The sequence below is a fragment of the Rhea pennata genome, chromosome 16, assembly GCF_028389875.1.
Source record: "Rhea pennata isolate bPtePen1 chromosome 16, bPtePen1.pri, whole genome shotgun sequence".
NCBI classification, from domain to species: Eukaryota; Metazoa; Chordata; class Aves; order Rheiformes; family Rheidae; genus Rhea; species Rhea pennata.
The window spans coordinates 11,005,602-11,149,780 of NC_084678.1; the positions used below are offsets into that span (position 1 = coordinate 11,005,602).

At 38.3% G+C, this 144,179-nt stretch overlaps 2 protein-coding genes across 2 annotated transcripts in view; both read right to left on the minus strand.

Annotated features, from left to right (window-relative positions):
- Positions 1 to 42,899: 42,899 nt before the first annotated feature.
- On the minus strand, positions 42,900 to 95,492 carry BCAS1 (brain enriched myelin associated protein 1). The gene is made up of 12 exons (XM_062589220.1): positions 95,416 to 95,492; positions 95,225 to 95,303; positions 84,401 to 84,984; positions 78,856 to 79,017; positions 78,206 to 78,250; positions 73,303 to 73,443; positions 69,677 to 69,712; positions 69,104 to 69,313; positions 60,608 to 60,775; positions 53,149 to 53,214; positions 49,547 to 49,813; positions 42,900 to 43,957 (listed from the first exon to the last, which is right to left on the minus strand). Exons 1-12 carry the CDS (start codon positions 95,482 to 95,484, stop codon positions 43,883 to 43,885), a joined length of 1,902 nt encoding a protein of 633 aa, XP_062445204.1. The 5' UTR covers positions 95,485 to 95,492; the 3' UTR covers positions 42,900 to 43,882.
- A 41,995-nt stretch (positions 95,493 to 137,487) lies between these two features.
- The window catches only part of LOC134147837 (1,25-dihydroxyvitamin D(3) 24-hydroxylase, mitochondrial), a 7,560-nt gene continuing 868 nt past the window's right edge, over positions 137,488 to 144,179 (minus strand). Inside the window, exons 4-12 of the mRNA XM_062589354.1 lie at positions 143,426 to 143,522; positions 142,457 to 142,548; positions 141,562 to 141,673; positions 140,210 to 140,355; positions 139,696 to 139,862; positions 139,437 to 139,515; positions 138,625 to 138,819; positions 138,404 to 138,515; positions 137,488 to 137,558 (exon numbers count right to left, since the gene is read on the minus strand). Coding sequence (XP_062445338.1) covers positions 138,405 to 138,515; positions 138,625 to 138,819; positions 139,437 to 139,515; positions 139,696 to 139,862; positions 140,210 to 140,355; positions 141,562 to 141,673; positions 142,457 to 142,548; positions 143,426 to 143,522 — 999 coding nt within the window. The 3' untranslated portion in view covers positions 137,488 to 137,558; position 138,404. The remainder of the gene's footprint in view (positions 137,559 to 138,403; positions 138,516 to 138,624; positions 138,820 to 139,436; positions 139,516 to 139,695; positions 139,863 to 140,209; positions 140,356 to 141,561; positions 141,674 to 142,456; positions 142,549 to 143,425; positions 143,523 to 144,179) is intronic.

Genomic DNA, 144,179 nt, shown 5'->3' on the forward strand with positions numbered 1-144,179 from the left:
CACATAACTGCTTTCTAATTATGCACCCTATTTGTAGTTGACATATAAAACCCAAATTCTCTTTGGTTGGTTTCAAACTTAGATATAAGCATTCTGTTTGCTGAATGGTAATTTTTTATATATTAATATTTTAAAATGATGAGGGTTATAGTGAAAATAAAGATTTATTCCTTGATTTATATTACATCTACTTTAACTGTAAAGCTAGTAAGAATGGCAACAGAAAATAGCAACATGAGCATCATAGCTATAAATAGTATATCGCTTAGCTTAAAAATATGTTATTTCTTATTATCTGAAAACTCCATACATTAAAATATTTCTTAGCCCAACTGTCCCTACAGAAACATTTACAGAAAAAGCTGTGTTTCTAACCAAGAATGATACGTTACTTTTGTTTCATGCACGTACTGTATCTAATACTGTGGCTGTTAAGATCTTAGGTCATAGAAACAAGAGAAAAAAGATATTAACATATCAATGAAACATTCTCCTCAGGAGCCATGGAGTGGGAACAATATTTGCATCTACAGTTTGTTAACAGCACAGGCAAGGCTGCTAGTGAAAATTCTTAAATTAGGATTTAATGTGATGGTCTCTGTTTTCAAAAGAGAAACAAAGAGAGCCACCACAAAACCCACGTGTTCAGAAGTAGCTTGTTCTGTGTAAATATCACAGTAAATCACCAGCAAAAACCTGAGCCCCTTTTGGTTAGGTAAAGAATAAACTCCTGTAATAACAAATGAACCCAGAACTGCTTTGCAGTTGTCTTCTTTGGCTTCCAGCTAGAAAAAATACGTAGCTAATCATAAGTAGAATTGCTCAAGGTATAATAAATTCATTTTCTTATTTATTTGAAGACATTACCACTTCACAAAAGCAGAGAAATCAGCGTATGGAACAAGACCTGTGGCTCACAAGAGAAGCATCTTCTCCCTAATTTTGATCAATCTTGTTTGCTATAATCCAAGACCTTGCACTAGAAGATCCTGCCCATAGCAGATTTGCTTTCTAACCCACATCTGTTAATAGTGACTCATGTCTTGAAGCTCGAGAAGCTATAATTTCTTTTCTTGCCCCATCTAATGTACCTACGGCTATTTCTGATACACATTGAAGCTTTGAGGCTGCAAGAACATCTTGTGATAATGAATTCCATGGAATATTTCTGTTGCACTGCAACAAATATTTTCTTTACTGATTTTAAACATGTCAGTCATCTCTTAGACACCTTTTTTTATGAAGTATTTCTTCCTGAAATAAGATTGAACACAGTATTCCAGATGACATCACACCATTTATATATGTGTATATATATTTTTTTTTCTATCACATTCCTTATATGGTCTAATATATTAAAAAAACAATTGAAATCTTGACTGACTGCTGAATATAGATCACATTAAACTATCCCCAATAATGCTCAGGTACTTGAATAACTCTTTGAAAACATAAATCTTTTTTTTTTATATATATTTATTTTTTATTACATGTCAATGGAATTGGCAGCATATTCACTCTCTTAAGCTATATTTAAAGATGTTATATCAAAATATCAGAGTTTTTCACAAGAGAAAACTGTTTACCAGAAAGCTCTATCAGCTTGCCTAGGTCTTCCAAGAAATTATACTTTCCTTAGGACTGAAAATCAGCTGAACCTGATGAACGCTCAGTATTTCTGAAATAATGGCCACTTATTCTGGAAAATAAATATGGAATTATGCACTGCCCATATTCAGTCCTTTCTGAAAACCATTAACTAGGCGATTTTATTTAGTGCTAAGAACTTAGCGTAAATTTTAACTTCCAAACTATGAGTTAAAGGGCCCAGTTTTCAGAGTGACAAGCACCTATAGGTTCTACAAAAGCCACTGTGGACTTTAGCACTTCATAAAAATCAGGCTCCATGTTGTTTATTTAATATATTTTTAAAAGATTTTCTTTGCTTTAGTCCACTAACAACTAATTAAGCTGCCTCCAGATTAAGAGACTGAGCCAAGAATTGCAGGATATACCACATGCTTTCTCAAGGCAAATATTTACAGTTGTTTGTAGGGCTGATGTCTTTGACATCTATCTGCTACACATAGGCCATTAAAAAATGCAACATCACAAAAATCACCACATGACATTATGTGAAAGATTTGCTTTTTGAAAAACAAGATGTATTCAACGCCAGCTTGCAAATTGTTTTGCAGATGCTATTTCTATAATGCTGGCATGGCTCCTTTTAGCTGGGGGGGGCTGAGAGGGGGGAGAGAAACATAAAAGACTTAGATCAAAGATTCTTTTTTGGTAGGCAAAGGCTTCTGGCTTCTTTTTCCTAATAGAAAAAGTTTGTGATATCAGAGGAGACCGCACATCAAGCAGGGTTATGCAGCCCAGCTTTAGCATTCCCTTTATTCGTGCTTTGTGCTTGCTGCAGCTCCCTTGTCACTGTGTTGGGATTTCATGGGAGCCTCTGTGGGATTTAGACAACACAGGCAGAAAATGTTGTAGAAATAAAGATGCTAGTAATGTGTTTATGATTCCTGTTAAAGTAGCCTTATGACTGACTGTCCTGAGTAAGTTTAATCCACTGAAGAGCTCCAATGGCTTCTCAATGTTTTTAGTAAGCGTAGAATGCCTTTGTGCCTAATGGTGGCATGGCTGTGTGGGAGAGAACAAGATCCTCTGAGCAAAGACAGTAAGGCATTGCCTGTCTTTTCTGAAATCACATGCCCCGCTGGTTCCAACAGGAGTAGATAAAAGCTTGCTCCCTTGGAAGAAGCAGACAGTTATGCAAATAGAAATTTAAGAAAAAAATAAGAGTATATATAGTATGAGGCTGTCCAAAGCACTCACCATTGCCTTAGTTCTGCAGCCATTCAAAGCTAGGACAAAGCTCTGATTTTCTTAATGAGGTAAGCCCAGTGTCCATGTGTCTGACTGGGTGGTGAATGGTCAGAAGGCCTTCCTAGCAGGTTGCAGACATGCAGCACTGGCAGCTCAGGCAGCTTCCAGGGTCCCTGCACTCACCCTTACTGCTGGCCTGCAAACTAGCTGAATGTGGGTAGTGTGGGTAACACAGCAGTATGAGCCTCTTCCAGCCAACTCAGCAAATGGAGTTTGTCAAGTTACTAAATATATTATAGACTTCAAAAGCCCCTGATCAGAAGATGGAGACAATGAAGGGCACCATGCAAACAAATCATCTAGCATTGTAGACCTGTTTAAGAGCTGGAAGAAGCGTAGAGAAGATTTTTCTCTCCCTCACCCCCATGGTTTTCAGGAAAAGGTCTTTGAACTTCTTTATCTGAGCACTTATATTTTTATTACAGGAAATTAAGAGGCTGAATGATGTGTGATTCAACTGTAGATCCATGGACATGAAATGAAGTTATTAAAACCATAAGCTTGACTCTCTCCTACTCCGACCTCTGCTCTATGCAGAGGCAACTACATAGTGGGAGCCGACAATTGCTCCTTCATTGTATTTCACCAATAGCTGTTTAGGCAAGTTGTGTGCTGCTTTAAATTATAATGCTGGCCATGGAGTTCCTAAGAGCAGATCTCTGTTGCATAACAGAAGGCATCCCAGAGATGCCTGACTAGTGCATGCACATGGCAAGGTTGGGTGCTAGTCTGGTTTTACACTAGCATGGTACTGCATATGTGCTCATTCTGCATAGGACAGGTGTTGTCATGCTTGTGAGTCCCAGCCCATTAATTTATTCTGCCTCCTCCTAAAAGTCTGTGGAAAAGCAATACAGTAAGATGTGACATTGAGAAGGTCTGAGATAGAAAGTTGTGGGGGGGTTGTTTGTTCGTTTGTTTCTTTTGTGTCTGAATTTTTTTTTTTTTTTTGCTTTGAATATTGCCATATAAAATGCAGAGGATGTCATAGTGCTGCTAGCTGAGCTTGCAAAGGAAAACCATGTGAAAATTGTAAGCATTAGTCAAGAAATCAAGCTAATGCTCTAATCAAGGGCAGTTATAATTGGTACTGCCCAATAAAAGACAATCCAGGGTAACTGGCAGAGTGCCAAACAACTGAACAATACAAATTTAGTTTTCCAGGGAGGGCCTCTCACACTAAACTCAAAAAATCAACAGAAACTGGAGTCTGCAGCGCAGCATTACAGTAAAACCAGTCCAATGGTTTTACCTTACCCCACTCCTTTCTCCTCCCTTGTGCCAGACCGACACTCCTCTGACCACAGAGATCTGGTTCCAGGGAGCTACACCAGCCAAATACTAACAGCTCTTTTCTGACACAGAAGCTCTGTGAAATGGCCAGTGCGAGCCCAAGGAAAGTAGCAAGAATATGTATCTGTGCACAGAAGAGGAAAACCCTATCAGCTAGTCATTAGCTCAAGTGTACTGTGGTGTTACTGGTAAGAAGGTAAACAGATGAACTTGAATATCCTGCCTGTTTCTGTATGAGAACTAGAACTAGGATTTGCAATGGAAAAGGCCACAGTTTGATAGCATGTGTGTGTTAGTTCAACAGATTTACACCAACTATTTTGAATTTATAATGGAATTGCATGTTTAAATCTGAATAACTAATGGCAGAAACAAAATCTCATGCCTAGGCTTCCAGAACAGTTCTCCAGTGGGTCATTTAGTTCTGGCTTACTGGGCTACCTGACCTCCAAGGGAATATTTTGAGTCATGCTAATCTTTAAATAGCTATCTGCTTTCAATAACCAAATACAACATTCTTCTCGATCTTTGGAAGCCATTCAGAGAATTTTCCAGCAAAAACTGATATAAATCAAGTGCATATCTGCAAACTGGGTCCCATTTATTCATTAATTAAGACTGTAATGGAAACGCAGGGGAACTCACATGATGAGAGGGTGGACTAGATGTCCTCCTCAGTTCCCTTCCACTATAAATTATCACACAATCCTGTAATCCTGTGAGAGTGATTTTCCCTTGTTCAGGATGGCTACTTTGGATAGAAACTTCGCCTGCAGTCCTGGAGTAAACAGCTCTTCCACCCTTCTCATGCAAGTCAATGAGGCATACAGTGGTCAGTCTGGGGAAAACATGTTGACTGTTTCTTCAAGATGTTTTTCACCAGGCATGGTTTGCTAAATGGCATACCTTGCTGCCACTCTTTACCCTTCATAGGGCATTGCTCATTCTGCCTTTCATATCAAATTTCTACTTAGAGAGCTGGGCAGGCCTTTCCTTATCTCTTTGCTAAAATGGAAACAAGGGTAGACAGGAAAACAATGTTAAGCCAGTTTTATGTCACCTATACCAAAGACTCAAATAACAGTTCAAAATACCCAGGAGAAGAGTCACAGTCTGGTCTACTAAAATAAAATAGACACATGGGCACATTATTCCAGGAATGTAAATATAGGCTGGGGTGTGATGACTCAGGCTGGGACAACTATCCCTCATGCACAACTCAATACCTCAGCTCACTTTTTATCTAAAGAAAGTGTACTTTGCCAATGCCAAGATCCTTGCTTACCCAGAGAAGCAATGCCAGCAGACTTTTCAAGCCTGGGTGACTTATGCAGGGTAGGCGCTCATGCTCTGCACAGGAGGGAAGTCAGGATGTGATGAAGCTGAGAGCGATGAGGACTGAAAAGTAGTACCACAGAGGACGGAAACGAGGTGTAGAGAAGTGAAGTGATACAGGAACAAAGACCTGGAAATAAACAGAGGAGAATCAAAACACAAAGCTTGTATTTTCTGTTACCCAAATCTGAAATTAAAGATTTGTCCCTGTTCCACTCAATCTTTGCCTTTTTTACACTCTTAACTATCACACATACTGTACAGAGTGCTCAAGTTCACAGTTAAAAGTTGAGAGGATGAAGAAGACACTAGGAGAGAGACCATCCCTTTTGGTGCAGAACCTAGGTGAAACCAGGTGTTCCTGGTTTGTGAGAGGAGATTATACTCCCAATACACAATAATAATGATGATATGGTTGGTGTTAAAGCAAGTATTTGTCCTACTAACAATTAAAAAAAATATAAAAGGCATCTATTGAAATAGCTGCTATTGCAGCATCTTTGTTACTGCTTCAGAATCAATTCTTCCACCTGTAGTATTTGGCTTCCCATTTATATTTAAAAGGCTGTAAAATATACAGTAACAAAACAGTCTTAGAACAAATAAGCCCAAGGAGACAAGTAAAAAAAGGAAGTGAAATGCTTAAAAAATAAAAATAAGAGTGAGACATAACTTGCTGATATGTCAAAATTGAAATGTCACGTGGAAATGATGCAAGTTTTGCTTTAGATAAAAGTTCATTTGTCTGTCAGATGCTTTGCTCTTACCCTTGGTAGCCCACGTACGAAACCAAGGACTTCCAAGGTGTGCAGCCTTAGGTCAGCCTTCCAGGCATAATGCCATGAAGCCATTGACATAAATAAAAACCTTCTGTGAGGACCTCCAGATGTGTAAGCAAAACTTATAGAACAGAACTACAAGGATGATGCCAGTTATAATACATAAAGCCTTCTTTAATTTTCCTGGATACATGTAGAAATATTTCTAAGAAAAAATATAACCATTTTTTAGGTTATAAGAGCCAGTGTTCAAAAGAGAATTTTAAAAGGACTTTGTGTTGGATCAGTATGTAAAATCCCCTTTGAATTCAATGGGCCCACAGCTAAGTGCGTTGGAAAGCCCTAACCTTGATGACTATGATACAGATTACTCGAGAATGAACACAGAACTACACAGAGCTCTAAAAGATGACCAACACAGGGCAAAAATACGATAAATCTTTTTTGGCCATTTTTTAATTAAAGAACATATTATAAAAAGATAACTGAAAGAAGACTTCTCCCTCTTGTCTTTTAGAAATTAGAAATGCAGTTCCTAAACCTGACCACCTTCTGACAGATACAGACTTAAAGAAGTAACAGTAGCACAATAGCCAAGAAGACAAAAGTGTAGCACTCAAGAGGGGAGGAGATTTTTATCTAGTGTATCACAAATGCTATTTGGTTAAACACTTTCTAAAAGTTATTGGCTTGCCTGTTAATGAAAGAACACTAGGGCAATCTTGGTCCAAGCTGTCCTGCCTTTCCAAGCCATGCAAAAAATTACAATAAATATTTTCACACCTTCAGAGAGAACAAAAGTTGTGTTGCTATTGTTTAAAAAAACACATATACTGACAGGAAGAAATGTAAAATTTTTTTTCTAGTTCTTCTCAAAATAAACAAACTAAAGCACAACAATCTCCATCTTGCCAAACGCCTCCTTGTAGGCCCTCTTTATAATTAGAAAGAATAATTTAAAAAGCCATTAAAAAGTCATTTGCCAATCTTTTCAGACTCTTTTCCGTTAAACTGTATAATTCTCATGAATAGATCACCCCCATTTCACAGCATCTTCATTTAGGAAGCTTTTCTGAGGTTATTTCTAGGAAAAAGAAACTGGGAAATTATAATACTTGCAGTTGTTTCAGAAAACTGGGGTTTTCTTTCTTCTTCTAATGTGGTCATCCATAAACAACTGGAATGTACAGGAGCAACCCAGTACTCACAAGAATAAAGTTGAAAAATAATTCTGTCACAGACCTGAAAAAATGCAAGCCTAGTAATTTTTCCTAATTCCTTCTGCCAAGAAACAGAAATGCTTTCTGGTTCATCGAGCAAATTGGTGGGTTTGAGTTCCAGAAATCCCGATACCCTCACAAAGGCGGCCATTCTGAGGGACCAGGTTACGTGGCGAGAATTCTGGCCCGGCGCCACTGTGTTAATAAATACAAGTGTTGAATTCAGCTGGATTTAAAGATTGCGTTCTTTGCTTGAGCAAGTCTGAAAGTGCCAAAGTTGTAAAATTATCGCTTTGACTTGTGCTTTGAAACTTGGAGACACCGTTGCAGATAAAACACATCTCTGATTCTGCAAAGAGAATCAGATGGGCAGGTCTCGCGCAGAGCCCAGCTGGCTGCCGTGACCTAAAACAGTGGTTTGCTGCATGGAACTATAAAAAGATTTCACAACCTGCAGCAAATCAAACACGCAGATAAATCTGCGTGTTTGCCTGTGTGTGAAAGCCTCTAATCGGGCTTTCAATTTTGTTTTTAGAATAGGAATTCTGAAAGAGAAGAGAAACCAGTTAAAGACATGAATGTAAGATCAGAGTTAAAATTGTTTCTTTCTGGGCTTTGTGTGCTCTATTTCATAAAAAAAAAATCATTTTCTCGAATAAAATGGATTATATTGCATCATCAGTAACAACAATCAAATAGAACAACAGTAAAACCCTCTCAACAGTTTTTTTTTAAGTTAAAATACAGCTGACTGATTTTTTAAAAAACTCTACTGTGTCTTTATTACACAGAATATTTGTGTTTTATATTATACAAAGGCAGTTATCAGAGCTGAACAATTCCAGGCAAATGATTTATTTTCCTGTCTGTTCCAGTTCATCAAAAAATCCAAATTATTCAAAATATATTTGTTATTCAGTAAGAATCCAGTAAGAATTTGTTATTCAGTAAGTCAGTCAGTAAGTACTATCTCCCATTAGAGAGGTTAATAACTAGACAGATTTTTTTTTGTGCAGAACTACCAGATCCATTTTACAGATTAAAACCTGAGGCAAAAGGGGCATCTAATACTACATAAAACCAGCAGCACATATTGCCTTCCTGTTTAAGCACTGGACCACACAGGCTGAGACTGATCAGATCCTTCCAGTTAACTACCTGCTCACATCTGCTTAAGGAGAGCCATCCTCTGATTGTAGGCATGCAATGCATACATACATACCTATGCCAATACTCAGAGTTTTATCAATACCAGTTTCTACATATGCAAGACTGTTAACAACCTGAGATTTGTGTTTTTTTTTTTTTTTTTTTTTTTGTTGTTGTTGTTGTTGTTGTTTTTAGTGTTACTGTTTTTAAGTAAGTTTAAGTGCCAAGGAACTGTCATCACTTAAGTAGCCTAGAGGCAACTCCTCCTTCATTTTACATCTTAGTTCTTCTAATTGCTTTATATTCCCTTTTGCTCTTCCTGAAAATTTGAAACTGTACTGGTATTAGCAAGAAAGAAAAAATTTTGGCCTCTTCCCCCAACTCCCCCAAGTACAGATATAGGCTCAGACTTGACTGAAAGCCTTGTTTCATGAGCAAAACTTAATTGATTTGAAATGACTCAAATAAAGATTCTGCTCCGAATGGCTTCAGGGAAAACAGTTCATAAAATCCTTTTGTTATTAGCAAAGATATTTTGTTATTGGCATACAGTAATAAAGAAATACATCTGGACTGTCACTGTCTGCACAAGAGATACGGTTTATCCCTCTAGATGCCAAATGCTCCGGCTTCTGGATTAAAGCATGTTCAACACAACACAGCTATCCATAGAAAGCTGCATCCAGTTCTTTGTAGCCTGTAGTAGCAAAAGATACAGACACGACTTAGTTGAAATTCAGAGGATTCCTTCTTTTCCTTACCCTTGAAATGCCCAAGGAAGAAATATTGGCTCTCTCCTTGTAAGAACTCTGGTGCTGATTTCCGTATCAGTAGGAACGGGCCTCAGTGGTATGGAAGCCAGTTCAATCTTATTTTTTGCTTTAAATTAGCTCTTTCATTTACCAGTGCCCAGATTCCTAAGGAGCCTAAAACAGCTACCCACCAGCACCATCCTGAAGCAGGAAGAGTTTGTCAGAGAATAGGAATGAAGGTTTTTTCCTGTGCTGGAACTGGGTGTAGAGCAGGAGTGAAAGCACAGAGTCTATTTGAATTCTCTGTTTTACAGGGACAGCTCAAGCTATTATTAACATCTCAGAGGTTCCTCTTGGCCACTGAAGGATTTAATTGCTTTAGCCTAATGAAACTCTGCAATGCCCCCTTGGTTATTCCTACAATGGGGACACATGGGGCTGGGGGAGGGGAAGAGAAGAAGAAAGAAGGAAGAAAACAAAACTTTTGGTAAACTTGCTAGGTGCTTTTAACTACATTACAGTAGCTAATTGGCCGAAATAGTCCAATGACTCTAATCTTATGAAACCGATCATTATTTGCATGACGAAACCTCGTAAGACATTTGCCATTTTTTCAGACACTGACCACATACATGTTGAAGACTTCCCCACTTTTTCCCTAGTTTAGGATCTTCGAATGACAGATGCTTCAGCTGTACCTCATCATTTACATTGCTTCATGAGATCAACACATTCTTTGTAAATGAAGTGCATGTAAATATACATATGCATATACTTACACACCAAATGAAATACATATATTTGCAGAAGTGCATGCATATATACTAAGCTGTATGCTTTACTTCTGTATTTGCATAGCTCAAAAAAAATAGTGTAGATTTAACTCTGTAATATTTACGATTGTAATTCAAATACTTGGGAGATATGTATAGTGCAACATCTCATCCCAGACATGTTGTACTGTACTAAGAGCAGTTGGGAAGCATTTTTATCCAAAAAAATGTTACTCATGAAGGCTGCTTCACTGAAATGATTTGTGCTCCTCAAGTAAAGATCAGTCACAAGTAATAACTGGCTTAATATTTAAAATCAATGCTGAAAAGTTGCTGAAAGTTAGTGTCTGTCCACATCAGGATCAAACTGATCTGTCTCCACATTAAAAATACAGTGAGAAACTTCTCTTACTGTAAGCTAGAACAAGAAGGTTCTAATTGTTTTGTAAAGAAGTTGAAGGTGTATACCACATCAGTCAGTGGAAAAAAAAAAAAATAAAACGGGTGAGCGTGTGATGACAGTTCAGTGTCTATTTTTGTTCCAAGATATACTTGTGTCTATAGGACAAATTTATCAGATCTTACTTTTACCTTCCCTTCATTTTCTGCCACTTGGCCGTTGCAGAAGACAGTGGGACCTGAAAGGGAAATCAGACATTCCATGCAGCTTGGATGGAAGAATTTTGCTGTGATATGCCTTTAGATGGGGCTCTTATGGTTAACCTTCAAAAATCTCTCACTTTCTCCCCACTTCTTATTCCTTAACAACATTTTCAGTATGAGCAGCCATATATTTAATTGTTGTAGTCAGAACAGAACCAAAAGATCTTAACATAGAATCAGAAGCATCGTTCCTCATCCTCTAATCTTGTCATCATGTTAGAAAGTAGTGAAATATCCTCAGACTTGTCAAAGGTAATTTTCAGGAATAGAAAAATGTTCTGATGTAAAAATAACTTTTCCTTTCATTTGACTTTATTAGGATCAGGTCCATTTGATTTCATTCACTTTGATAAATAAGATTTTGCAATTATTTCACATATTGCAAATCTAAATATCTTTTTCCAAAATACTTCCTTAACATCAGACAGTCTTCCAGCTGTAGTCTGCTTGCCTGACAATGTTAGATTTATTTTTTGATCTTTTCCTCCACTTTTTCCCTGAAGCGTGGCCCACTAAATCCAGACAAAAGGAATGAATGAATGGAGTTATTTAACTTTGAGAGATTCAACAAATATAATGAGAGATTAACCTAACAAATATTAAGCCCCTTAGCCAGCTGAGCACTGAGCTTACGGTTTCAGCTGTTCTGCTGTTTTTTCTTCAGTAAGTGCAGATTTTAAAAGGTTGGCAGATAATAATACAGAGACCCAGGTATTTTTTTTTTTTTTAAACAAATGATACAAAGGAAGTGGTTTTGTTGCTAACAGGCACGTTGCTTGGGATATTAAGATAATGAAAGTTCATCACCACAGACAAATTGTGACTGCACCCCATGCAATCTGAGCTCAAGCCTGAGTTCCTGAAAGATACAATCCTTTCTAATCCCCCAACAAAGCAAATTCACTCCCCCAAGCCATTAGAAGAAATTTAACTTCTATATGCATAGGTTTAAAGGAAGAAAAGGAAAAAAATAAAACCAAAACAAACCAAATCTGTAATAGTAGAAGAGGGAGAGTGAGGGAGGGGGAGAGAAAAACAGCTGCAACAATAGATGAGTTTTGTAACATGTACATAGGACAAGCACATCCCAGTGCTTTTGTGAATATCTGGCAAAAGGACCAATCTTTGAAGCAAATGTATTAATTAGATAGCAAACCAACATCAAGTATAGTGCCTTCGAACAAAGAAAACTAAGGGATGACATGTCCCTGTGCAAGTTTGCAAATTAAGGGTCCACCTTAGGAAACAGTAGCAATGAAGTCACTATCTGATCCACTGTACTTAGGAAATTCTTAATGCTGCTACAGGGAAGGTCACATAAAATATTCAATCTACCATTGATGCATGACTGATCACAGTAGAAAGTTAGCACTGATATAGCAGCTCCCACATTAGTTAATTATAGTTAATTATTAGTTAATTATTAGTTAGTTATATCTGGTGTTTACATAAAACCTCAGACAAGATGAAGGTATGACATTATGTCTACTTTGATGCCAAAGAGGAAAATATAGTCAATTTAATATTTTTTTCAGTCACTTTTCTAACACATTTTATTTTTTTCTTCTAGATCAAGTTTATAAAGTGTTACTATCCCCGCTCAGCAAGTGTCATAATTATTTCCCATGTGGTCAAGAAAGGCCCCATAGAAGACTGACAAATTTCATTTACATGGAAAGATGCAAAAGGCTATAAAATAAAAGTTTATTTAGAGTAGGTTTTAAAAACAAAGCAGCCTTTTTTATTTGAAGCTTAACAATACATATCAATCCCTGACCAACATATTAATTCAAAGGAACCAGGTTTCCTTATATAAGATCAATAAAGATAGAAGGTGTCAATGGTGCTGCATATAGCTAGTTCAAACTGTAATCAAATCTAGTTTTTCCTTCTCCCAGGAATTGCCCTGTTAATTATAACAATAATGTTTCAAAAAATGATGCTTAGAGAGAGGTGTCAGGAGGTATCTAACTGAAAAAAAAAAAAAAAAAAAAAAAAGAAATACTTTGCTTTAAGAGATACAAAACATTACAAATTCACCCCCCTTTCTGCAAGGCCAGTCTTGCACTATAAAGAGTAGCTGTTCTGCAGCAATCTAAGCAATAGATTCCAAAATAGTACAGGGAACTACATAAAGATCTGCATATATGTGTTAATCTCAGCAACTGAATAACTGGACTGAATAAATACCAATCAAGCCACTCCTGGATTTTTGCAGGCACGCCTATAACACTGTTCTACTCAGTCACTATTATTAATTTTTTTTAACACTGAGTTTAGTGACTCGCTAGAATGGGTATGGTAAGCACATTATAACGTAGCAGGATAACTTGGTAACCTTGTTAAAGGCTCTTTCCTTCTAATTCAAAATGTTCACTTTTCCTGATTAAAATGGGGAAAAAATAATTTATGTTAGTGGTTACAGTTTAAATAGTCTTGTACACTTCAAAAGCCTGTTTACCTGTGATTTAAAACCTTGATCAAAGAGATAAGCTGTCTCCACGCTGTCTGTGATCACTGCTTTCATAAGGCTTTTTCCATGTTTAGTTAACTTCTTTTAGTTCTACTGGAGTATGAATGGATGTAAGTTTTCAGTTTGTCAATATAAGTTTACATACAAATTTGCCAGAGTCTGTAATGCTGCATCTGAGGTAATGTTTCTGCAATTTAAGATTTAACAGCTGCTGCAAAGAATTGCAATTGGATAATCACAGTACTGCAATTACTTTGAAGTTGCCATCTCACAATAAAACCCCCAGCTTCTTGTGAATGCTGCATTTGGGGTGATTACTAGTTAATTGGAACTGTTTTGAGTGTATAGAGGAAGAAAAGAGATCACTAAAATACATTAGTTATTTCTGCTAATTTCATCTTGAAACCTGCAGCAAAACGATTCAAAACTTTATTCTTCTTAATGGCAGTTTGGAGTACAAAGAAAGAGATTAAAGTTTGACCTGACTTCCTTTTGTGCTTGTTTATATCATTGGAGCAGAAAGAATCTCAGTGCTTGGCAGCCCACTTCCTGAAGTCAGAAAAAAAAAAAAGCCCCAACCCTACATTTACTGCAAATTGCATTGATATTGTGAAGCTCTGATATCACAAGTCATTGATCTGGTCAAATGTTAAAGACAGAAGTGAGACTTCTCCTTTTCAGTTACAAATTCCAACACAGAAGACAAGAAACCAGCTCTTTACCTTTGCATCTGCTTGTAAGTTAACTGCTAAGGAAGGGAAAGGAGACAACATTTTCCCTCCTTGAGAGAAAAAGCCACTTGATTTTCCTGATTGTAACAAACAATTTGTTAAATATGAAATGACTTAACTGAGCCGCTCCTTGCTGAAGGGGCATCAACATTTATAAATATTTACTTGAAAATATCGTCAGAGTTGAAACTTAATTGAAATGCTAAAGCTTTGTTTGCTTCCCCTGGTTCAGCACAGCTGAAACAACAAAACCAGTTGGACGACTTTTTTTTTTTTCTTTTTTTTCTTTCTTTTTTTCTTTTTTTTTTTTGGTCAGGTATGTGCTGAATTACTGACAAAAAGCTTTGGGGTTCTTAAAAGAACTGCAGCAGTGCAGCAGCCAGGGATTTCTTCTAGCTCCAGACAGAATGACTTCATTTAGCTATCTTTGTTGCTCCTTTTCTGATTGCCTTTTACTGGCTTGTACTGAATGTGTACCTATTTTGCGGTCAGACACAGGATTTAGTATGAAAACACTACTGGAACATCCTTTTCCAACACATTAATGGGGTTACAAATGAGAGTTTAAGGTTTCCACACAGGCAATTTGTGAGTGTAAAGGGACCAGGTTTTGGTTTTGCTGTAAACCTTCCTCTCCAAATAAACAAGGACTGTGGGAATAAAAACTGTATTCTTCATATTCCACTCCACTACATTTTGTTTGTTTTCTGCATAAAATTAAATTTTGCAAACTCCACAGGGAGGTTGTAACATTTTGTACAATTTTTAAGTTTAGTAGATTAGGGTTTTAAAAAGAGGGCTAGAGTAGGTGTAATTACACAAGTGCAGACTTTCATAAAGTACACTTACACCTCCTCTGCGCTAGTGTGTTAATGTCATATAAATACTACTGTCTCCATTTTACAGACAGAAGACGTAGGCACAGATCCTCACAATCTACCTAGACATGTATGTGCTGATCCACTTGCCAGGCTGTATGCTGTGAGCGGCTGGCAGGCCTCCACCCCGCTCACGTGGGCAGATGCCCTGGTTCGGCTCTTAGCACCCAGCAGTCCTTACCCGGGAAGCCTGGTTCTCTTTTCTAGAGACTCATAGACACAGACAGGGGAGAAGATTTTAGTGTGTAAAGGAGAAGGAACAATCCCTTGGAATATCCTGAATACAATTAATACACTTTTTCTTCCTGATGATTCTTCACAGCGCTATTGTTTACCTGTGCTACCTGATTTAAAACCATCAACAATTTATATATACCATAATACTATTATTATTTCACTCTAGTGTAAACATAACCTTAGTTTATTTTGCTCTAATGCCTAAGAGACTTAGCTATCTTAACCTAAAGTAGCTCAAACTGGAGAAGGCTTATAGGTCAGGATTCTTGAAAATAAAGAATCTAAATAAAGGTGCTAGTCTCCGTATTCCCAGGCAAACTGACACTTGAAAAAACCCATAGCTGAACAAGTTACAGAGTATGGGAAAAATATACCACACTCTAAGACTATTTTATATCCTAGTTTCATGTTTTCAAGTTTTTCTCTTGGCTCTGCAATATTCAAAACACATAAACAAAACAAGACAAAGTCATCAAGATACAAAATAGATGCTTCTCAGCCTCAGCAGGCATGCTTTAAATTAAAGAAATTCAGGAAATGGCACAAAAGTCATGAAGACCATGACAGCTGGAAAGATGGCAATCATTTATAACACTAGCTAGGGGGACAGATGGACTACACCATGACAGAGGTTGTTTTCCCAGCGAAGACAAAGATATCTTAAGATGACTTCTACAGCAGTTACAGGAGGTGACAAAAGGAAGAACTTGAAGAAATACATATTTTTCAAAAGGAGAACAAGCATCATATCTGGACAGCACACAAATTAAATAGGCTAGTGAAGAGCATATCAGTATCTACTCCATAGACAACGCCTTTGCAAAAAAGTCTCAGTCTAAGAATTTTCCTATATAGGTCTCTTACCCCTGTTTTCACAAGGAAAGAGGTGAAAAACAGAATTTATCACTGTGTATGTGTGTCATAATACACAAAGATTCTCTTCTGTTTCATAAGAAAAATGTGGTGATGCATACCAGGATGTGGGTGACTGAAAGGTTAGCATTAATATTATGCAAAAAACACACGTAAGAAATGGAGAAATAAAATCTACAGAAAAGACATATATGGAAAAAATCTCTGGAACTCCCATTAGAAACACTCCCCCACACAAAGCCAGACAAATATTCATGTTTTAGCCTATTTTTCTATGTGCTTTTTCTCTGTAAAGAGCTTTTTAAAAGGCTGACAGCATAATAACCACCATCATCACACTGTGTCTCTCTGATTGTTCTTCCATGAGTTCTCAGGTATGGGTTTCAAATAAAGCACCACATACACATTTGGAGCTTCACAAGGCCATATACCAGTTGCTGAGTTGTGCTGAGACTGACTTCAACTGGTTATGGTCTGGTTATGGTCTGCATGGTGCAAGACAGACAGTAGACTGTACTAGCACTACAGTATGAAATTATACATCCAGATCCTTTAGGGACAAATGCAGCATCTTACTCCACATTTATTGCCATCAACTGCAGTGAAGTAACTCAACAAAATTATTAATGGGAGGGATAAAGGACTTCAGCTGTGAAGTGTTGACCTATCAGTAGAAGTGCTAGGCAGTGTCTAAAGAAAATGACAGCGAGACGTCAGCAAAGGCAAGGGAGGAGTCTTATGCCTTTGGACAAACCTTTGTTGTATTAGGAACACTTACTATCCTGAAAAAATTGACTTATTTTCCCGTATGATCCTTCCTCTTGACACCTGTTTCTGTAGTTTTATCATCTTTGGTGTTTCAGAATTAAACTACAAAATTATTACTATTTCTGTGGCAGTTTTCCAGGAACTAACAAGTTGTGCTGGTCACAGCAGAAATCTAATAGCAAACTTGTAGAGCTCTTTCAGTTTCTAAAGAGAGGAGAGTTTGAGACATTTAGAAAGTGGAATAGGTGCCTTGCCATTTTGGAGACTGGCCCTAGAAACCTAATGCTATTTTGAGAAGAGTCACCAATGTAAATACCAGACTCCAGAGCAAGATAGTCCATCTTGTTAAGAAAAGGCAAATCAAAAAGCAGAAGATGTGTCTCAGAGGGCTAAACTTTGCAATTTCAAGATAAACCAGCAATGCGGTCACACTCACTGAACACTGGCCCCAGAACAGGGAATTCTGTACCATCTACCTACGTCCTCCTCACTGCTCTCTCTCACAAAGTATTTCATATGCTGTTCTTGCAGGGCGAAAATGAACCTCTGTAGAGCGACTGCAAGTCGATCCCCAGTTAAATACCACTAGCAGCCTTAGGCAGCCTGTAGCACAGAGGAGGATTTCGCTCCTGTTTGTTGCTCGGCTAATCAGGTAGTGTGATGCAACTGGAGACTGAACAAAAAGGGTAGAGCTCCGTCATGACATATCATTTGTCTCCATGGTTTCACATGCTTTTGATGCCGCAAAGACACAGCTAACAGAGGAGGAGAAGGAGGGTAGCTCTGGGCTTAATGATTTATTTTCCATAATTTGGGACTGTCAGTTGTACCTTCTCTTCGCATGCTAGGAATCCATTATTAATATTTACAAGCAATTCTTTAGCAAGCCAAAGGTTCATAACTAGAATCAAATTACTGCACACATGATGATACTTTGAGAGATGAGCACTTTATTAGGAAATAAAAGCTTCCAGAGAGACTATTTAGTGATGAATACATCAGTTTCTTTAATACTCTAATGTTAATTGCTAGTGAGACAATTATTTTTCTTGCTGGATGATTTTTCTCCACAAGTGAAATTGTTGCACTCAATGCTTAGAGCATAATATAATTATTCAGAGTTCAGTAATAGGCAATGTTGCTTTTCCTTTCATTAAACTAGATTTGTGCATATATTTGAATAAGGATATATAAGTCATCAACCATGCAACACATAAGTTTTAATTTTCTTAAACTGCTTAGGAAGGAACAATGTGAACCTGGTACTTACTACTCAAATGAGTTCAAGAAACGTGACTCCTAGTTACAGATGGTGGCATGAGCAAGTCTATCTCTCAGCACATCTGCCCTGCTTCCTTTTCCCACATATCAGACCTGAACAATTGTTCCCCAGGTTTGTAGGAAGCTTTGGGAATTTAGAGATGAATAACAGTGGGTGATTGGCACTATTTTTCAGCTGTTATCAGGTAGCATGGAAGACAACGAGCAGTGATTAAGGCCTGATAATATAGCCAGAACGATGGAAGAGGACAGAGACTGGTGGCTCTGTCATCTCACAGGCCTTTCGGTGCCAGAAGAGCTATGGCAGTGAGCATCATTTTGGAGTGCCATTGGCCAATGACATTCCTTTCCACCACAGGATTTCCTTACATAGTCTTCCTCAGCTTTAAGCCCCTTTTACAAATGAAGTGATGAGACAGACTCCTGTGTTGGATTTAGGTGGACGGGAAGGAAGTAACTGTCAAATCTTTTTTCCATGGCGCGCACAGTCCCTGTCAGCCACACTCATGTTGGGTGATACTAACTAGAAGCAAGAGCTTAGCAAAGCTGTGTGCAAAAAGGCAATAGGTGAATCAAGATGATGCTCTCGTGAATAATACTAGCACAGTGCACCTCTCACTGGAGGAAGAGCAGAAAGAAATATTAGATATGTAGGTAGTTTAAGACAGCTGCTTCTCCTTGAAAGATTGAAACAGAGCACTCCCCTTGTTCGAGCTTTCCGTATGGCACTGCAGATTAGCATTAACTCCATTATATGATTAAAATAGTCTGTATGAATTTCTCTAAAATCTTTAAACCATTTAAAAAAAAAAAAACTGCATTCAATCTGAAGGTTTTAGACTCTATTTCGACTGTTTGCCTTATAAAATCCTAGTCTTCCTAAAACCTAAGTTTCCTCATGAAGCAGAGAAAACATTTTTTTTCTGTTTTTTTCTATTTGCATCTGCAGATAAAGTAAATGTGCAGACTCCTCTAACAACAACATCATGAATGAGCAAGAAACAGGCAGGGGCTTGGTGTGATAGCAGTAAATGGTGGGAAAGCTCAAGGCCTAAAAGGAGAACCAGTATAACAGACAATTGTGGAATATGATGCAGCAGAGAATTAAACCCAGCTCTCTCACAGATACCATTTTAAGCAAATAGAGTAATGGAAAAAGAAGTTCTGATGCTGAGCAAGTGGACTATAGGCAAGCGCCTCTACGCAATTCGTGCTTCTACTTCAATGTAGTGCCAGTAATTATTGCCAGTAATGAAGGAGGAGAAGTAACACATCCATCTGCAGTCATATCACAGTACCACAGTGCATAATACCAAGTTTCCCCTCTGTATGTTTTTACATGCTAGGTGCTGATAAAGATCTTTTCCTCTAGTTTCATGTTCGCATGGTATTCTTGTGTAATGGCCAAACCTGTCTGGTTACACACTCCTCTCTCTGTCCTGATTAACGTCTTTCTTTTTGGACCCCATGAGGGAATCTAGGAAACCTTTGGTATTTTTGGCCATTCGTTGCATTATCTGGCCTGTCATTCCCTATTTCAGCTGTGGACTGCTCAAAACCCAGCAGTCTACTTTGTGCATTACTTGAAGTCTTACTTAGCTTCTCTGTTCTCCAGAGCAACTCTTCTTTTAATTGGTACTGAAATCAACTTTAGTAGTAATCAGTCAGTGCTACAGGTATACAATGCAGATGTCCTGATGTCTCTTCAAATAAGAATCAAGTCCAGTGTTCAAAGGGAGCCCATAAAGCTATTACAAATGGCATATGATTCTGGGCTTGTAAATTTACTATCAGTTGGGGTAGTGAACAAGAAATCCTGGATGCTTGACAGTTTTTTTAAATGAAGAGATAACATGTAGTGAAAGGTACTGACTGCAATGGAAAGAACATAATGTACAGGCATTCCAGTCCCAATGTGCAGCAAGGCAGTGTTAGCAATGTCCCCTCCTGGGGGACAAACTGACTACCACACCAGTGAGATATTCATTCATTCCTATGAACCTTTAAAAAATAAGCTTGCAGCAAAATGAATTAACACTTGTCCTGTAGAATACTTTAGCCTAAAAGACCTGGCTGTATGGGAAGATAAGACACTAAAAGGTGAATTAAGTAAAAATTACTCTGATGGGACATCCCCATAGAAACTGCTGTTACAGCAATGAGACCTTTAGTTCCTCAAGTCACTTAAAAATAAATAATATTAGTAAAAAGACACTTTGCTTCCCAAGCCATTAAGAAGTTTTTCAAAAAGAAAATTTCACCTGAGAAGAGCTTAGTGTTAGTGTTATTATACTAGCTGTTAACATATCCAGCCGGTGTACAGTACTGCAGTACTACAGTCACAACTTTTTTCCTAATTCTTGAGTTCATCACCCTTTTAATTAATCGATTGTAGCATTTAATACATCCCTCCCCAAAATACAAGAGAAAAAGAAAACAATGCATTTGGGTACAATGTATTGTATGAATGGCTAATAGAGAAATGGAGGAGAGTATGTGTGTGAAAAATGAAAAGTATATCTATTACTGATGCTCGCTATTAAATTTGACAGATAGCATTTGCCTCCAACCTTTAAAGCCAGAAGTGGAACAGATGTTCATGAAAAGCCAGTTAATTTCCTGCCATTTGTGAACTGATTAGAAACTGAAACATTAGCACACTGACACTTCTTTATTTTTAATCTTGCTCATGTTTTGAAAGGAAAAGAAAAGAACCACCAGGCGCTAAGCTCTGGTTTTCAGATAGGAATGGCTGCACATTCTTGTTTCCTCTTTTAACCCAAACCCTTTCTGTTAAGGAAATAGAAAAGAGCAAACCTAATACCCCACAGCCAGTAGCAAAATGAGTGTTGCAAACCATCTTATGCATAGCTGATACAGTGCTGCCAGCACAGTGAGTGAATGAGGAAGAGAGAGCGTAGCTGCCGTTTTCTCACACACCTATCTATTGTTGCAGTTGCACAGCGTATGAACAAAGGGTCTGAAGCCGGGTTCAAGCACTGATACTAAACTGGCAGTTATGCTTGTATGGGTCATTGTCAAAAACCAAGTGTTCTGCCCTGTAATGAGGAACAAGGAATGAGGAACTTTTCCAGTTTTAGTTTTCAAAAGTGGTGTTACTGAGTTACATTCATAAGAGGCCAAACAGTCTCTGCTTTAATAGTTCCCAGAACAGAAATTCAGGGCCAAATACAAATCTGGTATAAGCAGGCTCAATTCCATTCAAAACTGAATGGTGTCTCCCGATCTTTTTCAAGGACAACTCACTTTTGTCATAAATATTTATGTACTATTATTAATCCCAGTGGGAGAACTTTGGGCATGCATTATCAGTTATTTATATACTCCCTGCCCCCAGAAAGCTGAAGCTTTTACTCTCTTAAGTTAGATGTGGGAAGTTACTCAAAAGTAAAGCTGGTCAGAAATTTTCTGACAAAACCAGGTTTTGTTGGATAATCACAATTTGTTAAGCCTGAAACATGTTATTTAAAGCATCTTGCGGTTTGATGAACTGCCACTGAGGCTGAGGCGAGGTCCAATGAAGTTCGTCCCAGAAAGTGCCAAGTTCCCAGCCCCGGGGCAGCTGCTCAGTGAATTTGACTTTCTTGTCAGTTTCACCGCTGTTCATGTCAATTTCACTGAAGCGCCGCAGACTCCAGGGAGTTCCCAATCTGCAGGGAATTTAGAAAAATCATCCCCTCAGTAGGGAAAGCAAGTTCAGAACAAGCAAGTGAACAAAAAAGCAAGGAACTCCCTGCAAACTAGAAACCCTGCTTTTCAAGCCAGCTCTGCTCATTAGTAATGAGAACACAAGTTCTCTGTATCTGAAACCAAGATTTAAAAGATGAGACTCTGTCAGGAAAGATTCTCCATGAGGTCACCACATTAGTCCATGTTCTGTATCTTTTGGCCATGTTGGGCATACATCTACAACTGAAAAAGCATAAGCCTGCAAGCACGTAATATATACTTTGCTTATCTTTGCTTACATACAGTCTGAACAGTGCAATCGTGACCAAATATAAGACTCAGTGAGCAGATCTTCTCTTCCTCTTTCTGTGCGTATGTGTGTACACATGTGTGCGTGTGCATGTGTATGTGAAGTTACAGTACAATTGCAAAAATGACAAGCTGGCATACAGTGAGAGCTGCTGGAAGTGCATCGTGTTGAGAGAGAACAGCTGATACACTTCCTTCCTATGAAAATGTTCTTGGTTCTAACGATTATTTCACCTAAGATGCACCTTTTTGTTATGCATCTGGAAAGGTATGCAACTGTTTTTTGACTGAGTTTCATGTTTTAGTAACAGGTGGTTGGAGTAATCCTCAGAAATCAGCACGCAACTCATAAAGCATAACTCGTTTTGAATACTGCTTTTACCATACTGAATCAGTACACACCCAGCTTAAATGTTATGAAACCTCTTGAGTGAAACTATCCAAGTTACCTCTCCCCTAATATAAGAACAGTGAGGATGTTACACAAATATTTGCTTTTGTATTTTATCCTCAACCTTTAAGCCAGATCTTCAGTTGGAATAAATTAGAATAACTAAACTGATGTCAGCAGGACAATGTATATGCTTAAAATTAAAGCAAATGGCTTCCTGAATCCAGAGTTTTCACTGTCTCACAGAATTTAGCCTTCTTTCCAAAGGTTTGCTAAAAGGTGTACAGTTCCCCTTTAAATTCCTTTTCTTACTCCACTTTCAAGTTTTCTTTACTTTTAAACTCCTTTCTTCTTCCTACTTCTGCTACCACTCCTCTGCTTCCTCCCCCTGCGGGGGGAGGGGAGAGGGAAGAATAAGTGCTTTGTTGTTACTCCCCGCCCCCAACTTGTAAAGTTTTCTTCTTCTCATTTCCCTACTGGAAAGTAGCATTTCGCCTATCTTTTGAAAAAATGCTACAATTTTTAATTGTTAAATTCATGTTGAAAAAGAAAAGAAAAAAAAAAAAAGAAAGGCTTTGTGGGGAGAAAGAATACATCAAGTCTTTCACATGTGAAGCGTTAACACTGCAGAACGGGCTCTGCAGTATGATGTCTACATTAGTGATTGTATCACTCCTATTAGAGAGAGTCAGGCAAACTGAGCTAATTGAAAAGTGAGAAAGGCCGCTCCCCCTAGCTGCTGCGATTCCATCTCCCTCTCTTTTAAGGCCTTTTAGAGTTTCACTTCTCTATTTTCTATTCTTCAGGAATTTCCTATTCCCACCTATTTCAGTCCCTCTCCCTGTCCTTCCACTATAAACTGATCAGCTGTTAAACAATTCACAGGAAGCATCATTACTACACTTGAACACCTAATGTTCCAGAGAGGGAGGAAATTCAAGGCAATATGTAATTCTCAGCCTGTTCCAGGTTCTCTGCCTACTCACACACATGAAACACACTTTTATTTGCAGCTCTCCGGCCTAGAAACTTCCTTTTAAGATGGAAATAGATTTGTAATTGCAGCTCCTTAACTGAGATGGATCAGATATGTATAGCACTAATTTTGACATCTCTGCTTTAGATTGAGGAGACTAGGTAGATTATAGGCTTATTCCGTTTTCAGCCTTAACTTTAATCCAAAAGCCAGGGGAACAAATTGTTTGAAAGAAGCAATTTATTGTCTCACATAGGTCAACTGCATAATGATTAATTTCACATAAATCGTAAATGTGCTAAATTAAATTGCCATTGAAGACTCTGGCAAAAAATACAATAAATGATTAATTTTAAAATCATACAAATCTAACCAGTGAAAGGAGCTCAGAACAGACAGGAAAGGGATCACAGAAAAACTGAGACTTAATTTGTACAAATGTTGCAATCTTTACACAGAGTCTTCACATCTAAGCAAAACTTAATCCTTTCCAATAATAAAAAACTCCCATTTATTGGTTTATTACATTGCTTAGGATATTCTGATATTTCTGTATAAACTCATCTGGACTTAAAAAGCTCCCCCTCTCCCTCCAAGAATGCTTATCTGCTTACAGGGTCTTATTGTTAGCTCAAGGAATAACAAAGTAACAAGGCTTCTGGATAAATTAATTTATTAAAAAGGGTTGAAGGAATGAATATATGTAACTTGGTAAAATTATGACTAAGGGAGGATATGATAACAGCCTAAATTATTTGAAGTGTGTAAACATGACAGACTGGCATGAAATGGTGTGGGCTGAAAATGAAATCAGACAGAATAGCAATGCACTCTCCTAGACTATGGAATATTTTGCTCACAGGAGTGGTGTTTGAATCATTTAAAAACTAGACTGGACAAGGAATTGGAGAACACACTACATGGCTGGAGACTCAGCTACATCAAAGGGTGATTTTCAGTCTATGAGTCACCGTGACAGCTGTGCCCCTCTGGGAAAATGCAGATCACAAAGCTCAGGATGAAGCACATGAGAGCTAGGGACAAAGCATTCCCTGTCAGGGGATCTGGCTACTCAGCAGTCTTCAACGAAGAAATCGGTTAAATCTAGAGACTGAGCATCTTTAGGACACGCTGCCAAACAGTCTTCCTTAAAAAAAGGCTCTGCGGTGCGAGACTAGCACAATATTGCTAGTCCCTTCTACTCTGAAAAGGCAACCAGTCAACTAAAATGGGGAAAAACCAAAACCAAAAACAGACGACACCTCTTGGTAAACCAAGATCTTCTCCCAGAAGAAGTCTGATCCTGGAATGGAGAAATGACCTACAATGGCTCTGTGAAGTCCACAACACACTTTCCTTCTGCCGATGAAGAGCCCATATACTGGCCTCTGGAGTAAAACGCTGTAATTAGAGTGGACGATCTCAGACAGTGGTACCCTTAGTCCAGAATGGCATTCAAAAGAAGAGTTATTCTAGATTAAGCACCTTGAAATACATATTCTCTAATAGTTGATTTTCTCATATAACTAACCAGGTCCACAGCGCACAAGAATCCAGATCAATAGGGAAACAGGTGCCCAAACATCTTTCATTTTTTATTTTAAACTCATGATTTAAGAGATGATTGTTCTAAAAATCTTCTCAGTAGAAATTGTTATTTAAATCAGTTTATTGAACGAACACAAACTGAGAAACTGATATATTTCACAAATTTGAAGTTCGCCAGCACTTTTTGTTAACTAAAACTTAATCCAGCCTAGTCATCAAAATACTCTTGAAACTCTCACATTACCAGTACAGTTATGCCGCAGTGATGATTTGCAATTGTTTATATACTTCAGGTAATATTTTTTCTGTGTAAATAACCAAAATGAAAGGAATTGCTCTGAACAGGGTCCACAAAACTAGAAACTGTAACAACAGAAATCCCCTTTCCTCGTCCAAAATAACTGCAACTGGAAATTACCAAAGACCAATTTCATAAACAAGATATTCACTTTCATCTGAAAGTAAACAGGAATTTGGAAGTATACAGTGGTCACTCTCATTGTCTGTGTACCTCCAGCAAAGATTTCACGCAGGTATCACAGTAACAACATAGTCCTCTAATACACACGAATTGTGTGCATAAAATTGTTATTGTGGACCAGTAAATTCACCTAAAGGTTAGAAATATTTACTTCATCCACTATACTTTCAAATGGTGATATTCTGCTCTTTCCTATTATACCAAATTTATTTAGTCTCCCTGCCCCTAGTACACCTAAAACCAGAAAATAAAACTACAGTCCTATAGGAAGTTTGACTTTACAGGGGGTTGAGAGATATTGAATTACTGGATTTAGTCCAGTTTAGAAATCTCATTTTTAGAATTGAAAGTTTATTTTTTAAAAATATACTGCACTGTAGTCTGAAATGTAATGCAAACAGTCATAAAAGTCCCACTTTTCTCCTAAAAATTACATGAAATGTGACTTTGTCAAGCCCTTCCAAGCTTCTCCCTGAACAGAGTTCTAGTTATACTGATGTGACTCATAAAGCACTTCATTTCTAACAGTCCTGCATGTAGTTGCCCTTGATTTCCTATGGGTGAATCATCCAGTTCGCAGACTATCACAGACTGCCATTTCAAGGAACACCCCTTGCTGCAGAGTAAGTGACACAGAGTGCAAGCTACTCCGCCTAGCCTTATTTAGATCTGTTGGATTATTTATAAGTGTCTTAAACTGGAATAAAATATATATTCTTCTTATATTCTTACATTCTTATAGCCTGACATCTGCGGTGTATAATGTGTTCTGCTTTACATGAATTTCTCCTCCTTACCCCTTCAACATTCTTAATTACTAAAAATAACTGGAAGTGAACTACATTCCAACAGCGCGTGAGTTTGTCAAAGGACACTGGGTTTGCTGACAGACACTGTTTGAACTTTTTTCTTAAGTATCTTCTTAATAAAGGTACCCCCAAAATGGGTCTTATTAGGAGACATACAATTAGTACAGTGACCTTTGCTTTGGTGTTATCTGATCTTGTGCTCTTTCGTTTTCATTTAAACTGATGTTAAACGATGCAGTTGAGATTGTTAAAAGAATTGTTATTTAGGCTACAGAAAATGAATGCAGAATAGTATTAAATCTATAAACATCATTTGCTTGTATTACTTATTCTTTTATATTTCTTTAATATTTTTACTCAGTTACAAATAGACAATAATATTGGGGACATAACAGTATGCTACTGCAACTGAAAGATATTATTTGTGTATAGTATGGGTAGAGGCCCACAATGTTTCTGTGGCACTTGTACGTACAGTTTCATGTCTAATTTAAAAAATACTTGTGTGTGCACCAGTCAGGCAACATGTAGCCACTTGTAAATGTAGTTTAACAATCTTCATATGAAATCCTAGAACTACCTTTCTACAGGGAGATGAAGAAAGTGACCTACAGTGGTACATCCAGTCAATACCTCACCAGCCTCAAAGTTTTGATGTAGGTTTTTAAGCCAAAGACGCATATAGCATTAGCAAAAAAAATAAAGCCAAGCATATATTTTCAGAGAGATTTGTGCGTCTTTGTCCTCAAGAATATTGAAGAAAAACAGCTACATCATTCGCATTCATGCAAAATATATACGAGATAGAACAGTTAACAAGAAAAAAAAATGTTTTGGGGACAATTTCAAAAGCTGTTCTTTTATTTGCATAATAGATCAGATAATTTGTAAGACCTGCCATCTCTTATTTCAGTCATCAAACAGGAAACAGAAATAACAGAATGTGACTTGTGACTGATCATGTGACAAGAAAAACGAACAAGGCAGAATCTCTTCCTGGCCTGTCTATGGAAAAACCACAGGATAGAATTTGTTTGCACAAGCTATTTGATGAATCATAGTGAATAAACAGACTCAAATCAGGTGATTTAAAACCAGAAAGGGGCTACATTAGATTATTCATGATGATTGCAATCAAATCTTGAAATGGCTTATCTCATTCTATAAAATATTTCTTTTTATCTAATCAGATTACTCAATGCCTAATAAATTTAAGTGCCTCATGATAGTGAGCCACGCTAAGTAGTTTTTGTGTGAAGGAGAAGAAAGTTTTGAGCCTCTTGTTGTTCAGATTTGGGTCACTTGCTTTACTCAGTCTAGTCTGCTTGTTCCAAACCCAAACTTGTCTTTCACTAACATTATAAATGTTTGCCCTACTCCAGACATCATGAGACTTCTTTCTTACTGTTAAGCACACAAGTATTCAAACATCATGCGTGCGGAAACAAGACCTGCAGTTTCTCTTTCTATAACTGTCTGTACCTTTATGTATAAACAGCTTTTGGCTGGGTCATCAGTAACCCCACAAAGTCTGAGTATCTCAAAATCATCCCAGAAGTAGCAGATTCCAGAATTAGGATATTTGGCTTGCTTCTATTTTGACTTGGCAGGCTTTGAAGAAGCAACTGCTATTGCTGCTTCACAGTGAAATAACTCATCCTTCAAAATATTGATCACTCAGTCCTAATAAACCACTCTGTACCTTGCAAACTATATTTTTCACTGTACTTGATAGATCATTCTTCTTTCAGTATGCTTTCTCTCCAGAGTTTTATCGACAAGCCTAAAATGAGTGATTTCTCAGAGCAGAGACGTGCTCTTTCTAAGAACACAGATATCTGTTAAGAAAATCTGCACTAAGATGTTCTAAAAGCACTGGTGCACGTGGGAAGTTGCATTTCACAAGCCTCTCACGACACTGCTTCTGTTGTGCATGCCAATAAAACCAGGGCACAGGCCCTGAGAGGCAAGTGCTGCCTTTATTTGGTCTTTAAGCTTTGATAGAGTATTAGCTGCTGTGTGATCTTTATTAGAAGCAAGAAAGCACTGTGTAGTCTGTCAGGCAGAGGCAGATGTGAAGCACCCTGGGCTTTTTTCTTTTTTTTTTCTTTCTTTCTTTCTTTCTTTTTTCTTTCTTTTTTTTTTTCCCTTTTTTTTTTTTTTGGTGTTTGTTTTCACTCCTAGCAAGTTCTGACAGCCCTGCAAACAAACATTTGACCCTATATGTATCTGTATACATTTATTTATGCCTTTTAAAATTTTTATTCACTGTACTGAGGTTATGGTCAGAAAAGCACTGCTGAAAAGATGCCCAACCTTCCCCACTATTCTTCTGACTGTCTTATTAACAACAACTTTTATTCTATCTGCTTGTACTACACAGGTACATGGAACATTGAAGGGAAAGCATACAAACTAGATTTATGCCGGTTGCCTTCATCCACCCTGGTGACTTTTCCCATGTTATATAATAAATTAATATTTTCCTGTGCAGAGGCTGGAAGTAGCTTATCACTGTATCTTAAACCAGAGACGGTCTCTGTCCCCACTCAGCTGCTCATTGCTGCCATCTCAGAATTTGCTGGCAAGCTGCTTTTACGACTGCCTCTGGCTCATTTAGCCTGAAATCAATGAACTTAAACACTGTAAGTAAAATAAGATTCCTGCCAGCCTGGCTTATCTTGACTATAGTGGGCTAGGAAACAATCACATAAGCAACCTGGCCCACAGATAAGGCATGAGCAGAAACTCTTCAGCCTCAGCTAGGCGAAGATGTGCATGTGTGGCCTTAGTCCTAGCACACATGCACACATCACCCTGCAGTGCAAGCCTGAGTTCATACTCGGCAGTGCTCCATACGCACTCTGAAAGCCAGTGCTCTCCTTTCTGGACTGTCTGGTGTGGACGCTTAATTTCTGCTTGCAGAGTAACTTGAGCTTTGCACTGTGCTCCGGAGTGCTCCTTGCCACCTCTTTACTTCCAAGAGCGTGACTACGTTACAAGGGTGGCACTAAGGAAAACATTCGCTTTACAAAAGTGCAGTAAGACTACCTGAATAGCTTATCCTGCCTCACTTAGACCAAGCAAAGTTACAGGGAAATGTAATATTCTTTACTAAGCCAACTGACAAATTATTTTTCTCCCTTTCCTTACAGACAAACTTTTAAAGTAAAAAACACTTCTTCACAACTAGACTAAGGCAGCAGCCTTCAAACTGAGTAAAGACTGAAAACAACTGCTCCAGGTTTAACTTGATAACCCTGATGATTATGTTTGAGAGAACAGAGGGTTGCTACTGGAATAGGAAGGTTTGCTCGTAAGGACAGAATATAAAAGCTTATTGTCTCTCAGGAAAAATAAACTATTAATTACCACATGTATGTAGAGACTAGCTAGGTCAGGAGTGGGGAGAAAAGAAAGCATGCCTCAAGAGCAACAGCATCTCCAAGTCTTTGATTCCAACATCCAGTAGAGCCATGAGTTTGAGAACTAACATTTCTTTTTAGCAGTCCTTTGCAGGTTTCCCTTGAAGATCAAAGTGATATAAGACAGAGAAGTGGTGGGTGTGAATTAAGGAAAAAAAAAAAAAAAGTAAAAATGTCTCTCATAACTAGGCCTTTTGTCCACTGTAGGGTCCAAATAGGTGGAGAGTCAGAAATATACACCAAACTTTCCAACGATGAAAATACAGCAAACTGTGAGCACAAGGTCCTCAAACCATTTTTTATTTTCATTTTATCTAAGCATGTCCCCCTTCCAATAACTTCTCTTTTAACCTTGTAAAATGCTAACTGCTTCAGCCAACAGGCTTATAAACCTTTTCTTATCACTAAAGAAATCTCGATGTAATGATATGCCTGTCAGAACCAACTGAAGAACCTGAACATTTGTGTTGTTTGCACAAAAATTTTATCTGGATCCATGACTCATATCTGCCTGAACTAGAATGCTAACACCAAATACCAGGAACTACAGACACCAAGTTGAGTAGGAACCATCCTTTATCTTTAAAGAGAGAGTTCAGAATATACTTTTTCCATAAACTGAAGTATGTATTAGTCAGTTTTTAGAAGAGGTCACCATTTTCAGTCTCAGGAACTACAGTAGTTCCCATACGAGCTTCAGCCACAAACTAGTACCCTGTTGTGTGAGCTACTGCACAAAAAGACTAAAATACTTTATAAAGACAGAACCTCCTCAAATTTATAATTACAGTAGGAAATTAAAATTTTTCCTTTGTGACAAGAGGACATAACTGATAATGCATGCTCTATTCTGGTCCTGCTGAGTGGGCTGCTTAAACACAGCTGAATTTGCACTGGAAATAATACAGGAAATGTTGGCAAATTCTTTCTGAGCTTCAGTTAAGAGCAGGGAACAGGAATACTTTTGACTGGTGCTGATGGCAGGATAAGAACACTTCCTCCCCTTTTCAGGCAATTGATTTGCTGTGGCTATTCTGCTGAGGTTACACTAACAATACGTTAAGGATCCTAGTTGTTCCAGTATATGCAAGGCTTTCTTATTGATAACTCACCTGTTCATCTAAGCTCAACCTATTCTGAAAGGTATGATTGCACTACTATTTTACTCATGCAGTTATGATTTCATGTGGAATTTAATTAATTATGTACATAACTTGACAATTATGTATCTCACTAGGCAGTTAAACAGTTAGCTGATTTATATGTGAACTGAAAGCACAGAACTAGCCGTGCAACAGTATACACATTTATGACAGAGTCTAAAGTCACAAATCAGTTGTCTTTGCTTAACTGTGTACAATTGTCAGCCACCAACCCTATTTATTTCATACCTGACATGGTTCAGTAATTTCTATTATGTAACAGCTTTCTCAACTGGATGGCGGTGTTAGGTGGGAAAGGTTTGCAATAAAAGATTTCACAGGTTTCATGCAGAAAATTGCAAGCCATTTTCTGAGAAGGATATGGTGAGAGTAAACAGTATCTTTTTTTTCAAAGCAGTGTGGTGAAGTACCACAGGTAAGCATGTTTCCTCTCAAGCTGCCATCTGTCCCAGCACAGTCTTTTTCCCTCACTCATTATTAGAATTTCTTTCATTTCATTTTTAACATGAACAAGGCAGTAAGAAAAGAACAGTAACATATCCATAATAGCACACAAAGTACTTCCCTGTTATGGTGCAGACCAAATCTGTCTTGGCCTTTTTGTTTCTTCTGTACTTGGAAGACAAAGAGAGAAAGCAGTGGGGAATATGGTTTTTCACATACAAATTTATTTTCATTTAATTTATAAGCACTTCCGTAGTGCTTGATTAATGTCCATGTCACACTACACATACATAAATAAATTTTTAGTCAAGTTACACTTTTTTTCCCTGTCCTAGATATATTAGTTTTTGAAAAGCAACAGATGAAGAAGCCAGAGGTCTCTCATTTCCCCTTTAGCTCATCATTACCCCCCTATTCAATGTCACTCTTTCACCTTCCTCTACCGCCCCTTACATTCACACATGCCTATTTAGGGCTGCCTGTGAGCACACAGAGCATATCGCTTTTTAATCAGTGGCATCCTAGAACACGTACCAAATAGAGCTCAACCTTTAGTGATGTCCTAACAGTGCAGAGCAGGAGCGCTCCTAAGCCAAATATTAAAAATTAACCAATATGGTAACATGGCTTTATTTGGGGGGAAGGAAGGTAGGACCAACAGGCACCCTGAAGAGACTGCTAGGCACAACATCCAGGCTGAGCTCTAAATTCTAACAGAAAACAAAAACAAAAAACAAAGAGGAAACAGAGGAGGAAACACAGAGGTTTGAGGATGTGTGCTATTACTCTGTACTCAGCACAAGGTCTATAGTTAAGAGAAGCCACCATTTTGCTGAGGCTGAAGTGCTAGGTACTCTGAGAACCCCTGGGAAATGGTAGAGTACTCTTCACGGCGAACAGCTGAGCTCCAAGAACAGTCCCTTTCATTACCCTCTTTCCATGATCAGAAAGATGCTCCTCAAGGAAAGAGATGTCTTGGGAGTTCACCAAAGTGGTCCCCCCAGCGTGTTCCCCTGCAGGGCCACCCCTGGCCCGCGGTCTCCACCCTGCACCTGCAGGCACCTCTGTCCTCCCTTCCTGATGCCTGTGTAACTGTGGATGAGGCAGGGATGGGGACTGAGCCTCCAGGTTTCTATGAATGGGACACCAGGAAAAAAACCTGCAACTGTTCAAATAGTTCCAGCGACTGAAACGTCCAAGAAACTACATCCAAGTGCCCTCTACTGGCATTGGAGAGAAAAATGTGGAAGGATAACGTGGGTGGGGAGAAAAGAGGGTGGCAGAAGGAGGGGGGAAGTGACACTAAGCAACAGTAAAAAGAAACTGTCAGTAAAGTGGGTATGGCCTGAAAACTATTAATCACGTAGCAAACTACTTAGTTGTTGGCAGGCTGTGTTGTTAGTGTAATCTACAGCACACGCCAAGAAGCATATTGCTGGTATGAAACCAGTAACAAGCCAGGATATTGAAACAACTTCTGGTTTGGGGGTGGGGAAGGAAGGGGGAGATATTGAAATTTGTTTTAAAGTAAAGTGTTCTCTGTACTTCTGATACAGCCGCTCACTTATTTTCTTATTTCACATTGGAAAAATCAGTGGGCGACGTAAGGAAGAAAAATTTTGATTCTTCAGTACTTAATGTCTTTATTTGAAAGCTGAGGAAAGCAGTTGTGCAACAATGACATTACCACATGAATCTAGTCCTGGAAGAAATTATATCATTCATGTGTGCTTATGGGAACTTAATCCATGAGGTCCCAGGAATGCTGGGATCGTATGTGTGTACATGCACGCACACACACACACTGACAGAACAGTTCATGGAAAATCTGTTTCAGACAGTCATTTTTGGATAGAGCAACTCATTCTTGCCCTGTTAGAAGATCAGTTTGTACAACTGTACTGGTATAACCATGCTGACATTTAGCAAATTTGCAAGATTAAGAAATATTGTGTAACATACAGTTGTAACAGTAATGCATAGGATTTTATCAACTGCCTCAGTAACAATTAAAACAAACCTAAAAATATTAAAGACAAAGTGACAAACTGCAATAGAAGTGCAGGGCTACGTAACAAAAGAGAGTTTAAAGGAAATTCAGACAGCAAACCTAGGTCTATTGGGGGTTAAAATATATATAATTCTGGGAAAATGCTTCTGAATTCCTGTAATAACAGCAGCACTTTTATTCAGATTTATTTAGAGATCCTGTCAAAAATGGAAGAGTCACAAGGCATTTATATGGCCCAAAGACACTGGGGAAGTGAAGATGAGAACAGGAGAATGGGACTGCGAAGGAGTTTAGCTGCAGCGTAAGAAAGCAACTTGAAGAAGTGACAATTTTGTCTGCTTTTCTACTAGGAAGGCAGCGAAGGAGACTGCTCTGTACAACCTGAATAGGACTAGATGGGATTGCACTTTCTCACTGCAAGACGATGTGACGATGACAAATCTGTGTACTATCTCATTTTTTCCCTGCTATATCCAAAATCAGTTTCAGAAATACCACATGCTAAGTAGCTAGGTAAGTAGCTACAATATTTATCATACTCTGAGAGGACAAATGATTTGCTTCATTGCATCCACTCTACTCTGTGATTCTAATAAATTAAATTAGGTTTAGGTAATCCTGATCTATACCCATTTAATTACAGTAAAGACCAAAAAAAAAAAAAGTCAATTTCTGACATCTAAATTATCTTAACACATGTTGAAGCCTACTAGAATGGTGACAAGACCTTGTGTGAAATCAGGTTGCTGTGTTTTTATACACAAACACACACATACTTATTAGATATTTGAGTGAAACTTGACGTGAGGATTGAGTTCTCAGAAACTACCAAAAACAAATCAGCCACAGAGAACTACTGCCCTAAGAGCTTAAAATCTCAGTCACCTTTCTGATAAAAAAAATCTCCTGGTAGCCAGGTAGCTTAGGGTGTCTTTCTGAACAAAACACATGTTGATATTTGATTTCTCCCTTTAATAGTGTCCGTCTGTGGAAACAGCTGCTAATACACATGCATGAAAGTAATAATCTTATTTTCAATACCAAGGATTCTTTTATCTGCTTTAATATCTCACTGCTGGGAATAGGTTGTGCACATGTTTCTACAGCAGCTTCTTTGCAGTCTATTTTACTGTGAACACCTCCTTTTAGCACCGTCCTTTTTCTGTCTGAGCTGATTCTTTATACAGAGTTCAGCAATATTAGTTTTAGGTAATGTTCATCATCTGGCCCAAGCCTAAACCTCCTCATGGGCCAGATACTAAATCATAAATATCGCAAGATTAGTTCTGATAATGAAAATTGAGTATCTTATCAAATGCAACAGGAAAATTCTATTTTGCCTAAGCTTGGATACATCTCATTTGAACACTGACTGCATTTGAATTAGGGCTATGGTGAGGCTGGAAATGTTGTCCCTGGAGGCAGCTATTAAACTTGTCCTCTGGGGATACATCTCACGTGTGACACACACTGAGAAAAGTCAAATTAAACACTCACATAAATGTAGCTATCTTTCTTTGCATGTTCCATGTGTATTATTCCGAGAAGAATCCAGCTTGTTCCTGCAGGGTGCAGACAGTTTTTCACTTGGCATGGAAGTCACAGGTTTTGAGAGCTCCCATGAGCAGCCTGCAGAGGATAAGCAAGTCTACAGTCCCATTTTGGCTCTCTTACAAAAGATGATGTATAAGGCCTCCCATCTGCCCAATATTTCACTAAGAAGAGGCTATGAGAAAAACAGACATCAGTGCACTAAGCATGCTTCATTTTCCACCCCTTCCAGTGGGATGGCAGAAATCTAGAAAGGGCTGGTTCACAGCAGATGATGTTCAGGGCACTGCAGTAGCCATTAGGTTAGTTCTCAGAATCACAGGCTCCCTGGTACCTAGCAATACGAAAAGGCCTTCAGGATGACCTAATGTTGCCATGATCCTCCTTGCACAACAAATTCATGCTAGGAATAGCAGTACAGGATCTCCTCTCACTAATGCACATCACACTTTCACTGCACCTCAAATTCCCCTCCCCCGTTGGGCAATGATATTTCAGCACCTTCTTAATCTTCAGCTTTAATGTAAGGAAGCCCTATTACATCTATCATGTACAAAGAAGTATGAGAACAATAATACATTATCGTACTGGAGGTGTCTATTTTGAAGATAGACATTACATTAACTTACAAAAGATGATCTTTACAGCCAGAGAAGATTTATTCTTTTGGTTGAGCAAATTGTTAACAGCAGGATGCAAATTCAGACTAGCAACCTGAATGAAGATCTCATTTTAAGTATCTAAGACGTTTCTTAGTGATAATGAGTGTATTACTCTCATTGGTTATAATTCTCATCTTGGATTGCAAACTGAGATCTTTCTTACTCGTTGTTAGGGCAGAGCTCAACTAGATGTATTAAGAGTATTAAGAGGAAGTCAGGCGAAAAAAAAAAAGAAAAACCCCACAACAGAAAAAAACACGTCAGAAGCAGATTATACTAAAATGTCCCTGGAGCTATAAGTCCAATACAAAACGAACTTACCATATTTTTCAACTTTTATATAAATCAATACTACGGATTCATGTAGAGTCAAATAGGGGAAAAAATTCAAAAGAAGCAAGAAGTTTGAAAACATGCCAATAATGTCAGTAATGACCTTTAAAATATCTCACTGGCAAAGAATCAGCATTTATGAAAGGTTAAGTTCTTTGAAAAGTTACAAGCTGAGTACCCCAAAATTGAAGCATCCATAATCATTAGTTGCTTAGGAAATTCTTGGCAAATGTGTGTGCACAAGAACAAAGATACATCTGTGAACAAAAAGGAATACTTTCTGCAAAACCCTAAATGCTATTTCCATCCTAGAATATAGACATTTATAAGTAATTCTGCCAGTAACCAGCAGTAATTTTAGTACAATGTTTGTTTCCAAGTAGTTGAAAGCACCTTGTTGAAAGACTTACTCTTGTGTCATTGACTAGGAATAGTAACTGCCATCTTTTACCCTGTCCACAGCAATTACAATTTTTTTTCCCCTAAAACTAGAAAAATAAGGCATAGATTTAATGGAAAGAGAGTAAATTTTTCTAAATTCTTCTCCTTTCAGCATATGGATCACTTTCAGATTTCTCCAAGCTAGAACAATATGCTGTATAGGAGACAAGATGACAAATGCTTAATTTTGGGTTCAGTTAAAACAAACAACTTCTCTAAATGCACATGCTTTGTTTCAAAGTGACATTTGTTAAAAGCCTCAGTGTCCATATGATATTACATCACCGCAGGTCAGCTATCATGACTGGCACTGTGACATGGAAAAATGAAAGAATGCAGATTTGCCTTAACCCTTGTTGTTCCACACCTACTGTGAGCTCTGGACACACTATATAATTTAGGTTCCTTTTTCACTGCTTCTAAACCTCTTCACAGCAGACTATGCACTTACGGCAGACTATGAATTTAAAATCTGTAGAGATTTTTGCTTACTGAAAAAGAATAACATAAAATATAAGATTAATCCAGTAACCACTTAAAAGTAGACTAAACTACTGACTACACAGTGCACACAAGAAAACGGTATTTCATCCCGTCTGGCACTTTCTGATGCAAACTTTCCAAAATCCAGCGTCATTCTCTGACATCAAGATGTTCAATGCAAACATTGTTTAGTTCTGTCAGTAAAGCTTCACAGTGACATATTCTCTATGCAAAAAACACCAGAGTTTTTTAGAGAGAAAGGCAACTTAAAAAGTAAGCTTGTTATTCCTGTAATGAATGTTCCTATGTACTTTGGGGCTTCAGTAAATTTACATTTTAGTATTGCTATTCACCTTTAAATAAATATTGATTGAGGTTAAAGTTGTTTATGTTTTCAGAGTTGAAGCTAGGCTGCCAAGTTCACGTTTAGGCTTCTAACAAAAAGGAATGAGAGCATATTACTTTACTGGGTTACAGGTGCACAACACTTCTGAAAATGTCATTTTTTTTTTAATGAGCCCATGAACAAAGGCATTGCCACAGCATATCCAGACAAATTACACCACAAACTCCAGAAGAGGCTAAACTTAGAGAAGTTTATCAAGGACTGATATTCTCCTTTGGAGGCCATAAACAGATCCCACGTGAAAGAGTGAACACACATTCCACATGGAAAAGCCAACAAAACAATCCCATGCTTGCCTGGTTCATGAGGGAAGGTTCAGTAAACTGCAGTCCCTAGCTAGTCCTGACTGAACCAGGCCTTTCCTCTGGCAGCTAATGTTCTAGCTCTGCTCGCCTTCCCAATCCCTTCCTAAGGAGCTTAATCCTTCTCAGCCATGCGTATATGAACACCCACTAGACTAACTGAGCCCACTGCAGTAATTAACCCTTGCGAGCTCACTGTGGGACATCTGCAACAGCAGATTGAGAGAAGACTAAGACCTAGTTAGTTTTTATCTGAAAGTTTTACTGGCAGGATTGCATGGAGGTGAGAGGGTGGGAGAAAGGAGCAGAGAATTTTGATTGTGAACTACAGTAAATTACTGACAATAGCCCTAGTGAGGTTTTAGTCGTACTGGTATTAAATTGATGTAGTCCACATCTCTGGTAGGGATGCTTTCCTGCAGTAGTAGCAGTACAATTACTTAAATCACCAAAATGTTCGTGGTATGCACTGCTAGCATATTTTTCGGATACAGGGTATATCTGCTTCTCTTCTGTTTCCATAACACCTAAGACCAGGCACTGCTCCATGAGGGAGACATTCAGAGTCAATAAGCGATATTGTAGTTATCCAGCCTTGATTACTGAATTTGACTAAAGATGCCTACTAATTCGTGCTGCAGACATTTAAGAGGTTACCTTTTCAGCTGCTTATTCTATTCTGTAGGCAAGTGGCAGATCTGACATCCTTTCAGTCATCTTAGGTCACACCCAGGGATTTTAGCTTGAACAGAGATAAAAACACAAGCTTGTGAAATGCTTTAGCTGAGGAAACAGCATTGGTTTACTTCTGCAAGACTCCTACAGGGCTTCCAGAAAACATCACTAGACTTTAGAGACTCTCCAGGTACCTATCTAGATATTTATATAACCCTGATCTCCACAGCAACCAAGCATGATGCACATTCATACATAACTTAGTATCACCTCCAGAGTGGTGACAACAAGCACTTCTCTACTTATGATCATATATTTACTAGAAATAGTGTAAACTATGTGGAGATTGGAATTTATGGTCTTATGTACAGAGGTGGAGTGAGAAGGCTTGAAAAGGAACAGATACAGCATCAGAAGCAGGCAGCAGGACAACTGCAACATGAGCTGTAGCAGTTCCTAGGCTTCTTACTGTGATAGCGATTACAGTGCAGTGCGCTGCCCTGTTAACCCACACTCCCTCCAAACCCATACAGACGGAGTCTGAAGCCAGCTCCTTGCAAAACCCAAAACACTATTCCAAACTCTTTCTTCACTCCCTTGAAGGGGGATCTTGCAGCGATGCCTGAATGCAGCACTTTATGGCAACATGCCTGCAGAGGAATCATGACAGCAGTGTTTTGACTTGGGCCTTCTAAAGTGAATGAGTGATAGGAAGATTTTTAGATCTAGCAGACAGACATATGTTCTTATTTCTATCAGTCTTTTGCTTATCAAGGATTATATAATCTACTTGTGTAGGAACAGGTCATTTGATAATTACATGTTTTTCCAATAGTGTAAACCAGGGTTTAAAAAAAATCTTCAGAGACCACTTGCAAATTTTTGCACAAGCAGTTCTTTTTTTCCTCCACATCAGCACACCCCCTGTCACTTATCAAATGCTGCAAAGGGAAAGATTCCTATGATGTCAGTGCCTCAACATATCAAGATGTTTCTCTCATTTACTTGAGTAATACAATTTCAGTTTATACCAACTAAGACTGTATTTCCCCAGTTGACTAGAAACTGCTGACAGAAAAAAAAAGTGAAAACTCTGCAAATTAATCCTCGCTTCCCTTGTATTTTCCAAACAGCTCTAATGAAGAGCTCACAAACATCCTTAAAATTTGCATAGTACTGCAGCAGAGATGAGTTTGCAAATTCTAATCATGTTTCGAGTGTCCTCGAAGACTGAGTCTGATTGTATCCAGGGCCTGTTTTTATCACTCTCCATGTATTGCAAGAAACACAAAGGACCTTACTCTTACTCTGTGCAAAGGTAACTGAGGGGGTAGTGTCAAATGCTGCATCACCTGCTTACAGTGGGATGTGATAAAAAAGGAATTTGGACTTTGTACCTTTCCGGTTTAAAAGCAAATCGTCAATGTTTCCTGTGCAGCAGGCTGTTTTCCTATACAGTTTAGTAGGTGACAAATTTAATAGGAAATGATTAAGTAAAAGCAAAGCATGTTGATAAGAGATATATTCTTCTTCAAGGCTTCTGATAATTTGTTTTCAACAAATAATACAATCTTTAAGGAATTTATACACATCTTCAGCCTCTGTCAAGGCTGGTGCAGAATTTCCTGTTTTTGTGTTCCCAGAACTGCTAAGCTGCTGAAGCTGCCAGTAAAGACCTGGGGTGTTTTATCCAGAAGAGGTGGAGTCGATGGTATATCCACGCTCTTGACTGATACTCCCAAACAAGTGTACAGAAATCAGAGCTATTCCATCCGCAGCCGCAAAAACGGGGTCAGTTCCCACAGCCTGTGGGAACCTGTGCTGCGAACCCTTCCTGTCCATCTTTTGTCACGCTGCCCCTTTCGTGCACGACGCGGCGGCCGTTGCTGCCGACGCCATCTCAAAGCCCGCTGTAAGCGCTCCCGGGTAGGAAGGCGCTCGGCGGCCTTCAAGCACGCTCCAAGCCCCGGGGGCGGAGGTAGCGGGGTGAAACGCAGACGCGCCGGCCGCCAGCCCTGCTACTCGCCCGCACGCTTTGGTTCTGCCTCGGCGCCAGCAAACCCCAACCCAAAACCTTGGCCTCCTGCCGTGCTCCGAGGCGCTCTTCAGGCTCCTGACGGAGGCGGCGCCGGGCCGAGGGCGGGCAGCGGCCCGGCTGGGTCAGCGCGCCGAAGCCGCAGATGGCGGGCCGGCTTGGGGCATCCCCGCCGGAGCACCGGCACGCTGCGGCGGACCGAGAAAGGCCACGGAGACGCCTCCGGGCTGCTCCCGAGCGGCGCCCGCTGCTCTGGCGTCCACGCGAGAAGCAGCAGTCGTGCGCGCCGGCCACGCGCCTGGCGCCCTCCCCTCACGCCCCGCCGCCATTTTGCGGCCCCCAGCAAGGCCCTCCTCCGCAGACCTCCCGCAGAAGGCAGCCGGGTGCCGGGGCGCCGGCCGCAGCCCCCCCGAAGCCTACCTGAGCGCACGCCGCTCCGCTGCCTCGGTTTCCCCCCCACCGTGGGGCAGCGCCCCCGCGGCCCCCAGCGTCACGGGACACGGCGGCGTGGCAGCCCCACGGAGACGCGGCCTGGGCCAGGCCCGGGCCAGCGTGGCCGTCTGCGCACAGGCCCCAGCCTGCGGAGAACCGCCGCGCTCTTCCTCGCTTGTTTGGTCTGGTAAGAGTCTGTAGGCAGTGCTTGTAACAAATAAATAAATAACAGCAGCTAAAGTTATTTTGCGTGCAGTGGTAATTAGCGGCTGGTTATACACACAATTAATGGGTGGACTGTTTAATACCGGAAATTGCATTGTTCCATTGAGGCTGTATACACAACAGTCAGCTTAGGGCAGTTTTGCCAGGAATTATCTATAAAAACCCTCTTGAAGTTTAATGAAGTTAAACATCTGGACAGCCTCCAGAGCAGAACAATTGAGCTCGAATATACTTTCATGGTGGATAATTTGCTTTCAGGTTAGGGAAACCTGCAACACTGAACTCGGTGCAAGATTTGATTGTTTTTTTGCGCTTGGCTTGTGGAGTTTGGTGCACAGATAACTCATCCTTTGAAGAGCAGTGCTTGTGACAGCAGAGGGAGGCCTTCCTTATGCAAAAGGTAAAAATTTTAACTCATTCCATGGGATATTTCTATATTTGACATTGCATTTGGTTCTTAAATATTCTTTAAAAAACGCTAGCAGGAAACACACCTTAAGATCACGGAAGCAATCAGACTTGCTTCAATTCCAATCAAAAGGTCCTGTGTAAAAAGACAGAGCTTATTTGTTGACAACAGAACCTTAATGCAGTGTAGTGGTTTGACTACTTTTTAATTTGTCTTGGATTGCAGCCTTTTCCAAAGCTTTGATTTTCAAATGACTTGTTAAGCTTTACCAAGCCTGAACGTAAAAGCTATACTTGTATGTTTCTTACATGACATGTGGAATGCGGAAGCTCAACTTAACTGTGGATGCATCTCCTAAGACCTTTCTTCCTCTTGGGGCTTCATCTGCTGCTGCTTTATGAGAAGGCTGACTCTGCTTCTTCAAAGCTTTTGTTCCTGTTGCCAGAGAGGAATCAAACGAAACGGGGAGTTTCTACGTGGGAGGCAGTGCCAACACTAACCGTTATTTCATCTGCAATAATAGCTCAGTGGCATAAGAACATCCACAGCCAAACTTACTGATTTTCTTGTTTTTCTGCCAAGAGGGTTTCCTGATTCCTGAAATTAGCCCCATTGCCAAGTGATATTGTCAGATCACATGGCCACTAGTCCTAATTGTCTCTAGAGCTACAGACTTGCAATCAGTATAGACCTTAAAGTGCAGACCAGGAAGTGTTCTCCAGTTGTTTTCATCCACAGAAGGCCTGGTCTATCTATAATAATAATATGTATAATAAATTACCCAGAGCATATTTTTAGATGAAAATTACTTAAATGCTATCCTAATATAGAGGAAATTGCACCAGTATGAAGACACTGTATAACATATTCCTTTTTTCTGATAACAATCACTGTGCTGGTATCTGGCATTTTCATACCAGAATGTAACATTGGTGGATACCTCGCTGAATATAACTTTACATGCATTGATCTAATTAAAGCTGTATGCTTTTATAGCAGAGACAAAGTCTAAGGCTTTTCTTTTGCTGCGAAGATGGATATAATACGCCCTATTCGTCTCTTTTGCTACCATGAATGAGGATCCACAGAAGTCACTGGTCCTAACTGATGTAGAAATAGGTCATTATGAATCAGGTCTAAAATCTGTAAGCACTCACTCTTGATTAATATTACTTTCTCTGGCATCAAAGGCCCATTGTGCTAGGGAGAAGAACAGAAAGTACTGTTGTAACTAAAAGATGAAGGCAGGCTTTTGTGTTCTGTGTGCAGAGAACCAGTAACAAGTTTTGGTTCTTCACTACTAGTCTACAGGTTAGCAGAGGCCACTGCAAAAATATCATCTGCCTACAACGTTACTCCTATGGAGCAACATATTTCTTTTACCTCTGTTTTCTATAACTAGTAAGAAATGTAAATCTGCAGATTATGTCAAATTTATGCAGTTTTTATGTGATTGATTTAGTGTTGCATCAATTACCAGAAAACAGGGACATAAATAACAAACTTAGTTTTAGGATTAAAGAGGCAAATGAATTTTTTGAAAGGATAAGTATTAGTTTATTTTATCATAAGAAAATCAAAATATACAGTACAGTATCATTCAGATGCTAGTGTGAATTAAAGAGTAAGGCCCATGGTTCCCTGTCTGAGCTAGTCCAGGGTTGAACAAACCACAGAAATCTTAATTTTCTGTAAAATTTATTAACTAGTTATTACAAGAGTCTTGTAAAGCAGGGAGAGGCCCGATCAGCCTTGATTTTGGTTTCTACTAGGATTAATTACAAGTATGGATATAAACAAGTATTTGATGAAACAACTAAGTTTTTTCCTATCATCTGAAAAACATTAATAACAAGATTGTAGGCAAGGCCTTGGAGTTAGGACTGCAGTGGGGATGTGGGTGCCCCCTTGTGTTCCTATTAGAACTTTAAATAGTTTTTAATTTGTTATCACACCTCGCCAAGACAAGAGAGAAGTTGTCTCAATCATGTAAAGCCTTTGCATTTTAGCTTTTTATTTTACATTAATAACCAATATGAAGCATAACCTTATAATCACTGATTCTATTATAATGTAGACTTTGCTAATTTAAGCACTGTTGAAAACCATAGAAGGTGGCTTGGTTGTTTTTACTTTTAAGTATAAAGTTTATCAAAAGAGCTTCCTCTCCCCCCCCTGCCCTGGGCTGTTTTAAAGCTCGCTAGCTGAGGATTTGTTTCTCATGCCTTGCTGCACAAACTGCATTCCTTTGTCACATGCACTTTTTCTGCCATTTATTTAATTCACTACCACTTTCTTACCTTACATACCCTACCCTCCATAGACTTAAAATCATCCACATAACCTCCTTTTAAGTGTAATACTACACATTGCTTCTTGTCAGAGTTTTGGTTTAATCTTTACAGCTACTTTCTAGCATCTAATCAACAAATCCTGTAAATGATATACCTTAAATGATACAACAGTGTTTGCTTTAGCCTCAGATATTTGATGACAGCCATATAAAGGAAAATAATGAGTCATCTTTACTGCATGGGAGCTCATAGACAGCTGCTGCTCCTTCAGCAGCCAAGTGTATTCATTACTTGGATTTCCCAGCAGGTAGGATAGACACGGGATCTGTTTGCACTTCGGCATCAGACATCCTTTTAGGACCCTGTGGAATAAGATATAGAAATTTATAAATAGTGTTGAACATTTCATAACAGTTAAGTTTGGAATTACATGTTAGAACTTTGCTAGCAGGCATTTTCTACTCATATCACCTCACTGCTTTTTTTTTTTTTCATTTGCCCTTTTGAAAATACACTTAAGTATATGAGAACCATCTGTATCATGACAATCCTAGAATGCTACTGCCTATAATTTTCCCTAAAAGTGTTGATTGCTTATATTAATACAATTTTCTCAGTCAGCATAGGAAGAAATTGTACTCAGAAACTGCACTAACCAAATCAGAGACATGCTGCTGTGTATCTGTAGTATTGTAGTTCTGGCATTATTCTCACTAAAATATCCCTGGTCCAGATGGTTCACTGAAACCATCATCTCTGATTTAAGAGTCCTTCAAGCATGATTAATAGTTATATTATAGCCAGCCTTGATCTGCTCTAAGTTAAAGGAACATTAAATACTGTTATGCATGACAGGTATTTGACAATGTTAGAGTGATACAGCTTTTTTACACTACAAATACAATTTTGGTTTTGGAATCAGTTCAAGACAGTAATCTGGCTTAGGTGGAGGAAATGCACTGGTCTAGATATACCAACCAAATTTTTGACCAGTAATTGACAAAAATTTGGCTTTAGTTTAAGATGCTTTGACCCAATTTTATTGGCCTTGAGACTATTAAACATTTCAGAACAGCAAAATGGATCCACAAATACTCTTTTAGAGGGTACAGTTAAATCTGTGTGCAGTTGCAAATCTTGTTTTGTAGCCAGATGCCTATATCATTGTGGGCTTAGCAGAAAAGTATAGTGACAAAGTTATAGCTGACTGCTAAATGTTTTCCTTACAATAAGAACTGTGAAGAATCATACGCTAATTGTCCTTTCACACAATATATTACACACGGGAAACCTGACTCATGCGTTAGGTCACCATAGGACTGTTCTGTAGCAAACTGGGAGAGTGAAAGATCTTGACTTCCTCATTCCTCTAAGGAGCTAGCAGCATTTTTTTTTATATATATATATTGATTATTAGGCTTGAATTCATTGGTATCCTTTTAATTTTTGCCTTTGAAAATCTTAGCATATATAAAAAAGCAGCTAACGATCACAATGGACTAAGAGAATCCTCTGCCTTTTGCTAACTGTAATCCTGTGTTGATGTGGGCAGTTACAGCTCCACGGACAGCAATGAATTTGCTTCTACTTTTATTGATGTTGAATTTGGAACAGACACTAGAACAGAGTGATTTTTTGGGGGCTACTTATATCCAACAGCAACAGAAGACACTTAAAAATATATAATGTAACAGGTTCTAATGTCTATCAAACAATACCAAACGAGCTAGTCACTCCAAATTTGTCCAGTAATCCTAACAGTCTAGACATCTGTTAAATGATTTCCTGCATTACAAGATTAACTTGGGGTCTGTCAGCTGACTGTTCTTGTGCGTGGTTTAATAAATGATATTAAACAATTTCTAGGATGACCTAAGAAATAAGATGATACCATTTGCTGCACCTCCTATAAATGATGCAGACTGTGTGCTCCTTTCAGATAATCCCCATTTTGACTCATTTAGCACATTTGCAGATAGGTTAATGTTTGCCTATGTTACAGTCTCCCTGCTGCGCCCATTTTCAAGGTGGCTTGCTGATTGAAACAGGAAGCTTTGAAAGAAACTCACCAATGATTCTTGTTAAATTGGAATTTCCGAGCCTTAAGTTAAATATAGAACTTTGTTCCTGTGCTTTTAATGGACAAATTCTGGCTCTGCTGTCAGGTTCAGAAGCACATGTGCCATAGATTCACAGATTGCTCTCAGTTACTTTGCGTAGCCCTCGTAAGCACAGTGGAAGTTGTCCCCCTTTGTGGTGGTTAGGCTGGAACATACTTAATTTGGGCAGAACACTTCAAACTGCCTGCACAGGAATGTAATAGAGTTGGGGTAGTTTATTCTTCAGGTTGTGTGCCTGGGAAGCTTTTGTCAGTATACCTGATATTCTGATCTGAAATAGGCCAGCAGGATAGTTTCTGCATGCTTAGAGCTCCTACCTCCAACAACTTCAGTATGAGTTATTTTAGCTCAGAAAATAATGCCTTTTTTTCTTTCTTTCTTTTCTTTTTCTTTTTTTCTTTTCTTTTTTTTTTCTTTTTTTTTTTTTTTTTTTTGGAAATACCAATCTTTCTAAATTATCTAGGTTACAAATTCATCTTCTTTGCTCTAAGGACAGTCATGGGACCTTACTGTCTGTGCCAAAACTGTACAAGCTAGGCCATGCCACTTTTTGCTTGCCTAAGTGGCTCTGTTTGTATCAAAAGTTTCAGCATTTGTTAGCCCAACTGGGAGCAGTTGCCTGAACTGAAGTATTCTCGTCAGCTGCATTCCTGCACTATGACATCCTTTAACACTGTGTGCTTTCCCAGAGGAATCAACAAGTTCAGGAGTGAACGTTGTTAAAATAGCTGCTTTTGAAATAGCTGACCAGAATTTAGGGGGAGTTCAGTGGGCATGGATTATGTGAGCAAGTAAGGCCTACTGAATCTCCTGTTAAAAGTCTTCCATTTTCTCAGTACAGAGCTGAATATTTTGTCTGGGAAGTTGTTACCAGATACCAGAGCTGTTATCTTGAATGGAAATTTTGGTTTCTTTCTGATGTAATACTTTTAGATTAATGATTACACCTTCCTGAGACTTAATTTGATCATGTAGAAAATGTGGAGATTATTTTTTGGACCCATTGCAATGGGGGTCTTCTTGTCAGTGTGGGTAATCTTGTCAGTGAAATGGAAAGAGAGGTGGTCATTCTCTGTGAAAATTTTTCCATATCTTTTTGATTTTAAATTTAATTCTTCTTGTATAAAGAAGCCAGAATGTCCAGTGCAATGGAAATATATACTTAATCACTTCAGGAGCAGGTTGTTTTTCCCAGTTCAAAAGCACAATAAACTGGCCAAATCAACTATATTGTTATCAAAACTGTTTTTTTAACACCATCTCCTATTAATGGGAGATGGAAGATGTAGGGATCCCATCGGCCTCTATAAATACAGCAGAAGATGAGGGACTACACAGTCAAATTGTCTAGTTTACTCTTTGAACATGCAAAACTATCTCACAGAACATCTCTTCCTTCTTTGTCTTTTTTCTCCTTTTTTTTTTCGTCTTTTTACCTCTGATCAAAAGCTTTCTCATCCCCTTTGAATCAGAGATACCTTTCCTGCATCTCTGAGTCTTCTAAGAACTTGCACTTGAAAGGATGTTTCCTTGCTTGCTTACACTTCCTAATCTCTGGAATAATTCTAAATTTGTATCTATTGTTAAACTCTACAAAAGATTTTTTGGATACAGTTTGTGTGAATGACATTATACAAAATAAAGGGCAGCTGTCAACAAGCAGAGAAGCTCTTTCTCATACACTGGCTTCAGTGAGCATTTTGACAGAGGAAAGCTCTCAGTACTTAATTTCAGCAAATCTCCAGATCAGGAAAACAAATCTCAATTATCTCTAGAAATAATAGAGGTAGTTAACATTTACCCATTTCTAGATAACCTATGCCAGAAAAATGTGTCTCTTTCCCCTTTCCTCCAGTTGACATAAGAGATCTGTTACCATTTTCTAAGTGGTTGAAGTAACAGAACTCCTGATTTCACTTCTGGGAGCGGGGAGGAGCAGTTTCAAACACACATTGCAGAATACTACAGCTACACACTGCAGTTGTGAGTGTGACTCATACATTATGCAGTCACACCAACATTGTGCACAAGGGCAATTTCATATAGAAATTTGGAGGCAAAGGGTGAGGAAAGAAAAGTACATGTGCACAAACACACACGTTTGATAATTTCAGTTAGCTAATATACCTTATAGATAACTATTAAGCAACAGACCTGTTTTTTTTTTTTTTTTTTTCACATTATAATAAGCAAGAAGATTTCTCCTCTTGATTTCAGTGGGTGCCACAGATTAATGGAAGTCAATGGAAGTTGTTGGTTACTACAGTGAGCTCCATGACTTCCTTGTTCCAGTGAAATCTACAGGAAAATCCCACTGATTCTTAATGGACTAGGATTTTACCACAGAACAGTGGAGTGAAACACAAAAAGCAGAAGTAAGTGGCTGGATTGTTATTAATAAATCCCACAGAAAGAGTTTGTTCTTTTGTTCTTAATCGTCCTGCTTACCCATAATTATTTTGGTAATGCAAATAGCTCTCTGTAGGATATAGAGTAATTCTGTGAAATGTGTGTAAATTAAACACTTCTTATGATGTGGAAAAACATCTGCCTCAAAATGAGTCATAGTGGTCTGTATAGCTGTGTAACTTTATAACAGAGTGTTCTAACAGGGCTAATTTTCAAATCAGGGTTATCATTTCAACATGTATTACTTTACTTTTCTTCTTTTAGGCCCAGAGGGCTGCCTGTTTTTTTTTTCTTTCATGACAGCCTTAGAAGCAGAGTACGGAAGAAAGTAAAAAGCTCTGTGTGTCTCAGAGAAACCAGATTCACTACGAAGCATTACAGGTAATGTAGTCAAATCAGTGCTTTGAATTTGTGATGAAGCTCAGTTTGCAAATGAGCTTTCTAAAAGATGCTAAAAATGACCCCATAACTCTGTGGATTCAATGCTGTTGTGGCAGATTGCGAGGAAAAAGAAGTAAACTACTTCCTTTCAACTGATTTATAAAAAGCAATGGAAATCTGTCCTCTTGCACTGAGGCTTGAAAGGCAATCCCAGGTCTAACCTGTGTTTTTGTTTATGCATTGACCTCTGAATGTGTTCAAGGAGGGGAAAAAAGAAAAAGAAGAGAAAAAAAGAAAGAGGAATTCCCATCTACTGAGCGCTATGAGGAAGCTCTAGTTGCATCAGTAATACCAAGCCTTGTAGAAATGTATCCTAAATTCTTTTGTATCTACGTTTCAGGTTTTGGTGAAGGGAACATGGCAAGCTGAAAGTGAGATTTTACAAAATAAGGTAGGAAATAAAAATACACCTGTATTTTTTTGTGCACTAACTAGTCTATTACTGGTTGATAATGCAAGGAGCTTATCTAGTGACAGCTCTGTTACCTCCCATGCACCAAGAGGTCTACCCTGATTTGCTCCTGGAGAAAGTCTCTCCTTGCAAGGGATGCCCATGCTGCTTTGAAGCAGCATCGCTGCAGACAGATGTACTCTTTCGCTTTTCCTTAATATACATACCATAATTTATGGGTGGTTCAGTACCTGCTACAGGAAGAGTTGAGTCATCTGTGTAGCCAGGGCATGAACCTCTAAATAGGGGCATGGGAACAAGTATAGCTGTCCCATAGCAGATTGTACTTGCCTAAGACTTACCCTGAGGTCCAAGTGGTTTTTTTTTTTTTTGCCTTTGACTAAAAACTTGCTCTTGTTTTGCCTTAGTCCTGCAAGCTGCTTGTAAAGTTGCACTTCTTTGTTGTAACCCTCAGTGCCAGCTGGAGCACTATGCACCACAGCACAAATCTCACATGGCAAGCAACTTGCAGGTCTGATGTTTAAATCAGTTGAATAATGACTTAAAAAGATAGGATGAAATTAACGTACGAGGCCCTTTAAGAACCCTCCAAAGGACTGCCTCTTCTCTGTCTTCTTGAAGGAGGGTTCCTTTGAAGTGTCTCCTCCATTCTGGATGGAATCAGTCTCAGTTGTTTGCTGCTCTCTGGAGTCTAGCTGTTCTCTGGTTTCCTGTTTGTTGCCTTTTTGCTTGCTCAGCTCCACTGTCGACTTCTTGTCTTTTGAACTCTCTTTGCTCTTTTGGCCCACAGGTTCACTTTCAGCTGGGGCAACTGGCCTCTCTGTGGAGTTTGATGTCTAAAGCAGTTTCAAACAATGGTTATTTTTAATGGGAGATGTAAACATTTTGGCAGGTGATCCATAAATACATTAAAAAATGAAAGGCAACCTGTCAGGAAGAAATCCTGCTATCCAACAGGTTTTTATTTACAGAGTTTGAGACTGGCTCCTATAGCCTTGACTTTAGGAAGTACTCCTAGGGAGATTTCATAGGATTACTTAAGAGCAAAGACTGCAAGATAAAAGCCATTACTGCATAGACTTACTTTATTTTTGTATATGTCTATGCTGAAGCTGCTTTAGGAGGCAGAGAACATGCATGGGAAGATGCAAAGAGTCACAGGCATGCACTTTAAACTGTGACTCCCTCAACTTCTGCATCTGAGGCTGTGAAAGCAGCTGAAAAGTGCAGGGGTAGGGTTTGAGAGAGAAAGGAAGTAACTGGTATCAAAGTAAAGGATAAAAAGAGTCCACTATAAAACTGCAACACTCCACCAAAAATTAATTAATTAATTAATCCAACATACTGATTTGGCTATGGAAAGCCAGTGTTACACAAATTCCTTGTACAAGTGCAAAAGAAGAGAGAGTGAATATTCCAAAGATAAATGTAATGACAGAGTACCTATTTATAGTAAGGGGCAAAGATTATGAAACTCAGAAAAGAAAGGGAGATGATTGAAGTTCACAGAAAAAAAATTCAGATCTGTCAAGGAAGATAAGACAATGAAACTGTTACCACAGTAGCAAATGACTAGATATGTTCTTGCTAGGAAATCTGCTTGCAAATAGGATTTTCTTTTTCCTTATGCCAAAAATCATATTACCTTATTTATTTATTTGTCATATTTAACTGCTGGAAATATGACATTTGCACTCAGGTGATAGCTCAGAGCTAAATGATGTACAGTTTTCCCAACTTCTGGAATATTACCATTACTCTTGAAAAGTTTAGTGTTCTTCTAAAAGCTTAGAGTTACTGTTATCCGCTTACATGACTAGCTTAACTTTCATTAAAAACAAGGAAATTTGTAGATATCATGATTTCACATAAAAATCTGAAAGCAGAAACTCTAGAGAAATAGTACGTAAATAAACCTATTAGATATATATTTAAAAAAAAAAAAACTTCTCAACCCAATCTCTAGGATTGTTTTAGGAAATCAAGAAAGAGGTGGGGTGACATTTTATCTTGATTCTTCTTTTTTCCCCACTTAAATTTTTTAAAAAAGCTGAATAGTCAAAACTGAATGCATTAAGTCCTCAACAAAATACATGTTTATATTTAACTATTTCTTTAAGGGCAGACATTTATAAGGGTGTGCATATTTGCTTATATCTGGATTTGTCTGCTTTTATATACAAAATACACGGTCATGAAGTTAGTCTCTTTTTCCTTCTCTTTGTTCACGTTCTGCAGCAGAGACATGAGGACAATGTGTGAAATCTGGAGGTGCAATCCTATGATCAGTAGCCCCATGCACCACAGGCAGGCAATCTGAGAGCCAGTAGTTTATTAAAGCAAATTCAATAATCTCAAAATACAAGAGGACTGCTTGCTCTAACTACACAGCCAGTGCACACTGTCTGCATCTTGTTCACTTCACTTGAGGAAAGAGACCTGCTTAGATGCACTTTTGAGTGCCCAAGTGATGCAAGATCTCTCCCAGAACAACAAATGGAGCTTCATAAACCCAAATTTAATTCTGCTTGGTTTTTATTCTCATTTCAGAATGAGAAGGGGAAGCACTCAGTTTGCTGGCCCCATCAGTTAGCTTGACAGGATCCTTATAACTCTTATTTGCCCTGGTTTTCTTTTGAAATGTTTCTCTCTGGTGCAGTAGCAGATGTGGACATTCAATTCAAAAATAACCACGTCACCCCAAATACACTTGTGAGGCTGAGTATGTCTGTGTTCAAAGATGCTAGAATGACTTAACACTCTGTGAAATCTGTGGGTTTACTTTGTGGGTGAAAAATTAGAATAGACTCTTCCTTACCACACATATTTGATTATCTAAGTGCCCAGTAGTTATGGTACTGCAGCAAAATTCAAGCTGGATGCAACAGGACTATTTCTATAAGCAGATTTGGGCCTTTGATGTTATTCCAACTAAACACTTTAAAAATATTCATAATACATTTTCCAGGCAAAATATATATATATATGTAAAAGTCAGATAATCTCTTTGAGGTGTTTCATATTAACTTTGAAAGGCAGGAAATTGGCATATTTTATATTGATGAGAGCAGCTCAGGAAATACAAAGTGAAAGCTATGAATAATGAAACATGTTAATGTTTCTTATTCTAAAGGTTGATCTGCACTTGACAGATTGCTTTAGTTCTCTTGGCATTAACAGTGCCACAGGGGGACAAAAAAAGAAAAAAAAAAAAGATTAGCAGGATAGTATTTTTCCCTGTAATGTTACAAGAGGCCTTAATCCAGAGCTCCATTCTAAATGCAAAAGAAAGACTTCATAAATTTCACTGGACTTTGGATCAATGATCTGATGCATTTCTGTAGCATGCAGAATGGCAGTAATGAAAAGTGAACAAGAATCACAGCATTCCAGAAACAGTACAGGATAATTTAAGGAGATTGCTTCATGCAAACTCTAAAAAAGGAAAAAGTCACAAAAGCAGATACGTTCTTTTCCTGAGCTGTTTTATATAGCAAAATTGTGCTAATTTATACCAGTGTAAGTGAGATAATAAGGAAGACTTAGAAGTTAAAAAAATGGAAGGAAACTGATTGCTACTTAGTAAGAAATGGATGCAAGACTGTAACTTTTAGTCACCTGATCAGATTGTCTAACCTCCCCCCAAACTATTGTATGAAATAAGGATTTTTTCTTGCTCTTCCTTAAATTTCAGTGAAAAGTTTTAATTTTCACTCTCACTTTTCTTCCATATAGTTTCCATCTAAATAATTTTGTCCTTAGAAGACAAAAATATATCTACAAAAAAAATTATTCTAATGTATGTAGTTAGTTTCACTGCTTAAGTCAAGGAATGTGCAGAAAGTAAAATAATAGGAAGAGAGAGAGAGAAAGAGAAACAAAACTGAACAGAAAAATGATTTTTATTATGTTTAAACAACAGGAAAACATTTGGAAAAAAAGCATAATTTTTAATCTGACAGTGACTCTTTAAAATCATGTTTAATAGGATGAGTAGTTAAAATAAACAGATAAGTAAACAAATAAATAGAGAAATAGAAAAATACATGAAACATAGTGAGCATGAATCGCTTTTCTGACAGTGACAGTTATATTTCCAAAGCCAGGAGTTGTATGGAATTAGGTGACAGCAACCCATCACCAAAAGATAAAAAAAAATCCAGGCACTTACTTGGTGATTGGGGTTTGGACCATTTACCTCTTCTGATTTGGTTGTCCCTCCATCACCCTTGACTGACTAAAATAACAAAGGATTATAGGACTTCTAACTAGGTTTTTGGTTTAAATATAAATTCAATATGAAAACACACATGAATCAATTCAAGGTTCGATTTAAGGATGCTCACTACCACACTAAAACAAAACCCGGCATTTCAGAATATCCACTGACATTTTTGAAGTACCCACATCTCTAAGAGAGATTTTTGCCAGTTCACTTCTATGTCAAATGATTGCCTTTTTGAAGGCAATTTTGCCACTTAGGCTTAAGAAATATGAATGGGGTCTCAGTGGACCCTAGATCATATCATCTGATAAACAAGATAGCGCTATCAACCTTTATTTCTTTTTTGAGAACAGAATTTTTGCTTGCATTTCAGAGACAACCCTATCTTATAAGGTCTAATGAGACTTTTAATTCAACCATCATATTAAGTGCATATAAGGAATAATTAAAACCTACCCATTTTCATGGATATATTTTTAGATTTTGTCATTGGTAGCTATTTTTCCCAATTTTCACTTTCCAGTTTATGCCTTCTTTCTCAAATGAATATGTGCGTCAGAGTAACAGCTCTTCTCAATGCCCACTGTTCCCAGCCAGCACAATCAAAGCAAACCCCAAGGCTATAGCACAGGCCGGCTATTGAAAGCAAATCTTGACTCTGAAATACGTTTTTAAGATATGATCTCCTCTATGTATTTTAAGAATAACAAAAACCTGTTTGACAAAACTGGCTCAATGAGTGAATATTACAAGATCTGTGACAATTAGATTGGATTTTGGTTACTATTAGTAATATAAAAGAAACAAAAGGGATAGTATGCGCATGTTTAATTTAAAAGCGTGTTAGAGAATTCAACATGGTATTCTCCTGAGTATCATTTAAGCCACAGAGTAATAAAGCATAAAATAAACTCCAGCATTTCAAAGTACCTCAATTTAAATGTCATTTTTCATTTCGTAAGTTCAATAAAAACAATGAAAGGATGTGACTTTTGCTCTAAAGATAGATCAGGCAGATTTGTGGTTTTTTGCAGCTTGTAGATTTGTTACTTGCAGCATAGCATTATCAGCCTGATCCTATGTACAAGGCTACAACAAGGATCTGTTTCAGCATCCGATTTTCCTATTAAACCTGGAAAATCAATACGTAGCAGCAGCATGATAAAAAACTAAATGATTCTATGACAATTCATTGCTTGTCACAAATTACGAGAAAAAAATATTCTCCTTCTGGAACGTGCCTTTGCTCAGTCTCTTGCACGCTTATGCTCATGACAGTTTTTATCTGTGTGAGAGGTTGTAGAAATGGAGGAGAGGAAGCACAGTGCGGTCGGTCTTAACGTTACAGGCTAGTAACTCATTCCAGAGTGTATGAAGATGTATTGCGATAAGATCTAGTTTGCGTTTCTATTTCAGGGACTCTCTAAATGCCTTCAGAGAAATGTAATGATGTTAAGAAAGTTTATGCTATAAGAGTAGCGAGTTTGCTACCTTTTCTTTTTTAAAAGAAGAACAGCTTTAATCAACCTTTAATAATTGGTCTGAGTTTTCACCAGAAGAACATAAAAGAGTAAAGGGCTTGTGGACGTTAACCTAGACAAAGCTCCCTGTTGCTTTCAGTGAAACTTTTACCTAATGATTTTAAAGATTTTGCTCAGGAGCACTGCTAACTTTTTATTCTTGGCTTTTATCATTTAGGATTGCTGCTGCTGAGTTCCTGAAATTGTTTTCTGCTTTCTATGGCAATAGGGGTGGATCAGCCTATCTTTAAATGAAGAAGGGTGGGGTCAGGCAATACGGTTGCTACATTTTTGTGAATAACAAAGGGAAATTAAGGTGGAACAACATAAAATAATTATTTGTCAATAATTATTTTTGAATCAGAAAGCTAATCATTATGTAAAAGTTTATTTATGTCAGACAGGGGGCCAGCATAGCCATTGCAGAATAATTCCTACAACTGCAGGGTATTTGTAAATAGCCTTTTTTGTTATTCCAGAATGATTTACTCTGTTTGGGAGAGTTTTCATTAAGCCAGATATCTGACATTTTATTTGCAGAGATCGGTGCTATTTCAGACCATCTGTGCTGTCAATCAGTTTCTTGGTAGAAGACAAAGGTGTGAATCTCAGTTTAACCTTAGTATTTCTTCTCATTGTAATTAAAGAATGCCATTTTATGCTTTTAATGTGTCCATGAAATATATCAAAATAGAGATTTTGGAGGGCTCTATCATATCCAAATTCACATCTCTGTTTATATTTTATGGAGAAAAATAGGAACTTTCTGAGTTTAGATCATCTAACCAATTCTAGATATTTACTTTTTTAGTCTTTGGCAGTGCTTACTCATTGTCCTTAAAGGGAACCTTTTGTGGCTAGCTCAGGTGTAGCTGTTTCTATTAAAACATCTTCATCAGGTCAGTTGTATCCCACTCTGTATATAAGAGCTATTTGATTTTGATTAATGAGGCATGAGTGACATTTTCAAGAGTTAGCACAGGATTTCATATTCATGTACAAGGTATGGCCTAGTTAGATAAAAGAGCAATGATACTTCTTCATCACATTGAATCACAGGGCTTTAAACTAATACTTTATATCTTACTATAATTTCCCAATGGCTTTTGTAGTATATTAACCCTCTCTCGTTTCAACCTCATTGATGACATTTATGACCCTTGCAATTGCAAACAATTCATATAAATTAAGAATGGACATCTATACTGAGCAAGTCAGCAGGCAGCCTGTGAAAAGCACGCTGCCTCTTCCAGAGTAAAATACTCCTGATTTTAGCAACAGTTATCCTTACATCAACAGCATTAATTGTAGTGATATGGATCTAAATGTCTAATTGCTATGTGCATGTGCTGGTGCTGTCTGAATAGAATACGTCACTTTTCTTCCCTAAGCCCTGATGTTTCTTTCTCCATGGTGATCTAATGATTTAAAGATTCTTTTGAATATAGAGATTCCTAAATAGATCAAGGAACTCAATCCAGAAACTGAATAGGTAGTTTTCCGCCTATGCTTTCTATTCTGGAGAATAATCAAGGTTAGGAAGACGACCAGTGTTGCAGTATTACATTAGGGATGTCTTGTAGGAGGAAATGTATTTCTGACATTCTTTAAGTCTACTTAAAGCAGATTGTCCTACTCAGACTTTTTAGTTTTCATTTACATCCACCATGAATAAACTTCATTTCTCCTTAGCTTCCCCAAGAACATACAACAATTTGAACTTTGCTAACCATCCTGTGGAGTACTGATGACAACACGTCGCACTGGGTATTTCCCACCAGGCACACAAGCAATGATAGTTTCTTTCAGTTCCTTTCTGCAGGAGAGGACTCTGTGGGTTATGTAATAATCAGGGACTTGCTGTCTTGTTTGATAAGCAAAAATTAAGCATACAAATCTTCAAATTTCCTAATGTTCCTTTTTTCTTTCTTTTTTAACTGATAAGAACTTAAATACACCCTCAATCCCCACAGCATACAAGGCATATAGAGAATAAGTAACTTGGCTGTTTGGGCGATAGACTATGAAGTAGAATTAAACTTAATTTTCTGAATCCCAGTCTTGACTCTCAAGAAGATAAGCTGCCTTTTCTTAGGCATCTTCATTGTTAATCTGTGTAACAGAACTATGGATTTTCTTAATATGAACAAAAACAACAATCCTTTTTCTCTATTTTTTTTTTTAATCATGCAAAAACACTTTGTAGCACAGAGTACCAGTGGACTATGCACTGTGTAAAGCTATTTCCTTCAATAGCTTTCTAATTTGCTTGCCTTTCTTCTTTTTGCTAGTATATCTGCTTATTTGGTTATGTGAAGGTATGAAGGGACACATTTATTTAACATCCTGACTTGAGGAGCTAGACTGATACAAAAGGAATTAAGGCGAAAATGTCTCCTGTCTTTGCAGGAATTTATAAAGTAAGGATCATTTAGATCGTCTTCTGCAGGCAGAAGAGAAATACGGTAGGTGATCATGTAAACTTAAAATTAAGTCAGTCTCTTTCAGCAAGCAGAGTAATAGTTAATCTATCACTAGATTGGAGACTGAACAACAAAATATATCACCAAACAGGAGCTTGAGTTTTATTGAGGAAGTCCTGCAAATTCTGTCCCATTGACAAGCCTGGTTGTTTCAGCGACCTTAAACACTCATGCTTGTTAGAATCCTAACTTATACAAATTCATCACTTGTTCCATCTGCAACAAGCCAGAAAAAGTGCTCCTGAGAAAAGGTGTCAGATGAGTCAGTGACCTGCATCACATGGATGGCACATTTTGTACAGGCTCTGCTATCTCTTCAAGGTATTTCCCACTCCCTCTAGAAGCCTCTTGCCACAGTATCTTCCCATGCAAGATGGCATATCAGGAGATACATTTAGGAACTGACTGAGGTTTGTCCAGTTTTGTAAGTGAAAGATTTTAATGTGTTGAAGAGATGCAAACTTATTAAGTCATCATTTTATCTCTGGTGCTTCAGGTCATAGGTAATAAGGACTGAGATCCTCACAAACATGCAGGAAGTATAAGGGTATGGTCAAACGTCAGGCACCTGGCTGTGTTCCTCCAGATCTACGTTCATGCTGTAGTCAGAGGTGCAGCATAGTCTCATGTGTTTAGGTTAGTTTTTGGATTAACTAGCATTAGTATGAATAGTAGACTAATGATATGAGCATGAGGATTGGGGAGATTGCAAATGGCAGCCCACAAAATAAAGAAATTAGTCTGCTCTGAGCTCCACGGTGCCAAAATGTGAGCTATTTATTTAAAAGCTGGCTCAGGAATGCCTCCAGTTCAATGACTATTACTGCAGGGTTGCCAGACCTCAAGAGAAAAGTACAGTGGAGACAGACCATTTCTGAGTGGAAATTATACCTTCCAGTACAGCCTGACAATATAACTATTCTGGGCAAAGAGGGCCCTGTGTCTTCTCTCTACAGTACTCATCCCAGCTGTTGTCCCCCCCACACTGAAAGTTTTTCCTGTTTTCCCTATATAGTCTCTTGTGAGAAAATCAAGACTTTGTAAAGGGAGATGAAGGTTTAAATGGAGAAGCCAGCAAACAATTTGAAGTCATAAACATTTTCATTTTCAGCATGTGTAATAATTCATTCAAAATCTTTAGAGAGGCTAGTTGTTTAGGAGTGGTTTAAAATCCTTCTGTCTGCCTTAGGAATCAGAAATAGTAATACTGAGTGAGACAGGTGACCAGTCAGACAGCACATAGCTGTATGACAGCTACATAGCTAGGATTCTATGCAACAGGATGGCAAGTATCCAGTAATCCAAAAGTTATTTACTAGAAACTACTTGGGACATGCTTCAAGGGCAATAAATACATTAAAATAATTAGGATCTGTTTGGAATTGATAGTCAAAACTAGACTAAATCAACACAAAAGGATTTATAAAGCTGCAAGACCAGTTAGACAGTTAATACAATTCTGTTCCCCATAAAGATGGGTGTTTGTCTGCATTCTAGTTCTGTCTGTCCAGGCCAAATCTGGACTAAGCCCTTGCTCTGATTAGAAGAGCATTAGAGCTACCACTTTGTGACATAGCTCTGTTTTCCTTTTTTTTTTTTTTTCCACGACAACTAAGATGGGTGTGGAACACAACTTTATTTTAATCAGTGTTTTTTTTTTTTTTTTTTTTTTTTTTTTGTTTGTTTTTTGAGGAGTGGGTAGGGTGGCATGATTTGAAGTCTTGGTTGCCTCAGACTTTAGTATTTGATACATACTACTCCTGGTTCCCCTTCTGCATTCCTAACATGCTTTGGTGACAAACCTCTATGTGGGATGGCCACATGGCACTTTGCAAAGACATGGATTTAGGAATAAAGCTGAGATTTTCCAAATAAACTGATTTTTGCTAAGTGTCCTTCAGAATTAAATGCACATAGGCTGCACAATTTCTTGGCTGATCTAAAAAAATTTAGTTTACATCCTCAAATACAGTAGAATGGCTGTGTGGTAAAGTAACTTTGCGGGGGGGAAGGAAATGTATCCATCATGCATTGCCCTGAGGCTACCAAAAACCTGAAAGAGTAAAAAAACACAGTATAATCTTCTGGAAGCAGGAAAAAAATAAAAACTCAGGATTTGGGGGATCACCTTTATATTCCAGGGTCTGATTCATGACTTTTAACCTTTGACAGTGTGACTGTTCTCAGCTGTATGTGCATGTACCTGCAAGTATACAGGCAACTTGGGCTACTTATTATATAGTGTTAGAGGAAATTGTTTTTCAGATTTTAATGTGTAAGCTACTCTGAGTCCTACACCATGTAGCTGCCATAAAATAAAACAACACTGGTTAAAAATAAAAATCTTCTTCATTCTCCTTTGCAAACCTGCCAAAATAAGATAAATTGCTATATAAATCCTTAGGCCTGTTACAGTTTTAAACGGGGAAGTGTAAGTTTTAGGCTTGGATTATTTCATTTCTTGGCTACTTTTCTAGACTCTTTTGAGGAAGTTATAGTAGATACAGAATACTGGCTTGCTGTCTTTTGTACACAAATTCACCAGGATAGTTGTTCATATATTTAACCACCACAAGACACCAGCCACATTATCACCTAAACTACTATGTTGGAATAGCTTTCATCTTCCTGGCTTTCTTTTGGGGAGGATTAGATTCTATTTTGTGTCTTTCTTTTGTCAGCTACTTGATTACATCTTTGAAGCAGCAGTTATATTGTATTATGTGCCAGTTCAGCTAGCTTAGCATAAGCTGCCAAAGAGGGCTTCACTACTAAAAATGGGGCTCCCTGAAGTAAGCACAGGATTTACAGTGGTACAAGGGTGTTGGTACTACAGTGGGCAATTAGGAGCAGACTCCCTAAGCCTCACCTACTGGAAGCAGTTTGTAAAAGTAAAGGCATGAGGTTTCCACAGTGGAAATCAAGAATACTAGATAGATCCAAGACCTCTGTGAACTGTCCTACACCACTTTGACAGCAGAAAAGGAGCCAGGGCCCATTGAAGTTAATTAAAAAACTCATGGGCTGGTGCTGGGAGCTAAGGCAGCCCCATGAATATTCCTGGAAGAGCCACGAGAGGGAGATACAGAACACAAAATGAGCAGTGGGGGACTTGCAGCACCTTGCACGCCACAGGCTCAGGGCAAGAGCAGTGAGGGCTCGGTTTCTTCAGCAACACTAACTGCCAGTGGAAAGAGAGAAGCAAGTATTTTCTGAATGGTGCAACATTAAACACATGCATACCCTTTCTGGAAATGGGCTATGCGATTTGGAAGCACAGCTTCGCTCCTGTACTCATATGGACGTATTTCTTTATTTTGAAAAATTTTCAGAAGTTACCACCCCCAAACTTGAAATGAGCATGTCACTCTAAAATTTTGAAATTCACAGTGCCCTGCTTACCAGTTTAAAAAATTTCCTCAGGTTTGCTTTGGGGGTTTTAATTTCTTCTCTTCTAGGTTTCAGTTCTGAAGCTTCTGGGTTTTTACTGTCATCTTTATCAGGAGCCACTGCTTCTAAAGACGTGTCTGCTTTTTCATTGCTTACAATTTCTGCTTCATCCGATGGGTTCTGGTGTTATTTTTGGCAAATATTAAGAATGCAGAAAAAACATTCAGATTTAATCAGTGAGGTTTGGGGTTTTTTTTAAAAGAAGTTACAACCACGATATGTCAGAAATGCAGTGAGTTGGTACAAAAGGAATGACCATGCTATGACAACATTTTCTCAAGACTTCACTATATCTTTACAGGTTCTAAAGGAACTCAGTTTATCAAAATTCAAGAAACTATATAGCAAGTATAAACCAGTAGTTTTTTAAACACTTGTTTAAATTAAAGAAATAGCTTTCTTGAATTGTGGCACCAGTTCCCAAACACTATCATTTTTCTTTAGTTACAGTTTAAAACAAAAATTAAATGAAATTATCAACACCAACACTGTTATGAGCCAGGAGTAGATGAGACTTAGGTAAAACCAGCAAGAACGAGAGCAAGATCATGCTCGGGAGAGTGCACATAAGAGCAGCAATAGTAATTAAAAAGAACTGCATACAACACTGTAGGCATTATTAAATGTTAAAACTCTGTTTAGCACCCTTAAAATGTGAAATATGGGAGCAAAACATTACAGCCCAGCGTTCTCAGGCCGTCACATCAGCAATGCTAGCTTCCTTTTCCAGCTGCAAAGATATAAACGACTTCTTCAGGCACAGAGTAGCTAAGGGGCTCATCTATTACCTCACCTAATCTCATGGGTCACAGAGACTCTTCCAGAGTCATGACCTCCATATGAGTTCAAGAAAACCTACTAAGAACTCATGTTGTCTTTATAGAAAGATTTTGGGTCCCACTGAGCTTTTGTGTATTACTGAAAACTTCCTTCTATTTCAATAGTACTTCAATCAGAGGCATGCAGCTTATAAATTCCTCTGAAATATGGATCCCCATAGGATTTATTTATTAATCTCCTGCATACCTCCATTCCACAGCCTTCTCAAGACTATCTGGGAATGCTCAATGTATTTAAGTAAACAACAGAAGCTCTAAAGTGTAGAATACACAGATAGGGGGCACATATCTGCTCTAGTAGGCTTAGTGGCACAGCTGGGCTGGAGGTTAAATATACATTTCCTTAGCTAACTCTTCTGCCTTTTATAAATGCTGTGACGTATAACACTTTCTTCTGTGCCTTCAGGAATCCCTAATTAATTCCCATCCCACTGTAACTATATAGTGAAGCATCTTCCTTTCTTCTGTAAAGAACAAGCTATTATCATGCTAATAACCAAGTAATTTGACCTGAAACAAGCCCTTTATCATTTTGCAACTTAGTGTAGAAAGATGCAATACATTATAAAAGCATGATAAGTTACACTCTCAGCCTTCAATAGTGAACCAAATGGAAGCAGTTACCCTAGGTATTGGCATTCCAGAAAACAGGCTCCTTAAATATATAGCACAGTAACAACTTAAATATATACTATGGTTACTGTAGAAGAGAACTGTTGTAAAGACATCTCACAATATTTATATTTCACAAACTTGCCAGGTACCTAAAAGAACTCACTTTTGCTGCATTCATGATTATTTTGACAAAATTAATTTTACCCACATGAAGAACATGAGAGCAATTTACAGGGTAAGACTAAAGATTCATTGTAGCACCGTATCCTGACTCTGAGAGTGGCCAAAATATATGCCTCCTACAGTGCAAGCTTGCAGTAATACTGCCTTCATATACCTTTCCAGTCATCTTCAACTCAGTGATTCCTGTGTAGTATCTTTGTTTTAATAGTTCTTGATGGATTTTTCCTACAGAAGTTTAGCTAAACACTTTTGAGTTAATGTCAGCTTCTGACATCCAGCAGCATCCTGTTGCAATTAATTTCACAGCTAAAGTATGCATTTTTTGAAAAATAGCTGTTTGTCATCAGATACTTCCTACTGCTTGTATTTTGAGAAACAATGATCTTTCCTGTTCATCTTTTTATGCGACTGTAGTCACTCTATATTCCCCTGTCATCTTTCCTTCCAACAACTCTTTTCTGGGCCAGAAAGCCTTAATTTATGTAGTTGTTCTTCATACAGAAGCCATTCAATACCTTAATATGTTTTTTTCTCTCATTACTGTATCTTTTAGTTCTGCTGTATTCTTTCTAACGTGGGGGAACTAGGACTGCACACCACATATAAGATAGGGACTCGCTGTGAACTTCTGCAGCAGCATGAGAGATTCCATTTTGTTCTTTACTCCTTTTCCTTTGTGGACGAAATGAACAGGGATTTGGAGGGGAGGGGAAGGAAGAAAAACGAGGGAATAAATATTCCTTGCCCCCTGCTGCCTGAGATGACTGCAGTACGGCCCCCGTCCCTGTGGAATTGTAGACTTAATTTATATTTATGAACATTTCTGAGATAATCAATCTATAATATCTTTAATCTATATTTCTACCTCATTCACACATACATATAATCAATTCACCATCTATTTGCTTGAAGGAAGTGATTCATTGCATGTGTTGGAACAGTGGTTTGATAAAGCAGCAACCTAGCTTCTGGGAGTTCATCATTCAGAGTTTACACTTTGGGATCATATTACCGTTTCGCTGTTACAGCTGCAACCCAAATGAGTTTTGTGTCTCAAGCTATGTCTATGCAGTGGCTTTAGTGCCACTAGTGATAAAAAACTGCATCTTGGGAAGAAATGCCAAATACTAAAATGCACTGTTTATTTAAAAAAGAAAAGAGTGAAGTGATAGTTACCTACTCAGAGTGACTAATTTGTTTAGAATAATCAGTGGCTTTCTTACATGTTTCTTGCTGGATACCATAGAACGCTTAAATCATATTTCTCATAAAAAGTTTAAATCATGTTTTAGAATACCTAATTTTGCCAATTATTTTAAATATAAGTATCCAATGTACATATGCACCTGTTTTAATTTTGTGCTCTATTGGACATATGGAAGTTGTTGCAGAATTTAAAGGTTATCTTGTTTAAGGTTTTAGGCTTCATATTAAAAATGACATTTTATGATAGTTTTCTTACAATTACCTATAGATACGTATGTATATAAGAATATTCCTAAGACTGAATTATTTGACTCTGCAGATTTTTTTTCTGAGGTCACAAAATTCAGAAAATCTCTCTGGAGGTCTCATCAGCCTCGTTCTCAAAGCAATTATATCAGGTTGCTCCGGAACTTGTCGAGTTTTGAATATCTCCAGATCTGGAGTTCCACAACTTTCATGTAATCAGAAAGGCTATTCAGACACGCTGGGACAAAATGAAATTCTAAGACACCACAAAAGCTTCTCAAATAAGACTGATTGACGTGGCAGATCGTTGGAGATTGAGGACACGTAGAAGTGGTATATTGCACACTTCAGAGATGCAGAGAATAGCTGAGCATATTCTTTCAAAAGCGTGGAAACCATTTCCAAATAAGAATGCTTTTTGACATATTTTTAAAGAACAGAGGTTTTTATTTTCGTTTCTGCTTCTCTTAAGAAACTAGAAGAAAGATTTCCTTTTAGGCATTCAAGAGATATTGAAAGATGATTTCAGGAGGAATTGGAAGTTTAATAGGAAAAGCCTGACAAAGATAAATGGTCAATAAACTCTGAATGATGTTACACTACCCTAAACTCTTCTCTGGAGATACAGGCTGAGTTTCCTATCTACATCATCTGAGACAAAAACGGAATTTGTATCAGGTTTCATGACTAGTTCTATGAGGCAGAAACTACAATTTGTTTATAAAATTAATTTACAAACAGCCCAGCTCCATCAATTTCATGTTCAACATACACGTTCTTACTTCCATAAGTTATAGGGATGTATCTATAAACTGCATATGTCCAAATTCAGCCTGTTTACTTGTACACAAATTGTGGACACAAATTGTGATAAATTCTACCTAAGTCAGCAAGCTATTCTTATTATGCACCAAAGAGGAGTCAGAACTGCTATTTAATTTCTTTTTCTTTTCCTTTTTTTTTTTAAGAGGAAAAATGCACTCTTTGCCAAGCTCAGAATACTATTTTAAGAAACATTTGTTTGAAGAAGTAAGATGAGCTCCATCCTGTTATTCCTATTACAGAACTACCATCATTTTTTCTCTTTTCAAAATAATATTTCAGTATATCTTCCCTCACTGGGTTTTATAAGAGTATTTTCCTATGCTCTTTGTTTCACTATGTTTGGAAATCATTCTTCGACCTCTTAAATGATAGTATCCCTGGTTTTCTTTTAGTAGTTAGCTTACTTAAAACTGTTACAGCGCAAAGTTGTCGTCCACCCTGAGTCCTCATCCTGCAAGCTTTCCTATTGCTACTACGTCACTTGCTTGTCTAAGTTTCTGACCATGCAAATTGTTGCCTTACGAGAATGCAACTTTTGTGACCCGGAGAACTCCGGTATGAGTTTTCCTCTTGCTTGCTGCATCCTTCCTCAGCGTTGAGGTAAACGCTATGCCCTGCTTAGGTCTTGTGCTGTAGTCTGACACTCTCCACTCTAGTTCACCTGACTCAAAATATAGTTCTTCTGTTTTTCCTGAGTTGTATCTGCTTTATGAAGCAGCTTTTCTTTAATGAAAGGACCTTTTACTCAAAAAAAAAAAAATCCACTTAAAAGGACAGTTACGTTTGAAATCTGTTCCTGCTTCTCGTAGACTCACAGGCCGGAAGCAGGGAGGGTTAGAGAGGCTTCCACCCCCTTCCCGCTCTCCTGGTGGCGCAGGGTTGCTGCTGAAGGCAGGGGTTGCTGCAGCTGGGCAGCTCACCTCGCTCCTCCAGCCAGCAGCGCTCTCTGGGACCTCCAGCCTGGTCGCAGAGCCGTCTGCTCTGGGCGTCCTGCCACCTGCAGCTGCTGGCAAAAGATGCCACTCAGCAGACCCTGAGCTATCATAGTTCAGAGACTATTATCCAGTAAGTAATGGTCAAGGCTGTCAGGCTATGTAAAAAAAAAGGGGGGGGGGTCTGTAAACTGAACTGGAACATGGTTTTGACTCACAAGTCCTGTCAGTCTTGGTCGGTGGATTGAAGAGGCTAAGGCCCCTCCCTGCTACAGGGATGGCAGGGAAGCCAGCAGTCATGGTTAAAATCAGACAGTTTTGTGAACTGGCCCTCAAAAGTCCATTGCTTGCTTACTCCCTGCACCAGGGAGAATTTAAAGTTTCTTCAGCCATTTACACAGCAAAAAAATGGCCAGAATACCATTCTCTCTTGCCTTTCAAGTGGTATATTTCAGGATGAAAGCAGGTGAACTACTTGAAGAACTAGGTGAGTTCTGGGCAATTTTAACATTTATCTCACATGCTCCACCCAAATACTTATCTTTTCTTTGCTATGGCGGAGTATGGTTACAGGTGCAGCGATAAAAGGTGTTACTCTGCTTCTGTTAACAGCTAGCCAGGTTGTGTGCGCATTATCAGGACATAAATTCTCCTTCCTTAGTAAAACATGTGTTGAGTTTGCTGTGTTTGTATGGCAACAGAATTGCAACAGCTTAAAACTCTATTTAAAAATATATATATATATACACTTTTAAATATGAGTCGCAGAAGATTGTAAATGACACTCCCTGAATGACTTTCCTCCATCATTTATATGCATGCTTTGATCAGATATAGATGGTGTCATGTTTCTCTGTCCTGATCAGATACGTACAAGGTCTTAGAACCAGGTTTCCAAAACAAATGTGTTGCATTGCTAAATGCAATTTTCTGTTATTATTCTTCAGCATTTGCTAAAAAAAAATGTTAGTATGACAAATATTTGAGTAACACTTATGAAAATTCATAGGCAGGCTGATGAGGAAATAGGACAAATAAATTGAAGTGGTTTTTATCTGAGGAGTTGAATAAGAATTCTTTTTTTTTTCTTTTTACATATTTATTCATCTCTAGTCAAAGCAGCAGCATTAACTGTGATGTGTTGACAGGCACTTCATTAGAAATACTTTGAAGTGAAACCTTATCAGAAGACATTTGAGAGGTTGCTTGAAAGGGGAGAAGTTGGAGTTGAATTTTGGATCTATTGAGTGTTGTGGTTGCTGTTTGTTAGTTCAAAAGAAAAACTGAACATTAGCGTGAGTTGTACACTTATTTGGAACAGTTGCTATCTTTGACTCTCTAACCTAGTGAAAGCAGTACATTAGGGGTGCCAGAATGCAAGATAAAATCATTGCAGGGAAAAAAAGGAAAAAAGGAAAAAAAAAAAGAAAAAAAAAGTTCTCAACACAAGGTGAGTCTGAGTCTACATTTACATCTATCCTCTTTTTTTTTTTTTTTTTTTTTTTAAGTCTCAAGCTGACTGGGTCAACAAGGTCTCTCATCAAAGGAAATATACTATTCTTCTCTGTAAGGAAAATACAGTAAAGGAACATCAGTCTTCTACGAGTAAAAATTCAACACTCAAGCAGATATTTTCCTTGTTTTTAAATACTTAAAATTCAATTCTCTGCTGCAGAAATTTACTTAAGAAATCTCATTAAAACATTTTGTCTCAGAATGCTTTCAGTTCCAAGAAGTTCAAAATAACAGAAATGGCTCGTGTTGCAAAATTCAAAGACAGATTTCATGCACTCATGTAATTTAGTCTATTTGGGTACAGTGATTTAACTAACCTGTAGTATTTCAGTGGCAACCAAAGTCTGCACTGATTTAGAGAGTTCTCTACACCACTTCCCATTCTCTGAGGTAACCATCTTTATTTTAACAATGATATAAGATAAATTAAACCAGAGAGGTACAACACAGAATTTTGATAAAAATACCCTTACACGTTTAAGTTCTAGGACCTTAGTGAAGATTGTTGTAAGGTCAAAAAGACATAGGGTAGTTATCTAGACCTAGTCTTAGTTGTAGAGTGACATATGGGGAGCTGGTATTTACTCTGGGCAGAATTTACATTGTACGAGCAGTGAAATATCTGCATACTACATTTGTTTGGTTTAGTCTTTCAAAATAACATTTTGAAATCTTACCAGAGCTTTACCAGATTCATGACATTTTTTACTTCCCATTCCTGCACAGGAGTGGTTTTCACTATTTTTATGCAAGGAAAGTTATTTTCCCTTCTTCCATGTTTTTTTCTTTCTCAAAATCAAAAGGCTTTATTACTTCATTATGAAAATACTGAACCTCAGACCAGATTAATTGCTCTTACAGTTTTATACCAAGAATACTTACGGCTGTTTGCCAAAGGCACTTATTTTTTCTTCCTTATTTCATCCTGATATTCAGCATACATCCTGCTTCCCATCTCAGTTTTCAAATGAGCCAGATTATTCAGACACTGGAGGAAGTGACTGTAGCAATGGTAACTATATGAAAAATCTCCATCTACACTTTCTTTACAGGTTTCCTATTATTTAAAATGATTCACCCAATTCCACAGGACGTAAAGTTCCAAATAACAACTGTTTCAAGCTTAGATGTGAAATGAGGCCAGCAAATTGTTTACTTTGTAAACATCTAAACGCTTTAGATTTTAGAGCAGGTAATACGCTCAAAACTGTATCTCTAGTATTTCTACCCAGAAGAACAAATACAGCTAAAGAAGCTCAAAGACTAGCCCTGAGCCAGCATCTGCTTATTTGGAAGTATTTCATTTCTGGGATATGAACTTGAACAAGAGCCCTGGAAAGCAGCTATTCAAAATAAAATGATTAAGTAAAGTTTAATACAGCTCTTCTCTTGAATGAAATGAGAAAAGAACAAGCCTTCAGAACAAGTCTTTCTAAACCACAAAAAATCATGGAAACAGGAAGCATATTTTCAAAATTAGTCTTACTTTAAAAGAAAATCATTGTTTAACCTAAAGAAAAAATGTGTCTTCCCAAGCAGTCAGTCTCAATTCCCAGACTTAAAGGTTGATCTACTCATTTGAAAATGTTTTTATGGAATAAAGATAGACATACCAGAATCCCAAGTTTTCAGACAAGTAGAACAAAATCAAGCAGTTCCCATAAAAATTATATTGCTCTAAACTATGTTCAGCTATATTTCTATTAACGATGTAATTTGGTAAAGAACAGTAATACAGTCTCTGTGGGATTGTTAACAAGTACGTTGTACTGAAGAGAGATTGTACTCCTTCTTCCATAATATCATTTAGAAACACTACAGACAGCCTTTAAAAACTATAGTTTTATACAACTTTTCCAGAGGAGTCAAACTGCCGTTATTAGTCGCATATACACGTGACTGCCCAAAGCTTGCGTACACCTTGCTGATAGCATACGTCCTTTTTGCCTCTCATACATTTAACACACTGACTTGTGCTTGGCTTTCCAGATTTGACTGCTTTACTATGAGTATATCCCCAGTAAGAACTCTAGGCCCTGTGTGAAGAAGGAACCACGGACTGCACCAGTTCTGAAATCCAAACATACCTTTTTCCGAAAGAGTTTGCTCAGAGGCATGGGAGCAGATGATGCTTTCTCCTTAGCCATCTCTTTGGGTACTTCAGTAGCTGCTGCCGCTGCCTGCTGCTGGGCTGCAGGTTCAGGGGCTTTTGTGTTGTGCTTAGTTGTTTGAGGCTCTTGAGAAGGTGGAGCATTTTTTTCTGATTTTAGAGAGGTAACAGGCTGCTGCTCGGTGCTCTAGAAACAAACATATAAGCAATTACAGCACTGGTGGAAATGTGTAAGTGACAGGAAAATCAGAGCACGTTCAGGCATTATCTGAGACAAGAGATAAGTCCACACTGGACTACTGCTGTGCAGGACATAAAGCAATAAGGTCGATTTAACCACATCCCTCTTACAAGCTGCATTGCCCCGTCCTTTCGAATGAAGTAATGTCTTGAAGAGAGGAAGCAAACTGAATAGCAACCCACCCTTCACAGCAGAGATGATACATAGATAATGAAATTAAAACACTGTCTTTCAGTCTGAAAAAAATAGTGAGAGTAATTACACTTTGACTGCGTTAATCACACAGATAACTCAAATCATCGTACTCACTTTGGTATTAGTAGTCTGTTGAGCCTCTTTTGCAACCTGAAGGGAAAAAACCGAAGACAAGTCTATTTTTGACAATGCCAGTCCTAGTGGTTATACAGATCAGGAGTTGTCTGTTTCACAAATTATTTTATTTTTAGTGAGTTTTTGTGAAAGTCCTGGCTCCTGCAACCGTGGAAACTGATCTTTTAACGGACGCAGGTCTGCCTTTTACCAGACCTAAAGGGACTCTCAGCTTGTGTCCCTCTACCTGCAGATACTTGGAGCCTTTTGCTGAATTGCTTTAAACTCACTCTAGTGTGTTTACAGTTCTCAACTTGTTCTTTGAAAATGTACATATTTCCAGTTTCCACAAGTAAGACATAACACAGGATTTTAAGATATTGGCAGAAATTTTTTTGAGCTGTATCTGCATATGCAACAGTTAGTGCACACACAAGTCTGAGCCAGGTCTTTTCCACTGAGAGAATTGTATTCCAGTCAGGAACATGCTAAAGTGTGCCTTCAAATTAGGAAACTTTGCTTTTTGGAATACAAAATGAGAGTAGATAGATGCTACAGGGCAGGTTAGCAAATATAGCTGCTCTTTACTAACCTCTTTAAAGAGACCCTCTCATTCTTAAAGATACAATGCAAGCAGTCATTCAGGATGGATTTGTGGCTATATTGGGTCTTGTTACAGACTGCTTTTTCCCCCTCAGTTTCCACATTAAGCTGTAATTAATTTTTTTTTGCATGTTGTAAACAAGTTTACATGACTCTTATAAATGAGCATTTATCAGAGCTCCACAATGCATTATATATACTTAAACTGCAAGACAGATAACTGCAAATGTAGAAGGTTATCTGTTACCCTCTGAGTTGGCAATAAAGCTGCACAAGGGGAGAAGGCTACAGCCTGGTTGTATGCTGTCACCCAGCCCCATATTGCATGGAGCTACTCCAGGAGATGCAAGATTGCATAGAGACAGTGGCTCGGAACAAGGGGCGCAGGAGGAACAGTTTTATAAGGCATAGGCAGAAGGTGCAGCTCTGGAAAGAGCAGTTCTGTGGGTGCTCAAGGATTGTTTATTTCATTTCCCCAAACTCATTTACACTTTTGTGAGTGAAGAGGATTTTTTATTATTATTTTTTTTAGTTTCTTCATCTTCAATTATGTCTTCTAGTGTTATCACAAATAGAAAGCCCGGAGAAATCTAGTTTGTTGTCATTACTAACTGATGATGTGGATCTCTAACATACAGCTAAGTTTATACTAAAGGTATTCAAGTCCTACAGAAAGAGAAGCAGCAAGCCACAAACCAAAGTAAATGCTGTCTGAGCACCCCTGGTTTTAGGCAGCCTGCCACACTCCTTGGAAACTTCTTGAAAGAATAGGTGAGAGCTATTTTGCAGGAGCCAAGAACTTCTTTTGTGGTTAGCTCTACTGAACAAGATCCAGAGCAAGTGGCAAAAAAACCAGTGTAATGCCACAAGCTAGTTTCAGTAATAATGCTGGAAATAACTGATTAACCCTTTTCTTCCCAGTCAAAATCCCTTAAGAGGGTACAGTTACACTGCAAAACCAGTGTAACTGCCTGCAGTGCAAGACAACATACATAAAATGGTAGTAGTAGAATGCACATGTACTTTCAGTCAAATCCCATCCAAACTCATTCTTTAAGTTTCAATAGCCAAATCCTACTGTGTTAGGTTTATGATACGGATTTATAGTAAGATCTATGTTGGTGTTTGTAAACATTTACAAGTCTTAGTATGGTTGCTTTAAAGTTAGTATTTATATAAACACAGGACACTGAGAAACAATGTTTTCATTTTTAAGCCAATAGTCTTAACATAAGAAGCAACAGGGTGAAGTGCTTAAAATTAAATACAACTACATAGATTTAATTAAAATGATTATTTGATATAAAGTGATTCATTACCTAGTCATCTAGTTGGCACATCATAAGGTGTTTCAAATGAAGGAAAATAGACAGAACTGCATCTTTCTTTTCTTACTGGAAGTGATAACTTCAGGACTCGCTTGTCATATCAGCACTCTGATTTGCATTTCCACTTTTAGTCAGCCATACAGGCAAACTGTTCACTGCATTTTAATCCATCTCCTTTGCTATTATATATCACATGTGATACCCCACCTGTTGCTTCAGCTTCCCATTTCCAGAAACAAAATGCAATGTAAATAGCTTAGAAACTATAAGAACTACTCTACTCAAAAATAGTGAGTTTTATGACAAGGTATTTGTTTAAGTACAGAGCTGTTGCTTTCCTCCAAGCTAATTGCTTTCATTCCAGACCCAAATAGAAGTATTTAAAGTTCTATCAGCCTAATGAAGAACTATCACCCCTTCCAAGAGCTGATCTCTCAAATTTTCAAACTATTTCTTAGAAGAGGCTTAACATCTTAAAACGATGTTAGCTGGCCATGTTTATACCCAGAGGGAAGCCATAGTTAATAATGAACAAGTAATTTACACTTTAAATATATTAAATATCAAAATTAGTTCCAGATGTGATAGCTTAAAATAGTTAAGATACCATTTTATATCTATTGGGAAGAATTGTAATCATAAATGCATTGGAAGGATTATTCCTTTGGTGATATACCATGACATTTTTATCTCAAATATGGTAAGACAGTGAAAAGAACTTTTGTTTTGAAAATATCTTAACTTCCCTCTGTCTTGCTAATATAACCCCCAATTATAAAGACCCCTACTCACCAAAAATTGTATGGGTGTTTTGAATGAGCAATAAATATTAATTACTTTCTTCCTCCAGTATAAGGGGCTCTGCTTCTACATTCTTCAGGTTAAAAAGCTGCTGTTCTTTGCTTCCCTGCCACAGAACATCATTACATATATTATCCTCTTCAGAATAAGTATTGATGCTCATGTAAGATCTTGAGTCCAAAGTTGAAAAGTTTAGTGACTTTTTTGTAAGTTAATATTTTTCTCTAAAACAATCAAATACCTTCATGAAAAATGTGTTTCTCAACTTCTAAAGTATCCGTGAAAGACAAAAGTATTTTCCTTTCAAACTAAATTCAGAACTGAATCATTATTACTTTACTCTGTTTTCAGGGAAAAGTCAGTATTTCTGATGGAAATTTAGCATTTTCAACCACCTTCTCTTCCACTTCAGTTTGGTGTCAGAGTTCAGCAAAGCGCTAATTTTAACCACATGACTCTGCACATTAAGTCAACGAGGAGCTTATGGCCTTAACAATAGCTGGATTGAGCTTTCAGAGTTGTCTTACAATTGAAGGACATGTCTATCTGCATAATTCATTGTTTGTCAGTACCTGCTTTTTCTTTTTTCCTTCTAAGTGTCTAGTAAAGTTTAGTTACTAGAGTTAGTAAGAGTAACATAGGAGGCATGTAACAAGTTTAGAGGAATTTTTCAGAATCCTGGATTCACAGATGGTATACATAAACATTTCCCATTTAAAAAAAAAATGCTGTTTTTATAATACATTGTACAGAAATGCTCACACCATTAGTTTTCAAAGAGCTGAACAGTTGGCCAGATTCCAATTTCAGTTACTAATTAAATATACTTCATTCTGTGACAGGAACCATCTGTTACTGCTCAGGATTCTGCTCTTGCTAGAATTTCATACAGACCTTATGCCTAAAGAGTTTGCTAAATGTACTGTGTCCTAACTTGGGACTCTCTGACTTCTTTTTCTTGGTTCCTTTCATTTGCGATTCAGCAGCAGTCTGCGGAGCAGGTTGCCCACCATGGCCTTTTTCCACTTTCGATCCCTTTTGTACAACATCATTCACAGTTGATTACTTGGTAATAAGTTCACATCCTTTTGTTCATGGAGAGCATTCAAACACTCATGCATATTGTACTAAAACTAAATATTTCCTTTTTGTCCCAGACAAAAAATTTCCTGTTCCACAGTAATTAGTCAGTTCTTAAATTTTTCTTTGGGATGAGTATCAAAAGAAATTGAAAAATAAACATTTAACAAATGCTTCGTGTTACACTAGGGCATTCAAAATCAGATCAAAATTTGCCACCTGATTCTTCATTAAATTACTTGAGAACCCAACTCTGCAAAGCCTGAGGCTCATCTGTTATTCTAAACTCATGAGTAACCAATTCAATTTGGTATTATTCATAGATTTAAATTAGGCAGGTATATAAATCTTTGAAAATATTTTTATTCTTATTTGTATTGTAGTATTGCAGGGACTTTAAAATGTGTTTTCTGTAATGTATTATTTATGAAAAAGGCAATATGAATTTTATACATACTCATATACACATTACAAAAATACGCATTTACACTGGTGTTCGTGAAACAAGTTAGAAGTAAAACTGTAAAAAACAGTAATGAGAGACTGATAACAACACTTTAATTAGAAAGCACTGTGTTTCCTGTTCTCTCCATTATAAATGTTTGCAAAGGGCATTGGTTTGGGGAATCACCTCCCACTGCAGTTAGAAAGAGGATCTCTTAACCTAGATATCACATTGAAAAAACCATTACAAAGGAATATAAAGAGCAACACCCTGCAACACTGTACAGAAAATATTGGCTATTTTAAATAGCAGTAGTAGACTACATACAGCTCAATGCAGACTAAATTACCCTACTGAGAATGAAGATGGATCTATTCAAATAGGTAACATTTGAGTCTTCAAAAAACTTAAGTATCATTTGCCAGAATATTCCTTTTAGTTTTCCATTGCATGAAATAGCTTATTTTGCAAAGCTGAAATAATTCCTCAAAATTTCACTGTTCAGATTCTTTTCAAATACTCAGCCCTCCAAATTTATAAATGCTCTTAAACTTTAAGTTTTCCTATTAGAAATATTTTTCTTCTTCCTTCCCCACTATTTTCACCATTTGCTATAAGTGTTAGAAGAAAGAAGATGCAGGAGTGGGGGAGAACAACACAAACTCAAATATCCAAGGCAGCCTAATTGGGCTTCAGCATATGAACAAGTTAACACAAGTCTCTGTTCTATGGTAACTGTCCTTTTTCCTCATAATATGATTAATCACAGAAAGTGAGGTAGCATTCCTCACTCTTCAGTGTTTCACGGTGTCTAGTTTTAAAGCAGCAAGCAGCCATTGTGATTATGCAGTCCAAAAAAAGGATATGATATTTGCTACTTGCTAGTATCCTGGACTTCATACTGATCTCCCTTAACTTCATCTCAGGCAATTTAGTCCTGATTTAATTAAGAACCAGACCCAATTTGGGAAAAAAATTTCTTAAATTACATTTCAATGAAAAATAACTTCATGCAAGTCTTCATCCTCCAGCTAATTAACTTGTACATTTGCAGACTATATTCTGATTTCTTCTGCACTTGAAGAAGGCAAAAGCTTTCACCTAGCAAAAAGGCTTTGAACAGAATTGACAAGTTTCCAGTACTACAGAAACACCATACTCCAGAATCTACATCTTCAATGTAAATTATCAAGCCCTGTGGTTGACCACAACTAACAAGATGCTTCCTATAGAATGCTTTGAATTACGTAATTGAACTGAATGAAACAACAACCTTGAAAGCAAGATCTTCCCTAAACATGCCAAGAATTGCTCTACTCTGTACTTTGAACCTTTTGCCCTATGAAAAGGCTGTGGCAAATCATGTCTAAATTAGCAATTTCTCCTTAGTAGTCTGTAATGTAGCAAACCCAGTATTTCCATACAATGATGAAGTCAGGAACTACTAGAGAAGAGTCAAGTTTGTGGTACAGAGCAGATACAATCCAAGTGAACATGCAGTGTCAGTTTGTAAAAGCCTGTAAAGGATCACTTAATCCCAGGAAGTTTGACTCAACTATTTATTATGTAGGCTAAACTCTTCTGTTTACATAGAGTGACAATAATATTAAGGGTGCACCCATATCACTGAAAGCATGACTTGCTTTAGCCAGCTGATTAAGAACAGAGGTGTAGCTTAAGACAGTATTGCTTCAAAAGACACGAAGCTCAGCTGATGCTGAGTTTTCACCGATACTACACACCTCTGTTTTCCCAGGAGGGAGTACACCTTCGTGCTTTGGTAGGCAAAGCAGTAAAAGGTACTGAGCTTCTTCCTCGGAGAAAGAGAAGACTTATCTGTTCTTTTAGCACATGGTAGAGTGCTGCTGAGAGATGCTAGACGCAAATCAAGACTTGTGATCAAATGCAGCTCCCCTCCTGCTAAAGCAGCCAAAATACAAACACAACCAGGGCTCAAGCTCACAGTAGTCTGTGGGCCATCCAAACCGTTCAAGTTTTGTGGAACTCAGGAGCTGCTCAGACAGCGTGAAGAGAGAAGTCTAGCTTAATGCCATAGTAAAAGCACGTTAAGGAACTTCTCAGGGGAAAAAGTGACTTTTTATAATGCATAAGAGCTGTGAAATAGTCTAATGTCATACAGAAAAAATTCAAAGTTAGCCTTTTTAGTAAATTTTTCCTGAATGTAGTAGAAATGTAATTTTTGTTTGGGAATTCAGGAAGATGCTAGCAAAGATGAAGATACTCTTTGTAAAAAGAGCTCCCATTAACCTCTGTGCAGTGAGTTTGCATATCCTGCTGAAGTCTTCCGGATATGTTTACCTTCACAGGTGTGATAGCAAACCAAGCCCAAACAGCATATTTGTTTCCAAATTAGTGTGCCTGCACCAGAAGTTATCAGTTACCAAACACACCCACATGCTTCTATAAAGTTAGGTAGGCAAACTGTAACAGCTGGATATTTTTTTTTTTTGAAAGTTTTTGAAAGAGCTACAAATCTCCCTGAAACAATGAGGTTTGAAGACTGCCTTTTCAGCCTATTTTGGAAAACCTCTGCCCTGACCGCCCATTTCCAGAATTGAGCTAGTGTGGAAAAGTTGACTTGACCATTTTAGTATCAGGCTGTATAAGAATTGAACGGGACAAAAAAAGTCCATTAGGCTAGAAAACAAGATTTTTGACGCCAGTGGTGATTTTTATTACCTAATGAATGCATGGAAAAAAAAAAATCATTTCCTTTTTTAGGGTTTTATCTTTTGTGCGTTAATTAGATTTTATCGTGTTCATTGCAGGAAAAAATATTGTAGTTGTAAAAGTATATTTAATCTGGAAGCTCCCACTTATTCAGTGATAATTCTTTTTAACCACTGAAGCATCAGAAAATAGAAGGCAGCTTAATACAAATTTGCCTGGCACTTTTTTCCTCCCATTGAAACTATTGTAAGCTTTAGCACTGATTTAATGGGAAGAGAGTGGGGAAAAAGAAAATCTTTAAATATCTACTTTTTTCCATTATAGATATTTCTGTTTTCAACTTTAACTATTACAGTTCAGGTAGATTTTGTTTTCCTTTACAAGTTAGGTGAAAAGACTGGATCAGTTGGAGGTTGTCAGTATCTGCAACAACAAATAGAAGCTGTAATGAAGCTCTTCTAAATTCACACAAAGAACTGTCATTGCTTATAGATGCTAAAACCAAATTTCCTGCTGCCAGTGGAATCAGAAAATGAACATTATTGTTAAAAGAACACAACAGGCCCTGTTTTCCAGTTACATTGAGGAGTGTTTGAGTTCTTGTCCGTGTTGCCAATGTGGATTTCAGCTCTTAAAGGGAATGTCACCATAAGCACATTTGCTGTCTGCTTGTGGCATCCCATTAGAATAGTTTGCTTGTTCAGTTTGCCCCCCTTTACAATACAAGCTTGCAAAACAAACTCATCTACATCCCTGCAGGTAAATGAAGGAATCTTAAACCATCAAGGGAAGAACAGACTTCACCCTGGTAATCATGATCAGGCCCAGAGCAGCTCTAGCCTCTGAGGTTTCAGCTGCTAAATAGGAACAGCATATTAGCTCCAACCACTGTTGGAGCACTTCGCAACACTTCTTATGGAGGTAGTTAGGCCAGAAGAGGCCCAGAAGAGAAATGTTGGGGTCTTTCCTGCTTCCTACAGCTTTTTACTGATTTCAGTGGGAGGTTGACTCTTTACCAGCTCTCTTCCCTAAGGTGGGACCTGTTCCTCTGACTATGCATGTTGCCCACCTAACTGCAGAGCTGCTCCTGCTGGGCTGCAGGATGCAGATGGCCTCCCCATCTGTCTTTACAGTCCCAGCAAGTATGAGAAGAGAAAAGGGAGACTGTAAATAAGTAACCAAGAGTTAAAAAAAAAAAAAAAAAAAAAAGAGACACACACTTTTGCACATATCTGAGGAAATAATTTTCTTTTTCCTTTGGAGTTCAAGACTATCTCACTGCAAGGACACTAACTGGGTGAGATCAAGGGCAAGTCAGAGTACTAAGAAATGAAAACATGTTTCCAGTTCATTATCCACCTTTCTATAAAGTGCTGCAGTTCTGATCTTCAGCTGTAACATACAGTACAAAGAATTACACTTTATGTTCATCTTCCTTTCAAACATATTCAGGGAAAAATATTTTAAGTTATTACCGCAAATAGTAACATCAATTGAGAGTAAAAGAGAGCAATATAATGAAGAAAAGCCTGTGTTAGAAATACTTAATGACCAGTGATAGAGAGCAAGAAATCTGCCTACCTTGTCTTCAGAATCACTTTTGGCATCAGCTTTGCCTGGGGAGACCTTAAATATATTTGAGAGAATAAAGAGTCACATCCAACTTGATCTTTCAGAAGAAAGTTTGAAAGTTCATTTATTAGTTTGATGCTTGCAGTGTTTTTTTTTAAATCACGAAAGTATAAACTGCAAACACTGCTTTATTTTCTAGGTGGGAAAATTCATAATACAAGTATGTCTTGAATATTACTTCAGGGCAGTGACTAAGAAAACTAGCCCGACCAAAATACATTTCTTAAGCTTAGGCATCCTATTACTCCATAAAAATGGACTTTTAGAGGTTTTCAGAGTTCCAACATGCAGAGGATATACATGTTGAGACATGCTATAGCAAGACATAGGACAGCTAATACCTCCAGTTCTGGAAGTGTCTTTAATAGCAGAGGAAGTTTTCTGAATAAAATGTCATTTAATCACAACTGTACTGTATCTGCACATCTCAATCTCAGATCATTCTTTAAGCCATCTGTTTGGCTTCATAACGTTACTCCTTGGTGCCTGTTACAGTGAGCGTGTTACATTTAGTTAAGTATGTCCACATGGGATTTTTATAAAGCAGCCTTAATATAAAGCATAGCCTAGAGATGAAAACTAAAAACATATAGACTTACCAGTGTTTTAAGGAAACTCATGACAGAATTATCTTTGTCTGCTGCAACAACTGCTTGAGAGTTCTCTTGTTTTACCTCTGCCTTTGTAGGTTGCTCAGTGGTGGCACAGTTGACACCTGCTGAGTCCTCCCGTATGTCTTTTTGGTTGCAGTCATCTATCTCCTAAGAAAAAGGGGCAGAGTTTCTTCAATCCTGCCTTGCTTAGTTTCCAGAGGAATGTAGAAGTAACATTTGTGACTTGCATTATGTTGCTCTCAGTCACAACCCTAATTCCAACCATACTTCTCCAGCCTACGTATTTAGAACAATTGAGCATTTATACATCTTTCCCCTCTTTTCTAATATATTTAGCACTTGCTATCAGAGGAATGTTGTTTCTAGCTAGCAAGTATAAGAAACACAAGTAAAGTTGCATATTGCATCTCAGACACCACTGCTTTTTTATGAGCAAGACTGAGAACTTGTGAATAGGACCAAACACTGAGATTTTGGCCTTTGATGGCTCAATGTCTGAATATACTATACAGAGTATCTGAAACAATCTTTGTATTCCGCAATTCCAGAAAAAAATTTATTTAGTAAACAAACATGTTATAAATTGAAAAAAAACAAAAAAAGCAACCACCCAAGTAATTCTTGAAAGAACAGACAGCTGTAATCAGATCTACCAGAGGCCCTCAAACAATTTTCCAGGGCTCGAGCACTCAAGTAGATAATATTCTTAAAGTTACTAACTTTCTACTTAGACACTTAAAAGGCCTGTTTTTTAAAGACATTTTTAGACTAATTGTTGCACAAGTTTATAGAGCTTGGCACACCCCTACACTCAGCTTGCTAGTCCAGCCACTTTTGACTTGAGCCTGCGGAGGTAAAGCCAAGGCAAATTTTGTGCGAGATAAGATTGAGACATCTTCAAATCCCATTCGGCATTTCCCTTTAAATATTTAAAGAACACTAAATCTGGCTATCTATATCCATGTCTGTTATCAGTAATACTCCTTCTCCTCCCTTTTATCTGTCCATACTGTAAACTCATGAGGGCTGGATCTGCCAGTTACTAGAGAACAAATTGTGCAAGCACAATAGTGGCATTGATTTTGGTAGGGAATTTGAGATATTATTGAATGAACAGCCATTTGCAATAATACAATATTTCTTAAGCAAGTGAACATCCCCCAACTGTCTAGACAGTAGTACACCTATGTGGTCACTTAAAAAATGACCATAGAAGCAGTTAGTCATTAGGAGACTAGATGCCCAGATTAGCTGAAGAATAAGGACCAGAAAAACATGTGAGCTTGACCATTTGTCTTCAGTATGTGGCATCTTTGAAATACTGTTTCAAAAGACTGCCTAGGGTTCTAAATGACAAAGATACTGGAGATACTTCTTTGTTTTTAAAAGTACCAACTAAGCATGCTTGTTCAATATCACTTTTATTAGGAAATTTTAAAGTTGTATTCTTGAGAATCTTTCCCTTTACTGAGGGATATTAAAAAAAAAAAAAAACAGTATTTGTATAGGATTAGTAAGGACAGATTTCTGTAGGTAGCTCCAAGAGGGAAGAGACTAAACACACACAAATCACACAATTAAAACTTCAGAGGGCTAATTTGGCACCAGGAAACGAGCACCGAGGGACCAGTCTCCTTGCAGCTTTAAAGAAGTTAAAACCTCAAGATTTTACTTACAAGAACAGAATTCTAACTCTCTACCCACCATTTTCCAAATTTGCCTAGGAAGAAAGCAGCACAGTGGTTCATAATGCCTCAACAAGTTATTTAGCAGCTTCTTGTAAGGGCCTGACACACCACTTTGTACAGCTGCCAGTTACAGGCCAGAGTCACTCCAGGAACAGTATGTTCCATGCAGAACACGGGCAGTCTGTGCCAGCTTCAGCAGCCCTTCTCCTAAGGATGCCACCTCAACAGCTCTGATCATATAAAAAATGCTGGCTTTATTTCAGATACTAAAAGGGCAACAAAAGCACAAGGCAAGGGAGCAGAGAAACAGGAGGCAGAATATGTTGTTAAACAAAGTTAGCTTCTGTCATACAGGCCTGATTCTATAAAACTCAGTAGCAACAGGTCAGACATTTGTCCTGAGTTTTTCCTTTTATGAGATATACATGCATATATGCACACAGACAGCAGTTGCAGAGCAACCGTTTTTAGCATTTGCAGCATTAGCTGCTCCAGCGCACCTCACTCCTAAAGCCAGACTTTGCCCAGCAGATGTGAAAGGTAGTGCCAAGGGTGCAGAGCTCAAGGCGTCACCCCATTCCTCAATCCTAACTCAGAGCACACATTGGTCCCATAATTACCCACTGCCCAAGGGACTCCTGTTGGCTCTGGAAATGCAACTCAAACTGGCCTTTGGTAGATGCTGTGATCCATCTTATGCTTTCTTGGGAATACTGCTGTAGGAAGGAATACAGACTCAGGCTCTCTCTGTGTAAATGAAGAAATAGCGTGGAGTATTACAGTACCATAATTTCAGAGCCATAGTCAAATAACCACAAAAACCTCTGCAGCAGCTCACTCTATGCTGTGCAGAGCCCTGGAGACAATAATGAAAGAAAACTGTAGAAGCAACAAAAGTCAGCATTAGAAGCTAACAGATCCTGTGTAAATGTTCAATTCATTTCTTTTTGGAGCCAAATTTGGGAGTAATAAACACATTAAATACTTACACTATAGTTTTAATTCAGGCATTAGAAAAATTTATCAAAAGAACGTATTCTGCCAGCACTTTTGTTTGCATGAATCATGGCTCAGTGAAACATTTCAGGCGTATAATTTATCTTTTCTTTGGCTTAAAGAGTAAATGCTTCATGAATTCTGCCCTTGTTTTAATTATGCTGTGTTCTGAATGTAGTTTTGTAGACCACAAAAAAAAAAAAAAAAAAAAGAGAGACTGGTTCACCAAACACAGAATGTTTGTGCAGCTCCTAAGCTACAACTGCAGAGTCTCCCTCTCTTACCAGCAGCACCATTTTGTGTGTTGGCACTCAGTTCAGGGAAACTTTGCTTTAGCTCTTACAAATACTACAAACTATAATCCACCAAAAAAAAAAAAAAAAAAAAACTGTGTTGGCAGCAATATCTAGATTTTTAGTAGGATTATTATTTGGTAACAGTTTGTAGTTACTACAGTAACAGCAGTTAAATTAGAAGCTGTTTGTTAAATTAGATTTAGTCATTCTCTCATCCTACATTAGGACTAGCAACTTTATAGGGAACAGAGGGCAACTGTTCTGCAAGGCAGAGCCAAAGCCTTTGTTTTAGAAATGGAGTTAAAGCAAGTTTGGCAGCATATCAAAAGTGTTTAGTCAATATATTCTTGCTACGAAAGGTCTTAACAGACTCTCCTCCCCCCCACCCCCCAACACACACACTTGTATACTTGAGGAATTAAACGCAAGAGATATGGTGAGGAAGCTCAAGATAAGGTTAAAATTTCATACCCTCTCATGACCCAGTTCTGCCACCATCATTCTCACTGAGTAACTTAGACCCTGACTATGTGAGCTCTCAGACATTCAGTGGTGCAGCTTTAAGCACACATGTAAAAGATGCACAGGCACATTCACTAAACCAAAAACTTGTCTGCAAGCAGGCCCCCAGGCATCAAAAGGCTATCGTGCAGGTTGCAATCTTGCAAGCTTACACACACACACACCCCAAACAAAACCTAAATCTGATGAGTGCCTGGGATTTCCAGATTACTTCCATTAGTAAAGTTTAACACATGGATAGATATAAGATGATGATTAGAACAGAATTCAAAATGAATAGGGAAATCAGACATCACTGCTATAAACTAGACCTGAATGAGCAATAAAAGTGTTCTCAGTATTTGTTTGAACTAGGGAAGACAGACAGGATTTTCTTCGTTGTCTCTCCCCCTTTGATAGTTGTTTGGTACAGTTGCTTACATGAACTTTTCTAGTATAACTATTGCTACCAGCAAATGCTTAACTCTGATTCCTGGTTAAAGCTAGTTCTGATTGCTCATTTCACTATATCATGTGCATTTCACATTGTACTGCTTCCACAGCATCAGCTGAACTTTTGCATTCTGTACTTGCAATCACAACAAAATAAGAAATAAAGTGAATTTTGCATTCAGTTGTAAGAGTAGCAGTTTCTGTGAGCCACGGGCAAAACTTATTTGCAGGAATTTATGAATAGACATGAAATATTTTGGTTAAGTTGGAAAACTTCAGTCTGAATAGCCACAAACAGGAAATAGCATTATCCACTTAGCAGATTATTATTTATGCAGCTCTAGTTATGTACTGAATGGCCTGAGGTTCTAGTAGGCTAAGACTACAGATTCCTTAAATGCACACATACAGCTGAAATACTAGTGATGGGTGCTGCTTTTAGAAGACAATAGTTAAAAATGCAAGTGTTTGTACTCTACAACTAAAGAGAATTAAGATTGATGAGAACAGAAATATTCAAATTTGAGGAGAAAGTGTAAAAGACTTGTTAGAGGAATAGAAACCAGAGACCTTTGGAGAAAACTCGCAGTGATATCAGCGCAGGTAGCAAGCATTTTCCGAGCTATGCTCAACACTACTCAAGAGTTAGTGATCATACAACAGTGTTACTGGAAAAGCTGGACTGCATTCCTAGAAAACAATTACAGTTAATAACACACTTTCATACAGATTCTGGCAAGGGAGTCATGCAGCTAGTTTCTCCCACCTGTTCCCCAGATCAGACAGGATTTGAACATTTTGTCATGCTGATGATCATGAATAAGTAACAAATTAAGTAAAATCTGACTTTCCTCTATTGCTCTCTCCCATTCTGCATTAGCCAAAATGAGCAGTCTGAGTCACAAAACGTCTAGAGCTAAAAGAGCAACACAGTTCCATGATATGCAATGAAGCACACTAAACTAGTCTTCCTTGATTAGTGTGCCAAGTTACCTAATTTCTTACTTTGCATTCTGCTCCTGTAAAATCAATTTTAAGAACTAGTTTCCTTGTCAAAAAAAAATAAAAAAGCCAAGAGTACCAAAAATCATTACTGCATATTATTCTGTTATTCTTGATTCTGGTATGTAGGCTGTGCAACAAGCAGCTGTTGCTCAAAAGTAGTATTTTATTAGTGTGAGAAAAAACATTCTGAAGAGTTTTAGACCATGAAGCGTCAAGCTCTAAGCTCCTAAAGCATAGAAAGCAATTTTACTTTCAGGTATTTTTGTTTTCATTTGTAGCCACCTGCTGTTCATCATCCAGGTTGTTGGAGCATGAGCACAGCTAAACCTTTCATAGAAATACAAGTAAGCTTACACTCTAGGTTGGGTGCCAGCATTTAGTCATGGAGCAGACATCAGCACTATTATTCCTCTGACATAGATGCCTCCCCCATACCTCTATCAGCCACCCTTCAGCGAGTTACTTCCTATGAGTTTAAGAGTAACACTGATTCATCCATACAGCCATCATGACATAAAGTTGTCCTGCACTTTTAATATTCCTAAGAGACTTCATTAAGCATGAAATGGATATTCCTATTCAAACACTTGCCTTCCCCTGTGGGACACTGCTTGACGTGCTCTGTAATCCAACAGCCTCTTTTGCTGGGATGCTTCCGTCAGGAGTGTCTGAAGCCTGCCTTTCCTCTTGGGTATCAATTTGTGTTTTACTCCTCTCCTTTTTCTTCTCCAGTTTGAAGATTCTGTCAAAAAAGGTTACTTGTTTTGGCTCTGGAACAGCTGCATCCTCTCCTTCAGGTGTCTCCGGTGCTGTGAGTTCGACTTCACTAAGCAATGCTGCAGGAGGGGCCTGGGTCAGGTTTTTATGTGAGCATTGCTCCAGTGCAGCTGCTGCGGGAGACTCCACACTTTGACTTAGTGCTTTGTTCACTTCAGGCGTCTCTGAGCTGACATCGAGTTTAGCTGATCCAACTGATGAATCTGTAGCTTGATTTTCAGTACGCCCTGGTACAGGCCATGAAAACGCAAAGACAGAACGAGATTTAGCAGATGGCAGGGGTTTCTTGGCATTGTTCCCCGGATTCTTTCCGCCTGCATCAGAAACAGAGCTTATCTCCATTGTCTTCAGGGAAGAAACAGCCACATTATCCTGTGCAACACTTGCCCTTGCATCCACTACAAACAGAAGCATAAAACAGTAATTATCCATCACAGCAAAGTTATACTACTTGTACAATTAATCATGGTGACCTCGCTCTTTAATAAACTAATTCTGAAATGTGGAGCCTCAGGGAAGACCACACACAGTGTAACTTGTTTAAAGATCCTGTTGTTTTCTTGTACAAAACAAGCTGCAGCTCATCTATTGGACCTGCCCATCTGATTTCTTTCCTCTCTGCTCTTTCTCATTGAAGTCAGTGCAAGTTCTATGCTCCTGGCACAGCTGTCCTAGTGTCAGAGTCAATGGCCAAAGTTTTTGACTGCTTAGTCTAATGGGCACACTAAAAGAAATGCCAATCAACTGAGATGTCTTCAGCATTTTAATTAAGCGTACTGGGGGGTTCAATTTTATTTAAGGATATTTTACTTTCTAATTAGAGTAGTATGCAAAAATTATTAATGAGACTTGAGACAAAGTTAGTATATTATTGTAACATTTTCATCTGAAAGCTAATTGGGAATAGAGAATGAAAACAGAGGAATGATTTTGCTTCCTGGCTTGCCAAATTCCCCAAAGGGCTGTATAGTCATAACTTTTTATGCATTTTTTCCAACACCGTTTTTGCTTTGTTGCATCCTTATAATAGTACAATTTCTACTTGAACTTTTCTTCTATTGTCTATAAATTAGTGTAAACCTGATTTGAACAGTTGTATGTCAAACCGGAGCCATGCTTTTTATCCTTGTATTTCTGACTTTTGCCCACAAGGAATATGACTCTTAATATTTTTCCCCATCAGCATTCTTGCAAATAATTTTCCATTGTGTACACATAACCATCACACTTCAGAGGTGAAAAAAATTTCATATGTAAAATATACTTTATGTTTTGTATTGCAGTGGCACTTTGATCACAAGTGAGAAAAATCTGTGGTACTGTATAGGCAGACAGGAGAAGAGCTGTGTTTTACAGAAGACAAAAGACAGAAGAAAAATCTCTCATCTATTTTGCATGTGGGAGACAATCACAGACAGATTATGTGGTTTGAAGCCCCAGTAAACAAGTGAAATCTTGTGGAGAGGTAAGTCTTACAGCTTCCCTTCAGTTTGAGCTTTTCTTTACTTTTTGACTGAAATATATGTCCAATTTCATTGTCAATCAGCACTACAGATTTCAAGCAGGAATTTAGATCTAATTATAACTGCGCAGAACTGTCAGTCTCAAACTGACTTGTTAAATTAAATTTTAAAATTGTCAGTTTCAGTGTGAAACTGAAATTATTTCAGATAATTGTAACTGTCTTTCGTCAATATTATGCCCTTCACACTTCGCTGTATAACAGAAATGAAACCCTACATAACAATAAAATTTGACTAAAATGTCTCTTTCATAATAGAGATTTAAGGTTCAGGTTTTTTTTTAATTCCTTTAAGAAAACAAATGCCTGTTTCTAGATCAATTTTCAAAACTACGTTAGTTTTTGCAGCAAAAATATATAACGCTTTCCCCAAGGATTTTGCATGATAGTACATATTGCAGCATTAACAGGCACTATACAGTGATGACCAGCATGTTCTTATCCATTTATTATTATTCTGTTGTAATAGTGCTCAGGGACCAAAGTCATGTCTCTGTACAAAAACGGAACAAAATCACAGTCCCAGCATCTGGACATCATATCTCATTCTTGTCAATGTTAACTCTGTGGAAGTCCCTGCTGGACTGTCATTTCTCAGCACAGCATCCATATGGACTGGCAGGAGCTGGGAACTTCCATAAAGCAGAGAGAAGTGCAAGAGTGCACTGGCATGCCAGCATGAATGTCAATTGAATTTACCAAAACACTTGCCAGCAAGAGGCAGCAGCTGACAAAGTGTGAACTGTCACAGCAAGATTCACAACTGTGGCTAGCATTTTACCAGCTGCCAGGAGAGTTGATTCTTTTAGCTTCTCTGCTTCTAACATTTTTATTCTGGAATTTGCCTTCTTATTGTGTTTTGTTCATGTGCAAGCACAAAGAGGGCAGAGTGCCTGAATACATCCTGTTCTGTTCAGGTAAATAGATTTTTATTTCTTTGTGCACCCTAATAAGCAAATTTTTTTCCCTGGATGCTCTTTGTTGCTATTCATGTAAGAAAATGACTCACGCTGGCAACAATTCCCATTGTCAATAATAGTCAACATTCACCTATTTGAACATACTGGCATGCAAAGAAGAGATGCAGATAACTTTGATTGCCACTCCTTATCAGTTAAGGCCACTAAGTATCAGTTTCTAAGCCTCCTAGAGTACTGTATGAAAAAACACTGAAGCACTAATTACTTTATAGTTGGAAACCTTGAAACAAGCCTTGGAAAGGCAAACGGGGACATGCAAGACAACCCCAGGAAAAGCAAATGCTTCCCCAAGATATAAAAAATAGAAATAACATCCACTGAAAAGTAATTATAATAGGAGATGGAACTTGTTTTATATCATAGATAAATCATAGATGAAATACAGGAAAACTGTATTTAGTGTGAAAATAGGTATATAAGCCCATCATTAAGAAAACCAACCAAACAAGAAGCAGCTCATGAACCTATTAAAATCATTTTATCTCTAATTATCATGGAAGGAGTGAACGACCTGGGAAATATAACTGGCAGGAGCTCTGCAGCATGTCTCTTATGTCAAAACAGTTCAAACTGTTTCAGAGAAAGTCTGCTGAGACACCAGGCACAGCAGATCCTACCACTAGAGAGGAGACATTATTGTGGTGGGCTGAACAGAAGAGTTTGACTCATGCCATATTCACAGAAAACTGAAGAAAACAGATTTAGAGGAGATTGCAGTATTTGGATGAAAATTTTCCAGTTTTGACAACATCATTCAACCTCTCAAAACATTTCATTTCAGCCTTTTTCGTTTCCACAAAGTCTGTTTCATTTTCATTAAGAGTCCCTACTATTGCTTGTAAATGCACAAAGATGTCCATGAGACTTGAGAGAATCTTCACAAGTGTCTTTCCAACTGATTTCTCCTCCAAGGTAGTTGATTGAAGCTTATTTCACCTCTCAGTGTATTCATTCACCCTTGAACCCCATGTATGGCAGAAAACCCAATAACTCCCAACTGCTTGCTCTTCTCCAGTTCCATTTGTTTTAGAGCACTCTAAACCTTACTGCCAAAACAGATTCCACTGTTTCTGTCATAACCTTGATAATAAAAGCACACTATTTGTTGTATTAATTCATATAGAAACAGCTATATATAGCTGCCAGAGAGATGAAAGTGATTGAAATTTGTTTTTAAGGGGAACCTGTACAATTATTTAGCAATCCAGAGGCAGGTAGAAATAGAAGCAAAACTTCTTAAATCTTAGGCCAGTTGGGCAAGTAGATGAAAGTTGCTCACTCTGAGTGAGATTAGTAACTACTCCAAAGCTAAAAATCAATGCACAATTTACAGCACTGCCATGAGATTTCAATTTCTACTGCTGCACAGACATTTTCCTATCAAGTATTTAACACAGGACAGTCACAATGCAGGAGATTTGTTCTCCTTTCTCCTTCACTTCAGGACATGTAAACAAATGCAAGACTACAGCTGCACACAAAGTCCCTCCTGTGTAAAAAGAAAATGAAGTTAAAAATATTTTTCTGGGCTTTGCTAGATTAGGCCCATAATTTTTTCCATGATTTAGAAGAACAGAAGGCAGAGAAGAGTAATGATTAATATTATGCCAATTCTGTTTCCCTAATTAAAAAATTGCTTACACAAACTTTCTCCCCCATTTTTGTTTACTTGATTTTTGCATTATGCACTTTCATAGTGGTGAGAACAACCACCACCACCATCTTTGCTGACCAGGACTGGGACAAAGTCTACAGAAGCATCACTAGATTTTGAAAAGCAAGAGGCTGGGTTTTAATAGATAGAACTAGTAGATGAACAATTATAACAGACAAACCTCCAGCATATTTTTAGGCTGACTGTATTAATTGCAAAACTGATCATATAAACATGGAATTATTTGTTTATTACAGGACCTGATGTACCCAGAAACTCATAGGCAGGTAATATAGATCAGAAAGCATTGCTGTAAGATGCCTGCAGTGAGGCACTTATTCTATAGGCATTTAGGACTTGTTTCAAGCAATCTTATGATACAGCTCAGCAACAGAGGAAACTGCAAATGCAAGGAATGCTGAGGATGTCATTGACAAAAGGGAAGGTCAGAGCTGCCCAATCAAACATGACCAAAAAGGCTTTCCTATCTTTTGTCACTTGATTTGCTATTGCAAATCAGTGGGAATAGCAGCAGACACCAGCCAGGTACACATAACAGACAAACACCTTCAAGAGAGAGACCCAGAGCAATTCTGGTCAGCACTTCCAAATTGCTTTCCCTCACTCTTCCACTATAACCCAATTTCATCTGAAGCTGTTTGCTCTCTTCCAGGCAGCAGCCTAAGCAGCATGCTACATAGGTACCTATTTCTGATGCCATCTTTCTCAGGTTACCACCTTTACCTGTGTTCTTAAAACATGCTCCTTTTCCTTAGCTTTCACTTGCTAGTCTGACTTCAGGAGTTCTGAATACCCTCATAGCTAATACTTGGACATTGGGAACATCTGAAGTAAGGCTTGATCCTGTGACATCTTATGTTGACAAGTTCTTTCTTCCTGCCATTTACCCAACTGACTTCTACGGGGCAATTTGTTTTCAGTTAGGAACAACCTGAACTGGCAAGATCCTCAGCATAACGTCTCTCCTCCTCTAGGCCACTAGCATGTGATGGACATACTATACAACAAATACTAGGAGAAAACATTTTCTGATACTGTTGCTTTTGATGAACAAAATTCATACTTTTAGAAACTGAATTGAGCAGGCTATTAGCTAAAAAAACATGGTTAGCATCGCTGGATATTCTGAATACAAGCCAATTACAAACAGGTATTTTGTTTAGCAGTAACTATAGCACTGCAGCAATGTCTTATTCCTAGCAGTTCACTGATAATTACAGAGACAATAGACTTTAATGGCCATGAAGGAGCCATTAAGGGCTATGGGCAGCATTTGGCACCATAAAACCTCCATCAGTGTAGACTAGCATGATGAACCTATAATAGCCCTGAGTGAGTTACTGCAGTGAATACTCCACTTAAAGAAAAAAAATGAATACCTAGTTACACAGAAGTAAGTTTTTCTACTTAACATTTCTGATCTGTTTTTATACATACTTATTGTGTAGGTTTTTCCTTCCAATACTTTGAATTGAGTTGTGTCGTAACACTAAGGCAGACATAAAATTCCAATCTCTAACTACATACAGTATTTGTGTGGGAGATATGCCAAAATGCTTCAGAAAGCTGTTGTGACAAGACTGAATGACTGAGTTTTCAGAATCATTACAACATTCCATTTTCCCCCTTTCTTAACAAAGGAAAAAAAAACTAATATTCTTTTACAATCTTGCTTGGCAGAATTTTATACGAATAGTGTTGAAGGTGCATTCATGCTCTAAGAATAGTTTTGTTTCATTAAGTTAATTAGCACTGATATTTACTTAACACACTTACTGAAAATAACTGAGATTGGGAAGGAGAAAGGAACAGTAAGGATGGCAATAGCTGCTCTTAAAAAAAATCCATTGCATTTCACGCATAACATGCACAACAGTATTATTGCAATACATGTTTCTTTCAGATACTGGCTTGTAGCAGAATTCACAAGATCAGATTTATTTTTGGGAACATCAAAGGAATTGCATCTTAATTGAACTTTTCTTCCTGTGCAATGTTTGTGAACAGAAATATTATTAAGTCACTGTTTTAAGCATCTGCATATAATGACCATCCAAACACGAATAAAATTCTTCCCATATTGTCCTGCTAATACATCTCTGTTCTCTGATAATCTAAGTCCCACAGTTACACTGCTGTTAGTTCTGACCTTCTCATCTCCTATTCAAGTACTGTATTACTTGAAGTTCAGAAGAGGTCATCAGCTCAAAGCATTAGAAGTCATGATCAAATTTGCCATCCTTTTTCTTGCAAAGCAAGAAAGTGTCAAGAAACAGCAGTAGGATACTACTACTATTTAAGTGATTTTAGAGGAGGAAAAGATGGATGCTACTACTCTGTACAATGTCTGCAGCTCTGATAATCAATAGGAGCAGGAAAGACAAGTAATAGAAAGAATCTCTAAGTCCACACATCTGTCAGCCTGTTTGAGCATAAGCAGCAAATGTAGGGAACCAGTTGCCAATCTGCTCACCCAGATGTGAAGCAGATGGTGATGGGACTCTTCCAAATAACATTACTTCCTCTGGTCATATTAAGTTAACTCTGAATTCCTTTTTTTCATTATGTTAGCAGATATAGATTTCACAGACTCATTCATCAATCATACTGTTTAATGTGCAGCACATGGGCAGGTCACTGCGAATCAGAGAAACTCAAACTAACAAGACAAAGACTGCAAATATGCATCTAACATTATTAATAAAATCCTCTTGCTTCACTTGCGTCTTCTGTAGTGAAGAGCTTTATTGCTTTCTCCAAAAATTCTCACTTTACAACCATAAAATATGTAATAATATTATTTCATGCATTATTGCTTTCTAGAAATATTATCAACTACACTTTCTGTAGGAATAACCATCTCTAAATAGCAGTTGCACTTCTCTATCAAAAAAAATATGAACTAAATTAGAAACCAGTGAGATTTCAGGGGTATCTTAATTTTAGCTGCTTTTTAAATAACAAAAAAACTTAAATATGTGTAATACCAACACAGGACAGTTAACTATTTCAGCTTGCTATTTAAACTGATTTAGTAATTACATTGATTAGGTAATCCCTTTAAATAAAACAATGCCATATGTTGCATTTTTATATATTAAAGATAAGATGTACATTTATCCTCTAGGTCTTCAGATCATGTAAATCATCCAGCTTTTATTTACTTCACCAAACTGTGCTGCTTTACATGAGCAAAAAAAATGTTAGATGATTTTTCTAATAGGCAAACATTGACTTATTATAGCTAGATTGCATTAAGAAGTTAGCCATGGAATGGCAATTCTGAACTGCAGTCTGTACCATCTGCATATTTCCATACTAGTCTTTGTTTTTTTTTTCCCCCCTCTAAACTTACATTTTTCAGCTGTATATAACAGACTGAGGTTTCTCTTAATAATGAATAATAGAATAATATTTTCTTTTCCTACAGAGATTGGAGAAAATTGTTGGCTTGTATTATATTCTGAAAGCAGAAAGAAATCCAATACAAGGAAAACACTGATAAAATTAACTTGGCTGGATCTGCAGAGATGTGATCTGAAGCAACACCGCTACACATGAGAGCTGCCTGTGCACACAGTTCAGTGCTCAGTAAGGCTGCAAAACCAACAATAAGTGGTAAGAGAAATCAATGAGATGCTGAAAAGCTAGGAGAGACACACTTACCTGTGGCCAAAAGCAATTCCCGTAAATATGCGGAGATAACTATTCAAAACAGCTAGGAGCCAAATTTTTAGGCCATATAGCTTGCACTAGCTAGGGGATCCTAGGATGTCAGTGTGATCTCTTAAATCTGGTTACTGTTTTGCTATTAACACCATCCAAATAGGCTTGAAATGGGATGCACTTAATGAGTGTTCCTTCATCCATACCCTACAGAAGCACCTCATACCTGTCTCTCCTTCTTTGACCCTTGTATTGTATAGAATAGCATTTTGAGAGCCAAGCTATGTCAGACACCAGGTACAGCTTCCAGGCTAACACCCACAATTTATGCATAATAAATGTATAACCAGTTGAGTTTGTTAATGTACAGAGAAGACACTTCCACCCTCATGCTCTAGTTAAGGAAGCAACAGTTAAATAATATCTAATGCAACAGTAAAATAACATCTAATACATCCTGTAACAGTAATAGGAGAGAGGTGGTCTGGGTTATAACATTAGTCATTCATTACTTTTTGGTAAATAACACTAAGTCTTAGTTGTTAATATTAAATCAGCCTTGCCACATTCCTGGCAGTCACATATCTACTCTATAAATTGTTGTGCCATACCTTAAATTCTCAAGAATTCAAACACGAGCAGCTGACATTGAGTTAGATTTCATTTACAAAGATCTCACTGCATATGAAACAGACAGAGTCTGCTCTCTTGGAGGAGCCTCTAAAATATGAGCACAAGATAGATTTTGCATATCAAAGATTGTTTTGGCCCAGCTCAGGATCAGAAGTGGTATTTCACTGCAAAACCACTTGCACAGGTCCAGGAGCATTGTGTTATAATAGCATAAGTACAGGTGAACTGGCTGCCTCATTACTGTAATTCTCCCAGCCAATCACTTTTTCTAAATGACAAATAGGACAGGAAAAAAAAAGTTCCTATACATATTTCATTGCTAATAAATAACTTCTTTTGTATCTTTGAAGTCAAAACAATACACCTAATCAGGAATCAGAAGACAAGATGGAAATGCTTAAAGGAATGCAAGCGCATTCACAATTCTACCGTATAATTTGTTGAAATTGCTACTGAAATGGCCACACATATTGTTTAATAGAAAAGCAGAGGTTATTTCTCAGACTTTACAATCCAGTGGGTGGGAACACTGAGCTAAGGCTTAGATTTTTCTTTTAATTTCATTTCATTTTTGTAACCAGCTTGCAATGTCCACTTTCTTGTTAAATAAGATAATTTAAATAATGTTAAACTGCTCAAAAATACCAGAAGCTTGAGCACATACAGAAAATTTCAAACAACGTCTTATTGCGATCAAAAAAAGCAAGTTCTACACTACTCCCTTAATACAATATTATTTGTGTATTTAAATGATTTATACTTGTAGCTTCACTTACTTTGAGCCTGCGTACTTCCATTACCCTTTCCTACACCAGATACTGTAACAATCTGTGACTCTTGCTAAACACACATCACATTATCATGTGCCTGAAGGGCCAGATTAGTGGAGTAAACTCCTGCTATTTCAGCTGCAAATATCCCTTGAACCACTTTCCTCAGGCTGCTTACAGATTTTAAATCATCAAGCAAGACAAGTTGAGCTCATTAGGAATCAGCTCAGTGTTACCTGCAGGAAAGCAGCGGTCATTCCACAAGCCCATTACTGGCATTTCTGTCCATCACAAAATAACTCCTTTCTTGCAAAGCTCTGTCCTGTTCTACACTGCCTACCTTACACATCATTACAATTCATTAGGCAATTCCAGAGTAAAATTTTAAGTCTGGAGTACATTAATAACCTTTTCACAAAAAGAACTATAGTGGCTGCCTGTATAACAGCCCAGTTTCTGCGCAGGCCCTGCCTTGTGCCAGCTGTGACCCAAGAATGGGTTTGACAAGGCAAAGCAGTCTGATCAACAGAGCAAATATTTGCCTCCTGAAAGTCTGATTCCTCCACAGCAGTTGGGGAATATTTTAAAGCTTAACTAATTTAGTTTCTAGTCTACATAAACTCACATTCCTTAATCCATTGAGTCTCCATTCTTTTTTTGATCGTCTGCTGCATCCCCTCCAGACTATCAGTTTCCACACCAGTGGATATTTTAGTCTGGCATTCAAGCACAATGACATCACTTGGTAACTCCCAGTTAACATCAAGGATGTCAAAGGCATCTTGGGCTCCCCCACAAAATACAAACTGCTCTCTTTTATTCCATTCTGCAAAACAGTTTTCTGTTGTGTCCCCCACAAGCAGAGGCCTGATCATCCTTGTGTTGCTGCCATTGCCTCTCTGTACTCCTTTGAGCAACCCTAACTTGTGCGCTTTGCAGCAAATAATTTTCTGATGCTTTTTAGGAGCACTAATTCCACCACTGCCCAAGCAGTAGCAGTTTATACAGAACACCCCAAGGCTTCTGCAGATCTGAAAGGGACCAATGCCAAACTACACCTGGCCTATAGCATTCACACTAACCAAAATATTCAGTCTATGAATCACTTTTTTAGATCAGATGCAGAGCCATATTCCTACAACAAATAAACAAATAGCTTCCAGAGGACTTTGGAATTCATTTCCTATTTTGCTGTTTGTTATCTTCTCTTCTTTAAGCTCTTGAGCTTCTGAAAACCACATCTGTTGACTCACAGGGAAGAGCTAAAACATAAACTAATCTTCTAACGTGATACTATGCATCAGCATTTATTGTTGCTTCAGTATAAACCTTTTCTTGCCTGTCTGGTGGCAAGACAAAAGAATTGTGAACATGACACTTCCTAGTACGTACCATCACCGTTCATTGTAGAAGTAGCCTGAACAACAGCAACAGATCCATTTTTAATATTGGCAGGAGGTTCAGAAATAGCCTGAAATATCAAACAATATGCTGCTTAGCAATGGGCGTATTAAGGGGTGTGAAAACCATTAGCAGTATTATACAATGGTCAGGAAAAATAAGAGCAGGCAGTTCTCAGTTACCTGGTAGCTCTTTATTGTGCAGGTATTGTCTTCTTCAGCTTCCTCTGGGACACTCAGTGTATTCCCCATACTGCCTGCAGGAAAAAGAATCACAACGCTTCTTTCTCATTATTTGAACTTCCTGCCTAATTCAAATCAGGAGGTAGCAAATAGTGACAGGCTGTTTAAATTTCCAATAAGCCCCACCTGCTTTCCCCAGAGCACTCTGCCCTGGTCAGCAGCCTAAGACAAACATACACTCGATTACTCACAAGGGCATACAGCTACACACTAAAAATGGCACAGATTAACAAACTCTTTTTGGTTATCGAGGAAAACTGGATGCAGTCACACCTGCATCATTAGTTAGAACTCAGTAGATAGTAAAGGAACATAGAGTTAGCAGCCACAAGCACCATACAGAATAAAGTGAAAAAGACCAAAATAAATGAGTGAATTACAAGTTTTGTGGGATTTTACATTTTTTTTTGTTTTCTGATAAACAAAAATAAGAGAGAAAAGAGACAACATATAAAGAAATTATACACCTAAATTCTGCAAATTAGTCCCTATATGTCAGGCAACTATGTTTAACAAATTCTCTGGGGGAAATTCTCTCCTAGCCTGTGGCTTAGAAATACTTGGCCTGCTTTGGACAACTTCACTGGTCGACCATAGCTCAGACGCATAGCCAAGCTAGATTTTCTTGTCTATTTTAAGCACTTGTAATTGCAGCAAGTCAGAGACAACATGCACCAACCACCTCAAGATTCATCTATGGTCCTGACCGTGGTTCTAGAGCACATTGCATCTTGTATTGCTGCAGTTACAATACTGCTGCTACCTAAACTAGTTAGCTTATGATTCTCTCTCTTATGATTGTACCCACTGGAGTCACAGCTCTGACTACAATTCAGCATAATCTTAATTAATTAATTACTAGTAATTTGTTAGAGGGTCTAATGCAATACTTATTGAAACTAATGAAAAGAGTACTGATTTATTAAACTTTGTTTCAGGATCAATATGTTTGATTCAATTTTAGGCGCTGTCCTATATAAAGTACACATAAAACTTTCTATTCATAATTTAAACTGCATTTATGTATTGTCTGAACTCACTATGCTGAGTGAATTTACTGGACAGTAAATTCTTCGGGCCAATGTACTCTCAATTTAGCAACATGGTTGAAGGGCAAACCAGACTGAAGCCAAGAGGAAGGTTCGTATTGGCTTTAGCTCAGGATCTGTGTGTACTGTTAAAGCAAAACAAACACTAAGGAGAGACTATTCTGAGCCACACCTTGAAAGAGAAAGCTCTCCAAAGGGAGGAAGATGGAGGGCTGCAGCCAGCTCCAGGCTTAGCACTCATACTGTGAGATCTCCTTTGCAGGTACTGTGGGTACCAAGTGCTGTTCAGTTTATGATTGCTCTGGTTTATGTCTACATGAATTGGAGAACCAGCAGAGGTACAGAAGAGACCAACTTCTTTCTGAATGTTTTAATTAGACAGTCATTGACTATTGGAGAAAAGAAGGAAAAGAGTAGTTTTGCTAAACTGTGTTCATTAGAATTTGAATCTGAGAAGTGAGGGGAAGGTCTTGTTTCAGCATACACCTCCAAGTATCTGGTTCTAGTTGTTGTTTACAGCGCTCAAGCTGGTTGTGGTTTTTTTTTCTAACACCAATCTATAAACCTGTGCTTTACAGCAATAGTTCAAATCTGGTTTCTGTTTTCTGCTGCATCCTAACTGAAGTGAAATTCAAGCTGGGCCTCTCTTCCAGACTTGGTTATTGTTCTTTGCTAATGCTGAGCTGGACACTGAATGGCCCCCACAGATACTGAAACATGAACTGTAATCATGTGCTGCTGAGAGCTGCTACATAAATAGTGGCTGCAGGACAGAGCCCTGATTTCAGAATGCAGAGCTGTTCTATGGCGATTTTATCTTCTCAGCTGATATTTCCACTATAAATCAGAACTTTTGATTTATTATGGAAAACAGCCAGCGTTTCCCCATGGATGTACAATGGCCTCTTGTCCTTGCTATGTAATTCTGTTACTTAGCAACATTAAGTATTATCCTATTGGAAAAGAAAAAAAAAAAAAGATTCAAATCCCACTGCTTAGTCTTGATGGTAATTTTAGTATCTAGTTGAATATGGAGGATTTATTTTCATTTTCCATTCACAGGACCTCCTGGTTTATGCCAGGAGACAACTTAGGCAGGGGATGGAATATTTGCAAGTGATGTGCTTCCTTTTTCTCATATGCTGTAAAAGCAGTACATATTAGAGGGGAATGAGAGAGGCAGAGTTCCTATTTATTTTTATTTCTGCAATGATTTGTAGCCTGATTCTCAATTACTCCAGTTTCCTGGTGATGTAACTCTACTGATGTCAAGTAAGTTACCTTTAACTGCTGATCTGTGGCATATTTTATTGAAGGAGATATTAGCCATTTCCAGAGTCAGGTTTATAATTCTCACAGAAAGCTGGAAGAGGTAAAGTGGATTTAAAGGCCATTTTTGAAAAAAGACTGCAATTAAGTTGTTACATAACCATCTTAGACTACATGCCCAGAGCATGAGGCACAGTATTCCATCATGTTCATATGCAAAGTCTCTTCAGATAGTTTTCCTTTTTGTAACAGTAATTTTACAGCTGCCCATTTAACATGCTTAGGGAAAAGTGGCTACAGAAGAAAGGGAACAAGTCTGTTGCTGTTACTGGGATACAGAACTCCAGTCAATGGCACAGCTTAATAGTAATGACCCAGACTCTCTAATAAAATAAGGAAGATATTTATGCATGTATGCTTCTGCCTGATTTTAAAGAAAAAATGAAAGGTCACTGCCACCTATAGACAAAACTGAGTATCAGCAGAAGTGGTAACATACAAAATGGAATTAGACTGGCAGAATTTCAGGTTGCCAAGCGAACATTGTCGCAGACAATCATTTCTGCCATTGCTTTTAGAAATTGTTGCTGCAGAGACTGTTATATCTGATTCATGTGGATCTAGATTTGCCTAAAGAGCTCTGCTCAAACTGTCATTAAATGAAACAGTTAAATTTTTCCCAAAGTGGTCAGGCCTCTAGTTCATAGGAATGAATCCATTCTTCTCTCTTTTAGGACGCTTTTTCAGATCTGAAAATGCTTAGTTTCAATCTAAGGCAATGTGCTTTATTAAATGTGGAGCCAAGAAAGTTTTAGGAAAAATAAGACAGTCTCCCAGTGCTAGTTCAAGTTACATGTACAGTGCTGTGGATCCCTTCCTCCTTCTGTGGGGATCCAACCTCTACCAGCCAGGCCTATTGCTTCAGCGTGTTTTCTAAAACCTTCCAGGATTACCACATACCAGAGACTTGCAATTTGGACTTCCTTCTTAAAAGAAGTTTTGAAGGCCGTGGGCATGGTCACTTGATAAGATGCAGCATGGAAAAGGAGCTGATAGGTGATAAAGCTGTCCCTGAAACTTGTCTTACACTATAAAGTCCCCACAAGCCTCTCCTTTGGCATCTTTCTTCACTCGCGCGTTTACAAAGACCACCATTTTTTACTCTGGGCTGCAAAAACCTAAGCACCAACTCCCTTTTTGGCATTTTGCTAAAAACTTTACATGAACAACTGAATTTTCAAAAGCTGCTGAGGACTCAGTTTGTCACGACTTGTGTGAGAACTGTAAGTCTTTACTGTCGCTCAGGATGTGGCCCCATCTGTCTCCAGTGGGCAGAGTAAGACAGTGTTAGTTACTGTCTGAGAACCGCTCTCCGGCTCTGAATGCTGCACTGTCTTATAGGGTGAGAGACTTAGTCTCTCTGTTGGATGATTTTGGTATATTGCAGTTATTAATAATGGTTATTTATTAGTGGTACAACCATCAGGCAGGACCTATTCGTACCCTTTTTTTTGTGTCTAAGAAGCATCAGGTCTCTGTTCTAAGCTGTGAGTATGAAGCACAGCTTTAGCCAGACCTGGGAGGTATTGCTGGCAATACGTCTATTTTATGAGAGGAGATTTGGCAACTTTTATGGGGACAAGACAATTCTCAGGGACTGAGAGGGGAAAAGAGATGACCCTGATATAAGAACATTTTTTTTAAGGCCATTAGAAGTGGAGAAAATGAAGGGTAAATTTGTTCTCATCCTCAGGCTCTCTTTCTAGATACAGATTTTTATATTAAGTTTCAAGGATATTATCCTGTGGGGGGCTTATTTAAACCAGCTGGAATGCAGTCTAACTGGTTTAAAAAGGAACAGGCACTACCAGCCTCCAAATCAGACACAGCTCTTGAACAGTGCTTTTTCCAGATTTGCTTCACTGCTTCTATTGTAATGAAGAATCCAAAAGATAAATTGTATTTGTTTGTTTGTTTGTTTGTTTGTTTTATGTTACATGAACCATAGTATTCTCCAAGACTTGATAAATTTCTTTCCTTTCCCTCACTCAAAAAATATTTGGTTTGGTCCTGGCAAAATAGTAAAAGTTTTCACAGGTTGAAAGCAAAATGAGAAGATTAAAACAAAATCTGTGATCTGCTTTGTACTCAAGCTAAAGCCGGATGAGTTTACCCTTTTTAGGTATCGACCAACCTAGAATATTACAATTGTCTGTGTCATAGTGTCTACTGATATTAAAAAGTACACGTGGATTCTATTAATGCCTCACTAAAACTTGCCATATGTTTTACTTAAATGCCAGAAAACAAAAAAAATCAACTTAATTTAGTTCTCTTTGGATCTCATTTCATTAGATATGTCTCCTCTGTAAGTGTTGGAGAAAGATTTAAATAACCTAGGATATATTTGAGAAGCAGAAGAGGGACCTAGTATATATTGATTCATGCAGGAAGCACTCCGCAGTGCAGTTGCAGGTGAGGACTGGATCCTGAGCTGTTTAATACATACGCATCCTGTATCCTGCCTCTCAGAAAACAGGTGAATGTGAGAACATGTCACTCTGTCCAGCTTGAGAGGCGGAGTTCCTGCTCTGATTCATGTGTTTTAGAAAAGAGTTTAGGAAATTTCCCTACTCTCCTTCAGTGCAGCTCTTGACTGCTCTCATGCAAGAAAAGGTAACTCAGACGCACGTTGGGTATACCGAGGACAAATGCATCTGAACATTATCACTGGTTAAGCAATAGGAATGGACATATTTCAGACAGAAGGGAAGGGACAGGAGAAGGAAGGATTGAAATGACTCACCCAGAGCAAACAAAAAACACCCAAGAACAGTCTGAATAGCAGCTAGGCAGCTGGCTGTGCATTTAGGGCATGCAATAGCACAGTCATTAAGGCTTTGCAGGTCATTTTTTAATGCAATTCTTTCAGCCATTCTGTATTGTAGTCAAATGAGAAAGATAAAAAGAAATTAAGCATTCACACCTTGGGCTTTCAGGGAAGGAGCAATTCAACAATGTCACAAAGGCAAGGGATCCTGACCAAACTGGTAGAACCGATCGTGATCCGTGATCGTCAGAAGGCAGATCTTTTTATTCTTCTGACCATGTACAGAAAAGAGCAGTGCACAGAAATGGAAAATTTAACACCAGGTACTTTAAAGAACAAACAAAACATAAATGTTTTTAAAAGCCGACCCCTTGGTAGGAGATCCCAAGATCTAAATTGAAGTATAGGATAGAAGTGGCACCACCAGGAAGAATAAAAGCAAAACCTAAGAAAAGCCAGAACAAGAAGAGTAGCACGAATTACCTCGGGGAGGATCTGTCCAGAGCACCCCAACCCCTACAGGCACTGGCGCTGTTCAGGAAGAGGTGCTGCACTTGCTCTGCCCCAACCTGGCAGCTCTCACTGGTTATGCCTTTGGTAATCAGTCTCTCCGTACTCACAAACACTGGGTGCAAATACACAGAGGGGTGGAGTATTCTACCTTCCCAGCCCTTCTCAAAATATTTTCTATTCCTGAGTTTTCTGGTCACCCAAACCTGTTCAAATGCATATTCGGTTTTCTGGCTTCAGGGGCAGCCCAACATGGGTGTTCTGTTGCTGAAATTTGCAACTATGTGCTGAACCTTCCAAGCATGGATGTTTCCCGTAAAGGCAAAATAACTCCCCAAAAGTGTATTTGATGACATGATGGTTTACTATAATCAAAGTGAATCCTAATATACTGCCCAAGTGGTTATATTTTAATTCTATTGGCACAATTTACTGCTCCCCTAAATGACTCGCTAAGCCCACACTCAGACTGGGATGTCTCTGGGGCAAGGGCAGACCTTCTGTTCTATGTTTCATTCCTCTTTGTCCAATAAGACTTGGACTCTTGAGTTCCCAGAGGTTGTCATAATACAGACAAAAAATTCCTTATTTTTAGATTGAAAAAGCAATATCAGAGAGTTGTGAAAGGTTCACACAAGATGATACCATAAAGCGGTTTCAGGGCTGGCTGCAACTCTTACACACAGCTCTGAACAACCATGCTCCTTCCCTAAGCAGTGCAGAACAGCAGGAATGCTGTTAACACTGTAGTGATGTGAAGATACTAAAAGCACAATGTCAGCTTCTCCTTAATTATTAATGTAATATCCTGAGGCCAGGGCTTCTCAGAGGTTCTCTTTAGACTTCCTTTCATCCCAACCTCATGTATGTAGATGACTTGACTGTCAGATTCAAGTGTTCAAATATAATATTCAGCTTGTTTCATGTAATACGTTGTCTGCACAGTATGTGTCTTGAGATTCAACTAAATTAAAATTCTGTCTCATAAAAGATCTCATAGATCTTTTTTTGCCTATTGACTGGCTGATAGTATCTTGATGGCCCTTATAGCTGTACGTTTTTGAATATAATTCTGTTATAAACCATGATATAGAAACAGGAACAGATCTATGATGAAGTGATGTGCTGACTGTGAATGGTGAGTGTCAGATGCTTCAAAAGATGAAGAAACTGAATATCTGGACAGCACATTTGGAAACTATATACAGCCTAAGTTACAAAATGCCAGCCTGGCTGCCAAATTGGTCATCCATTCTGCAACTCTGAACTCTCCTCACTTTTTTTTTGGTCTTTTTGTTTTTGGCAAGGTGTGACTTTACTTTCTTCTTGGGTTTAAATATTATTCTGAAATAATTTTAAAATGCAAGATGTAAGTATTTCATTCTAGAAATACTTCATTCTGTTAAAGAAAATGTCATTCACATTCAATGTGCTTTTGCAATATATTTTGTTTTCTGTGGAGCTATTTGCTACAAAACAATTGTCAGTTTCAGTCTTAAAAACTTAATGTATAACATGGAAGAAATGATGGACTATCGTATACTTCTGCACCTTACAGTACGGCTGTGAATGTCAAAAAATACTCATTTTCCTCAAAAAAGGATATTCTTAGAATTTAACTTCTAACAGATGGTACTGTTGCTGTAGGATGTTTGTTTGTTTTCCTTTATGTGCCATAGGATTGTTTCTGCTATTATTTATCCAGGCAGTTTTTTCCCTTCATGATTTAAATTAAGATTTAGATACTCTTAAAAGAAAAGAGTACCTTTTCACTTCATCACTTCTCACTTTGGGCATTTAGCCTAAGTATTTAAGTGAGGGACAAATCAAATCTTAAATAGGCCATGTTGTGAATCTTGAATTAACCTGGACAAATTAGGGTGGTGTTCTAAAATGTGCTTCAAGTGCCATTCTCTCTCAGCTGGCTCTCTCTCCAGTCCAGTCCCTAAATTTAGGCAATTAAGTTGGATACCTGCAACTAGGCAGGGTGAGTAGTCTCAGTGCCTCCATGTTTCTTTCTGCATTATCAAGGTTATTTGTGTTGAAGCCAAAGTGATTTCTCCTTCCCACCCTTCTCATACCTCGGCTTTCTCTGACCTGGTTCGCCAGCACTTGTGACAACAGAAGTGACTAACTGTACTGGAAATACCAAAGGAAGTGTCTTTCTGCTGTCACTCCTCTAACATGTCTGAAGCTATACTGAGAGCTATGTGCATTAGCTGAGATGTTCTTCTTGAGGACACTGGTATAACTTTATTAAATTAGAGAAATCAGTGAGGTTTTTACAGATTTAATTTTTCACAGTTATTTGATCCTAATGGGCAATTATCCATCCATTCTTTGAGGTATTTTTCACATCTGTTTTCATTGTTTTTTCACAGCCAGAAACAGCCCATATATTCAGCAAAGACAGAACAGAGGTGCACCCAATGATGTGCTATCTAGTTCTGTGCTCTGGCTGTGATTTTAACTCAGTAACTATTTAGCCTGAGTGGCAGCTGAGGGAGGAAGACTTGAGCTCAGAGGAGAATTCTCCCGAAGAAGAGCAAACTGTGTTTCGTTCATTATTTCTTAGTGATCAAAATGCTATTATTTTCTATCTAGAATCTATAATGAAACTGTCACCAAATAAATCTCTCTCTCCTGCAGGAAATGCTGAGCTTTTGCATCTGACAGCTGCATAAACCATTCAAATATTGTCAATTGAAGAGCAGACTAATATATTTGCATCTGTTTTTACTTTGCTGGTTATCTGAAGGGGCTGATGTGTTAATTTAAGGTGAGGACTTTCAGCCAGCTGTTACACTCAAGGTTTATTTAGCACAGCAGGATAGCTAAGTAGCAATACATCCTTATCAACACTAGAGAGAGCTGAAAGAAAGAACCTACAGGACAATGGCTGAGGAAAAATATTAGGTGCAACTTCAGGCAAATTCTAACAGTTTTAAACAAAATGCAAATGAAGCTTTGACTCAGTCTTCCCCATTCCAGAGTCAAGCAGATGGATGAAGTGAGTCTTGGACTTCCTTCTTTCCCATGAGGGAGGACCAACCCAACCTTTGCTTAATTTGTTCAGGATTTTGAGTGGGAAGAGCCATGTAGTTGTCTAATGCCTTCAGCCAGGACAGTCCCCAGCCAGGCAGTCGGTAGGAAGAATGCACTGTGCACCTGCCCTATGGGTATCTGGACAGGTTTTAGACTGCTTCCCTGGAGGGGTGACAGAGTCTCTGAACTCTGAAGGGTTAGCTCCACACTGATGGCTGAGTAACAGCCATAAATATTGACAAATTGTGAAATAAAAGATGTTTCATTTACAGTGAAAAATTCCAAGTTCATTGAGTTCAATTTCATTCGGGTCCAGGATGACTGTGGAAAGGGTAAATTGGGTAATTTTTGCCTTCTTTAGTCAGAGAAACTAGCTGGGAATATATACTGCACAAGGAATCTGATAGGGTTATAAGTCTGCTTTAGATGGTTAGATACCTCTAGACCAGCATTTGAAGGAAGTAGATACTGAAGTAAATTAAGGAATTGCTTCTCATAGTAACTTGATAAGTCCATCAGGAGCTACATAACCATCTCTCTTTCCACCATTCTGTGATTCCAACTTAATCTAAATGTCCAAACTACATTTAGTATCATCCTAATATCTCAATGGGAATTTTCCATACTGAAAATATTGGCCAAATGAGCCACTTAATGCAATGTATTCAGAAAAGGGTGTTCTAGCAGTGAGAACTTTTACACTCTGGCACAATCATTTCAGAAGAATGGGAGAAACTATCCTTTCTAAGACTTCAATGTAGATGGAAGATGGCAAATGATATGCCATGAATCTTCATGGTATCCAACATTACATTTGGATGCAATGTTTCATTTATATGAAACTATGAGTTAGACCTCTGAGGTTCAGATTTTTCAGATAAATGTAAAGGTTTCTTTGTTAGAGTAGATTTCTAGAAATGCCAAGGCAGTGCAATGAATGATGTTATTACAGACTTGGGGCTTCAGCAACTGATGCTGTTGAAAATAAGGGCCAAAATAAGATGCTAGCACTCCTGTACACCTGATTCCTGGTGCAAGATCCAGGATCCTTGGAACAGATATAGAGTCAAAAGACAAAGTAGAGAGAGAGTCAAGCACATCACAACAGCAACGCAAATATCTCCTCCTTTAGAGAATGGGTACTGTTTTGAACTAGCCAACAGAAAAGACTGAGCACAAAAGCTCGTACAAACTCCCGTCCCTCAAAGCTTAAATGCTTGACTCAGTGTTACAGGTACAATCGCAGTCCAATCAAGCTTCAAAGCTCAGACGACTTACTTGGGATAGGTATTTATAATACTGTTCCCAGGAATTGTGGTCCCTTAGCTGCAGACAGACTAAATACTAGCCTGTTGATTGGAGTGGTTGCCCGGGAATGGTGAGGCTTGGCTTCTTTTCAACCTGAAGGAGTTACAAACACGCATCTTAACTGCTGTGAGACTAACCACCAAACAGACTTACTAGGTAGGAGTTAGCTTAGTCACATTTTGGATTGTAAATGCCTCAGTTCTACTTAAGTTTTAAGCTTTATTGAATCTGGCTCCTTTACAGTCAGAGATTCCTAGTGATTACTAAAGAATTATGTTTTCAGCAAGTAGGCTTTCCCCACTGTCTCTTATGGGCTACATATTAATTGTGAAAGCTGTCTTGTGTTTAGCCAGTGCAGTTTGAATGGGTAATGAAAAGGAGTGAATAATTGCTTCAGTGCAGGGAGCTCTGGGGCAGCAGAAGCATCCCTAATTATTACCATGCTTACAGTATCTCTCAGCAGGGACTGCGAGTGTGGCTGTATACTAAGTTACTGTGGTCTAGCTCTGAAACAACTCCATTGAACTCAGTGGTATCCTTCCAAATTTACTTTAAGATTAGAGCAGAGTTTGGCTTACACACTGCAGTTAAAACATCATTCTGAATAAGAAACATTTGTTAGTGTGCCTTTCCAGATACAGTCTGAACACGATATTTTGAATGGTTTCTTCAGAAGTTGATTGTGGGTCACAGTGTCAATGTAGGAAGAGAGCTAGTAATTAGTTATTGTCTTTCTTTCCCACCCCACCCCCCAAGAAAGGTTCCTGCTGTCATTATTTCTTTTAAGAAAGAGAATTACAAAATATATACCAGCTATTTCTTCATGTGGGAGCTTCCAGAACAGATAAAAGGTTACTGTGTTAGACTGAAACAGAGAGTTATTGTATACATAGTTCCATAGTGGGTGGGACAGGCATGTGAACCACGGTCATTCTCCTGTAAAAAGCATTTTATGTTTTCATCAAATATGCACTGATAATAGCAATACTATGTTAAATATTTTGTTTTATTAATGCAGTTTCTGCAAAGGTTGGGTTATTACTTTTGCCAGCTGTCGCTGCTTTTGAAACCTGCTTGCTGTACTTTCCCCCCTATCAAGCTATCACCCTTCCCACTCCCAAGCCTTAAATATTAAGAAGCTTTCTTAAAGAAAGTGCTTGATCTATGTGGGTGATAGTCACAATGCCTCTCTGCCCCGAGGAAAAGCCATGTGTGAAGTTGAGCTCATATGAGCAGACTACAAGGTGTGTGGAGCTGTAGGTGGGTACTGGCTTTAGGCAAGGTACCTGTGCAAGATGCCACAGTCAGGTTTTAGTTCTGCAAGTCCTAGCACTAATAACTATAAAGGTGAGGTGGTGTTAGCTGTCCTGCCTTTCTGTGTCATAGTTTTGATTTTGAGTCTATATTTTGCCGCTAATAGTGCCCATGGCTTTAAGCCAAGTTACTCCCTTGGGAAAATGCCACGGTCATCTTTTCTTTGGACTTCCTCCAGGGAAAATTGCATTCACCGATCTCCTGGGCATCTCCTTTTAATGATTCATACTCACAGAGGAAACAGCATGTACAACTCCAGTTCTGGACATCCTGCTGCTGATACAGTGTAGAGAGTTAATATTCCCCTTTAATGCATAAGAGATCCATTGGGTCACTGAAGGATTAGAACAGCCAGAGCCAATTGTTTTTCCTGAAAAAATACGGTTTGGTAAACTTAAGTAAAAGTACAAGCGTGAATAGCCCTAACCTTAGTACACTGAAGGGATAAAAGCTTTAAACTATGCAAGGAAACATTAGTTTCAGAGAGTGAGTTTAAAGTATAATGTTTTGTTTTATTGCTGCCACTGGCAGTGAGCCTTCATAGTTCAGACTGTGCCCTAGGACTGGAGGCGACGCGCCGTTCCCTGTGGTGTTAGGCCAGCTCTTGCCGGAGTCTCTGAAGGGGTTAGCTTCCACAGCGAGACTGTTCCTTCCGGAGCCATGCTGAACTCCCCGCACGTGTGTGTCCTTCTGCTTGCACTCAGGCATCCTCCATGGGTGACAGCAGTGGGAGAGACGGCAAGGTGAGAGGCAGGAGACAGGAGATGCTCTATAGTGTTCAAGCAAACTCTGACGAATGATAACCCCATAAAAACAGACACTTCTATCTGTTTACCTTCTCCCACAAATGAATCAAGTGCTGTGTGGCCCTGTGCCTTTTTCATAAAGAATTCACAGTCTTTTTCCTAAAGCTGGAAAGAATAAATCTTTGGAGAGGAGAAGATGAGCAGGATACATTCCATTTTTGTTATTTTTCTTCTCCCAAGAAATTTAGAAGTTATTACAAATCTATTAAAAAAGTAATGTTAGAAAGGCATAAACTAATGCTAGACATGGCTGACATTGACTTTTACTAGTAAGATTGTCTAAAGTTTAGAAAGGGACCGAAGTTCTGAGATTTTGAAACTCACTCCTTCCATTACTTACGGCAAGTCATATATTCCTCTGCCAGTTCCTGCGCTGCTCCCTTCCATTTCTGAAATCATCATCTCAGCGCTTCAGTTAAATGCTGGGACTCTTGACATATTACTCAGCAAGTTCTTGATTATTGCAAGCTAAAACTTTATTTCGATGTAGCTCCCAGCTTTGAACAGACTGGGCCTGTCCTTCGGCACTTCCATAGAAGTCAGGGACACTGATCAGCTTAGCAGCCAGCTACTGTGACATGAGGGAGCTGGGAGAAACAAGGTGGGAATTTCAGGTGGTGTGGGATGATTCTTGTAAATCCTCCTGGTTCATGAAACCAGTTGTGTCATGTACAAAAAAAAATACAACATATATCCTGGGATTTCATAGCTTTATTTATCCAGTGGTGCCTGTTGTAGTCTCTGTGCTTGAATGCTTTTCGTGCATTCTGATAACTTCGAAGAGTTTTAAAAATAATTATCAGTAAAAAATAAAAAAAATGGAAAAAATTGTCAATATAGAAAGAAGAAGCTGAGAGGACTTATCGGTCAGATTTCTTATTTCAATTCAAGAGCTCTACAGTTTAATTGTAACTCATTATAAATGCAGTAATATTTGACATTCTTTGTAGGGGATAGTTTAACCAGATAGTTACTTCATGACTAAGTTTAGTATTTAAAACTGTGAGTTCTCAATAATGAAAGTGAGAGCCATGCATGAGAAAGATAGCAGCTAAACAAATTTTCTCATACATAGCTCTGACATATGCAGTTCACCTTTAACCTCCCAGTATTATTTCTCCTACAAAGGATTAGTGCTGCAATGAAAGCTCTCCAATATTAATTTTGTAGTGAGAACCTAGGACAGACATGAAACTGAGTTGATTGTCATTTGTCACAGCTGCATTTCAAATTAGTAAAAATAATAGAAGATTTCCAGGCCTGATGCAATGTGGAGCAATTACTTTTGCATTCAAAATTCATATGACAGTTTTTGTGTTTTAGGTGAAGAGGATTTACCTAATTTGAACAGAGCTTTCCAGAAGTGGCTGGTTACTCTTCGACACACTTTGTCATTCAATAGCCAGCATATGACCTGCCTGATTAAAGGTGGCACAGTCCTCTATGACCAGAGCTTAGGATTTGTACTAATGGCTTTTTGTGTAACCTTCAACTTTGTGCTTCATTTTGCCCATTTGTAAAACAGAATTACAAGTTTCCCTCCCAAACACATAGTCAGCATTAGTTGGTAACGGCTTGGGAAGCACTAAAATATTATTCTAACAAAGACTTCAGAGTGTCCAAGTAAAAGCCAAACCTCAACTCCTTGTTCTTGGACTTTATGAGAAAAGACTTTTGGACTCTTGAAGAAATACTGAAAACTTTTGTTCTTTCCCCATTTCAAATATGCATCCACAACCGTTGATTGTTTGCTCTCCAGGAGCAAATTAAACTGTTTCTCCTCACAAAATAACCTGAAAACACCTAGGATGTCTTTTTTTAGGGTGAAAAGTTAACGTTGAGTCTTCTTGACATTATTTTCTGTCCTTCAGGACATTCTGCAGGCTGCTGCCCCATTGCAGTCCAGCCTCATAACACCTAAGTTCAGTTCACAGAGAAGCTCTGAATTGCAGAAGTCATATCCTGACTGCCAGTTGAAAATCCCTCCCTCAGCAGGTATTCCTGTTCCTCCAGGACCAAATGAGGCAGGATTCTGTCTCAACCTCACTGCTGTGCATCAGTTTGTTTGAATTCAGATGTTGAGTTAATCTGTCAATAAATTCCAGAGTACAGTAGCAGCTGGATTACAGGTACTGATATAATTGTGACAGAGATTTTCTAACATAGCACAGGTCACCGTGTTGTATTTAGAAAACACAGCTTTTGCAGTCAGTCTGTTCGGAACCAGGTCATCATACAGATGTTTGAGCAAAATGACACTCCCTCAAATTTCATGGATTTGTAATAACATAAAATTTAAGAAAACTTAAGATTTTCTCTCATTCTAAATTCTTAGCAAATATTGCCTAGATTCCCAACGCTTTGGTATAATACCACAAATTTTCATATATCCCCTAGAATCAACATTGAGCAAATACAGTAAAACAATCTAGGTGATGGCAGAATGAATAATGCTTACAAAAGTAAGTAAATTATAGCTCAAATAAGTAAACACAGCTCAGAAGCACCTGTTGGTCTTGTTAGTATAGAGCAGCACCACTCTGCCTCGGGAACGATGCCAAAGTGAAGGCCTGGTAGGCAGAAGAACATGTCTTCTGGCCAGCTTCAGTAATGGCTTGGGCTGAGACTATGCAGTGAATGTCTTGACTAGTTTAATCCTCCAACAGGGAGGTGAAATGTGTGCCCTGCCAGACCCCAGTTAAAGCACAACACTTCTGCATGCTCTAGCTGCAGCTGCTTCCTTTTCAGCGCACATTGGCTGCACTGCTGTGAAAATAAGACCCGCTATTACTATCTACAAACTGCCATAAACTTTCATGTAAAGGTCTAAAGCATGGAACGGGTGTTTAAATATTGTCAAACATGCCACAGATCCAGGTTCCTGGAACAGCTCATTGCAAGAGATGCAAGCTAGCCCTCCCCTGGCAGTAAACTCTAGTAATTGGAAATGGCCTGGATGTCTTTGCTTGAATACCTTGGCCATTTACTCCGGAAGGCAAGTGAATAAGTCACTTTAAGTGGCGGGCAGCATATCCTCTTACCTTCTAGTGAACTGCTGTGTGTGTAAGGTTGCACCTCAGGGCTTAAGGTGCTAATGAGGGATAAGTAAACATATAACTGCAGGGAAGTAATTGCGCTTAAAAGACAAAAAAGACAAAACAGAATGATATGTAATTTTTTTAGAGAACTATTTTTTCTGGACACGTTAGGCACATTTGCCACTGCCTGTCATAAGTGTTGACTCCTAAGTTGCATGTTGGATGAAATCCCACTCCCATTCCCTTCCTGTTGTAGGATAATAACCAGGCAGGCCTATGTCAGATGATTTCAGCACAATAGAAACTACACAGTAGTAGATTTTCTGAAATGGCATAGTGAAAGAACAGTGATACACATGTCCGTTCCTCTCTAATTTGTTGCCCACATAGATCCAAAGCTTTTACTGAGACTGCTCCCGCTGGTGGCTGTTGCAGAGCTGGGGGTCAGCGTGTGCCAGCTCCCAGCCCTGGCCATGCCTTTTGCTCCTTGTCTGTGATGAAACCAGGTGGCAGGTTTGAACTGTGTTGTCCCCCATGTTGGATGGAGAGCCGTCTGGGGCTCCCAGCTGGCTATGGTGCTGCGGTTCTTTCCCCTGAACATCACAGTGCACAAGAAGGGAACGGGCAGTGCATACCTGGATGTGGTTCTGAAGCCTCCTTGTACAGCAGGCTGTAACAGGAGACCCAAAACCCTTGCTGAAGAGCTCCCTGGCAACTTCTGCATTTTACAAGTGGAAAATGAGCAGTCCAGCTTTCAATCTGACAGTTTCCTTTTATCTCTTAAAAATGTGAAATACAGAGTACAAATATTTCTGAGTCATCTACCATTTTTTCCCCAGCCCTTTGACAGAACTAGCGTAAGAGCAAGAGATGTATAAGATACTGTTTTGTTGACATCTTTCTCTTGAGTTATTTCACATTGTTTCTGATAAAACCTCATTGACATGTCTTCTCATTCCATGATCTTTTTAAATTTAATCTCCCTCTGATAACCATAAACTACCTAACCTTTGCTATACTTAAACATGAGAGTTCTTTTAATGTGTCTTTATATTGAAGCTCCTGTTCATTTTGATAGCTAGTCTAGGGCCTGTTCCTACTTTACCAAATTGGAAATGTTGCATATGGGCTAAATGCATAAATGTCATCTTAATTCCAATGGGATCACAGGAAAGTTAGTTTCTGATGGAATGTCTTTATAAATGCAATTTTAAAAGATTTTTGTGTAGTTACTCTGCAGCACAAATGATTAATTTGCTCTTCATTGCTACTTGTGATTTTTCGTATTTACTGTATCCTGTCTTTCCCCTTCCCCGTAGGTCTCTACGCTGAAGACTGTTTCATAGTTAGTTTTGGTTTGTTTTCTCTAGTGTGCACTATTCTTTGTCTTCAAACCCACTTCTGCGTAGGCTATTTACAGGACTATAATAAATAGTTGCTGCTCTCCACATCATTTTTTCCTGCTAGTTCAATAAAATGAAAGTTTACTTTGAACTAGATGAGTCATCATCAGATGAGTCAGAGTAAATGAGGGATTGCATGGATTAGCAAACAAAAGCAGCGCTAGAGCCAGGCTTTCTGTAGCTTTACTGTGACAAACAGGAAAGTTCTTTGCAAGGTCTTCTAATTTTTAACTTACGGAATTTACATGCCCAGATAGCTCTCAGGAAGAGACCCAAGAATTCACCTAAGATTTCTGTTGAGAAATAGGTTAGAAGAAATTAATTCTTTGCTAACTAATACTTCTTCCACTACAGAGACTAAAGCTTCTTCCTGAGAAATACTTACATATTTACAGCTATTACTAAGAATAGATATTTTTAGAAGATTAGAAGTTTTTGCAGTTTTTTTCACAATGATAGGATGCCTGTTGTCTGCTTTACACCTTTTATCCCTCTCTGCCTTATTCTCCTGTTGTCTTTGGCTGCACATTTAGATTGTACAGGGTAGGAAACTATATGGGCTGGTGTTCATATGGCACACAGCACAGCCCAGATCTGTGGTTTGTAGGAACTACAGCACTAAAAATTGTAAGTTCTCTTAACAACGTTTTTCAAAGAGATGCTTTTTTGTGATAAAGAATGAGAGCACAGATTAGGCTGTTGCTGTAACTGACACAATGAATTGATGGCTAGAAGCTATTTTATCTTACTGATTCTGTTTGGAAGCTATCATCAAATTATAGACTCGCCAACACACACAGCTTTTGAAGAGTTCTTTTTATTTTCTACTAAAATGCAAAGAGCAAAATATATATAAAAATACAACTTTCAAACTATCTGAACCCTGAAATATAAAAATGGGGACGAATCCAGCCTGCTGGAAATAATCTTTCCATTTTGACAGAAGCAGATGGAAGAATTCCCACAGAGGTTTCTCTGTGTGAACCAGCAAGTGCCTGATTCCTCATAACCTGGCAGCAGGTGGCAGCCTTAAATTGCATTAGAAGTTTCACACTATGCTGTTGGTGTGGTCAATGTTTTAGACCAAAAGGAGGAATAGTGGCAGTAATTAAATAGTCCCTTGGATTTGAAATGCACCATCCATTAGAAAGGTTTAAGAATTTGAAATCAGCTTTGGATCTGAATTTCACTGCTGTGTAACCATCTTAAAATAACTAAATAGATAATACCACATCGCAGTGTTAATGTTTTGGGTTTGAAATGCTCTTTCCTTCATCTGAATATTTCTGCCTACTCACCACTATTGTGACTAGACAGATATGTTCCCAGTAAGACAAAATGCCTTCAGAATAATAATATTCCATTTGGGTTATTAGACTGAAAGGCAGCAATCCCTTTTTCTGTGTTGTGTTATACGTTCACCAGGTCACCTGGCAAATGTTGCTTAACTCCTGCCAACTGACTTTCTCTAAATCTCTCTCCTTTGCAAGTACTCTGATTTAAAGATTTTATTCAAAGCAAGGTTAATAGCAGTGTACCCAACGTAAAATAGAGAAGTCTAGAATTAAAGCTGTGTGAATAATGTGCATTCCAATTCAATGAGTGAAAAAAATATCCAGGGATGAATCAAAATGAAAATATTTCTCAAGAAAGTGAAAAAGAATCCTCAGATGAGTTAGGTCAGCTGGAAGATTTATTTGACTGGACACTATGCATTGCATAAATCATTGTAAAACTCATTTGAGAATTAGATTTCAGTAATTTTCAAAATGAAACAAACATTTTGATTTTATTTGATTATATCTCCTACTTTTTTTCCTGTGAAAACTATTCACAGAGTTTAAGTAGTTTCATCCACATCTAAGAACAATTTCCCTCCAGCTCCATTTTTCAAAGTATGAATTAGCTGCTGAACATAATTTGCCCATCCTTATTAAACACAGAATATTAGTTGGCTAGACACTCACACTTAGTACACATATGCACATTTACCCATATCTGAATCCTTTTGTATTCATCTATTTACAAATTGGCTGGGCCCAAATGCTACAGCACAAGACCTAATTATTTGAGAAGAGAGAGAGAGATGAAAGGTCATTCTCTATTACCATTACTATGATGACAGATGCATAACTCTTGCACTTGTTATCTTACAGGAAGAATGCTATAAGTCAATGAGAGCCTGTTGTTTGGCACTGCCTTTATTAAGTATTGCTACTGCTAATTCTGGAAATGGAATTGGGAGGATCCATGCCTTGCTAGTTACCAAATGAACGATATAGGCAATTGGATGGAGAACAGCTTCTCTGAATTACAGAGAGTCTTGGAGGCCAAACTCTCACTTGAACTGTGTGCTGTCATTTCTCAGTTATGCTGGAAGCTGGTGAGAACTGCAGGGAGATACTGGCAGTAAGGAGCTGTTCAAAAGGTATATATTTAACAGCTTAAGACTGTAGAGAGATTTGTGAAGAGCAATGTTAAGGAAACAATACCTGGGGAGAGAATGATAACCAGCATTTCTCATTAATGCTGTATCAGTGACTCATTGTGAAGTGACTCAAACACATGTCTGGTTTACATTCCACTTTCCCCATTGATCTAATTAGTGTGGTCAGCTACACATTTCATGGGCTGAGGCCTCAAAACTAGCATTTGTCATGGACTTAGGGATTTTTTAATTTAATTATTAAAATAACACTACAGTTATACATGGCTGTTTCATCAGTTGGCACCTTTATATCCCTGATATAAAGCAGTAGAGCTTATCAGTTTGATAAATACTGTTCCTCCTGCCCCACCTGTCTCCTTCATGTCTTTGCAACTCTCACTTTTAGGCTCGGAATTTTCATATTTCGAAAGCCGATGTTTTGGTAACACAGTGCCTGTTAAAAAGGGCATAGGTTGGACTACACTGCACACAAAGCTAAGATTTCAGAAACATTAAAAGAAGACTGGCTAGCCACATGAACAACAAAAAAAATCCAGGATAGCAATAGTTACTACTGATGTGCTTTTGGAATGATGTTAGATAAGACATTTTAGTATTTAAGACAACCTCTTACTAGAGATAAAGAGACCACTAAGCAGGAACAAAGTGTTAGGCATCTAGCTAAAGCCATCCTTCCACCTCTTCACTTTAAAGGTGCCAGAACACTCTTGGAGACAGCCAGTTCCTTGACTGATGAAAGGTTTCACCTAAAATAGTAATTCTAATGGTGCCACAGTCTGCTTGTTCATTAATTTAGATAGCATCTACACACCTATAGAAAAGAAGAGCATTCCTTAACAAAAAAACATTTTCTTTCATATTATTTCTACAAAATCAAAGTACTGTATCCATCAAAAAGTTCCATTGGTCTAGCAAGTGTCAATCTTGTCCATTATTTGTTTTTTTTTTTCTGCCTAGAATCTGGATTCAAGTTTCCAGAAGACGTTACAATAACAATAATTGTGATAACAATCTGAGCACATGGACTTCCCAGTTCATTCTGTGGGAATGACTTTGGAATTTTGCCTTTCCAAACCTGTTTAGTCTGGTTTGTAGTCGTTCACTGTGCAGATCTTTGTGTAATTGTTCTTGAGTCAGTTTATGGATTTTGGATTAGAAAGAACTCAATACCTCAAGTGAAGTGTTCTTAAAACCACCAAATTTTTTCCAAGCCAGAAATATTCGCATAATTTCCACAAGAGAAGCTGTCCTTCAGTCATATGCTGTCCTTGAGGCCAAGCTAAAGGTCATCTGAAATGTCAGACCTAGGAATATTGGGAATACAAATTTTGACTCTCTGGGAATTTGGCAAAGGCTACCTTGGAACATGATCTCTATTAATTTGGCAACTTGTATAGTGTAGTCTTGAAAGTGAGTTTGTCTCATCAGTGCTCAATCCTAAGTCGACAAAGGGTTGAAGTTCAAGACATACTTTACACAACTATTTCTGACATGTCTGACCTGAAGCTTCCCTTGCCAGAACACAGACCATCCCCTGCCTTGCCTTTTCTTCGTGGATGGCAGATGTCACTAGGTAATCAGTCTCATTTTTAGGTTTCTGAACATTTCTGTAACTGGAAATGGAATATTCTGATGACACCTTGTGCTTTGTAACTGGCCACTGGTACTCTCAGCCACTTCCTCCCTCCCTCCTGCAAAGGAATTTCCTATTAGTTCTTTCTTTCCTTTAATCAAGAAAAAAGTGTCCTGATTAACTATAAAAGAGGTTTTGTATGTGCATATTTGTATGAATCAAACTGGAATTGGTATTTTTCCTGTTTAATCTCCACCCTCTGGAAAAGACTATCTTTTTAAGTACTTTCATTTTTTTATGCAGCTACAGTACATTCAGTTTATTTTGTATTACTAAAGTAGACAAACTCTAAAATTGTATCTTGAGATACCAGAACAGAGTGTTTGGCTGTAAAAGAGCTGATCTTGTCAGTGACACATTCCTGGCTAGGTCTGCTTTTTAACATCTGAAGCAATGCCATAAATTGCAATTTTGAAAATAATATGTAGGCGTTATCATGCCAAAGACATACATATATGCCCTCAAAAAAATTAGATAGTACCCCAGCAAGTTACTTTTTTAATTACCTCTTAAATAAAGAAATATAATCAAAACTCTGAAGATAATAAGATTTTTCCATGACACTTGGTTAATGAAGAGTGACGTAAAGGATTACTATCAGACTTCTCTTTTCAGCATAGGCTGGACAGAAAGGGAACGTGCTAGTTGTTACAATCACCTCTTTGGGCTGCCAAAGTATCTCCTATTCTAGGTTTATTCTTTTCTTCTTATTTTGATCAAGCAGTCCAATTTAGACATGACAAATGTTCTAAAGATGGCTCTACCTCCTCCAGCAATATTAGATCAGTGCAGAGAAAGTGGTTGTGATTTGGCAGTGGTTCTCTGCCCTTGTTTCTATTCCCTATTCTAGCCCTCCTGTTCCACCATGGCCCTGCTTTGGGTAAGCCTTGACATGACACAGACACATGACTGGCTGTGTTTGGTATGAACTAGTCTCATCCTAAAGTTAGCTTTTTGAAACCAAGTTTTTGTGCTGTTAAACTTGTTTCCTGGGGTTACAGAGTCCACATTGACATTTTCAGGTGGGGTTAATGATTTAATGTGAGTCATATGTCAGTTCTAACTCATTCAAGTCTCTTAACAAATCCAACTGATGACTCAGGAAGCCTTTTTATTATTGTATTAAGATGATGTGTTCTTGTAGTGACTAGAACTTCTAAAAGAAAGAGAAGTAGTATCTGTCAGGCAGAATTTTTGTCTGTACTATTTATTTTCAGCTTTGTGAAATGATTAGATAGCCCTTATCAGAAATGCACCACATCCCCCAGAAGACACCAGCCAGTGGCCTCCCTGCTGCTGATAGTGACTGGAGTTTAAAGACGGCATAGTCAATAATGTTTTTGCAGTTAGTGCATAACTTCAGTCAACAGGGACTCACAAATAAGATTACAGGGATCTGTATATCATGAAGCAGTGGCAGTGCTGCCAAGTGCAAAAGATGGAACTGTTTCAGGTCTCTAAGCATATCTGAAGTCAATAGAAAGCATCCTATTACTTTTTGAAAAGTTTTGCAAACCACCATTAATGTGCACAAAGATTAATAATAGTGATGTTGTTATAGAAATACTCTTACTTTTGCATGTGATGATGTACCTAACCCAAGCACTCAGATTCATGGTCAAGGAGGAAAAGAAAGGATCCTAGCTTAGAAGCATTCCAGATCCATACCAGGATGAGACCTCTGTGTGAATTCTTTCACTCCATTCCTGATTTCCCTGGGGTATGGGCCGGAAAGGAGCCGTATGATGTTCTAGCTAAATGTAGTCCTGAGTCCTGCCATGCTGCTATGCAGTCGGTGAGAACTACTAGTTCCATGGCATAAACATGTATTCAGTAGAACACCTTCAAACATATTTCCTTCTTTATTTCTGAAGATAATGGGGTTACGGTAGATATGATTGTCACACGTCACTGTCCCTGTTGATTTGCCAGAAACAGTTAGTAAAAATAGCAGCCAATAAAGCCAAACCTTTACTTTTTGTCAAAAGTAAAGAATGAGGTTGAAACGCTGAGTCATAAGAGGTACCACACAGGAAAAGTATGGGTATAGAGCTGAGTCCTGGAGGTAGCTAGTAAAATGGGGTACTTTTTTAGCAGGTATTAGTAATAACTTAAGTACAGTGTTATATAAATGCAAGTCTTTGTTACGCTGGTGAGAGACAGGGACTAACTTTTTTTATACAAATTTGATCTGGAATTCTAAGATTATCTTTATTATATTTGTGAATCCTGCAATTTCCTAGTAATACATTCTGGGAGCAGGATCTTGATATTTACCCAACTCTGGCTTTTCAAGAGTTATAAATAACTGGTAGCAAGTACTAGCTGTACCACTAGTTTGTATAATATTTAAACTAGGTCCATGTGCAATGAACTCTTCAGGTAACGGAGTCCAGTAGACAATTATTGCCTGACACTTCTGTTTTCTATTTGGATAATTTGACCTTTTAATTGAGCACTTAACCTGAAAGTGTACACAGTTTGGCACCACCATCAGGGGAAAAGACCTCTAGTATATTTATTATTCTACAAGCTTTCCAATCAAAAAAAAAAAAAAAAAAAAAAAAAAAAAAACAGAAAACAGGAGTTTTCATTTAGCTGATGACTAATGTTAAAGCTCACAGGAAAAATGCAAGGGGGTTTTTGGACTGCAAGTGGTAGTGCCCATTTTTTCCAACAGGGCAGTGTGGGTCACGTACTCATGTCAGTGTTGGGATAGGCTGCACTCTTTGGCCCCTTTCTTATCATGTGAGAGATTCATGCTGTGTATTTGTTCTGTACACACATAGTAGATCCAGTGTGAGCTAGATTTGCTGTGCATACATCAAATGACTATATTTCATGTTTTACTAAGACCTGATGCTTTCCCGGAAGCACTGGATTCACTGTGTATGTGCACCTAAATCACTGCAAATTCCTAATGACAGGCTAGAAGAAGGCTTAAGTAGACAGCAGCCAGGGTAGGGCTGTTGTTTTTGCCTGTGCAGTTCAGCTTTCCTGCAGCCTGCTCCCTTGTGTTCCCAAATTCCCCCGAGAGAAGGCGTTCCCAGGGCTGCACTGAGTACTCCTCTAATTGCCTTGATGACCTAGATATTGCCTGCAAGCTGAATTGTGTACTTAAATATTGAGACTAGCTAGAAATGAGATGTTTTTTCTTTTTGAGGGGGGGAGTAATTTAGAAGAGCCAAGAAACTACCATAGACTTTCTGAGGCCTCAAATTCCAATGGGCTTTTTCCACCCTTCATAGTGTCTAAGAAAAGAAAAGAGATGAAAAGCAAACTGTTTTTCTTGAGATCAAGAACTGCTGTAAGCGAGGACAATGCTCTCACTCATGAGCAAACTTGATAGTTCCAATAAACTCACTCATACACGCAACATTTCAGTTCACATCATGCAGCTCATTGCTGGTAAGAAGGAGGGACAAACATTTGTAGCAAGTTCCTTCTAGCTGATAGTCAGTTTCTGCTAGAAACTTTTTCTATTAGCTTACCCAAGAAAACTGAAAAAAACCCTAAATCAACTTTTCCACATCACTGACTACCCAGTGTTTTTGTTGGCTACAGAAAACCTGAGTTTGGAAGACCGCACTGTGTAGATAAACTAGGCAATAGGGAGAATAACTGAAAATGCAAAACCAACCTCAGGGCTTAGGATGTAGGATTTAGGATGCTTCTACTTGGGGTGATTGAGAGAGAGGGAAAAAGAGCGAGGAAAGAAAGAAGTTTGACATAACCAGTTCTAGCAGAAAATTCTAAGTAAAATTATAGAGAATCCAGGAGAAAAAAAAAAAAAAAAAAAAAAGAATGTGAGAAATAATTTTTATAACAATTTTCAAAACATGTACACCGGCAGAGGAAAAACACTGGATATAAAGACTTTCATGTCTCTGTTGCCAGTTAGACTCAAAATATTTTTAGCATCCTCTGAAGTAAGCAAGAGGTCTTGGCTTAAATCTCCCTGCACAAGATATCCACAACTGTCTTTATGAGCAGTTCTAGCTGAAAAACAAGCAATTAATACATAAAATAAATTACAATCTCTCTCATAACATGGGACCTTTGAGGTAAGGTCTAAGGGAGCTTTAACAATGTCTATATAGAAAATGTAAATGAAAATTTCCAGAACAGCCAGCCATATCCCTTTTGACCATCAGAAACAGGAAAGTAATCTTAGGCATCTGGGACTGTATATATTGTCATAAGATGGAGGTATGTGTTTGGAGACATAAGCTTTAAATCAAAGAAAATACAAAGAATCTTGTGGAGGAAATATAATAACCCTAGCCTCCTACTGCTGTGGCTAACAACAATAACCACATATTTCCTTGTACTTGATCAGTTTTATTTAATAATAAACCATCAACTAAAGCCGTAAGTGGAAAACAAAGAAAAAAGGTTAAAAAGCAGTTTTCAAAGAACAGCACGTAGCTACATTCCTTTCACACACCTCTGTGCATAGGGGTGTGTCAGATGGATTTATCTCAGCTGCAGTGTAAGGCTTGTTGTCAGGTGCAGATATTCCCAGAAAGGCTAAGGGGTGTTTAGCACTAATGGTGTATCCAACAATATGCTGCACACATTACAAGTCGTAGTGGCAGCTGTGCTGTTCACCTTTCTCCTGCCTTGCTCTCCATCAGTCATCCATGAGGGCTACGTCCATTCCTACCTAATGGATTGGAGCCCAAGGAGTTCACATCAGCTAGCGGAGCAGAAGTCAAAATCGGCATGTATTTGCTAGACAGTCAGCCAGCTTACTGTAACACCAGCCTGGCTGCAGGAGACAGCCACCCCAAATCCTAGGTTCCCAATAGTCTAGCCATAAAAGGCTGCATAGGCTTTTCGCCTAAAGGATGGAATCTGGGTGCACTGAACTGAGACGATCTGGTGGAAAGCCTGCTTCAGGAGTGCTTCTGAGAAAGAATGCTTAACCACTAAGAGCAGGGAAGAGAATTTTTATTATTTGTGTTTTAATCCTGTCCAATTTTGAAAAGTTTAAAAACAAAGGATACATTCTTTCTAATGCGAACATAAATATGGATTAATTCTTCTATCCTTACAGGAAAGCTGGGAGTGCAGGGAGATCAAAATGAGGGGAAATACACATGGGCCTAGAAAGATGTTAGCATTTTTTTACAAATAAACATAATATGAAGTAGGATGATCAAAGTTGTTGAATTAGTTCAAATATTTTCTTGGAACAGAGTAGCAAACACTCCATTTCTGTTTTCCACTTAACTTTTCAAGTAAACAAACCCATATATGGGTCATATATGGCTACAAAATGTATGTAGCTCTCCTGGCCCAGTTTTCTTATATGTTTTCCTTTGTTTCTCCTGAGGAAAGACAGCCGTTATGTGCTGTTTATCCGCATAATGACACTAACTCCTACTTGCTGCATTCATAACCCATAGTGGCATTTTTGTTTTACACATATAATCCATGCTCCCTTTGTGCAACAAGTTCTCTTAAGAAGGGCTGAATTTTTTAATTACTCTGCATATTAAATCATGACTCTTCCATGCTTTTCAGATGCAGTGGCTTCTCTGGACTCAGATCAACCCCAAACACTCTAACATTAGGAAATCTAGGAGAAATTTGCACTGGAAACTTGTTTAGAAACTGTACTAGAGGATGCTGCCTGAACTGTAAGCGCCATTCGTTGTGCAGCTATGCTAGAGCAGACCATGCCTCAGCTGCATGGCAAGGCAGAGGGAAAAGGGAATTTAGGATACTGCTGCTTGGCCTGCATCACCACTGCCCATGTTTAGCATGAAGCCCCTTGTGTACTGGTAGACTCTGCTCAGCTGCATTTCCCTGGCTCCTGCTTGGTTTGGGGCGCAGGCAGGGAAATTGTGCAACTGCCTGAAAAGCACTGCATAGCAGCACTTGTCCCTGTGCTGCTTCCCCATTCCCAGGAGGTGCCTTCCCACTACGTTCTTCTCCTCTCCTCCTACCTAAATGGATGTGTTGAGACAGGAAGTTTATGGAAATTTGGCTCAGCAATCCTGAATATGCAGGCTCTGTTAGCTCAGTCACCAGTTTACCACACCAGGGACGAGGCTGGCACAGGGTCAGGCTCCTGCAGAGCAGAGGGGAGCCGGAGCAGCGTGAGGCTGAGTCACACATGATGTCCACTGGGCAGCTTGGGCAAGTGCAGGCACCTGCTCCTTCTTGCTCAGGAAGCCTGGCAAAGCCAGCTATTGTTTTTTAAGTGGGTATCAAGTCATAAAGTTCACAGAAGTAGACTGCAAAGAAGTGGGTATGTATTGTCATGCACTGTGAGACCGGTTACTTATTAAACTCTTTATCTATTAATAGTAAAACACCATTGGGAGGTCAGGAGTGCAAGTTCACTCAGTGCATTTTTCAACTGAAGGGAGCCAAAAATAGATTCACAAAAGTCCAATCCTGATAAAACTTCAATTTGTTCAGTAAAAACCACATACTATACTAACTCTGTGAGCCCTGGAAGCAGTAATCCTTGATACTCTCTAGTCCCCTGGAAACTGTAGAATAAATGTAGTGTCAAAGAAAAAAAGAAAAACTGGTGAGCATCATCTACTTGATTTTTAATATCTCCTTTGGCAGTATTTCCAGACTAAGATATCTCAAAGTTTTTTTCTCTATTTAACTTTCCAAAATTTCTGTCTATGAGCTGAAATGGCATTCCAGAACGTTTTAATACATTTTATTAAGTATAGTCAAAGTGAATATAAAGCAACTGTTAAGTCAATTCTAACTCAAAAAAGTTTTAAATTTCGGTTTCAGTATTACAAATCTTCCAGTATTAATCTGATAGTAGTCACTTATATGGATATGTGCCAATGTGACCATCCTACCTGGTCCAAAATATCCACCTAGAAAAAAATGTCCTCTTAGGACTCAAAACTACATTTACTAGACACTTCCAAAGTCACAAGGAAGTCAACAAATATTTGCAGTATTCAAGCAAAGTATCCTGCGGTACATAAAGACTAACAAAAAGGAGATTGTTCTTCATGTCTGAAGAACTGTTAACCAGAAGGACAGGGGAAATAACACCAGATAAATGAAGGAGAAATTCAAATAAAACTGTCAAGCCAACTAGTAAAACACAACTACGTATCAGACTGTTGACATGAGGAAAATTCTTTCTCCAGCTGGGCTCAAAGCAATTGCAGAAAAAGTTTTAGAGATAGCATTCCCAGGCACATCTTCCTTAAGGTCTTCCTTTACAGATGACTTATTTCAATTTTGAAATAAGCCTCTTAATACAAAAGAATTCAGCAGGTAACAGAAAGTAGTGTCTCAGGTTGTTTTATAAAAAACATTTATCACAGGTCAAACTGATTTAGTGAAGGGGCATAATAGATTTTTTTTTTTTTTTGCTGGAGAGTAAATGTACATCACTTCAACTCATTCAAACTAATCTTATCATGTGGGAGTTTTAAAGGAGCTACCATCTGTTGCTGACAACATCAAGCTAGGCTCAAAATTAAAAGTAGATTGAGAACACAGTATAAAGTCTCATGACTTTTTCATTCAACAAAGATTCACAGGTCATCAGCTGGATTTCCGGTTGGCAGGTCTTATCTCCTGTAAATAAAGGTCTGTGATAGTTAGACTTTCACCCAATAATTAATGCCATTACAGCACCCTCTGTTTATTTAGTCATAGTCCATCCAAAGATATGTCATCTCAATGGAAATATCCATGTGTGGAAGTATATTTCAATTCTTTTTAATTCAATTAACCATGTGACCAAATCTAATGAGAAACAGGTTTAATTAATACTAGTGCTCTCTCATACAACTATTTAATTTTTGTCTGAACTTTCAGTGTTTAACAGGTACTAACTACTGTTTAGTAGTTTAACTACTGTTAAGTCTCCTGTTTCCAGGATGGGCTGAACAGCACAAATGTTTGATGTAAGGGTTGTTCCAGATCCCTCTGGACAGACTCTTGACTAATTTTTCTCTGTGCCCTTTCAGAGGAAGGAATAGCGACAAAAACAAAAAGCAGAAAGGGCCTAGAAGAAATACCGGCTATACCCTGTGTTCCCCTACTAGTAGCAGTTACAAGATATTGCAGAGATTATGGATCATCACTGTTTCTAGACATGTTTTGTTAATTTTTCAGCACCCTGAAAAATATGAAAGAGATGCTATGCATTTCAGCTACTGGATGTTATTCATGAATGATAACAGGTTCGTATTCCTTCCAAAGCACTCACCACACTATGTTTCTGGGGCAATAGTGAACTAAAACAAGCCTTCCGGGCATCATGTGGTAGTCCGGTCATAGACATGGACAGGATGCGTTATCTCCATTGCTCTGTCTGGTTTTGCTCAGCTTGCATCAAGGAAGATACGGCATATGCCGAAAACACAGCCTGGGGAGTGCTAGAAAGCATGGGTAATTACATGAAACGTGTGGGATTATGTAGTAGTGAAAAGGGGAAGAATCTGACGGGCTGAGATAAGCATCGAGAGTGAGAATTGATGGATCCTCTATTTCTGTCCAATTGTATGAGAGAAAACTGGACAGGTGCAGCATAAAAAGTGCGGACAATACTCTGAGAGGAATAAAAGGAGATGAAAAGAGCTTCCTTGCTTTTGAGCAAGTGTAGAATTCATTTAGAGTCAAATGTTATTGCTGGACTTTTAAAATATCTACTTTCTTTAAGTCACTAATAATATAATATTTGTGATTTGTATACAAGGTAAGAATATTGAGGAGTCATGCACAGATTGTGAGAAGTGGTTTAGAGGATAGGTTTTCTGCATGAATGACACTGTCCAATTATGTTATGCATGATCCTCAGTGCCAGGTATCATACCATATCAAGCAAAACTCTAGCTGTGGAATAAAAATTGGAAAATTACCCAGGTGATTCTATGTGTGCATGCAAAGACAAGAGCACATGGGAAAGGGAGAGACATTTCCATATTTCTGAGGAAGCGGTGTCCACACAAAGTTTGACCAACTTGCTTGCAAAAGCAAGTTTGACCAAAGTCCAGTATAAAGTTTTCTGATTAATACCCCACTCAGGTCAATGAAGATCTTCTTGCTAACTCAAAGAGGCTTTGTGTGGAGTCTTGTATATGTATGGCAGACATGTTTAATAAGCTTTTCTACATGTGATCACAGATTGTGTTTCATCAGGGTCTTCTAAATTGTGTGAACAGAGAATACTTTCATGGGGGATATAAGCTATCTAATCAATCAAAACTTTGATGCTGTAGAAATAAGGTAGACTGAGAACATACCTGTGTAGGTGTATAGAGCACTAGGTCTTTTCACACAACAAATATTAATAGTTTAATCATCATCTGCAAAATTTTAGATGTCTATCATTCATGCTGCAATTATTAATCAAGGAATAAATGAGTATTTATTAGACAGCTTTCAGAGATTTAGAAATCTGTAGGGGAATGGGTGTGTTTTAAAAGCAAGATTGAGAGTTTCTTGGACACTTTCTACTCAGAGCAACTTTGTCCTGGTGTTTTTACACAATCTGATGTTGCTGAATTGTGCTTGATAATGATATGACACTGGAGATATTTAAATGGATCTGTTTTCTTAAAATCAGAACAAGCCCTAAGGTTAAGTCAGTTTTCTTGAAATGCCAAAATGAAAATGGAGAGTTGTTGACATAATAATGTACAAGGCTACCATTTAGGAACTTCACTGAAAAAAAAGTCTTTGTTCCAGCATAACTTCTTGTAACAGCCCTGTTTAAAAAGAGTTTCAAGTTTTCTAAAAGATTTCTTTTCTCAGAGCAAAATATTTGGATTAACCCTGAAGTATCTCTTTTCTCCAAAACTTCATTTTGCTAAAAAAAAAGTGTTTTGTTTATTTTTATTTCATTTAATTTTCTAAATACAAAAGAATTTGAAATTTCAAAAAATAACAGAGCTGGTTCCCGTTCAGTTTTAGATGCACTGGCATCTGCTGGCAAGGTATAAAAACAAGGAGCTGTTGACTTCAACAGACATCATGCGGAAGTAAAATACACCTATAGAAAGAAAAATAGCAAGTGAATGACTGTGAGTTTGACCAGCATTGGATGTGGGACTTTTCAGGGCTGCATGGTCACTTTGCTGAGATATTTTGAGTGTTCTGTGGGACCCTGAGGAAGGGAGAGGGATGAGCCCTAATAAAGAATTCAGTAATATCAAGTGAGCCGTTGGGCTTTGAGCTATAAAAGAACATGCAGAGGAAGCCCTAGGGAAAAAGCGAGATTATTAGCCAAGTAAATTGTGCTCCAAGAGAAAGTGAAGAAGTGAAAGAAATGAGCACTGATGTATGTGCTTTGGCATGTTTTGCTGTAACCATACAAGCATGCTTCTCTGCAGTGTAGCTGTCCCAGGGCATTCGTGCTGTGCAGGTCTCAGTACTGGAGCCCATGTGCCTTCATCTGGCCTCCTTCCCCAGTTTGCACTGCTGTTAGGCAAGCAGCAGCAGTCGGAATCGCAGAGCCCAACTGGAGCCTGCTCCTCTTGCGGGCTCTGTCCCAACATGAGTGCAGTCCGGTTGTTGGCTTAGGCAGCCAAGCAATATCCGTTTCCTTTCATAATCTACATCGGTCTCGTACTCATTCTTTGTTGAGACAGGCATGGTAGTGATTGCTGTATGATCTGTCTGAACACCCTCTATTTAAACTTCCCTTATGAGCATGTTATTTCCATTACACAGAATTCACACCTTTGTTTATTTGCCTAGGAGCTCTGATTTCCCCTCTCTCTCCCCTGGAACTGCTAGTTATTCCTTCTATTGTTTTTCCCTGGATCCCAGCAACTTCTATATATAGCAGAATACTCTTCATGTCCTCAAAAATCTGTTGCCTTTTCCAGTGAAACACGCTGGGTGCCAAACACAACCTAAGTGGAGCTCTGAGGAAACAGCATTTTCCCCAGGGACTACTGAATATGCAGAAAAATGTGGGCTCTGTTTTTCTAAAAATACCTGCCATAACCCTGTTGATGGATCAAAGCACAGGTCAAATATTTGGCATCAGCCATATCCCCCCCTGCAAGTTCGCACCTACAGATAGTAGTATTATTTTTAAATACTTATTTCATTCATTTGGATCTACACATAAATAAAAGCTTCTGTTCCCACCCCCTCCTACAGCAAGTGGTAAATATATGCATGCTGTTGGCTCTCTGCTAGCTCTTTGATTTCCCAAGCAATGAGCTGATCCAGTTTCTCTTTCAATTCTGCCCTTGGGCAAGAGAAACTTTGCTAGGGTTATGAATCAACTCTATTTGAAGCTACCCTGTTTCCTGGAAAATGTCCTCAAGCACATCTTCAAGTGTGTTAGTTGCCAGACTTCCCTCTGAGTGTGCCCCTTTGTTAGAATTTTGTTTTGCCAAAGTTCAACAACAACAACACCTTGTGCAATTAATTCTTTTCTCATTTGTTCAAAATGCAAGGCAAGTTTGTGAGAGATTCTTGCATATCCAAAGTAAAACTTTGTCATTTAGAAAAAAAAAATCTTTTGGATTTAGATGTTTAAATTTCTTGTAAGTATTTAAGAGTCTGAGGACTGGCATCTTAAACTACGTGGTTCAGCAACTATCTTTATCTTAACAATCATCTTGAAAATCACTCCCTAGGTCTATCAGTGTCTAAAGGTACAGTTACACAGCTGCATTGACTAACACAAAGTTATGCTGCTGCTAAAAAAGAGAAGTGGTGTTGTCTTTTCCAGCTCCATGGTCACTTCCCCTAAACGTGTTCATGACACCTTGCTAGTGTTGACTCTAGAAATTTTGCAGCTGTGAGGTGTGTCAGAGCAGCTTTCTGATCTGACTAAAATGAACCCTGCAAAAAAAGTTTTCAGGTGGATCAAATTCTCGTAGTTGAGAGAGGCTGGGATGTGTGGTCAAGAGAGGAGTGGAGGACAACAGCCCATAGTTAGCCTGTGAACTCACAAGCTAAGTTCCCGCAAGGTACAGTCTCCCCAAGGCTTTTTTTTTTTGCAGGTTAGCTAACCACATCTGAAAAATTTGCGCCGTTACCCTATCTGTTAATTTGAATTGGTGTAACTGGCTTTTACAGGTAGGCAGGTCCTTTTTCTATTTTCAGAAGTGACTGCAAAGTGTAATCTCATAGACAGTTAATGTCATTGAAGCCCTGGGATGTCTAAATCAGTGATGAAAACAAGATTTATGAAGAGATCTTGGAGGAATAAATATCCTTACAAATGTGGGCCTAGTTTTCTTGTAACTCAGTTGCACTTTCTCTCCCTGAAATGTCTTTTTTTCATCTGCATGGAGACAGATGTTGAATAGACAGGCAGTCTGCATAGAAAGCCTCCACAAAGATGCAGGCCTGCTCCTGGATTTAATAAAGCTGATAAAGCAATGTTTCAGTTTACTGCAAATGCTTTCGTCAGTCTGGCTTTTCATCAGTCCTTTCAAGAGAAAGCACTTAAATGTGAACTTTGAAAATACTGTTTTCTTAGGAAATGCAAATGCCAGATATCGTATGGAGCTGAATTCTCATCAAAAAAAGTCTCGAGTAACATACCTTTCAATTTCCCTTTTTTCTAGGAGTTGGCAAAAAAGAATAATATGATTATTCTTAGTCAAATTAGCATTTGTTTCTTCTATTCAAGCTTTGGGAATGCATTAATCATGTTTACTGAACATCTACTTAGACTGAGCTGGTTGGCATTAATTACAAAGTGTACTTGGATCTTTCTTTGTTAGAATGGTATCAACTTTTCACTGAACAAATCATTCTAGGCCAAAAAATGATCCTTTTCTTCATAAAATTTTGATGTTTATTCTAAGCCTTCTTTTCAGGAAGGTATGCTAATGACCTGTACCAAAATGTGACTTTTTATAGCTTTCCTGATGGCAAGCCAGAAATAATTTTGGTCCTCTGACAAATTTCCATTCCTCCTATGATCTTTCTGTATTCTTTAAAGATAAATGTCAGCCACTCTTGTATGCCTCTCTTACTAGATACTAAGCAAATGAAAAATCTACTTATTACTTCACAAATAATCACTTTCTCATTAGCTGATGAATGAATTGTATTAAAATGTAAAACCAAATTATTTTCAACAGAAACTCTCTCCATTTCACGAGGAATTTTACTTGGCTGCTAGTATTGATTGGAAAACATTCTGATTTTTTACTAAGCATTTTTTAGAGAGGTTATCCATACTTTATTTTAGAATTTTAACTTTTTTGGATACAAATACACACACATACATACACACACACACACACATATATATATATATATTTGTCATAACCAACTTACAGAGAGAAAGACAGAATTTAATAGACTGAGTACAAAACTGGAAAATTGGAATACAAATGGTTTGTAGCTCATATATAGTTGTGTTCACACTTGTGGACCCAAATTTTCAGAAACACTTGTTAAGTTTGTGTACACACAGCTGCAACTTTGAATCAAAAGCTTATGGCTCATAAAATTAGAAGTGACAATTGCAAGTGCATAATAGAGACCATCACAACAATCTTCTGTAAAACTGTTTTAATATCACCTCACATATGGCTGAGAAGCTCATAAAGAATTTTTCTTTAAAACAATCATACCGATAATGAAATTTTACTTAAGGAATAGGAAGAGTCTAGGTTTTTGGCCCACTTTTACTGCTTGGCAGCAGTTGAAGACAGCAAAATTTCCCCAGATCAGCTCAGTTTGCTTTCTGTAGTCCTTCTCTATAACTAGGATCTCAGTGTTGGAAGAGTTTGTGTAGCAATTTCCATGCTACCCCTCTTTACACTCCCCTCGCGTGGTTTGAGATGTCCTGCATTTGAGACCCCTGCTCCAGGTCATCACAGATGGTGCAGGACCTCTCTGAGAACTGCTGGGCTCTGAATCGATGGTTCACAGGCATGGAAGATACTTCACAGTGACAAATTGTCGAGCTTTCAAGCTGAATCCCTTAGTGTCTGGCCTGTATAGAAGTGAATTTCTTCAGTCTGTTGGCTTTGATGCATTCACATCGCTTCCTTCTTGTCCCTAAATTGTCATATAGATTCCCAGCAGTGTGAGAATTAGCAGCTTTGGGGCAAATTTGCCCAGGTGTCGTACGCAGGTTAGGCATAACATGCACCCTAGTACAAGAGATAAGGATGTGCTATAGCCACAGCCCCACTAGCTCACTGAAGGCAAAAGTGCTCCAAAATGGACTGGGGAGGGGAAGGTATAAAACACAACATGTGCTCTTTGATCAAGAGACTATTTTTTGTATATTATACTTCCTTCTGCAATATCTCAGAGGTTTGCCTGCTTACCTCATGGGCAGAGCGCCAGGAAGCTCTATGTTCTGTAAGTCCCACAAGCTCTTTCCTTTATAGAGACAATGCAGTCCCAGGGTCTGGACCTAACATAATTTGGAAATGTGTAATTCACTGTGATTCCTGCAAAAACACTGCTGTGAGATGCTGAAGTAAATATATGCTTATTTCTGCCTCTGAAAGTGTGCAAACTGAACATTGGTTTGAACTTTGTTTTTAAGCAGAAAAGCTTCTATTTTTTTCAAAGTCAGAAATTACAGTTAGCATCCAGAATTAATATGCCAGTTAATACAGTAAAGGCATATTGTTGTGAATCAGATAACATTAGCAATTCAAACATGTGAAGCATTTAAAAAAAATCCTAATAGTTAATTTTGTCTTCTTTGAAGTTATTTAAAGGTTTCACAATTCTGCAAGTTGCACAACTTGCCTTCATCATGCAGAAAATCCAAGATGCTCCTGGGTTTTGTCTTTAATGATTAAAAACACTTCTTTTTGGCATGCCAATCTCTAGTATGTTTATTGTAAGGGAGAGGCTGTGGTGAATGTTGCCAATAAGAGTTTAATAATATGTCTAGGATGTCCAATTAGTTGAGAAATTTAAATCAACATGTTTAGTGACTGCATATGAGACATCTTCTGTTTTTTTTTTTAATGGAATGTGCTTTGAAGTTTTTCACTTGTCTTGAAGTGAGATGGTGCACTTGTATGTCACAAGGAGCAATATACATTTGTACTTAAACCTTTTTCTTTCTATATCTCTGACTTTCAGACATAGCCGGAGAGAAGATGACATCATTCTGAAGTACCAAAATTTGGCATCTCCTTAACTAGGCAGAAGATATATATAATCTGAAGTATCCTTATCTGTTGCTGATCTGGAACCTGGCTCCTAAAAGGTCTTGCTTGTTGTGTGTATGCTCTGCATGTCCCATTCAGAATGACTCAGATTTGAATTCTAGCTGAGGCTTTCTTCCGTGCTTTATAGTTATAGGGAGGTCAGTTTTATGCTATTGCCTGGCAGCCCTCCATATGATGAGCGTGTTGACATGAAAGACTGCAGTTGTGCATTTGCAGTTTGTGTCTGAACATTGCTATAGGGCTGTTAGAGCAGCTTCCAGGTTTGGATTGACTACAGTCCTCAGCTGGCTTGGCTGGCCCCAATCTAGTTAAGTGTGTACCCTTGCCCATGCAGCAAGTGGGATTGCTCTTGAGTTAGGGACCAAGCTTATCTGCAAAATTATCTGTGATTTCCAGTCATATAACTGAGACCAGAATAGGGGGCTTTTGTAAGAACTTCAAAGTCCAGACGAGTGTAACTCATACCACCACAGACAGTATTTTTGCTTTTTTCAACCTGAAAAACTCATACATATCTTTAGTGCTGCTGGAAGTGTGTCCAACAGTTAGATTACCTGGTAGTTCTAGGTAAGTAAGAAAGATCTGCACCGTTCCTCTACCTCTCCCCTATCTCCTTTTCTTATGTGGAGCACAGTTCAATAACACAATGAATCAGATTTTAATAGTGGTTTATTTGATTTACTGTCAAGGTCCTATACACCTAAGCTGATAGTGGAGGATAAAGTAAAAGATAAGTGCATAGCAATTTGGGAAGACCAGGAGATAATTCTCTTACTCAGAGGACCCCTTTATTGCCCTGTTGTGCTTAGTGACTAGCTCCGCTGGCTTCCTGACACACAGTGCTTGGAGTTCATTCAACACACTTAACAATTAAAGGCAAAGAGTTTGAACTTGTTGGGAGGAACATGCCCAAGAAAGCAAAGTATAATTTATCTAGATTATAAAATGCATTCCATTCCACACTTGTTTTGACATTGTCCCTTGGAGAAAAGTATTTTATCTCATGAAGGAGTCTCACTGTTGCTTTCCTTGTCAGGAGGATGATTGTTCCAAGTGTTCAGCTCCAAACAAATCCCACAAAGCAAAGATTTTAAAACTTCTTTCTGGATCCAAATAGTAGTTTAAGTTTCACTTTTCATGCTCTTTCAAAACCCACAGGCTACTAATCATACACATGAAGGAACAGAGGTCATAAAGCTCTGAACAAGAGATGAAAATCAATGTAGACCTTCCTCTAATAGTAAAGAAGACTATAGGAATATAAAATATAGGGTCAGGACAGGTATTGTATGAGGTGCGTTAGCACTTCTGGATAAATAAACAGGAAAGAAATGAATATTAAAATTCATATAGAAGGTTGAGCTATACTGGAAAATGTACACTGTAGTGTAGAACCAGATCCCAAGTATGGTGTCCATTTGTACCAATTACACTTTTTTTTCCCACAAAAAATTCTTAAGAACCAATTCTCTTGTGACTGATAGCAGTTTTAGGTTACTTTTCAGCTATCGGTATCAACAAATTTATTTCTAGGTTATACTCTGGTGTGTGAAAGGGAGTTATGGCAGTGGGATTGCAGCCCTGAGTTATAGTACAAGAGTGGAAAACTGACAGTATCAATAATAGCAGAGATTTCAGAAAGGTCAAGCTGCATGGTATTTCTGTGACAGAACAATTTAGCTTCTCTCTGTTGTTTTTTAATCTCTTCAAAGCTGATAACTCAGAAATACCCAAGAATAAATGTTAGTGAATAAGTATAATGCTCAGTTTCATAATGTAACATTCATAGTTTTTTGTTTCATAATGTAACATTCATAGTTTTTCCCAAACCTTGCCTGGAAGAACATATCAAAAAATGTTGAATATAGCCACCCACACTGCAGTATATCATTTCACAAGTTATCAGAACACACACACTATGGTAAGCAATTAGTGAAGCTGCTTGTAGTCTCAACCTCAATAGACCCTTTTGTTTCAGTTCTCAGCAGTAAACAGGCAGCTTTTTCCTCAAAAGTTGCACTTCTTGCATGGATTTTGGATAGATGTGCTGCAAATAATATGTCAGAAATTGTAAACTCTCTCCTTTTATAAGAATTGAGAATATGCTAAAAGTTAAAATTTCCACACAAAAGTTTAAAAATCGACACATATATATGCAGTCCCACTGAAGTAAATGTTATGATTCACATATTTAAAATTGATCAGGCACTGTGTTGTTCCACTAAAATTTGTTCTAAGATGAACTTCAGCTATCAGCATTTCTCAGAATTAAGTTTTCAGAGCTTGGATTATTTTGTCACATCAGTTAAGGTCAGCATTGACACAGACATGGATTCTAGCTTTGGTTGTTTAGAATGAATGTATTTCATTGTATGGAAAAAGTCAAACTAGAACGCATTATCTGTGGCCTAATCATGGCACTGCAAGTTGTATATAGAGACTGACTCATAAAATGCTATATAATAATCAGTTTATAATGAACAGACATCCACGAAAAATGCCAGATTGTCAGTTCTGAGAACTAAAAAAGCACAGATTAATTGGCTCCAGCTTTGTCTGCATGACTCTCACTAATATGCCTAAAGCCTGAACAGAATTAACTTCCTTTTGGATATGTAATCCTAGTTCACTTCCTTATTGAGAAAGTTAATGTGGAGGCCAATTAATTCTGTTCATTTTATGATCCAAATATCTTCCTCAAGTGAGTTTCTGCAAGAAGTGGTAGCAGTAAAGTAGTATTGCTGGTCATTTGAATAAGTAGTTCTCAAAGAACAAATAATTTCAAAGAAACAATGACCTGGATCAAGTGAGTTTATCCAGATCACCAATAGGTGAATGGTTTCATAGATATTTATTAATCTTGGAAGCATCGTGCTCTTTTTGATATGTTTGAAATATGAGAATAAGAAAGCCATACAGGTTTCTTAACACGAAAGTCTGACCTGGTCATTCATTATCTGTGTAGTTTGATATTTACCTATTTCCATTTTGGACGTACACTCTGGGGTAGCAGATTAATGAAGTTCTTTGAAAACTTCAGGAACCTGAAAATCCACAAAGCGCCAAGAACAAAACTTTCCAGGTCAGCAATTATTGTACTTTTGAGAAATCTGGAGGACAGCACACGTTTGTACTGCAGCTTGTACAGAATTGGTCAAAATCTTACTCAGAGTGACACTGTTACAGATCTTTGGGTCTACTAAATTTAATTTGTGAAATGACAAGTAAATGTGGATTTGCAATATGGAAGCAATTAAGGATTTTGAAATAGCTGATTACTGGGCTGTCAAGGTCAGTTCAAATAAATTATATCTCATCTGTTTGGTTATCTTTCAATCTTAAATTAAGAACATGTGTGAGCAGCATGATATACTTACAATTGAACAGTAATCCTGACTTTCTGTTAACACTTGTTTCACGTTGGCACAACTCATTGGCTGTAGTGGTGTAATATTAGTTTGTAATGTGCACCCACATGGTCTCAGAAGTTTGCCTGGGCAGCCAAGGCTGCCCAGCCTCCCCAGGATTGGGGTAAGTGCCCTGCCGTCTCGCAGTCCACCTTGGCTGGCGCTTGTACCAGTGATTTTCGACTGTACAGCAGCGGGAACTGCAGTCACTGTAAAGTACCCATTGCAGTAGGATTTCCAGAAAAGTGACATTTTCACATAGTGCTGTGTGCTTTTTCTTACTCTCTCATTCCTTCAGCTGGAGGCAGTGTTAACTTGGCAAAGGCAGCACGGTTGTGCTAACAGGCTGACTGCTGTCTATGTAACCGTCAGGCCGCCTGTCAAGGTGTGCTGAGTAGATGGCATTTTTTTTAATATACATCATTTCTTCTGATCTTGCGAGGGTTCAAATTATTTCCATCCTTCCTCAGAACTTTGGAAATATTTTATCTTGTGATAACAGAAGAGAAACAAAACAATCGCATCCCTGGAGACCCAGGTGCTGCACGCACAGGGGAGAAGCACGTGCGGCTCAGCCTGTGCTGCGCCTGCAGGGAGCCTCCTCCCTGGCCAGCTCACTGACACCTGATAAGGTTATACAGCAGGAAAGGACTTAACACATTCCTCAATACTCAGGATAGCCTCGGTTGCAAAAATAGCGTAGTGGTTAATGGTTAAATACACAAAAGGAGTGGGAAGCCAAAGCTCTGTGCTGTAGGGCTTAACTCCCGTGTGCCTTTGCCTTGCCACCTGGTGTAGTTCACCTCCCCGGGCTGCCCCTGTGCAAGGCAGTGTCTACTGCACCCTCAGGTCAGGAACGGCGCTTGGGAGAAGTTACCAAACTAGCCAGGTGAAAACATAGCCTGGAGACACTCGTGGGCCTAGGCATCTGAACAGCGTCAGGAATGAGCCCTTAGAAAGTTTTGTTGATAGAAGTGGGGCAGTCAAATGATATCAAAAGTCCTGATAAAAGATTTCAGAGTTGACCACAGTAAAAATCAAAACTTCTGAGTCTTCAGTGGTTGCAGGTTACAGCTATCACTACCCCCATAATCACTTCCCTCTGCACCCTTAGTCATCTGTGCTGTTGCCAGACGTAACCGCAGTACTTGTGCTCATGTGTTGTTACCTAAAGGTATAGTTTGGGGCATGAATTACTGATACAGGAGAACGTATTGAAAGAGCAATGACAGCTTATAGCAATATAGATTTAAAATGACTGATGAACAGAGTAGAATTTTTTTTTTTTTTTTTTTTTAATATTCTCTCTTCTGGCTGTTTCTTCTATTCTGAATATAGGCATGTAAGCCAAAGAACCTGAGGGAACCATAAAGCAGAAGGATTTTAGCGCTTGAATTTAAGTAACGTGATTGTGTAAAATTTCAAGTTGAAGCCCAATAAGAATATTAGTGAGAGTTGAAAGTACCACAGTATTTTTCAAGAAGAAAATACTTTCTACCCTGAAAGACTTGCAAGACTCTTGCTACACTACAAAGATTTTAGAATAAAATTATGGAAGACTCTTTATAGAAAAAGAACATTATTTTATTACAAATCTGACTATTACAAAATGGACTAGAAAGATTCAAATAATGCACAAATTGCTTTACACATTTTAATATTGCTACATTTAGATATCCAACAAAAAACAACACCAAAGGAAAACAAACAAAACAAGAGGCCAACAAATGCTAAGATTTTTCATAATTTCAGAATATATATTAAAAAAACATTAATGGTTATATATATAAACCTGCACTTGAAACTGCATCATGGGGAAAATACTAGTGACCGTAATAAGTAATTGACTGTATTATATGCAGGGCAATGACCACTTTAACCCTTAGATACAGGTATTGAAATCTCCACAATAAATAAGCCTCTTGGAAATGTTTAGGTTTTCTATTTCCAACAGTGCTTTGAAACATACATTTTATATTACTCATCTGATGAGGAAACTATCCTGTTAGGATAACCACTATTTATGGCAGAACCCATAGGATTCTAGTGATTCCATTTATGAATGAAGCCTCTCATACAATAAAAGGCCACTAAGATTTTTGTAATAAAGACATGATGAGATGGCTTGTGTGGGAGCTGGATGCATAAAACACTGTAGGTTTGAATGGAATATGCAGCAGTCACAATATTGTAACTGTTAAATTTTAAGTACTGTGCAGGCATGATGAATAATTCTGATTATACAGCTTTGTTCTTACTTCCCACTTCCTTAAGGAAGGGAAAAAACTTAAGGAAAAATATATTTCTATTATTCTAATTTTTAAGCCCCTTATTACAGACTGGCAGCCTAATTCCCAGTTTAATTCCTGACACTAGTAGTCTGATAAGGATTAAGCAACTTTCTTTTCTTTTCAACTGACTTCTCAAAGCATTTCAACTGAGCTAACAGGAGAAGTTCAGTCCAGACTGTTGTTTCCCCAGGTGTGCCAAGGTTGAAACCAGCTCTTTTCAGATAGCCTGTTGGACAGCTTGTAGCTGCAATAATTTCACTGTGCACTATTAAGAGCTATATATAACCACTCCACAGCTCATTATCAAACTTTTTCCTGCAGAATCCCATGGCTGCACTAAATCACTGTATTTGCACAGGTATATGAATGTGCATGGTATTTCTTCTTTCCTTTTGACACTGCTAAGTAAAGCTGAACTAACTAACCACATTCCCCAAAGAAACAATATTGGAGCTTTCGTCAACACTATTTCCGTCTCTCAGTGACTGGTCAGGCGATGTCTGTTGCAATTTTCCATTGGTTATCATAGGTTTTGGCTTTTCCTGTGGGTATATGTTGTCTTCAGTAAAGGCAGCAGTAGAATTGTTATTTGTCTTCTATGACCTATATGAGGGAGAGGGGGGGAAAAAGTATATAGTGACCTGTTATTTAAAGGAAACTGAACAAACTTCAGAACGCAGTTAGAACCCTTATTCAAATCAATCTGGGTTATTTTTCCAGTGATACTGGCCAACCAAGTAGTATCTCACATACTAGTTAAACATCACTTAATTTCTAACTTGACATCTTAATCCTATATCCAAGGCCCAATTTTCCAGTTTAGATTGTATATAAATAAGCTAACAAAAAGCTTGTGAACAGAGAAAATCTAACATTCACATTTTTGAAACTGAAGACTCGCATAATAAGCTTGCAACATTCTATTACCATTTGTGCAAAGATGGTTCTTTTATTTGCCTTTCAGCCTAAAATCTGAAATAAGTTTTCTAATCTAAGCTCTTTAGTGTACTGGTATACTATTCCTTGACTAGGGCATTTTCTTTTTAATTTGGACATCCAGAAGACAGTCTAAACACAGATGCTCAAAAATCAAATGCTATTTTTCAAGAGATATATTCTAGAAATAGAGTGGAGAATTGCATTATGTTATAGCAAAGTAATGGTTATTTTCCCCAGTAGTATATATTGGTTAATTTTTCCCCACCATTTCTGCTGTGCATCGCAAACTAGAATGCGAATGTCAGAAATAGGCCATACAATATTTGCCATTTGTATTGCATAAAATAGTTTTTTGTTAAAAGTAATGAAACATGATTTCATTTAATAATCTCACACTGTAAGAATAGAGCACAGATAAAAAGTCTGTACTCTCACTCACAGTTCTTTGAAAATTTTGACTGAGGTTTGAAGATAAGTCTCTCATACTCAGGAGACCCTTATGCACATACCTTATCGTCTTTGAAATGCAATGGGAAGCTCTCGGCTGGGAATCAGTATTCCTGAATGGAGTGTTTCTACTGGTTTGCTGTCAGTTGCTACAATTTGGTATTTGCGAATGAGCTGAAACACAAACATTTCAGTTAGCATGTTTTGGCTTCTAGACTATCTGATTAGGATAGGTTTTGAACAATTGTACATTGTGTAAAGAATGCCATTTGAGAGTATTTACCCAGCAGAGGGCTAAATGAAGTTGTAGTTCTGCTAAGCGACGTCCGATGCACATCCTCTTCCCAATGCCAAATGGAACATGAGTAAAAGGATTTACTAAGTTCTTCTGGAGCCAGCGCTCTGGTTTAAATTGAGTCCAGCCGTTAAAGTACTCTTCATTGCAACCCAATGCATGGGTATTTATCATTAGTACTGTCTATAAACAAAGCAATAGACACAATTACAAATTGGCTTGGAGCTACCAAGCGAATCAGCGTTTTAGTGGAAAAATTTAATGCAACTACAGAGGCAAGGAGTTTCCTCTGAAAAGTCTTGTAATTCTCTAAAGATTCATTCAAACACAGTAAAGGTCATTTTCCTCAAAAAATAGTGTGGAAAATTTGAGAAAAAAAATCTTGAATTCCCACACTATAATATTTTTGTCTAAATTCAACAGTTGTGCAAGCAGGTACAACACCATGAAACTGCATCAGGACACATTCTAGAGAGGTGACTAAATAGGAAGCTACTGATTTGTTTCCGTTTGTGAAATAAAGCTATTAGGAAAGAAAACAGAAAATGTAGAAGAAGAGAGAGAAAGAGAGAGACAACCATCCTTCTGAAGTCAGAGTATCATCTCCTCTAATTTAATTTTGTCCTACATTTAAACAGTTCTCAATTTATGGGAATTCTTGACTCAAATTTCTCATTCAAACCTTATTCAGGAGCTAGTCCTTCAACAAGGTCATTTTGAGATCGAAATATGACAAGCTTCAGTGTTTTAGAGGACAATTAAACTGCAATGAAATACTTAAACTAACCAAATTGACTTACCCCTTTGGGTAGTACATAATCTCCTAGAACCATTTCTTTGTCAATAGTACGAGTGGTAAATGGCACGGATGGTGTTAATCTACAGTGAAAGAAACAAAATGTGTTAAATTGCCAGCATTTTTTTCTTCCTGTATGTGTAATAGTTTACATTAAATAACAGGGTACCCAAATTATATGTAGTAGACAATTCTTTCTGCATAGTGCAGACTAGATGGTAAAACTGATGATTTACTTTTTGCAAGTTACTTGAAAATTTTACCTCATGGATTCTTTCAGACATGCTTTTAGGTAAGGCATTTTCTTCAAGTTCTCAGCACTTGGACTCTCATTAGCAGCCAAAACACTCTGTATTTCCTTAAAAAGTTTCTGCTGAACATGTGGATTGCGTGAAATGTTATACAAAGCCCACAGTAAACTATTGGCAGTCTGAAACAAGTCAAAAAGAAACATAAGATCTCCACTTAAGGTGACAGAAACAAGAAGTTCCCAGAAGTTCAAAGCTAGGTTTCTAACATGAGCGCTTTGTGGGTGGCCACTGCCTAACAGGATTTTTTGAGTCTAAGAGATTATGAGCCATCTCAGTTGTTCTCTGAGAGAAAGCAAGAGGATAAAGAATTTTTCCAGGTAAAGTTTCACTTGCATTCAGGCCACTGAAGCAACTACAAGATGAGCTCACTATCACATTTTTGTTCTCTTGCAGGTTATTGAGGAAAGCAGAGAGTTGCAAGGCTGCTAATTAAAAAAAAAATGTTTTTTTCAACAGTCAGGTTTACCGTTTCAACTCCCGCAATCTGGAGCTCTGCAATGGCAGCATATAGCTCTTTCTTGGAAAGTTGTCCTCCAGCATAGATGTCACACAGGAAATCCTCATGAGGGTTTGCAGAATGTTTTTCCAGTCGACTGTCAATTGAATGCTTAGCTGAAGAGGGAAGAACAGGAGGTAATTAATAAACATCTGAAAACGAAACTTCTGAAAACTACTAGGAATTCTGCATTCTAATATTAGGAAAGGAAATCAGTAATGTGTTGAGCGACAGATTTAGCAGACCAGAAATACAAGTGTGTAAAACTTACAGGCTTGGCTTTTCAAAGGGAATCAAGACGTTAAAAAACAGAGAGATAAAATTTTAGTGCTCAGGCTCCCTGAGGGAAGTTTAAGCCTTGGATTTACTATGGGAAGGTAAATATAAATGCCATCTCTATGTGCATTTTTAAAAATACTGTTGACTACATTTTGCCCACCCTTTCTCATGAATATCCCAGTAGTTAAGACCAGTTCTTAGTAAGGAACTGTTCATGTCAAGTGAAGGTGCCAACTGTTTGTTCTGGAACAAGACTGATTTAATGTCTTTCTTAACCCCCATAAACTAAAAAGCAATAGAATAAGTACACATATGGCTAGCGTGATGAAACCCCCGGAAGTATAAGGTACTCAGATACTTAAGAGAAATACGCCGCTCAGCATTACAATAATAAACGAACCAAAGCCTTGCTTAATCTTTAGCTAGAATTATCACTGTCTAGGAAAAATTGAAAAATATGAACTTCATATTTGGAGTTAGAGTAAGTTTTGCAATCTTGAAGGCCAATCTGTCTTAATAGAAAATTCTGTCAGAAAGCCAAGTTGTACCTTATGATTAATTGCTTCTGTTTTAAGACTTACAACTATATTCCAGGTTACTCAGAAAACATGATTTCTTTTTTAGTAAACAAACTTTTGTTGCGTGTGAAATTCTTGTTTCTCAATAGCGAAACTGCCCTTCCTTTCCTTACTTTTCACAAGGTGTATACCTTGCCTTTAAAGTGATATATCCTTTCCAGCTCTATACTTCTATAATAACTCAGTTGGACTCAGCTTTGCTGGCTCATTAATTTCTGGAGCTTCTTTGGATTTGGGGTGTTGCCACACAACCAGTGCTAAGCATTAGTCATAAGAAAACAGTGCTCCCATGCTTGCAATCAAGAGGTTTATGGTCAGCAGCAGCAAAGGTATCTCAATCAGTGCTCACGGTAGCAAACAGCAGCAGAGTAAGACATAACAATTATAAAGAAAGTTAATTCCACCAAGTGGGAGACAGAGCAGAAGAGAAAAGAGAGAAGTTATGTTTAAAAAAATAATAATAACCTGTTTTAAATATATTATCCCATGCTTTAGTATGAGCTTGCCAGACTTTTGTGTTCAAACCTTTGTGAAGCTCCACTGGGGTCACCATCATCATTCCAAAAGTAGCCATCATCTGTGGTAGAGAAACAGCTTTTGAAATCTTTCTTAATTTACCTGTCTGTAATTTGTGAACAAAATTAGACTGCAATAGGAAGCAATTTTCACTAGATCAAAAATTCAGGATTCTGATAGTATTTCTGTCCTAGATAGAAAAGGTAGGATTCATCCTAACTAGGCCTTATTGATCTAAAAACTAGGTATAGTCAGTGGAGAGTAAGAGGTTTCAACAGTAGGTGATTCATCCTACTTATTTTAGGCACCTGTTTTAGAATTGTACAAACCATCCTTTGGCAAGGCCTCTCTCTCCACTGAGTACAGATGGAGCTGACTGGCTACTAGGCCAGGCCAGAAGGCTATCTTTTAGATGGCTAAAATTAGTGAGATAAACATCACCAGAGTCCAAGATGCAGCAAGACAACCAGTAGGTGTGCTTGCAAGAGTGACTAACCTCCAAATCCAGCATATTTACAGAACTCCAGAAGTCCTACCCAGCATAAGTAGCAGCATTGCACAGCAGGTGTCTATGAGGGAGAAGAAAATTAACCGACCAACCTGGCAGCTGTATTTCAGGGATCACCCTGATGCCTATACAGCATTTTCACCCCACAGGTTTAGGCTTTTTGTCAGTTGGACAATCAGATGGTCAGTTACTAGCTTTGCACATTTGAGGGCCTCAGATGTGCAAGGATGCAAACCAGAAGCTTGAGTTTCTTTTTTCTAGGGGACTTACTTAAACCACTACCCTTTCAGAAAATGACTACAGCCCCAGGTAAAGACTAAGGCATCTCTTCCGTACCGTTTTTACAGCCTTGATGAAGTTCAAACCTTCTTCTTCTACATCATGCTGCAGGAGACCAAATCTTTTCCTATACAGCACCAGACAGATACCTGTTGTTGAGCAATATTCTCTTAAATGATATAGAGGAGAAGGTGCCCACCATTTATTTCCATCACACCATTTGGATTATCCCGCTGAAAAACATTCTCTGCGCTATGATACATACCTGAGAGAAATGCAGTTCAAAATATGTTCTGCCCAGCTGACTTAGACCCACTGCAGCAGGAGTATCTAGCTGTCATGCCCTTTCAGCAGCACTTCTTCACAAATGAGGGAACCACTGATCCCCTCATATGAGCAGCAGATCATTCTGCCAGGTATGGCTGGTGTATTTGGCAGCTAAGCTATTAAGCAACACTCCTGAAGAGAGCTGAGTCGCAGGGCCTGAAGAGGCCATCTAGTCCAGTGCTCCCCTCCGCAGCTAGAAATCACTTGCAAGCACTGGCGCAAACTGGACACACCCCAGCAGCTTCCATCTCTTTTCACCTGCTTTCTATTTTATTATTATTTTTTAAGCTGACACTTCCTCTTCCTCCTTTTCCCAAAGCAGCCACCACCACTGACAAGGGTGAAGAACATTTTCAGGAACTCAAGAGGCCAGCCCAGAGCAAAAGGCATCTGGCCGAGCTTGTTGCATTAAGCACTACACCTGGCCATGCTTTTTTGCTGAAGCCTTCTGATGTAGCTTTTCCTTCTGCCAGAAGTCATTCCTAGTTAATGCTTCCTTAGTTTACTCTGAAAGACTTCTAAAGATGGAGGCTGCTTTCTGGATAACTGTCTGGAGAATTGCACTGTGATTCCCACAAGTTTTAGATGTATAGTTCAGAAATAACTAGCCTACACTGTCATAACTGGTTTCACCCTATCTGAAATGCTATGACAGGTAGAATATGCTTATCATTCTCAGAGGAAAAAACAAAAACTTACTTTCAAATGACCATTTGTTGAATTCTGAATATACATCTTGAATTTGTCCCTTGTGATTACAGAGATCATCCATTCTATACATGAAGTCCTCCAGGACCTAAGTAGAGGAGAGAAGAAAAAAAGAGATTAAAGAGGAGACCATCTAATAGAAATCCCAGGTAATTTAACATTTTCATTTATCTTTTAAATACCTGACAATCTCACATAAAACAGGAATACTTAAGTTTCCTGTTTTTTGAACAAGATTCAGTCTCCCTTGTGTTACTGTATCTGGATTTTGCATGACTCTCATCCTATTACTGTTTGTACTTGGATGAAACAAGTTTCCTCTGTGGGGATGAAGTGCTTCTGTCAGACACCGGGATAACACCACAGAGTTTCCCAATAGAGGATTAAGCTGTTTATCACTGATGCTCCTCAAACTCAGTGAGGAACGTAGAGGTTAAAGAGAGAGTCATTCCCGGGGGGAGGAATACAAGAACAAAGGGGAAAAGGCACAAAACGCTGAATGCCAGCGAAGGAAGCCAGAGCTCTGCAGGAGCCGATGTCACTGTGGAGTAATCTCGTTGTCTGTACAGACAGTCTCAGCTACAGGTTTGGTCAGACCCTGGTACTCACTCTGTACCTATTATTCCCTGAGTAGTTTTAGAGTGCTAATTCATACTGTTGTCGTGGTAGAGCAGCTCAGTAGCTATCCAGGTAAACCAGATCACTTGATCCAGTTTTATTTCCCAGGAGTGTGGGGAGAGAAAGA

Excerpts from the sequence above, each read along its gene's own strand:
- BCAS1 (XM_062589220.1), bottom strand. The coding sequence starts at position 95,484 with ATGGGGAATACACTGAGTGTCCCAGAGGAAGCTGAAGAAGACAATACC. Across the intron at positions 78,251-78,855 it reads TGAGTTTCCTTAAAACACTG|GTCTCCCCAGGCAAAGCTGA; the intron begins GTAAGTCTATAT and ends AATATATTTAAG. Across the intron at positions 69,314-69,676 it reads AACAGACTACTAATACCAAA|AGCACCGAGCAGCAGCCTGT; the intron begins GTGAGTACGATG and ends GTTTGTTTCTAG.